This window comes from Acartia tonsa, chromosome 13 (assembly GCF_053477335.1).
Source record: "Acartia tonsa isolate MP-2025a chromosome 13, ASM5347733v1, whole genome shotgun sequence".
NCBI lineage: Eukaryota > Metazoa > Arthropoda > Copepoda > Calanoida > Acartiidae > Acartia > Acartia tonsa.
The window spans coordinates 26,579,504-26,713,262 of record NC_137272.1 but is presented as its reverse complement, the minus strand read 5'-3'; the positions used below and the strand labels follow the sequence as shown (position 1 = coordinate 26,713,262).

The window sequence follows — 133,759 nt, the reverse complement described above, 5'->3', positions numbered from 1 at the left end:
ATAATTTTTGTAACCCTTTGTTTACTGGTGGTATCTGATTTGGTATCTGTTAACCAGAGAAAATGCACGAAAGAGAATTAATCACTGCGTCCCATGGACTAGGGTTGTGCAAAAATTTTTTTTAATAAAAATATTTCAATCCATGTTGAAAAAATTATTAGAACCCTCTATCCTTACAAAACCTAGATGCGATACGCTCTTCCTGGGCTAAAAATATCAGGAAGTGCATGTGTAAAAACCTCTTCCATTATTTTAGTTTAATTTCTTTTAAAAATCTACGTTCTGAATTATGCATTTAGTTTTGGTTAAGACCAGCGGTAGCTATTCTTTCAAACAAAAGAAAAATTTTAAAAATATATATTCAAAATCATGTATTTACTTAAATTTATGTAGAAAATAAACACACAAATAGAAAATTCGAAATTTAATGCATATTTTGTTAATTCTGTTATATATAACTTGACAAATAACAAGTAGGATTTTATAAAAATGTTAAACCTTTTATGTTTTACTATTTTTCTTACTAAAAAATTAGAGAGAGACATTTCTACAGAAATTGTTTTCAATAGTACTTAAATTCCTCCGAAATAAATCCAAACAAATCCAAACTGATGAAATGTGAAAATTGAATAGATGTCAAATTATTTTCTAAGGAGCCAAACAAAAGAATTTTGTTTTCATCATCACAAATCTCAACAAAGCTTAAATTTGCAGAATTAGAGATTTAATAGATTAATCATTCTATAGAAAAAAATAAAGGGTACAAAACCATGGTTTAATGTGTAATGCATTATTTTATGTACCAAAAGTTCTTGTTACCTTTGCATAGCATTCTTTGTCATAATTTTTTAGCATGTTAAATAATAACCTAAACCTTAATCTTTTAACCCGTCCTATAAAGGGAAAAAAAAGCTAAAATTTATGTTCTATTTTGACATTCTACTGTAGATAAAAACTTCATTGTAGAAGTTTTTAAACTGGAATTATTTGTCCTTGTTTTAGATTTTTTTTATCAAAAACAAATATTATTTTTCATAGAATTCTTTTTGTTCCAAGTATTTTTCAATAGTAAATATTAATTAGAAATTTGTTCTTTTTGATTTAATAATAACTTTCTTCCGATTTTTAATTAGAAAAAAGTTTTTGGAAGTAAGAATGAAGCTCAATGTTTGCTTTAAACAGTAATTATTTTTTTTATTTTTTGTACTGTAATTTTTTGCTAATTCTTTAAACTATAAAATTTTCGAATGATTTAGGTATAATAGAGGAGGCATAAGCTATATGTAACTTTGCCCACAGGGCATAGTCCCTGTCCCAAATTTGTATTTGTCTTTCAAATCCACTAATAGCTAGCATTAGCTGCTCCCCTATTTTAAATTCATTTCAAAATAAGAGGAAGGGGGGTTTCTGTGCTAATCAAGGTATTTTAAAATAAACAACCAAAAATTGTTTAAGAAAACTCTCAAGTAAATATATTTGATATAATTCTCGAAAAAATTGATTATAAAGATCATTTTAGAACTAGGAGAAATTTTACATAAGAAGAACTTACAAATTATTATTTACTTAGGATTTTTCGCCACAACCCTTTTTACATTTTTCAAGGCAAATTTCACAGTTGCTTAGATTTGACATTATAACAAATACACACAGGCACACACACACACATACACACAAACACTAGCGCAACATATGGCGAAGAAGTGAGGTGGGGGCTGGTTTTAGACCCAGAAATAAATGAATTTAGAATAGACATCTTTTTTCTTCGTTCATAAGAGATTAATAACAAGAAAATATGCTCATAATGTTTTTTTGTTGAAGTGAATTGTAATCTTGGATTAATTATTTTTTTTATGTCTATTCAATTATCCCTGTGTATATTATGGAACCATTTAACACATGTATATAAACTCTACACAAAAGAGTTGTTTAAAACAAGGATGACAACATCCATATAAGTAAAGGTCTAATTTCAAACGATAGAACAAACGAAAATTAACACTTGTCGAGTGTCAAAACTTAATAAGAAGAATATTAATTTAAAGGTAAAAATATCATATATAAACTTGTTGAAAAATTGCGTAAATACTGGCTTTTGTTTAAAAGGCCATACATACATTTTTTGGATTCATTGTTTTAAAAAGCAAATGTAAAGGAGAATTATAACATACAAAAATATTTTGTCAAAATGATCAAAATCACCATATTTCAAATGGACGCATATACTTTATGGTGTAAGATATAGAGTTGCTACGCTTTCTAAAACGTACCTAGCTGTTACATTAATCATCATCTTTAAGTTTAAAATTGATAGGACAAATCTAACATTCCTAAATTAATTAGCTACGTTACGGATGGACGTACATACGGGCGTATAATGTACTAACGGACATACTTAAATTATAGAAAAGCTTCACTAAAAATATTTATATATATATAGTAGGGAAGACAAAATTGTTTATATTTATGGAATATATATATTGGATGACATATAAAAATAACAAGGATGACAACATCCATAAAAGCGAAGCACTGAAACGGTAGGACAAACGGACATTAACACTTATATAGTGTCAGAACTGAATAATCAGAATATAAATGTATAAGAATCGGAGCAAAATTGGAAGTAAATATGTTGAAAAACTGCTTGATACAGGATAATGTTTATGGACATACTTACATTTTTAGGACTTGATTATAGAGTTGCTTCGCTTATAACATTAAACTTTGTTGTCTTAGGAATCAACATACCAAAAATCAGATCAATCGGATGATTAGATCACATAAAAATTTGTTGTTAATAAAGTAAAAAAATCGACATGTTTAAATTGGACGTACGGACATTCTGGTAATGATTATAGAGTTGCTACGATTTTTAAATCGTACCTAACTACCACAGAAATCACCATGTAAAGTTTGAAATCGATAGGACAATTCTAACATCCCTAAATTAACGAAAAAAGCTATCCGTTTGTGACGGACGGACGTACAGACGGACCGACCCTAATTATAGAAAAGCTTTGCTTTTAAAATTAATTTTTACTGTAAAGAAAACAGATCTGTAGTATAGATGCAAATACTGATAACTACCTCCCTCTCTTTATCTGTTTTCAATGACCTTTTCGTCTGCTACCAAATTATTTTCTGCTACTAGGCTGTGTTAATATTCCCGACACCATTGGTTGATTTTCAATAAGAGAGTCGCCACGAGGACATTGTGATGGGGAGATACTTTTATTTAACCACCTCTCACGCTAGTGTTTTACTCTAATGTAAAATACTAGCATTGTCAAATCTACCAAGAATGGCTTATTTTTTGTAAGTAAGCATGGCAGAGGGATCGATTTAGGCTATTTTCTAAAAACTCTCTTTGAAAACAGACAATAATGGGGTGTAGTCTATTTAATAGTTTTTTATATTAAAATATAAAACAAATAAAAAGCACTTAACAAAATAATAATCTTTTTCACACTTGTCCTTTTAATATAATATTTTAATTGTTCTTCATATAAATCCTTTTAATCATTTCCTGTATTATTTCAAGGCCAGATTAGAAATAAAATTTAAATCATAAATAAAATAACAAACAACTTCATTACCAAAGCACCAAATAATCATGGATATAATTATACAAACCTACATAGTAAATAGTAAACTGTAGACTAAATGTTCAGAGATAATACTCACCCATCCCCCTCACATAAAACAAAATTTTGGTGGTAACCTTTTTTAGAAGGGGGGGGGGGAGTAGTTAAATTAAACAAAATTCCAAAAATTTTAATGGTTCCTTTGCTTCCTTAAGATTTTTTTAGATGAGGTTTACCCACCTCCCCCCCCCCCTCCCCCCCCCCAAAAAAAATAAATAAATAATCTGAACACAGTAATAGTGTCTGACTGATTATGATGTAACAAAAAAAAATTAGCCAATGAGAGGCCGCTATTGACCAATGGTAAAATTTATAGTGGCCTCTCACTGGCTAATTTTTTTTGTTACGTCATAATCAGTCAAACACTATTACTGTGTTCAACTAATCTACGTAAAATAAATAATATAATTAAAAATATAAAATTGTTTGAAAAATTTACCTTTTACATTTTATCATTTTATTAAAATGTTTTATGTAAAAATAAAAAAAAATATGCTATAAACGCGTTTAATTTTACTTAGATAGCCTAAAATTGTTAAAGAGCTGCCAACCTTAACTTTACCCACTAATTAGAGTCCTTCACATTTCGACCTGGCAAAAATAAGTTGTTATCAAAAATTGACAGCTAATTTTGTCTTTATGATAATTATTTGGTTTGGGATCAGATTGTTTTTAATTACATATCAGAAATAGTTAATTATCGTATTTTCGTAATATTGGTTTGTGTTTGTAAATTACGTAGGCTTTTATAATGTCGCAGCTGTTTTCCCGCATTTACAACTGCCGCCGCTCAAATTTTTAGCTCTCTAGCTCTTATAGGAATAAAACTGGGGAGCTTCACCACTTTGCCCCCCGACTGATTAGGTTGCAGAAAGTGGTCGGACTTCTGAGGGTTAAGACGCCACCTGAAAGCCGTAGCCACCAACAGCCGCATGCATCCATGGAAAGGTATAATTAGCAGCAGTACCCAAAGTCGCAGCCTTATAAGACCATAAATCACAGAAAAGGGGCGTTTCGTCGTATTTTCACATTAGCTTTTTATAGGTTATTTTAGGTTAGGTGATTGCCCCGCAAAGTTAGGCCCCCTGCAGGGGCTAGAGATAAGAGAAAGGCAATTTCACGAAGGGGACTGTACCCGAAAACACTCTTGCTATTCTTGCTTGGGTTTTAAATTGAAATATTGGAAAATAAGTTGAGTTGTCATGTCTTAAGTTATAGAAGAGTAGGTTTGTTATAAAACATAAGTAGAATTTAAATGTAATGTTCGTTTCTCCCACCATCTTAGAGCTTTGCTTTTATAGATGTGTCATCCTTGTTTTAAAAGTTGATTTTTTATGTCTTAAGTTATAGAAGAGAAGGTTTGCTATAAAACAGAAGTAAAATATAACAAAATTTAATGTTCGTTTGTCCTACCGTTTCAGATCTTTGCTTTTGTGAATGTGTCATCCTTGTTTTTAAAAGTTTAGTTTTACTTTTCATATCTCACGTTATAGAAGAGTAGGTTTGGTATAAAAAAAATAAGTAACATATAATGTTTTTTATGATAGTACACCTATTGACCTTGACCTTGACAATTTATAAAAAGCAGCCTTCATATTTGTCAAAAGTTCACCTGTTTTAAAATTTGTTATTATTTATTATTTTAAATATTACATTGAAATATGACAAAATTAATCAGGGTTCGGAAGCCGCGCCTCAGCCGCGCATAAGCCTCAGTTTTAAACCTGCTGCTGAGCAGAAAAAGAAATTTCAGAAAGAAGGATTGTCTGCTAAAGAGCAGTTTTATACATCCAGCTGAATTTTATAGTGATAAAATGAAGATTTCACTGAGGCTTACACGCGGCTTACGCGCGGCTTCCGAACCCTGAAATTAATCCTTTTTGATTAATAATCTCCATTACTATGTTTTAATCTAAAAGTTTTTTTTATAACAAATATTAATGGATTACTTCAGATTTGACATTATGTATTCTTTTAAACAAATATTTATATTTTATTTATATTATATTGTTGTATCTGACATTTAAGAAATATTAATTGTATAATTTAGATTTAACAAAATGGTATTTTCCCTTCAATTGCCTGACAACTCTCCTAAAATACTTTTGAAGTAAATTTAAAAAGAAAGAGTGGAGGGGGAGGGGCTTGTTATGCCTTACTCCTGCGGGACTGGCTTATACATTTGGGTCCTAAATCTGTACACATTAAAGGCTGTCTATCTGTGTTTGTACGTAAGTTTGTCTGTCTTCATTCCTTTTCATTCCATTTTAATTAAAGTAGTTTGACTAAAAGTAATTGAAATCTAAAAACCATATATAATGTATTAGTATGTCCTTTCCTTATATCAATTTTTTATGGATTTTAAAAAGCGAAGCTTTTCTATAATTAGAGTCGGTACGTCCGTCCGTACGTCCGTCCGTCCGTCACTCCGTACGTCCGTCCGTCACTGATAGCTTTTTTCGTTAATTTAGGCATGTTAGAATTGTCCTATCGATTTCAAACTTTGCATGGTGATTCCTGCAGTAGTTAGATACGATTTAGAAAGCGTAGCAACTCTATAATCATTACCAAAATGTCCGTACGTCCATTTTAAACATGTTGATTTTTTTACTTTTTTAACAACAAATTTTTATATGATCTAATTATCCGATTGATCTGATTTTTTGTATACTGATTCCTGGGACAACAAAGTACAATATTATAAGCGAAGCAACTCTATAATTAAGTCCTAAAAATGTAAGTATGTCCATAAACATCATTCTGTATCAAGCAGTTTTTCAACAAATTTACTTACAATTTTGCATCGACTCTTATACATTTATATTTTGATTATTCAGTTCTGACACTATACAAGTGTTAATGTCCGTTTGTCCTACCGTTTCAGTGCTTCGCTTTTATGGATGTTGTCATCCTTGTTTTCATTTGTTTAAAAGAAGAATATTTTAAATATGAACAAAAGATCAGTTTGCTTCTTTACTTTAAACGGTTTTTATATAACAAGGATGACACTATCCCCAAAGATAAGCTCTAAGATCAGAAGAAAGGACAAATGAACATCATCACTTTTAAAGTGTCAGGACTTAATAAGCATAAGTCTAAGATTGTAAATAAATTTGTGGCAAAAAAGGAAATACTTTTATTTTTAGTATTTGATTTTATCGATATTTTGATTACTAGTGAATGGGTGGTGCAGGCACCACCTAAAAAATTATATTATATTGTCTTATCCCTGAATATAACATTTTTCTTCCAATGTCCTATCCCTGAATATTAATACCTTTCTCTCTCTCTTCTTCTCTCTCTTTCTCTCTAAATATAAAGATACTACACATAAACTATGTATTTAGTTTCGTTTTTACAGCATTTTTTAAAGATTAAATGTCCCTCTCTCTCACTTCTCTTTTCTTCCGTCTTTTTTTTTATTTCATCATTTTATTTAAAACCATATTTATAATTTTGCCTCTCTTTTTAAAAAAATATTTGGGATCCTAATATTTTTTATTTCTAATTATCGTCCTGAAAGGGTTAAAATGTTTAGTTAAATCTTAAATTTTAGTTTAATATTTGAACATATTATGGACGCGTCGCTAGTATCAAATTATGTTAAAAGTAAGTTTTCTTTGATTTACTATTTTATAAATTCAAATTTTCAATTTTATGAATAAAAATTTAATACTTTAATATAATTCAAATTGCAACATGAAATAAAAAAATGCATTAATTCTTCATAGAGTAAAATAATGGGTCTTATTGTTCTGGTCAATGAGAGTTTATTATGGATTATTGGAGCACTATGAGTATTAAACATTCTACTATTGGAAGACTCGAGCTCATATATAGACGTTTATTTCCTATATAGATCTGTCATGGATCTTGATGCTATAAAGCAGGCCATTTTGTAAATGTTAAAAATTGGAAGATTTCATTAAATAAAAGTTATCGCAAATATACTTAGTAAATATATTCTTATTGTTGTAAATGTTTTCTGAACTAAATAGACCAACAGACAAATCTGATTATAATAAACATTCGACTTTCAAAAACCCTTTTACTTTTTAAGGAAGATAGTTTATTGTTATTATATCGTCAACACTTCCTTCAGATATGCATACAGCAAAGACTTTTATTCTATTCATTAATTCTAGTAATTTTGTAAAATATGCACTCTCATGGTAGAACAAAATTATACACAAATGCTAGGTCTCGAGCTGTAGTGCTCTGGAGAGTTGAAAAAATTCAAAATTGTTTTCTTATTATCATTGCTTGAGAATGAATTGGATGATTTTTTTTTAGTTTTTGACCTTAAGCTGTAGGGTCAATTTTGAAGTGGTTAGTTTTTTTGAACACCCTTTAATATGTAGACGCAAAATCAAATGTTATAAATGTTATGTATAAGTGCTACACAAATATGGAGAAAAATCATTACAATCATTGAAGTGGTTTTGTGGTCTCGTACTTTTGTTTACAAGCTACAGCGCGTTGTCTGTCAGTCGTTTTGGTTTTCTATCACATATGATGACAAGGATGACGACATCAATAAAAGCGAAGGTCCAAAATTAAAAGTAAGGACAAACGGACATAAACACTTGAAGAGTGTCAGAACTGTATAAGCAGAATATAAATGTATAAACAAAATTGTACGTAAATTTGGTGCATAATTGCTAAATTACAGGATACTGTTTAAGGACATACCATACTTTCATTTTTAGGACTTATAGAAATGCACTGTAATTTGCTGTCCTAGAAAACAGCATTCCAAAAATCAAATTAATAGGATAATTACATCACATGCAAAAATGTTATCAAAAAAGTTAAAAATTAAGATGTTATAGATAGACGTACGGACATTCTGATAATGATTATAGAGTTGCTACGCTTTCTAAACCGTACCTCACTATTACAGGAATCATCTTAGGACATCGTTAGGACAATTCTAACCTTTCCAAATCAATTAAAAGAGCTAACCGTTACTGACGGGCGTACTTCGCTTTTAAAAATGCAGCTAAAATCTTTCTATTAAATATGCAAATACGCGACAATCCATAATTTAATCGGTCCTTTTTTTCTATGGCCTTGATTTTTAATCAGCTTTCCAAATGTTTAAAATAGATTGATTTGCATTTTTACGTACAATAACAAATAAGGAATAAATAACTAATATTTAAAAAGTACGCTTTTGTCTGTTAGTTCAATTGTTCTTGATATTCGCAAAGTTCAGGCAGGTAGGGAACATTGTATTGTAAATTATACTGGTCTCCAAGGTTTCAGTACAAGATTTCCTATTCGTTAGTTTTTTGAGACCTTTTTTAAATCATGATCTGGTAGTACTAATAAAAAAGGTAATTTTTTATCATATTTGTGTGATATTATTTTATCATATTTGATTGATATAAATGATTGTATTGTCTATTGTCGAGCTTAAATCTTTCTATCAATAAAGATTTCAAATTCTCATAAATCAGTTATTGAATCGATCCCTTTTTCCGTGACTTTGATTTTTTAATCAGCTTTTCAAATGATTAAAATAAATTAATTTGTGTTATCTATACAACAAAGAATAAACAACAAATATCTAAATAAGTACGCATTTGCAGAGATCTAAAGGGGTAAGAAAATGGGCGACAAATTGATGTACAACCCAAATGATTAAACACAAAGTTATCCCTTCTGTAGATTACAATTATTGGTTAAAACGTTTGTACACTTAACTTAATTAAGCAACCAATCAAACTCAATAAAATTCCCCAGTTAAGCCAACGAATAAGAAATGTTATTATAAAACTTTGGAGACTAGTGTAATAAACAGCCCTATGTCATCTCCTTCCCTTACAAATTTGCCTGTTCAAGTGTTCCTAACTTTCGTAATGCTGAGGGAGGTAGGGAACATTGGATAATATATTATACTGGTCCCCAAATGTTTGTTTGCACGTTATCTCAATGACACGTGAGAGTGTATTTCAGTTTTTCGTCTATTGTTCAATCCCTCAGATCCCTGATAATACTTAAATTAAATGTATATAGAATTATTGCTTGCTTTTCCAGATATCAATATTTAAGTGCTTTGCCTTTATATTGTGCCTAATTTCCTGGGAATCAACCTTTCAGAAATTTAGGTAATAGGAATAATCATGTAAATATTTTGAAAGTTTGAACATTGTTACTTTATAAAACCCAATTAAGATTAAAACTTCCCCCTTAAGAATTGAAGCTACCAAATGACAGAAGTATCTTCAGTAATTTACAGTCCAGTGTCATATCTCTCTCAATAAAAGATTATGTTGTTAAAATGAAAACAAGAAAAATCTGGTAAAAAAACATATGCAATTTTAAATAATAGTTGTAAAATTTATATGACTCATATATAATGTAAATTTTTTGCAATTCATGATTTCTTGTTGAAATCATATAAAAACAAAAAAGGTCTAATGACGTTTGTTCTGAATCTTGTTTAGAGTAAGAATATTGTATTAAATTAACTTACGGTGCTTTCGCACACAGTGCCTTTTGAGCAGTGAAACCCCGATTAGTTTTTTATCCTATGCCCAACCTCTGTGGGAAAGGGGGTGCCTAACCCTGCGGGGCCTTATATTGCGATATCATAACTTTGCGTGGATAAACCAGTACCCTTTATAACCTAACCAAACCTATCCTAATGTAATAAACAAAACAAAAAAATACTTCGTCGCCCCACAATTTTAAAAAACAAAGGGGTTGGGGCAGGGGCGTCCAAGCTTTTTCATTTTTTTAGGGGGGGGGGTAATCTTTATATCATATAGGCAAGCTTTTCTATTTGGGGGGGGGGGGGGAAGGGGGGTAAAAATTGAAAATCCAAAATTTTGGGGGTGCCTACGTTTAGGGAACGCGCGGAACATAATTTACTCATTACACTAGTATAGATTAGACTATAGTTAAAGAGTAGCATTACCGCTTGAACTAGACAACCATAGTAGCAAGGGCAAACATTAATATCCTTACCTTACCTAACCTACCAACAAGCCACAGAGGAATTCCAATTTTGAGAGAAATTTGGGGACTCTGCTACGCGAAATAGAGAGAGAGAGAGAGAGAGAGAGAGAGAGAGAGAGAGAGAGAGAGAGAGAGAAAGAGAATAATGAAAAGATTAAGAGTAAGAGAGAAAGAAAGTGAGAGAGAGAGAGTGAGAGAGATAGAGAGAGAGAGATAGAGAGAGAGAAAGAGAGAAAAATACCGAGAGATAGATAGATACAGACAAATAGAGAGCCATCGAAAACCTAAATGAGAAATAGATAGATAATATAGGTAAAGAGAGAAACCAGCGGAGAAAGGATAGATAGATAGAGAAATAGAGACGGAGAAAGAGAATAGTTATTATAAAACCTTTCAGACGCCCAGAACCAAAATTATGATGATTTAAAAAGTGTTTTTGTTTTTTGAGGGATAGTTTGTCTTACTTTTTATGTTTATGTTATACAAAAAAGCTTAATTTAGTGAATTATACTTTAGTTGAGAATAAAGAATAAAAAATATATATTTTTAAATAAACTATAATATATTAACATATTGTGGCTGCGCCTCTAGCATCTAGATGCTCTGAAGGCTAAGAATGTGGAAATAACATATCCTAAAACCATCTTTGACATAAATCTAAATTGGAATAGCTTAAAATCATCCTGAGACCAGAAGTTTCCCCATAAAAGAAGTATAAATTTAAACCTAAAGATAGAAAACCTTAATGCTTTATCTTGGTATATATTCAAGCTACCAAAGTCAAATTTGCACACTTTTGATAGGTGAAATTAAAATTTATCTTCATTTGACCAATCTTAACATCTTCTTTTTAAAGTTATAGATAGTGCCGTTTAATAGATCTTAAGAGACTTAATTTCTTTTTATGTATTAAACCCTTAATTACTTTTAAAATCTTAGTTTAATGTTGTGAATATTAAAAACCCGCACTAAAGCTATACAATCCTATGGTATAAAGAAGTAAGGTTTCTTGTCTGAAGCTTATGATCTGAATTACTACTAAGCCAATTGTGTTATCATATTTAGGGAAGATTTACAACAGTTCATCGAAGCCCCGTACATCTTCATCTAGTATTAAATAAAGTGTATAGTTTTTTTTAAGCATGATCTATATGGTCCAAGCAAAGGATACCTCACTCTGTCTGCATGTATGTATGTAAGGTCTGTAAATAAGTCTGTTTATGAAAAGAATATTGAAATTTTTTTAGTGTAGTTACATCAAGGACGTCCAAGCCTTTTTAAGGGGGATAAATGAGGGGGTTTTAAAGGTTTGAGGGTGGTTAATTTTGAGAGGGCAAAATGAAGGGTTTCAAAGTCAAATTAACACCCCTTTACCCCCAACCTTGGACGTCTATAAGTTACGTCTAATAGTCAGCTACAAATTAGTTCATCACAAAAATTGTTGAATGAGATTTCTTCTATATTTTCTAACCTTGACCGACTATGTTCTAGTGATTTTGAGGGATAAGACAATGAACGATAAATTTATATACATCACAAAATTATGATGAACACAATTAAACCTTCTGTAGAATAGAGTTACTGATTGTAAATTTTAACACTACAATCATCCAAGCTGTAATATATGTAAGTACCCAATCTTTAAAGCCACGGAATAGGAAAGCATATAAAACTTTGGGTACCATATCAATTTACACTTCATTGTGCCCTGATTCCCTGATTCTGTACAGAATTATAATTAATTCCATGAAAAACAAAAATAATATTAACAAAAATTATGGAAAATAGAAGATGTTGTGGGATAAAAGGTACAGGTATATCACAAATGGATTTATTATTACTTGGATCTTACACCAGATTTTCATGTTCTAAAACAAAGTCAACTCTGTAGCGGGCTAAAATAACGATATTCCCTTCCTTTACCCCCTCCCCCCCTCCCTTCTTACTGGATAAACAGCCTGACCAATAAATACTTGGGGAAATTGCAACCTAAATTGACGACAATGTTTTATCCAAGTATAAAATTCTATTCTACATTCATTACTATCGACAAAGATGTATGAAAAAAGGACTTAATAACTGTCAGCAGAGGCGTGCTGTAGGGGAAATTAGGGGGGTGTATCAACCGCCCTGACAAAAAATATTAGGTGGGGTGGGTGGATATAACCATTGCATTGGTCAACACGCCCATAATTACGCCCCTGGAACTCAAAAGGGGAATAAAAAAGTAAAAGAGTCACTCAAACCCCCTTTAAAATTTAGGGAAATGTGAAGATAAAAATTACGCCTTTTGCGCGCCAATTTACCAGTCAAAGGACGCTTTTTTGAGTGTTGAACAAAAAAGTGATGTCTATGTTTGGTGCTATCAGGGGTTTTTAGGAATAAGACAATGGACGATAAATTGGAGTACATCCCAAAACAAAATTAGCCCTTGTATTGCAACGTTTGGTCATTACTAATTAAGGAACGAACCAATCAAAATTTAATAAAAGTTTTCAAGCCAACGATTAAGAAAGCGTGATTATACTATAAAACTTTGGGAACTAGTGCCCAATGTAAGGGTAGTTTCAGTTCAAATTGACCCAAATTCATTTCTTAAAATTCACTAAAGTAATAAAAAAGTATGACTTAACATTTTTAAAATCATTTTGTGTAGTAAAATTTGATCTTTCTAGAATTAAAAAATTTAATTAAAAGCTATGATTTTTAAAAAATGAATTACTTTTTAAATAAATTTTAAATTCAGATTTGTAGGATTATCAACAGATCTATGGTAAAGATGTATATGCAGACAACTACCTCCCTTTCTTTTTCAATGACCTTTTTCGTCTGCTTCTAATTATTTTCTGCTTTTTGGCTGTGTTAATATAAGCGACACCATTGGTTGATTTTCAATTTCCCAATAGAAAGGTTGCACAAGGTTGATGCGATGGGGAGATACAGCTATTTAACCCTTTCTCCCCCTAGTGTTTTACTCTAATATCAAAAGTATCATAAAAATTTTCCGTATTTCCCAATTAAATATTTCCCGGAAAACTTTTTGTATTGTCTAATATGATAGTTAATTAAATTATATGAAATGATTCTTTCTTTTACGATTTTTCATGAATAAAATGATTTTATTATTTATATTTATTATAATGAATAAATTTTCTTTTATATCATGATTAAGATTTAATTCAGATTTGTCCTTAATCTTAACATTGATAAATAGCTCTAAAAACTAATCAACTTTTCACTTTCGTTTTCTTATTTAGGATAGGACTTATTTTTCTGCAAGTATTGTATCCCTGTATGAAAGAAGCAAAAAGGAAAGGAGATTTCTTTTAGGTTTGGTGATTTTTACAACCCAAAATTTTTTAGCCATTTTTTAATTAGGTTTATTTTAAAAACCTAATATTTCATTATCATGTAATAATTTTTACTATAAAAGTAAATTAAAGTGGCCTGAAAAATTGTATTTATTAATTTATGATATGATCTGTTATCTGTTTTCATCATAAGCCTAAAAGTTGTTCCATATATCATAAAGTTAAATATTCATATAAGAAAGAATTACGTTTTTACTAACCGCTGTGCCCTAAGCAGCTTGGGACAAGGGAGGCAAAAAAATAGTCTACCCTACCTTCTCAAGACCTAAATTTTACCATAACTTATTTCAAAACCATTATGGGACCTTTACCATAATGGAGAAACCAATCGGCTCAGTGGTTACTGACAAACAAAGCTTTATCTCTTAGGGGGAAGTGGAAAATCGAACTTTAACAGCTATCTCCAAAAGTAAACTTAACTTTGTTTTACTATAAAAAAAATACATAGGGCATTAATTTTGGACCAATACCTTTACTAAACATTAAAAAAAATTATAACTAATAGTCAGGCCGTTTTCTAGATCTTACTGAACACACTGACACACATCCATAGGCAAGCTGGTACATTAATATTTAGGATATGTTATATTTGATAGCATAAATTAATTAGAAGTAATAAATATAATAGGATTAAGTTTCTATCAATACAACTGAAATATTTTGCTTTACACATAGCAAAGACACTCCACAAGCCATTCTTGCTAAAATGTTCGATGGTCAGTCTTCCTTATTAAACAAGAAGGTTTTTTTAACCATTTTTTAATATGAGAGGGCATCATAGACGTCCAAGGGGGGGGGGGTAATGGGGTGATTACCCCCTCCCCCCCCCCCAAATGAATTTGGGGGTGCCGTAGGCACCCCCAAAATTTTGGATTTTCAATTTTTACCCCCCTCCCCCCAAATAAAAAAAATGCCTCTATGAAATAAAGATTACCCCCCCCCAAAAAAAAAATGAGCTTGGGGGTGCCATAGGCACCCCCAAAATTTTTATTTTCAAAATTTTACCCCCCCCCCCCAAACAAAAAAGCTTGGACGCCCCTGGAGGGCATGTATGACCCTTTATTGATATGTCGTTATTGGAGCTATTGAAAAGCAACATCCTGGAAAGCTACCTGCAAAAAGGTAATAGATAAAAAATAGAGATTCCAACTATTTGTTTGTAGAATATTTTATATAAATGTTTCGCATTCTTTGATATTTCTAAATAAACTAGATACTTATAAATTCATAAGAACACTCTACATTATCTCCCTTTACAAGAGACTAGTTCCTTCGCCCCTTACCTCTAGGAGGGCGCTGAGTAGCCTAAAACCACAACAAGATTTTAATACAAAACATCTCTTAAAAGTACAACCTATTGACAAACGTGAAATATCAGAAACCTCACTTCTTACTCATATTTACATCATGTCTGATGATTTGTTAAAATTAAATAATGAAACACTGTGTATTGGACTTATCAAATGAAATTAACATGTTCAAATAAACTGTGTTGATCACTCTATGATAGGAATATCGAGGATTGGTCATTATGAAAAATAATTGGTATCATCATAGAAATACTCAAATGTTTTACGTAAAAATTAAGAAATAAGTATACTGTAAAACAATTACAAATTATTTTAAGAAATCCAATAGGATTTTATTTTTTTGCTGTTATCATATCAACATAGCACTAGAGTCATCTTTGAAACGCCAGGGAATCCTAAAACTTCTATGGTAGGTTAAAATTAGATATCCGGCAATTTTCAATATCCGGCCGGATACAGGATATCCGGCTGATTTCTAATGCCGAATATCCGGTAATTTGCCGGTTATAGAACGTTGGCCAGATTTCCGGCCGTATACCGGATATCCGGCATTAGCAATCAGCCGGATATCCGGTATCCGGCCAAACCAAATTTGGTCAATTGTGATATTATTACAATATAGTTATAATTAGATATTAAAAGTTAAAATATTATGGTGTAATGCTTATTAATGGATAAAATGTATATGTAACTATCATGCAAAAAGGCATTCAAGACTCTTTTGCAATTCTATATTAGAAAAGCCATTGTTCATCTCGAAAATATAGCTTTAAGCAGTAGAACGAAACCTATGGCTTTTCTCAAAGACAGTATCTTTTTTCATTGACGGACAATCGGTCGAACGTACAGACATACACTCGTTATATAGTAATAGTAATTCATCGCATTGTATTATAGACAGTTTGCCCGGGCCTTCGGACCCTCGGTTTTAACAAAACTGGTTTTAATCTTCATGGAAAATTGCCTGTAAACGATGCTATACATGATTTTTCAGTATGGATTAGAACTGGTTCTAATCCAACGAATATTTATCTCTTTCGAACCCATACTGGAAATTGACTTCTTTTTCTTCAAATTGTTATTAAGAAAAACTATTCTATAAATATTTCTAATATAATTCTAATATATATTCTACCTAAAAAGGCCTAAGCGGCATGCAATGAATGTAATAACATTTTTTACATTAGTTACATATCAAATAGCAAGTTCAATTATATTCATGATTAGTGCAGCAATAACAAGCTATATAACTTTATATAAAAGTAACACAATGTCTGTCTGTCAGTAGTTCCTAATGATTTTTTTAACCACTGAACCTATATGGATCTCCTTTTACAAAGGATCTTCTCATAGGTTCTGGGAAGGTTTATACATATTTTTGGGAAGGGTATTACGACCCTTTAAAGAAAATCGCCTTGAAATGGGAGGGAGACTTTGTAGATATCTCGTAGATCAAGGTAGATCAAGAAAATAGTCTCAAATCACCCTAAGATACTGAAAAAGCTTCCAAAGATCAACCAATTCGGACCAGCATTTTCCGAGATACTTCACTTCAGACAAAAACACCTTACTAATAGGATAATCTCAATTCTCAACCAATTTAGATGGAAGATTTAAAACGTGTAAAAATTTAAATTTTCAGATCTTAAAATGAAAAGTTCAGAGGATATGATGAGTAATTATACAGAAGCCTATGCTTACGATGATTTAGAGGTGCAAACGGACATATTATTATAGTAGCGCTGCTACGCTACAAGTATAATGTTTGCCTGTCTGTTCTATTCTGCTTAAAATTTATGCCCAACGAGTGTTTTTTAATTGTCATAATTATTTTTAGACTGTTCATATTAAAAATGTATTTTCAAAAAATGAAAATCTAATGTGTTTTCCTTTTCTATAAAATGATAGATCCTCATGTAATTTATTTCAATAGCATTTATGTCAAAAAAGATAAAGAGAGAAGGAGGGTTGATAAAAAAAGACTTTACCTTCTTTTTACTCCAAAATTCCATAATATTTTTTAATGCCAAGCTTTCTACAATAGGGTAGGTCGGTTTGACTTTAGATCCCTAATAAATAGTTTTTATCTTTATTAACCCTTAACGGTCGGGGGGGGGGCGTTGAACGCCCCCCCATCCGGTTTTTTCTATCTCATTTTCTGTGTGTGAAAGATAAAGAGCCCAAACTGCTTGACTTTTTAAGTATGGGTATGACACATAACTGAGAGTTGGAATTTTTTGAATATCTCCATCCTGGCGGGCACAGGATGCCAGCAAACCTGGCAGGGTCATCCAGTTAAAAAGGAAAAATATTTTTTTGACTAAAACAAAGCATTTTATCATACCAAAATACTAAAAAACCCTCTAGTAGTACATCCTTATATGAAATACAGGTGTTCAAGTCACTTTCAGGTTCCAGGTATGATCCTGCAGGTCCTGATCCTCCAGGTCTCCAGAAATCTTTAAAAGGCTCCTGTGGCCGCAATTTTTGACTTAGAGACTTCAAATTTTAAACTTAAGCTTTTCTTACATGTCTACATAACGTATTAAAATTTCATGAAGATCCGCCGCCGTTTACCCGCCGACCGCCGACTGCGGCGGCTGGCAGCTGCCAAGTACAGCTGCGGCCGCTGAAATTTATATTTTGATATTTCTAATGTAAAATTTACATAAAGATAAACATTTTCTGGAAAAAAAATTTTCTTCTAGCTTCAAAAATAAGAAAATTACAGCCGTTTGAAATTTTTAAGTAAAAAAAGACCTAAAAACAAAGGTTGTTAAATAAAAGGGTGAAGGAAGCGAAAATTGACTTAGACTTATAAAAGGTCGGAAATTCATTATCAAACAGGGGACTTGCACAAAAAAAATTAGCCCTCTAGCTCTAATAGGAACTGAGATAATAAGGGGGGGCGTTGAACGCCCCCCCCCCCCGACCGATTAAGGTGCGGCAAGGGGCCCGACTGTAAAGGGTTAAAACAATAAAAAATTTTTTGGTTTATATCCCCCTTAAATTTAGGGGGGGGGGGTTGAGACTTTTTTACCTTAACACCCGCCTTGGTTCTATCAGTGGGGTGTATCAGGGATGTGTAGACCCTACTTACCTGGTGTAGGGTGTAGGGGGTGGACACCTTAATTTTTACACGCCTCTGGTACCTGGTGTAGGGTGTAGGGGGTGGACACCTTAATTTTTACACGCCTCTGGTACCTGGTGTAGGGTGTAGGGGGTACACCCTAATTTTTACACGCCTCTGGTACCTGGTGTAGGGTGTAGGGGGTGGACACCTTAATTTGTAAATTCCTCTGGTACCGACTACACAGTAACAGAACAAGGATGACAACATCCATAAAAGCGAAGCTCTGAAATGGAAGGACAAACGAACATTAAGATGCTGTACGTATTGGTGCAAAAAATGGGGACAAATTTCAAATTGTTTTGGCGTGTGACGTCATACCCCCATCTCTTTTCTAGGGGGTTTCTTTCCTCCTTCCCTTTTCTTTCCCCTCACTTGCGACGTAAGTAAACAGTCCCGTCAAATCAATTTAAAAATTGTCCCCATTTTTTGCACCAATACGTACAGCATCGAACATTAACACTTGTAGATTGTCAGAACTGAATTAGCAGAATATTAATGCATCAGTACAAACAATATTGTGAGTAAATTTGATGCAAACTGCATAGATAGATGATACTGAATAAGGAAATGACATACTTACATTTTTGGGACTGGTTTATAGAATTCAGTTTTCAAAAAATCAGAAGAATCAGATAATTTCAACATAAAAAAATTAGTTGTCAAAAAAGTTCAAAATCGACATGTTTAAAATGGACGTACGGACATTCTGGTATTGATTAAAGAGTTGCTACGCTTTCTAAATTGTACCTTACTACTACAGGAATCATCATGCAAAGTTTGGAATCGATAGGACAATTCTAACGTGTCTAAATTAACGAAAAGAGCTAACTGTCTGTGATGTACGGACGGTCGGACTGACCTACCGACCCTAATTATATAAAAGCTTCGCTTTTAAAAACTTTGCTTTTATCAAGAGAGTATATATCCTTAGTAAGCTTTCTTTATATTCATCTTAAAAATATATAAAGAGAAAATCTATTTTTAAATGACAATTTGATCTCTTAATAATATATAGCAGTACTTAGAATTTGATACGTGTTTCGATTTTTTAGTTTCGCATCTACTGAAAAAATCATATATCTATTATATTCTCAAACACTTTTTGGTGCTTTCCTAGCGGGCACAAATGCCGCTATCCTTTATATTTAAACAAAAAATAAAATTGAGGGGTTGTGGTAGTTATTATTCTTTATGCCTTGCATATCTCCTACGTGAGGGCCTAACCCTAAGGGGCTATCCTGTGTACCCAATATTAACCTAACCTATAAACCTCCTCTAATTTTTTATTTATATAAAAAATAGGGAGGGGGGGGGGGAGGTAGGGATAAAAAAAAGATTATTTCAAAAACAATAATATTTTTAGACGATGTTATCCACCCTTGGATCTGAAGAATTATTGAATATTAGCAGAACATTATTTGAGTAAGTATTATTATCTTTCTATCTATCTATCTGTCTATTTAACTATTAAAATGTCTATCTATCTATTTAACTATCTATCTATCTATCTATCTATCTATCTATCTAGTGACAATAATACAGAAGAAGATCTGGAATGGGTGAAACTATTTGGACACATGAAGCAGCAACAACAAGAGGCTATGATGTCAAATAAAAGGTATACAATTGTCTTTTTGAGTTAGGGAAAGAGACAGTCATTCAGTGAGGGAATTAGAGAGTTAGTAAGTCAGTGATACAATGAGGGAAAGAGTCATTAAGTAAGTTAGTGATTCAGTGAGTAAGTGAATAAGACAGTAAGTAAGTGAGTGATTCAGTGAATGAGGGAATGAGTCAGTAAGTAAGTGAGTGATTCAGTGAGAGAGGGATTGAGTCAGTGAGTAAGTAAGTGATTCAGTGAGTGCCGAGAATGAGTCAGTAAGTAAGTGAGTGATTCAGTGAATGAGGGAATGAGTCAGTGAGTAAGTGGGGAATTCAGTGAGAAAATTAATAAAAGTAACCAAAGTTTTAAAGGACACGAATAAGATGAAGGGGTTATGAAACTTTGGGAACTAGTTTAATTTATAGCCCAATATTCCCTTCCTCTCTGGTTTTTCTACTTTCTTTTTGATAATTAGTAAAAATCAATTTAACAATATGAGACCATTACAACAAAATAATTGCTCTACTAAGTACTAACCTTCAATTAAACACCTCACTCTTATTTATATTAAACACAAGAACAATTAGCCATTAAGTAGCGTAGCAATAATAAGATTTCTTAATTGCTCGGCGAATTAGTTTTGCTACGATGGGAAGCTTCATATTTGCCTCGAGGTGGTTTGTGGCTATTTTTGGTCCCTTACCTCTTCAGAAACTGAGCTACTACTATATGTCCGAAGTATTTAGTTTAGCAGGGATCTTAATGGATAAGATAATGTACAATAATTGATTCCACTCCGAATTATGATAAAGAAAATTACCCCTTCAAAACTACTGTTGGAAAAGTTGGATAATGCTCGTTTATACAACAAAATGTAGATTAAATAATTCGTACCCAAAGTATTCAATAAAAAAATCTACGAAACGAAGGAAAATAAAATAAATTAAGTTCATTAATTTGCACTTGGGTACATATTGGATGACCAATCATTAGTATCAATTTTTTGTACACCAAAAAAGTTCAATTTAAGAAAAGTCAGTAAGGTTCTTTTTAAAAATCCTCCAAAAGTTTACTAAACTTGAAAGTCTGTAGGTTTATGGAGGAGTATTTATTCTATATAACCAAGCTTCTGATAGGACTGTACAAAATGTACCAATACTTAAAGCCCAATACTGATGATAATTGTATTGGTTGAATGGATCTAGAATGTGTAGATAAATTGATAGGGGTAAATTTGTCGTCAACCTAAGTTGATAATAAGGATCTCATTTTTTGGTCAGTTCGTTCATCCATTTTAAGGATAGATGATAGAGTAAAGGGGATTAATGGGGGGTTTTGCTATTTAGCCAGCTGTACCGTATAAGAGTACATGAAAAACTGATGCAACATCCAAGTAATAATATATCGATTATTGGTTCTATACCTTTAAGTTTATTTAATGATGTGTACATTTGCATTTTCGGTATAATTTTTCTATGTAAAATCCCTTTCTTTCAACTAGAACCTCCAAACACACCCCTTCTATCTTAAACGTATTTTACCCATTTCTTCAAAAGTAGCCTAAAACCATCGTAAGATAAGCGAGAAACTCACCTGAATATTAGAACTCAGGTCCCGTAATTTTGCTTCAATTGATCTTTCTGATCAAAACTGTTAAGCATTATCCTATTATGATTTTATCCTTATAACAAAAAGACAAACTTTGATTAAAATTAGATCAAAACAAATTTTAATGGAAAATGCCTACAGCAAAGAAATAATTATTGAACATTTATTTAATTTATATCATTTATAGTAACAAAATACACATTTAACATGATTACGTATAATTTTTACTTTTATATAGTTAAAAAGGTTTATAATGTTAACGAAGCAACTTATAGTGCTGGATAATAAATGACGTCATACAATACAAATGACAAATGATAGGCCAGTATACATTGTACCCTTGGTCAATTACAATGTATACTGGTTTTATTATATGACTATTATTTCTATTACTCACTATAAATTGCTTCATGTTAACACAACATCTAAAAGTTCAAAGGTTTTGATTAAAGAAATGCGAACATACAGATATAATTGTTGAGTATGAATTTCAGAATATTACCCGGAAACATTTTGGGATGGTAGTTTTCCTATGTAGATTGTCTTACAATTTCCTCGCAAAATAGCTTAAAACCAGCATAAGAACAAAACTAGCTTAATTCTAAATTGAAATTTATCAGTTTATTGGTTTCTGAGATCTTATTGGACATTCATAACATTATTTAAACATCCATCTACTTTAATACCTAGGATTCATATAAATTTTTTCATAACTATTTTCTTATAATTTAGGTTAGACTTAGCTGCTCATTACGCCCTGATTGCCTCCTACACAGCCCTTATCTGCTTTGGCATCGTTGGCAATGTGGCAATTGTGCTTGCCTTCCTAACTAATAAGGTTAGTAGCTACATTTTTGGCAATTTGGCAATTGTGTTTGCCTTCCTAACTAATAAGATGAGTTATTACATCTTTGGCATCATTGGCAATGTAGCAATTATCCTGGCATTCATAAATAATACGGTGAGTTGTTACACAGCTCTCATCTGTTTTGGCATCGTTGGTGCCAATGAGGTAAGAGTTATTGCTGAGTAAAGTTAAACTAAAAAAAAAACAATATTTGCATCATTTTCAGTTGCTTTGGCATATTTGACAATCATATACCTAATATATATTTATTACCTCTTATGCCATATACGAAAGATGATTAAAGTCCCTCAAAAGATTATGACGTCATACGATAAAATAACCAATGAGAGGCCAGCAAAAATTTTACCTTTGGTCAATTACAGTGTATACTGGCATCTCATAAGCTATTCTATCGTATGACGTCATCTTCCAATAAGCGGAAATAAATGGCAATATTGCCTGGTGTGGAACCCTTCTCTATTTACTTTACATTGCCATCATTGTGACAACTGTTATGCATTTATAAGATGAAGTATTGTAACATTTAAAAAAGAAGTATCAGGTATTATGAGATAAGAGGCAATTTAAAATGTAAATGGCAATAGATAATGTAATTTTTATCCTGTTAATAGAGCAATATTCCTATTCAATGGTTTGTCTTTTATATATAAAGTTGCAACAAAAACAAGGATGACAACATCCATAAAAGCGAAGCACTGAAACGGTAGGACAAACGGACATTAACACTTGTATAGTATCTGAACTGAATAATCAGAATTTAAAAGTATAAGAGTCGAAGCAAAATTGTAAGTAAATATGTTGAAAAACTGCTTGAATCAGGATAATGTTTATGGACATACTTACATTTTTGGACTTGATTTTAGAGTTGCTTCGCTTATAATATTGTTCTTTGTTGTCCCAGGAATCAATATACCAAAAATCAGATCAAACGGATAATTAGAACACTTGAAAATTTGTTGTTAAAAAAGTAGAAAAATCAACATGTTTAAAATGGACGTACGGACATTCTGGTAATGATTATAGAGTTGCTACGCTTTCTAAATCGTACCCAACTACTACAGGAATCATCATGCAAAGTTTGAAATCGATAGGACAATTCTAACATGCCTAAATTAACGAATAAAAGCTATCTATCTCGGACGGACGGACGGACGGACGTACGGACGGACGGACGGACCGACCCTAATTATAGAAAAGCTTTGACTTATTTCGTAAGTAAAAATTTGTTTTTCTTAGATTTACATTTTCATTACAGTTTTTGTACATTTTCTCACATAAATATATATACATGTCTAACTCAGAAACATGTCATGTACTAAAATGTACAGTGTATATGTAACAAATTGTTCTTGGAAAAGAGATATGAGCAAAACCCTATCAGGTTATTTATCTTTCTCTCTTTTCACTTGTTGATTAGTTCGGCAGTTTCTTTCATAGTACAATATTGGTTTACTACTTCATGCCAGGTTAGGTTAAGTTAAAAGATAGCCCTCACAGGGATTTTGTCTCCCCCCCCCCCCTCCTTTTTTTCAATTCATATTAAAATAAGTGGAGTTTTGGTACTCGATAGACAATTTGACAGAAAGATCCAATAATTCATATATCTATTTGTATAGGTAATGTTAACAACCAGAAACATCTTTATTGCCAACCTGGCCCTATCTGACATATTCCTGTGCGCCTTTACCATGCCCCTGACTCTGGTGGACCTTATAACCAAGTTCTGGACTCTGGGAGAAAATCAGGTAATGCCGCAATTTCTTAAATCTTCTTGAATGTCGTCTTCAGTAAAACAACATAAAATCATCTCCCAAAAAATTGACTGTAATTATATTTTTGAATTATGTCAGGGTGGGAGGGGACATTGGGGGTATCTATTACACTATTCTAAATTGTTTTAAACAAGCTTTTCTTATTTGTTGGCTTAACAAATGGGGACTTCTATTGAATTTTGATTGTTTGGATATTTTGATGAATGTCCAAGCATTTTAACCACTAATAATAATCTATAGGTTTTAATTAAGGGAAAATTTTGTAAATCATCATTAAAACGGACATCAATTTACTTGCCATTGCCTTATCCTTTTAGATCTCTGAAATTACATGTTTTCATACTTTTTTAGGGGTTCCTGTGTAAGCTTATAGGAACAACCCAAGCCTCTTGTATTTTCTTTTCCTCATTCTCCATCCTTCTAATTGCTGTGGACAGGTAATCTAATTTCATGGATTGAAGTAAACCCCCATTCATTATACAGTGTGATCATATATTAATAAAACAAAGTAAATGATAAATTAAAGGTCCCAAAGACAGTTTAATGTATTTTCTATACACCATATTACTAAACATTTTGTATGAGAAAAAAATATTTCCTGGTTTTTAACAAACAATTCCATACAAACCGATTTTCTAAATCGCCTAATTTTTTACGGTCCATATTAAAAAACAAGGATGATAACATCCATAAGTAGCGAAGCACAAAAATTCGTAGATAGGAATAACGGTCATTGTTGTGTTCTTCAAACGACGGGAAATTTAATTTTGATATCTTTAACTGAAAAAAATTTGAAAATCGGTCCATAAACACCAAAGATATGGGGGAAAATATAAAAAATATAAAAATAGCAAAAACCTGCAAAAAGGCAGTCTGACCGTCATTGTTGGTTCTCCAAACGACGGAAAATTTATTTTTGATAAATCTAACTGAATAAATTTTGAAAATCGGACCAAAAACACCAAAGATTTGAGGGAAAATGTGGAAAATAAAAAAATAGCCTAAAACCTGATAAAAAGCCGTCCGACCGCCATTGATGTTTTATAGTTAATTGTGCTCCTTAACCCTTACAGATCGGGGGGGGGGGGGGGGGGCTCAAAGAGCCCCCCCCCCCTCTAGTTTTTTCAATCTCATTTTTTTTGTAGGTAAGATGGAGAGCTGTAACTTCATGACTTTTTAAGTTTAGTAATTATACGTCGGCAAGAGCTGATTTTATTAAGATATCTGGTCTGTGTCGGTCGTGGTGTCCGGTCAAAGTCGGTTGGGTAGCAAAAAAACTTAGAAAAAATTCTAAATAAATCTTAATTTCTACATTATGACTTTTGTGTATAAGGTAGAAACCTAAAATTTTTTTGGTGAATACTTAGATATCAATGACCATCTGAGAAAAGTGGTGTTATGACCGTTTGACCGCTCCCTGACCGATTTTATGACCGATTTTTGTCCGGCTTTTACTACAGACATATATCATGAATATCGTGGCTTCTATTACAGCTAGAGACCTATAATTTTTTTGGTAAATCCTTGAGCAATAATAAACAGATAAAAATATTAATTTTCGCCGCCAACCGCCGTTTTACCGCCGTAACCGCCGAAAATGGCGGTTTCCGTTATTTGCCGTTTTTCGGCGATGGTCAGAAAAAGTAATTTTTTTGTTATGAAAAATAAAAGTTCGTCCTAAAATTTGGTCATCCTAGCTGCAAAATTGGCCGCTCTACAGCTGTTTTAAAATTTAGCGGCTGGCCGCTAAAAAGCGGCTAAGGAGCGGCCTGACTGCTATGACTAGAAAAAGTAATTTTCTCTAAAAATACACATGAACCACCAGAAAAAAATTTTACGTCTTTATCTGTACCAGGAGCCGAGATAGAGGGGGGGGCTCTTTGAGCCCCCCCCCCCCCCCCCGATCTATTAAGGTGGGAATTAGGTCCCGATCTGTAAGGGTTAATGATGAGAATGTTGTCAAAATATTTCAGCATTCTATCTTTTATAGGAGCTGAGTAAATCCCATTTCCCCCATAGCGTTACGGACGGACGGACTGACGGACAAAGTGAATTATAGAGTAGCTTAGCTACTAAACAAAGTGAATTATAGAGTAGCTTAGCTACTAATAAGTTACTCTGGAAAAATGATTTGAAAGGCATACTTTGCTGGAAACTTTTAAATATTTTTATGATTTAAAATGTTTGGTAATATGTTGTATAAAAAAATCTTAAAGATTACTCTTCACTGTTTTTTTGACCTTATTTGAGCATTTACTTTATGTCATCAATTTATGATCATACTGTATAAACCCCCCTCTTGCAGATAAGGAGAGGAACAGGATATAAGATCTCTTATTGGCTTAAAGTAATTAATTTTAAGATCTTTATTTAAGAGACTAATTAAGTTTGAATTTATTTCTGAAATCTTTGTACACCAAATTTTAAATTTTGTTATGACCTTCAGGAAAAGGCTAAGGAAAGTTATTTAATTATCTTTTTTTGCAATGAAAGAAGCTTATAATAACGACTTCTCTTACTTAAATATTTGGGTCAGGGGAAGATATATTTATCTTTCATTAGCATATCCCTCTATACCTGTTATGTAGTATATTTTTCTTTTTCCGACAGAGCATTTTTCTATACAGATAATATGTTAACAAGTGTCTCAACTTTCTTAACGAAAATTTTTGTGAAGATTTAGCTCTAAAAACCAATGGATTAGTAAGGGTTTGAAGATTTGTTCAGCGATTTTCTAAATATATTTTGACATTGAATTCGTTTATTTTACCAGCGAATTTAAAATTCTCAAATTCATAGTTAGTAATTTTTTGTGACAGCGTAAGAATACTTTTGATAACAAAATTAATTGTATAGGAAAGATTTAGATCTATTTGTCTCACGTAGACAATGACATTCAAGGACTTTCAGACAAAGGTTGTTAAATAAAGTTTCCTTTTACCTTGAACTAACTAAATCTTATTTTGAAAAGCTTAAGTAGGACAAATTCCTAATTTTCTTAGGAGTAACCATTATAATAATCGACATGTTTCTAATGGTGGACATACAAACTTTCTAGTATTGATTTTAGAGCTGCTTTGCTTTCGAGACTGTGTCTCATTGTTACACAATTCATCGCAGAAAGTTTGAAGTTAGATGGTTCTTACTTATTAAAATCTAAGATGTACAAAATGAATGAATAATCTTATTGGTTTTTTTCTAACCTTATTTAAATAATCATCACATAATATTAAAGATAATTGACAAGAATAACATTATTTAGTGCACTAAGTGTTATTTTTATGTCCAAGCTATTTCTAATATCTTTATGGACAGGATATCTATCGGATATCAGTAGGAAGGGATGGGACATTAGGTTGTAAACTTTTACATGTACCAAGATTTTATCTCTCACTTTTTCAGTGTACAACAAATCTTGATTGGTTGGTTTAAACTTTAAAACCAATAATATTAATATTCAAAAAGTGTGAACTTGTTATTACTTCGAAAATTTATGTATTTTTATATTTATAATTAATCAATCGATAAGTGTCTCCTACGCGCTCTCAAAATATAAAATTTGATATGTTATTATGATTAGTTATAAAACACTAAAACACTTGTATATAAGAGATAAAATATAAATAAAGAAAATGTTAAATGCTGCTAGAGAAATTGTTTATTATTTATGTAATCAAATCTATTTTTTTCTTAATTTTAAAAACCTTCCTTAAATTTATTAATTAAAGGTTGTTTTTTTTTTATCATTTTCAAAATCTGCCAATTCCCACTTATTTTAAATATCAAGAGAAAAAGTTGTTGATGGACACCCTGTATTTTTTTTTAACCGTCTCAACAGCTATTTGAATTACATCATTAGAGGAACCTAGTAATAGTGTCTAACTTTTTATCTTTGTGACGTAATAAAAATCGAAAGATTTGAGGGGAGGTGGGAAAGGAAACCCCTAAAAAAGAGATGGATTTTTGTTACGTCACAAAGATAAAAAGTTAGACACTATTACGAGGTTCTCATTAGAGAGAAACAAAAAGCTTCATTAAAACATTTATATCAACCTAAATACAACTTATTATAAACTATAAGTATTTTTAGTCATCAAATGAATACTTTTTAAAAAAATATTTCAAAATTTTTTACATATTTATTAAAGAGTAATAGGATATTTTTGTGTAGTTAAGGATCTTGCTAACCGCTGAACCCATAGGGTTCAGGTTCTCCTTACAGCGAATCTTCTCATAGGTGGAAAGATAGTTCATAACTATTTTGGCAGAGGGTATCACCATATACTCAAGAGAAAGCTCTTCCAGAAAAGCAAAAAAAAAATTTTAGTATTGTTCATAACATTTGTTTTACTCTTTAAAAAAAGACATAGATTTAATAATGTTTAATTTTCAGGTACAGATTTATTGTCAAGTCAAACAGTCCCCAAATCACAACATTGCAGGTACTATCAATAAATCTCAGTTTTTATTAGTTTCTCTATGTTTGTTTGTTGCAATCTACAATTTTAAAATAAATTACGCCCCTGAAAATTTTCATTTTCATATTCCTATCCTTGAAAAACTATATATGATACAAATAGCTAAATGTATAATGTGTGATGTATTTTATAGGCCTTTATTCTGTCTGGATGTGCTCTCATGACTGCTATCATACTCTCTAGTCCCCTGTTCTACTATACAAGACTAGAAGTTATAGATACTATTCTAGTAGACAGGTCAGTTCTATCATACTATTTAGTCCTTTGTTCTACTATACAAGACTAGAAGTTATAGATACTATTCTAGTAGACAGGTCAGTTCTATCATACTATCTAGTCCTTTGTTCTACTGTACAAGACTAGAAGTTATAGATACTATTCTAGTAGACAGGTCAGTTCTATCATACTATCTAGTCCTTTGTTCTACTATACAAGACTAGAAGTTATAGATACTATTCTAGTAGACAGGTCAGTTCTATCATACTCTCTAGTCCTTTGTTCTACTATACAAGACTAGAAGTTATAGATACTATTCTAGTAGACAGGTCAGTTCTATCATACTATTTAGTCCTTTGTTCTACTATACAAGACTAGAAGTTATAGATACTATTCTAGTAGACAGGTCAGTTCTATCATACTATCTAGTTCTTTGTTCTACTATACAAGTTATAGATACTATTCTATTAGACAGGTCAGTTCTATCATACTATCTAGTCCTTTGTTCTACTATACAAGACTAGAAGTTATAGATACTATTCTAGTAGACAGGTCAGTTCTAGACTAAATAATAAGAAAGAAGTGTTGGAAAATTGTACCCCCTGCAGGGTACTTACATCCCACATGGGCTTTGGGGGATTAGCAACTTTATATAAAAAGGGGGAGGTGTTTAAAGGGAATCTTTAAGGAGAAAAAATAGGTCATATTTTATCATTTGCAGTTTGAAATTAATACATATTATAGTTATAGATATAATTCTAGTAGTAAAAAAATTATAAAATCATAAATTTGCATCACATTTTTTTAGAGTATTTTCATACTGCTTTGAGGCGTGGAGCTCCCATGAGATGAGGTTTGCCTACACGCTTGTCTGCTTTACCACCCAGTTCATGATTCCATGTGGGATAGTGGGGTGGTGCTACTATAGGTTAGTTCATGATTCCATGTGGGATAGTGGGGTGGTGCTACTATAGGTTAGTTCATGATTCTATGTTGGATAGTGGGGTAGTGCTACTATATGTTAGTTCATGATTCTATGTTGGATAGTGGGGTAGTGCTACTATAGGTTAGTTCATGATTCTATGTTGGATAGTGGGGTGGTGCTACTATATGTTAGTTCATGATTCTATGTTGGATAGTGGGGTAGTGCTACTATATGTTAGTTCATGATTCTATGTTGGATAGTGGGGTAGTGCTACTATAGGTTAGTTCATGATTCTATGTTGGATAGTGGGGTGGTGCTACTATATGTTAGTTCATGATTCTATGTTGGATAGTGGGGTAGTGCTACTATATGTTAGTTCATGATTCTATGTTGGATAGTGGGGTGGTGCTACTATAGGTTAGTTCGTGATTCCATGTGGGATAGTCTGGTGGTGCTACTATAGGTTAGTTCATGATTCCATGTGGGATAGTCGGGTGGTGCTATTATAGGTTAGTTCATGATTCCATGTGGGATAGTGGGGTGGTGTTACTATAGGTTAGTTTATGATTCCATGTGGGATAGTGGGGTGGTGCTACTATAGGTTAGTTCAACATTCCATGTGGGATAGTGGGGTGGTGCTACTTAATCTAATAAGTAATTAATCATAATATTTGTATTTAGTATACGCCAGACACTGGCTGAAAATTCTGCCACAGCCACCTTATCAACGCATAGGTATATTTTTTTAAAATATTTATATTCTAGATAATAGATATTAAAAATTTTTGATCCACAATCCCTTAATTTGGCCAATAGGAAAACAGTGTGGGTGCAATTCGACCATATTATGGGTTTGAAAGAGTGCTCATTTATTTTAGAACCAGAGGGCAGTAATTTCATATCATCCATATAATAGTTTAACTTCTTTGGATACGGAATATTGTGTCCTACAAACCATCTAGGTTAAATCTATCATCTAAAAAGTTATTATTTTTTAGGCGGGAGAGACAGCTGGCCAGACGTAGGAAGACAAATCTGATGTTGGTGGTGGTCAGTGTCATGTTCTTTGTATCCTGGGCCCCCTTGAACCTCTTCAACATGGCACTGGACATTGCTAGTCTCTTCCAGGTAGAGATAGATAGATAAATACACAGATAGATAGATTCTCTATGTGTGTACCAGAATCTTGCTAAGCACTGAATCCTTTATAACCCTTAAAAGTCAGGCCCCTTGCCGCACCTTTATCGGTCGGGGGGGTGGGGACATTCAACGCCCCCCCCCCCCCTATTATAACAGCTCCTATAGAGCTAGAGGGTTTTTGAAAAATTGTGCATGTCCCCTGTGTGTTAATAAATTTCCGACTATAAGTGAGTCAAAGTCAATTTTATCTTCCTTTACCCTTTAATTTAACAACCTTTGTGTAAATTTTATATTTGAAATCTCAAAACACAAATTTCGGCTGCCGCAGCTGTACTTGGCAGCTGGCGGTCGGCGAGAAAACGGCAGCGGATCTTTATGAAATTTTGATATGTTATGTGTAAAAAAAGCTTAATTTTAAAATTTGAAGTCTCTAAGTCAAAAATTGAGGTCACAGGAGACTTCTTAAGATTTCTGGAGACCTGGAGGATCAGGACCTGCAGGATCATACCTGGAAACTGAAATTGACTTGAACACTAAGAGATATAAGTTTTCCGGAATTTTAATGTAGGGAGTAGATTTGAAATCTGCATCAAATTTTAAGGATTTTTTATAAAATTCGTTTTTTGTAAAATTCTTTATCTAAAAGCGAAAATACATTTTAAGTTAATTAATTTTGACCAATAGGACAGGTGGATTTTAAACTACCTGCGCTCTAATTGGTTGAATGATGTACAACATCCAATCAGAGCGCAGATTTTTAAAATCCACCAATCACAGATGCGAAAATTAATTAACTTAATTTGTATTTCCGCTTTTAGATAAAGAATTATAGAAAAAACGAATTTTATAAAAAATCCTTAAAATTTGATGCAGATTTCAAATCTACTCCCTACATTACAATTCCGGAAAACTTATATCTCTTATTGAACACCTATATTTCATATAAGGATTTACTACTTGAGGATATTTTAGTATTTTGGTAAGATAAAATGCCTTGTTTAAATCAGAAAAAAATTTTGCTCTTTACCTGGATGACCCTGCCAGATGTGCCCGCCAGGATAGAGATATTCGAAGAATTCCAACTCTCAATAATGTTTCATACCAATATTTAAAAAGTTACTTAGTTCACACATAGAAAATCCCGTTAAGGGATAATGAAGATTCTCATTGTTCCTGTATTTATAACTATTTAAAAATTATTATAAATAATAATCTTATTTTTAAATCTAAAATTAAAATTGGTGGATGATCGACTCTAACCTTCCCCCCCCCCCCCCCACCTAAATTAAACCCCCCCCCCCAACTAAAAAAAAAACAATAATGAATAGATACATTATAGATCAATATTTTGATAATATCAAAATATTTTCCGGATTTGGATAAGATATTTACAATTTTGAATCTTAAAAATGAAATTATAAAACTGTTACTAAAACCTTGAAATATGTAAAATAAAATATTACATTTGCGTTGAACAAACAATATATTTTGCTTGGGATTAGATTTGATATGAGAATAGATTTATGCTATTTATTTTCATGTTAGAAAATCTTTGCAGGAATATTTTTTTTTAGAAAACTTATCCAAAAAAAGTCTTATAAATTTCTTATTTTTTAACTTCTTTAACAACCTTTCTAAAATTGTTGATATAAACTGGCCATGCCTGACAAATTATCGACTTAATGATAGTCTTATAACATTATTACAAAAGTAAAAAAATTCAGAATGGCTTCGAAACCGATTAATATTACTTGGATCCATACTGAAAAATCATTTACAGCATCGAATTACAGTAAATTTTTCAGTGATTTAGAAGAAAAAAAATTTAAAAAAACTAAATATCAGTTTTGTAAACCTGGGCCTGGCTTATCAGAGCTTACAAAACTGGTTTAAATCTAATAATCTTTTATTTTAATATCCACGGAAAGCTGTCAACAATACGATGTGATAAATAACTATTATTAACGGCTTATTTTAATACTTCAGCTATAAACACTATAAAAAAAAGTTTTATTATGAATGTAATAAGCCTAAATATGAGACCATCTCTTAAAACATAATCCTAACTATATGTTGCGTGTTACCTTAACCTTTTTAGTAATAATCATTTATGTCATAAATAGAAGGGATATGGCTTTTTACTTTTTCCATCTCATCTGTGAGCAAAAAAAGTTAGGTACATTTTATAAATATTTTAAAACAAGTTCAAAAATATAAGTATGTCCTTAAACAGTACATCGTATCTGCATAGTTTTGCAAGAAATTCATTGACAATTTTGTTTAGACTTATAGATTGATATTTTGCTTTTAAAGTTTGACACTCTACAAGTGTTAATGTTAGTTTGTTCTTCCGTCTAACTTTAGAGCTTTGCTTTTATGGATGTTGTAATCCTTGTTGTTTCATCTGTCAAAGTTTTGGCTCTGATTATCAAACTTAATGTCGACAATAATTAGTTGACTTCATTGGAAAATAAAGATAGTTTTCTGGGGGGTTCCAAATCCAATAAATCCCTGTAAGACTTTTTATATATTTACTTTTGTAATGTAGGGTATTTATCAAGGAAGAGGGGTTAGTACAATAGAAGATAAATTGATAATAATTCAATCAAGAAATTAAAAGTTTGTGCGGAGATTACTTTTACTTTTTCTTCTTCAATTATAACCAACAAAAATGCAGTTAAAGAAAAATTAAGATTTCTTCCTTCAAAATGTTCCTATATAAATTTCTGCTAGTTTAATCAACATATAGACAGCTTTCCACGGAAGTTAAAATAAAAAATAATGAATGAGATTAAAATCAATTTGGTTGAAGGCACGGACTAACAAAACACTTAATTTATTTTATGATTTTTATTTTAATATTTGTGGACAATTGTCTTTTATATTATGCTATACATGAGTGGCTGAGAACCGGTTCTAACCCAGCGGATATTAATCTGTTTGGAAGCCATACTGGCAAAATTATTTCACATTCTCACATCACATGAGATGCAATTGAAAAAAATGTGCCAAAGTCCCCAACCACTGCGGGGGGCCTCCTAAGTCTTGTGGTAGCCTAACCACTGCGTATATGTCGACTATATAACATTAAATTATAGTCATGACTGACATAATATAGACTTCAAATTATATTGATATAATATCATCACGATAATTTGACATTGACCCAGGCTTAGCAACTATTTGTATTTTATTTACATGCAAGAAAATGGATTTTTTTGTTATTCATTCATAGAATAGTTTTGGTAGCGAAGCTAATCTATAATTCACTTTGTCTGTCAGACAGTCCGCCATTCATTAACGCTATAGGGAAATTTTATTTCCTCAGCTGCTATTCAAGGTAGAGGACTGAATTTTTTGGTGTGAAGATTTCCTTTGCACACTACGTGATATTCTTCTAGAAGGATGAAGAGTTATAGATCAGGGATCTAAAAGGATAAGACAATGGCCTATAAATTGATGTACATCCTTATAGATGATACACAAAAATACCATCTATGTAGATAAATAATAGTAGTTGAAACGTTTGATCACTTAACTTAAATAATCAACCAATCAAAATTCACTAAAGTCCCCAAAGTTGTTAAGCCAACGAATAAGAAAACGTGATTATAAAACTTTGGGAACTAGTGCAATAAACAGCCCATTGTCTCTCCTCTCTCTGGTTCTGTTACATAAATGTTACATAAGTTAAGAAAGTTGGTAATTTGAAAAAGATTAACTTATCACAAAAGAGTTGATTTATGTCATAAAATTTTCATATTTTCATCGGGACTAAGTATACTAAAACAATTTTATGTAAATAACGATGAAAATACATAATTGCTGAAATATTTTAGAATATAACAAATTATAATAAGATAAATATTTCTTTTCCACTATGGCTGCGAAACCGAATTGTATCTGGTGGAAAAGAACCAGTTCTCAGCCACACTTAAAAATAATGTATAGTATCGTATAATATCAAGTTTTCTACGAATATAAAATGTACAATCATAATATTAAAACCAGTTTTGTTACCCCGTGTCTTCGGCATCTTGATTTTAATCTTATAATTTTACAGTTTTATATCCGCAGAAAGCTGTTTATAATCCGATGCGATAAATAACTATTCAAATATTCGGAAACTGTTTCCCTATTCCATATTTTCACCTTTTTGAATTTTCATATCAAAAGAAAACGTTTTTGTAAGACTCAGCTTTCGGTTTTGTAAAAAAGGATATTTCTTTTTGAATAATCTATCTTTCTGCATATCTATCTACCCATCTATCTATATATCTATTTATCTACCTAACTATCTATCTATCCATCTATATATCTATCTATCTATATAACTAACTATCTATCTATATATCTATTTATCTATCTATCTATCTATCTATCTATCTATCTATCTATCTATCTATCTATCTATTTATCTATCTATCTATCTACCCATCTATCTATCTATCTACCTAACTATCTATCTACCAATCTATCTATATATCTATCTACCTAACTATCTATCTATCCATCTATATATCTATCTATCTATCTATCTATCTATCCAGGTCCAACCCAACCAGGAGTCTATGTTGATATGGTTTGCTGTGGTTCACCTGTCTGCTATGAGCTCTGCCTGCTTTAATCCAATACTGTATGGATTTCTTAATGAAAATTTTAAACAGGTATAATTTTGGTAGCTGTGTTTAATGCCCTAGGTTAATGGGGATAGATATCACTCCTATTTGGCCTACTTATTCTATTTACGTCAAAGTAGAGGGAAAAATAAAGGAAGGGGGAAAGAAACCCCTAGAAAAGAGATGGGGTATAGGGTATTGTCTGACGTCAATAGAATAGGTAGGCCAAAAGAAGTGACATCTATCCCCACTTTGCTAGGACACTGTAGACAGCTAAATTAATTTGTTTTACACTGCTGCTCTTGCAAAGCTTAATTTGATTTTATAACCAACTAAATCAAATGATGAAAAATTTAAAAATTCTTGTTTAAAAAACATTTTAAGAGCATATGTAGTTTACAAAATACTATTTAAAAATGAATGTATAAGTATAGATGTAAAACCCAGAAAACTATCTGGCCCAAGAAGTGGGAACATTTTTCGTCTGCTTGCAAATTACTTTCTGTTCTTTTATAGCGACTTAGCTGTGTAAATATTTCCGATGCTATTGGCTGATATTCAAAGTCGACACAAGGTCATCCCATGGGTAAAAATACATTCAGCTTGTGCTCCTTCTATTATTTTACTTTAATTTTTGAAAGAAAATTTCATATTTTATAACTATATTTGATTAAACTTTTTGTACTTTGCTTGAAGATTAATTAAACTTATAGAAAAAAACTAGGATGACAAGCACAACAAATGCAAAAGAGATTTAAAAGTCAAGAATATAAAAGAAAACAATCACAAAACCTTTACTTATATTCTGTATATGCTTTATTTATGTAGCATATTGTACAGTGAATCTACACACAAGAACACAATCTTAAATAGCAACCAAGAAAATCACATTTCTCCCATTACGGACTGACAGACTTGAGGACGAACAGACAGAATTAACTACAGAGTTGCCTCGCTATTAAAAGAATTGATAAAACATAATGTAAAAAATTATTAGAATTTTTTCTAATACGTTTAGGTAATATTCTAGGAAATTCTAATTAAAATTTTGCAGCAATTTTTATTTTTTAGATGTATAAAAAGTATTTTCTTAATGAATCAAATATAATAAACGAAATAATTAGGTACAAGATTTTTTTGACTCCTTTTACCTGGGGCTGAAGACAATTTTTATAACTATTTCGTTTAACTTAATTTTTGGGGTATAGTCCCTTTCGTGGCAACGCTCCTAAATGAGATTCTTCGTTTTTTTCACAGTAGCTTTTCTCCTATTTCTAGCCCCTGCGGGGGGCTCTAACCCTGCGGAGCTAATTACCTAAACCTGTGGGGCAATCACCTAACCCAATAGAATCTACCCTAACTTAAAATAACCTATCAAAAGCCAATTTAAGAATACGACGAATGGCCCCTTAAGGGGCGTTGCCACGAAAGGATCTATTCCCAATTTTTGTTACTACCGAAGGGACAAGACAATGGCCGATAAATTGATGATTGATAAATTAGTGTTGAAATGTTTGGACACTGAAAATGAGACAACCCATCAAAATTTAATAAAAGTCGCCAAAGAATAAGAACACTTTGGGGACATTGACCGATGCGCATTTAATCAGCCAGGGAGCAGACGTTAAACTATAAAACATATGGGTACCCAAAGTTTTATATAGCTTAAAAACTTAATGAACTTTTATTACAGCTTGATACATGTTAATATTTGTTTGTCTCGATTTTTCCTAGCTCCGCTATTACAGAACTTTTGATTCTTGTTTCTTTATAACTAAAGTTAAGTTCTCATGTTTAAAATTTGTTGAAGTAAATTTTCTTTGTAGAAGTTATTTATAAGGAGTTGGTACAAAACGCCTAATTTAAAAATGCATAATTAAAAATACCTAAATTTAAAAATATCTAATATTAAAAACGCCTACTATAAAAACACCTAATTTATAAATACCTAATTTAAAAATGCCTAACTAAAAATGCCTAATTAAAAATACCTAATTTTAAAAATACCTGATTTTAAAAACGCCTAAAAAAAGTTAAGTATCTAAATACCAGGGAGAGTGGAGTTGACATTTAGAATAAGACTTTTTACGACATGCCATCGAATAATCAATAGTACAGGAGATCTTCACCAATAAAATGTCTGCTGTCAATCTGAATAGAATTCGCTCCATGGTGTTACGGACTGACAGACAGACGTAATTATAAAGTAGCTTATTTACCTAAGAGAAACGTTTAAATTTGAAATATATTCAATTTTGAAGTAAATAGGTATGAAATAATTGTACTGTCAATAGCAAATATTCGACTCAAAAATAACTTTAAAAGTCGAATTATAGAACAAATTTCTACATTTTAGTTATTAAATAATTTTATAATGTAATTACATTACTTCTTCTAATATTGTGAAATTTAAAATAATCCTTTTAATAAATTTGAATTTTATAATACAGAAGGTTTAGGAAAAAATCCACTTCAATTTTAAACGTCACTCCCACCTAAATTTTTCAATATTTTGTTTTTAAAACGTTAGGGTTTTCTTTACTTTATACACTGTACTAGCGGCTACGCCCCTAGAGGCCTCTAGGGGCAATTAAATGTTTTTTTTTATTTAAGATATCTGATCTGAGAAATAATTTGTCTATGTTTGATCAGCTGTTTAAATTCAAATTCATGTGTCTACGCAGCGCCAAGCGCTACGCGGCGAGAATATTTCATTTTTTTGCGATTTCTCTTGGGAGGGTGGAGGTACCCTCCCCCAAAATAGTTAAAAACCTTCCTGGGACCTATGAGAATCTACCCTGTTAAGGAGAACCCGATCGGTTCAGCGGTTAGCGAGATCCTTCGGTACACACAGACAGACACACAGACAGACACACAGACAGACAGACACACAGACATCCTGTTACTTTAGTATAAGGATAATTGTTTGAGGTAGAAATATTTAATGACAAATGCTTAGATCAAATGTGAAACATATATATCTTAATGGATATAGAATACATGGATATTATGACAGGGAATTTCTTTTCGTCATTTTAGGTTGTTATTTAGACCTCACATATTGCTCGATACGTTCCTCCATAGCCATAAGGGGAGTATTGTTAAGTTATCCAGCTTGGAAAATTATTTTGTCAGGGTATGCGAGAATCTCTCACATTATCCACGTATTCTATATCCATTAATAAGTTATGTATTTTGTGTAACTTTTAATTAAAACTTCTTATCAAAAGAGTTTAATGAAAATTTTCATAAATTTTACATGAAGAAGAACATTGAAAAACAAAATTTCCTTCCATACGTCATATCTATTTTAGTAGCAAAGCTACAATATAAGTTTATGCCTGTTCATTTGGATAGAAAAAATTTAGTAATTTTTGTCTCTCTTCATTTTACAATTCATATTTCAACTGAGGTGTCGGACTCTTGTCCTGAAAACACTGCGTAATACTAGAGACGTAAAAAGTGGTATCTTTTACTTCTGTGTCAGGCGCGTGACATCAATCAAGTAGGAGATGTGAATTGCTTTGCCATTAAACAGGCGCGACGCATTACTATTCACAGATAAGACATTAGAGTAAAACACAATTGGGGCCGGGGAGGGGTTTAAAAACTGTATCTCACCATCGCAATGACCTTGTGCCGACTCCCAATAAGGTCTTTAAAATCAACCAATGAAGTCGTGGATATTAACACAGCAAAGTAGCAGAAAACAATTTGCAAAAAAGGAAAACCTACTCCGTTAGTTAACCTTTGATGTTGGACAGGACGGTACACTGTCATGGACAGTAGCCTCGCATATGCGAGGTAAATTTTAATTTCTATATATTTTTCAGAGTATCCACAGCTTGCTGGCAAGGATTCCTATCCTGGGCTGGTTCTGTCCTATTTCCAGGCATCCTGGGGTAAGATAGATAGATAGATAGATAGATAGATAGATATATATACAGATAGATAGATAGATAGATAGATTGATAGATAGATTGATAGATAGATAGATAGATATGTAGATAGATAGATAGATAGATAGATAGATAGATAGATAGATAGATAGATAGATAGATAGATAGATAGATAGATAGATAGATAGATAGATAGATAGATAGATAGATAGATAGATAGATAGATAGATAGATAGATAGATAGATGGGTAGATAGATATGCAGATAGATAGATAGATAGATATATAGATATATGAGTAGATAGATAGATAGATAGATGGGTAGATAGATATGCAGATAGATAGATAGATAGATAGATAGATGGGTAGATAGATAGAAAGATAGATGGGTAGATAGATATGCAGATAGATAGATAGATATGTAGATAGATAGATAGATAGATAGATAGATAGATAGATAGATAGATAGATAGATAGATAGATAGATAGATAGATAGATAGATAGATAGATAGATAGATAGATAGATAGATAGATAGATAGATAGATAGATAGATAGATAGATAGATAGATAGATAGATAGATAGATATGAAGCTAAAATTTCAAAGATTTTAATTGAAATTTTGTATTTCAGATGGCGTCCCAAGGCGGACCTTCAGTTGTTACTTGTTTAAGGTAGGTTGCAATTTTTCAACCTTTATCGAAATTAAACGACATTTAGGATGTGTTTGGGGGTGCCTGAACACCGTTAGTTTTACCGTAATTTACCGAAATCACCGTTTTTAACGCTAAATAATAGTAAAGCAGTGGTAAAATTATTTTATAATATTCACGACTTTTAGTTTTAAGCAATTTTGGTTATTATTTTGGGTTGATATATCTTATAGATCCTTAAATATTTAGAAAGTAATAGGTTAAATAACCCCCCCCCCCCCCCCCCCCCCCTCCTGATAAAGGATCTTTATTTGCCTTCTCAAGAAGGGTTAACGTTACATAACTTCATTAAAATATAAAGTTATGTAACATTGTAAATATATAAAGCCATATTTGATAAAATGAGAAATATTTTTGAAAATTCTTCTCTTTTATGAAAGAATATTTCTATTCATTATAAAAAAGGGAGCATCATATAGAGAAAAATGAAAAAAAAAACTATTATGTCCATAGGTATCGCAGCAAGCACAAAACAGATGCAACTGAATTAATCACTTATAAAATTACTTAAAGTGCAATATTATTAAACAAGGATGACAACATCCATAAAAGCGAAGCACTGAAACGGTAGGACAAATGGACATTAACACCTGTATAGTGTCTAAACTGAATTATCAGAATATAAAAGTATAAGAGTCGAAGCAAAATTGTAAGTAAATTTGTTGAAAAACTTCTTGATACAGGATAATGTTTATTGAGTTTATGGACATACTTACATTTTTAGGATTTGATTATAGAGTTGCTTCGCTTAAAATATTGTTCTTTGTTGTCCCAAGAATTAATATACCAAAAATCAAATCAAACGGATAATTAGATCACATAAAAATTTGCTGTTAAAAAATTAGAAAAATCAACATGTTTAAAATGGACGTACGGACATTCTGGTAATGATTATAGAGTTGCTACGCTTTCTAAATCGTACCTAACTTCTACAGGAATCATCATGCAAAGTTTGAAATCGATAGGACAATTCTAACATGCCTAAATTAACAAATAAAAGCTATCTATCTCGGACGGACGTACGGACGGACGGACGGACGGACGTACGGACGGACGGACGGACGGACGGACGGACGGACCAACCCTAATTATAGAAAAGCTTCGCTTTTAAAAATATTTCGATATTTATTTTACAATCTTTAAGTTTAATTGGGTTTCATTGTTATTATATGTATATTTGAAGTTGCTGAACATCTAATGGACAAATTTTATCTTGTTTTTGGTATACTTATAATTTGTTATAAATTTTAAAATTTAATATCAAGTAAACGCTACCCCTTCAAAAGACTAAAAAGTAATCTATATTCCCCATCCATTTTTATGGAAGATATAGAAATGTGACTGTAGGGGCCTGGCTGAGTCAAGGATTAAATGATCGTAATATCAATATAAGCTAGGTTAAGTTTGGTTAGGTCAAGGGCCGAGTGCCTTAGAAGGGATAGGGCTCCCCTCAGGGGCTGGCATACAAATCTTTATTTTGTTTATTTGGCAAATTGTGGAGGGAGGGTTAATGGTTTTGTAAAGTTCTAAAGGAAAGTCCTAAAAAAACTTAATTAAAATTCTAGAAAAGTTTATAAGATCTTCATTATAGTGTCTGCCGTTCTTTTCTTGAAATATTTTTATTTGTGGCTACGAATCCGATTCCTTTTCGATAGAAAAAAGTCTTTAAGTCGGAAATAAAAGTAATTATTTTTTAATATCCGCGGTAACTGTCTATGAAACTATACTAGAGTTATTTTTCATTTAACACGGATGACAACATCCATAAAAATGTAGCTCTAAAATCAAACGGTAAAACAAACGAACATGTATACTTGTAGAGTGTCAAAACTTAAAAGCAGAATATTAATTTAAAAGTATTAAAAAATTGTATATGAACTTGTTGAGCTAACGCACATACCCTAAGTATAAAAAAGCCTCGCTTTTAAAAAGTAAAATTCATAGTTTGTATAAATATCAAATGTATATAATATATACTTTGTACGTAGAAGGAATTTTTAATATTTCCAAACTTTTTTAATATCATAAATTCTACAAAAACTGAATTTACGTAAATACTCAAAAACTCAGTATTTGTAATCAATTTAAATCAAAAAATATTAGTCAAATTAATCGTTTCACCGTAGCCGTATCAGCGGGGGGGGGGGTGGAGGCCCCCTCCCCATTAATTTGAAATTTTAAAATAAGTGAGTGGGGTTTTTCTGTGCTTGCTATCATTTACAAAAGGAAGAAAAAATCTGAAGTTTTCATTGTTTTTATTTCAGGCGAAGACTTTTTGGAGTACGTGACTCAAACAGCCAAAATTCGAGGTAATTTTAATTTACGGTATAAAAAAAAAAATTGGGCTTAGGAAACCTCACAGCTTACAGAAGCTTCGTTGTGGACAACGCGCGGCTTTTTAAGAAAGAATAAGTTACTAAAAGCCATAGTCGTCACCCTCAGACCCCAAGCTTCTGCTTCAAAATTTGAATTCATTAGCCGTTGCGCATCTACAAGTTCGACATCAGTGCCGTATGAACAAAAAATTTACCTTTTATGTGTTACCCCATTGATCCTATATTTGGTACTAAGTTTTTTTTCTTTCATTCCTTTATTTTTCAGGGTGCGCAAATCTTACTGCGGAGGACCAGCCAGCCTCAGCCAGACCGGCAACAGCATCAGCCGCATCGTCACCGCCGCCAACAACAACATCAGCGGCTATCCCGCTATCGTGGTCACCAACACAAACAGCAACAGCGAGATGGTCCACATGGTTGGGCGGCCGCCGACCATCGGCGGTGGTTCGGCGATAAAAGCCGCCGACAAATGGATGTCTATGTCGACGACTACGCTAAATGCGACAACTACCAGTGCTCTGTCGTTACATACTGTCACATCGGCGGTTAATGGTCATAAAAACGGCGGCGTAAAGGCGTATGTTAACGGGAAAACCAAAGATTCTAACGGCATAGCCACTACAGTGTTTTAAACTGAAGTAAAATCTACAAGTAATATATCTTCAACCAAACTCTCTAGTGCCATCTATAAACAATTTTATAAACTAAAAATAAACCCGGTGATAAAAAAGTTAAAATCTGAATTAATATGATACATAAATAATATAAAACTGTTTTCTAAAAAAAGATATTATAGCTACTTTTCTATTGAAAAAAATTAAATTCGATGAAAGAAAATAATTATGTTTTTGTATTTATTGTACTCAAAGCATAAAAATGATAAAAAAAAAAAAAATTATGTTATTAATTCATTTTTTTATGGTCGGGAGGGAAAGTATTTTTTTCTCCTGAAGCAACCCCCCGTAAAACAGCCTCAAACCTGCCCAGGATTAATAATAAACTTTTTCTTTTTTTTTAATATAAACACAAAAAACCAACTACTTTATTTAATGTGATATTCAGTAATTTATTAGCAATACCTGCTAAAAAATTATTTAAACAATACATCTCTTCCGATATATTTAATTCAAGATACTGTTTGCCAGTTATTGCCCCCACTAAGGACGTGCAACCTTTTATATTATGAGGAATTTCAAACGTTTGAGGGAAGGGGTAATTCCATAGTATTTCTTTTTAATTTTGATAAGTTTCAAAGTTTTAACGGTGTAAACCCATTAGACGTCTATTTTGATCTTCTAATTATTGCAATTTTTTTCAATAAAAAGACAATTTGATAATCTTGATATTTGAAAATTATAAAGTAGCTGTGCTATTTTTCTAAAACTTTTTTTTAAAAAAAAGGTTCTAATATGTTAAAAAAAAAAGTTAAATATCGTCTTTAATAAAAAAAAATGTTTTTGCTTTTGTGATACTGTCATTCTTAATGTTATTTATATCAATGTTTGTTAAAATAAACAAAAATATTTTAAAAATTTTAAACTCTTCTTACCTTTTTAGTTTTTTACTTTAATCTACTTTTCCAAAGTAAAATAGGCAAATTTTGTAAGTTTAACCTTAACATAGCATTTGACAAACATATAAAAAATATGCATATGAAAAATATATATATAGGAAAAAAGTAAAAGAAGAGAATTATTTGCTAAAAAAGGGATTCAGTAACCGAAAAAAAACTATTTTCTTATATATAAACAATTATTTTTATTTTTCTGCTATAACTCTAAATTTTTTAAATTGATGTTACCTAAATCTTTTTTAATATTTTAAAATTGGATAGAAAATAAACATATCTATATTTTTGTTACAAAAAAATCTCCTAATTTTTTATATAAAAAATTGAATCTCAATTACAATGTATTGATGTACCTTAATGTAATAAAACTAAATAAAATTAAAATATATTCTGATATAATGATTTATCTTTTTTTATTTGACTGTATAGCAACCGTTTTTTTATAAGTAGCGAGGCTTTGTCTTTCCGTTAGTCTGCCCTTCGATCTGTCGGTCAAACCTCAAAAGACTTGAATATATATTTTTCTAATGTTTTAGTATTTTAGAAAGGATTTAGATGATTAGCCCATCATAATCATCCAAAAGCCCATTAAAAATCTACAAAAATTAAACAAAATCATATGTTAATAACCCTTTTAAGATTTTATTTAATTTTTGTAAATTTTTTTTATTCGATTTTGGAGGATTTTTCACAAAAATAATTTTGCCTCACCAGCGAGTAGCCAGCCTAACTTTTTTTTAAAGAATCCACCTCGTTACTAAGCTTTCAAATTTAAACGAAATTTTTGGGCAATTAATTCTGATTCCGCAAAGCTTTCTACTAAGAAAATATACTGTTTACAGCTGACTTTTAACTATGTATGAAATAAAAAAAAACATGCATTCGTAACAAGATGTGTACAAAATTTCAACCAATGAAATTTAATGTATGTACCGATGCGATTCTCCTATTGGCTCAATCAGACATTCCCTCTCTTTCTTAGTACCTTTATTGAAGTGGGCTACTGACCACAAATCATAATTTTCATATTTTTTTTTTGGGGGGGGGGGGGAAGGGATAAATTACCCCTAGAAAAAACGTCTACAACCACATTTCCCAAAAATGCAAAGTCCAATTGGTCCAGTGGTTAGAGAGATCTTAAGCTTCAATCAGGAGGACAGACATACATCTTTTTACTTTGCATTAAACCAGTGCAGTGGTTGATTCCTTACCATCTAGGGACTCTATATAATTAGGGTTAGTGAAAGGTACAAATATAGCCTAAAACTAACCAAGGCTAAAAAATTGAATAGACTAAAACCAGGACCTATGTGATGCTTACCTAAAATGTAGGCTTCAATCGTTTTAGTTTTTAGATTCTTGCATACCCTGATAAAATGTAAAATTTAACGATACCATCCATTCCCCCGTTATGACTTTATCCCATCCACTCCCCTTAACCCTTAACCCATCCCATCCCCTGACCAAAGGGGGAACGTATTGACCAACATCTAAAGACTATATTAGGAACCTTAATTGACGAAAAATTTTCCCCCGTCACAAAATCCGCGTGAAAACAGTAAAAGTGTCTAACTATGACGTCAGAAAAAATTAACAATTAACCAATGTGAAGCCAGTATTCACAATGGTAAAATATATAGCGGCCTCTTATTGGTTAATTGTTAATTTTTTCTGACGTCATAGTTAGACACTTTTACTGTTTTCAATCCGCGTAATCTAAATCTAATTGCTTAACATTTAAACTTACGAAAGTGCTTTTCATCCTTAATTAATTAAAAGAAAATGAAAGGTCTTGACATTAAGTTATTCTTTTTTTGTTTAAAGGTACAAAAATGTTTGTAGGCAGTGGCGTGCCGCAGGAGATGGTTCCACCCCACCGTGAAAAATGCAAAGAGTTAAAACACGCCTCTATGGTCTAATCCCATTACACCCCATTCATGTGATATTGCGTTTTTACACCCCACTTAATGTCTGCCTTTCACCTTAAGGCTCACAACCCCCTACACCCCACTGACAATACTGGAACACCCTTCTTGATGTCAGTAGTACACCATCCCCCACCCCGCTTTAAGGCTTACACCCTTTTCAAATATTAGATTTAAATATGTAAAAAAAAACCTTTGCATGTTACTGGAATTTTAAATATAAAGGCTACTCATCACATTTAAAAAACTTTTGGCCGAAGACTTTTGCCCGAAGTAACCCGAATTACGTCATATTAGAATAGTCAATTAATCTAATATGACGTCATTCGGGATATTTCTCCAAGAAGGTTTTTAATTTATCCACTTCTATAAGTAATTTAAAGTAAATTCAGCACTTCAACAAAATTAAGTAAAATCATTACCTACATAACGGCTTGCGGACTAAACAAATATTGACTGTATGTCAAAAGATTTTTTTAAAAATTTCTTTAGATTAAATAGATAGACAGTCGGATATTTATAACTATAAAGTGGGTATTTTACAAAAAAAAATCATTGAGGAAGAGGTTATAATGTATGCTTGACAATATTCCCCATTAAGGGAAAATTTGTCTGGATTATTTGTTCTCTCTTACCTTCGAGAGAAAGGGAAAGCCCTCTGAGAGAGAAAGCCCTGTAGATTCCCTTTTAATCAATACAAAGAACAAATACGTAAACGCAAAACCTTAACAAAATTATAAATATATCTGGCAATAAAATTCCCTGTCAAAATTGATGTATTTATTAGGCAAACACAGGTTATGTCGACAGCGAGGACCATTTATATTCAAAGCCAAAATTACCGTACATTTTCGACTTCACGTATAAGAACGTCCGGGGGGCAAAGAGATACCCCTCTTCCCGAAAAACACTGTAAGCTTCGCGTGGGACACCCCCCCCCCAAAAAAAAAAAAAAAAAAAAATTCCCCCACATTTTTTTTTTTTTTTTGATGATGGAAAGGATGAAGATGAAGATCCTCATTTTTTAAAGATGCAGATCCACCACATGTACTACATTTTTAAAATTACCTCTTGGGGCAAAGCCCCTAGAGGCTAGGGTCGAAGCCGCTAGTATAATAAATACCCTATAAGTTTTCTATTATTTAGGCGGAATATTGTGGAAAGTGTTGGAATGGTTTTGTATATCAGCTGACATTTGTTATACCAATATACAGATATTGTAATCAACGTTATGTTGTTCTTTATTTCTACGTTTTACTTTAGGTGTTTTGTAGTAATTTGGCTGTTGACAGCCATTATTAGATTATAATTAGTTGCCGACTGCGTTGAGAGAAACCTTTTATACTACAAACGGACGGCCGGCAATAAAAAAGTTAAACATATTTTATAGCTTGTTTCTTTCTAAATGAATATAGTTTTTAAAGCTTAGCAGTTTTAATGGGCGATGAAGCAAAATATTTCTTTTTTCTTTCTCATTATTGGTTTATTTGCGTTAATTGATAATAAGACATATTTATTATGTATTTTATACAAATTTGTAATTTAATACTTGGTATATTTTTAATAGTTTATTCATCCACTTTTATAGTTATTTTTATTTCTTTTATTTCTTATTTTTTCGTTATATATATATTTATTGTAACTGCTTGTTTTTGCGGCGCTACGTTTGATTGTTGTTGTTCACCTTATTTTTTATTACAGAAAGTATTATCTTATAGATAGAGAGAGAGATAGCAATTCATTTATTTCATTATTTTGTAAAAAAAAATCTTCTAAAATATTTTTAAAAATCATTTAATTATTCATGATAACTTTTGTAATTAATACCGATCTGAAGATTGCAAAAGTATGAAACTTTAAGTTAGAGGTAAATGAAAATTAAGTAAAAAAACGTTGTTTTACTATAAAATATTTTAATATCTGTGTTTTTACTTCAGAAAGTATTATTATCATTAGATAGATAGCTATTTACATAATTTAATATCTATGTTTTTATATAGGTATTTCATAAAGTATTATATTAGCGATATTATATTATGTTTTTCAGAAAGTATTATAAATAGATAGATAGATATAGATATTCATACACATATATTCCAATATCTATCTATGCATAAAAATGATAAAGACCCTGCTACTGCTAATTAACTCCCACCAATGAAAATAAATTATGCTTCAGTATAAACTGGACAGCTGTGCAACACAGGTCAGTTAGACTTGTTCTATTTATTTAAAACCCATGACATTATATCCTTTTGAATTTGATCAGTTTTATTTTTGTATAATTCGGTTAATATATTTGTTAATATTAATGGTGCCATCATCTGTAAATATTAAAATTGCGGATATTAATATCAAATTATACCAGTTTTGGTAGCCCCTAGGGGTATGTGTTTTATTTTAATATTTGTGGAAAATTGTTTGTTTTACGATGCTCTATATAAATTTTTAGTCTGGCTTAGAAGCGTATATTGATCGGTTTCGAAGCCATAATGGAAAATCAACTTTTATAACAAGGATGACAACAATCATTAAAGCATAGATCAACAAATATAAAAATGAAAATATAGATGAGTGAAAAGTAAACATAACACGAAGGAAACTATGCAAGGTTTTAAATTGATGAAAAGCTTCTAACATGTATAGTTGAAGAATTAAGATTTGATGAACCTTGCATTTATGGATATGATTTGATGAACCTTGCATTTATGGATATTGTCATCCTTGTTTTCACTAATTTTTAATAGCAAAGCACCCAAATATTTTACTTGTTTATCTGATATTTGGAATACAATGTACAAGCATCTCTATAATCAAGTCCTGAAAATGTAAGTATGTCCATAAACAGTACATATCCTGTTTTCAATTAATTTTGCAACAAATAATCAACAATTTTATTTGATTTTTAAATTTATATTCTGTATATTAAGATGACTGATGATTCCTAAATGATGATTCCTTAGACAACAAAGTATAAAGAGAAGCAATTCTATAATCAAGAACCCCCAAAAATATAATCCTGTTCTTAAAATATTTCTTGTTTTTAAGCAATTTTGCAATAAACTAAAATACAATTTTTTTTAGACTTAAAAATTTATATTCTTATTATTAAGTATTGACACCTTGTTCAATTGCTAATGTTAATTCGTCGTACTGTCAGATTTTAAAACATCGCTTTTATTGATGTTTTCAGTCTTGTTTTTTTTTGTAGGTTGTGTTGCCATGATGGATGAAGCTGAAACTCAACTCAAAGATCAAATTACAGATTTGGATTTAAAACAGGTAGGATGATTCTATCATTATATATTATTAGTGGCATGATTAAATGGAGGTTGAATATTTTGCCTTCTTTTAAAATAACCATACAACTGATATAACAAGAATAACAACAGAATTGACTAAAGGGTGAGCAAAAAAATGCGTAGATTTTTAAAATTTAAATTGCGCGGCTTGTGTTATTAGTAGAAAAATGTTACTCATACCATTAGAACCGATAAGAAGTTTTTTTTTGGAAATATAAGAACGATTCATCTGCTACGTATAGTTAGGGAGCTACGTGTTAAAATGTCCCAACTGACTTAAAACTTGACTTGCGAGTATAATTCTTGCAAATAGATGTGCGTACATTTTTAAAATTCAAATTGCGCGGCTTGTGTTAATGATAGAAAAATGTTAAGCATACCGTTAGAACCGCTATGAACTGTATTTTTTTGGAAATATAAGAACGGTTCCTGTGCTACAAATAATCTAGGAGCTAGGTGGTAAAATGTCCCAAAATTTACTCGCAAGTCAAGTTATAAGTCAGTTGGGACATTTTAACATGTAGCTCCCTAACTATACGTAGCAGAGGAATCGTTCTTCTTATATTTCCAAAATTTAGACTTCTTATCGGTTCTAATGGTATGCGTAACATTTTTCTACTATTAACACAAGCCGCGCAATTTGAATTTTAAAAATCTACGCATTTTATTTTGCTCACCCTTTAGATGCTCATTAGTTTCAGGAATCATAAGAAAAAAATTTCCGCCTTCTATCTTTAATATCGTTATGGACTGACGGATGGGTGGACGGACAGACAAAGTAGTGAATTAAGAGTAGATTCGCCAATACAACATATATGTTGATTCTTATTTGAACTACAAATTTTCTGCCAATACATATAAAACCTGTAAAGAAAAAGTAGATTACAAATATACTTATTTTGGTAATAAAACCTGAAGGAAAATGCAATACACTTGTAAGTTGGAAAAGTTTTTATTCTTTCCCTTGTTGGTAGTTAGAAGTAGAATATGCTTTTACCTTTTTCTAAATTTGTATTTATAGATCCATAATAAGTCTAACAACCAAGAGGGGGGGGGGGGGGGGCAAATCACTTCTTTTCTCCAAACACCTGATTTAAGTAACGGACACTCAATTCCTTATTATCCTTTGTATGAAAGGCCTAACTATACATGGCACTAAGTTGTGTTTGGTTTTGGCCAAGGCATTCCCCCGACTCTAACTAAAAATGTATTTTGTAATCATAGCGCGATGTTGAACCGAAAATCGAACTTGCCCGACGACGATCGGGTTCACAACATGCTAAGATACGTTATTATGTCATTCTTGCAATTTGTTTTAGAAATCTGCAACGGAAAAAGACTCAACAGATTTTGAAGAAGAAGAAACAAGGAAATACAATCATTTACTGTTGATAGAATAGCCTTATCAAATTAAAACTTTTCTATAATGGGAAAATTTATACATTTTGAGGCTACTTAAAACTAAGAATGGCGTGGGGATTTCTTTTTTTTGCCACTGTCGCTTTACATTTGTTCATTTTCGTTCGATTTGTTCAACTTTGCTTTTGTGTACTTTTACATCCTTGTTAATCAGTAACGTGTTTTGACACTCCCTTAACCCTTAACGGTCGGGAGGGGGGGCGTTGAACGCCCCCCATCCGGTTTTTTTTATCTCATTTTCTGTGTGTGAAAGATAAATAGCCCAAACTGCGTGACTTTTTAAGTTTGGGTATGACACATAACCGAGAGTTGAAATTTATTGAATATCTCCATCCTGGCGGGCACAGGATGCCAGCAAACCTGGCAGGGTCATCCAGGTAAAGAGCAAAAATATTTTTTTTGACTTAAACAAAGCATTTTATCTTACCAAAATACTAAAATATCCTCTAGTAGTACATCCTCATATTAAATACAAGTGTTCAAGTCAATTTCAGGTTCCAGGTATGATCCTGCAGGTCCTGATCCTCCAGGTCTCCAGAAATCCTTAAATGGCTCCTGTGGCCGCAATTTTTGACTTAGAGACTTCAAATTTTAAACTTAAGCTTTTCTTACATGCCTACATAACGTATTAAAATTTCATAAAGATCCGCCGCCGTTTTCCCGCCGACCGCCGACTGCGGCGGCTGGCAGCTGCCAAGTACAGCTGCGGCCGCTGAAATTTATATTTTGATATTTGAAATATAAAATTTACATAAAGATTAACATTTTCTGCAAAAAAAATTTTATTCTAGCTTCAAAAATAAAAAAATTACAGCCGTTTGAAATTTTTAAGTAAAAAAGGACCTAAAAACAAAGGTTGAAAATAAAAGGGTGAAGGAAGCAAAAATTGACCTTGACTTACTTAAGGTCGGAAACTCATCATAATACAGGGGACTTACACAAAAAATTTTAGCCCTCTAGCTCTAATAGAAACTGAGATAACATGGGGGGGCGTTGAACGCCCCCCCCCCCCGACTGATTAAGGTGCGGCAAGGGGCCCGACTGTAGGGGGTTAAGACCAAAATCGGGAGGGAGGGTGTTAAGAAAGATGTGAGCTTTAGGGGGGTGTATTATTATATGATTTACACCCTTCTTGTCTGTATTAGGGGGTGTAGACCCTTGTCCGTAAGAGTGTGTATGGGTGTAGTGAGAAAGACACTTAGGAGTGTGCATCCAATCATGCTAGGGTTGGATACCCCCCCTTTTGCACGCCTCTCTGTAAATTATATAATGTTTGTACCATTGTGTACAGAAGTTCCTCGACTGAGGGTCCAGACACCCCAGACCAGTGCTCGAGTCCCTCCCCTGGTCCGGCTATGCTGCACAGTGAAGCTCCCCCTGTACCTTTGTACACTGTAAGGTATGTATATAGATAGATAGATATTTAGATAAGACAGGTAAATGGATAGATAGACTGCTGGTGTTCTAGTCTCTCCCTAGGTCCAGCTATGCTGCACAGTGAAGCACCCCCTGTACCTTTGTACACTGTTAGGTACAGTACATAGATAGATAGACACACCTGACCAGTGCTCGAGTCTCTCCCCTAGTCAGGCTATGCTGCACAGTGAAGCTCCACCTGTATCTTTGTACACTGATAGGTACAGTACATAGATAGATAGACACACCTGACCAGTGCTCTAGTTCCTCCCCAGGTCCGGCTATGCTGCACAGTGAAGCTCCCCCTGTACCTTTGTACACTGTAAGGTATGTATATAGATAGATAGACATTTAGATAAGACAGGTAAATAGATAGATAGACTGCTGGTGTTCTAGTCCCTCCTTAGGTCCAGCTATGCTGCACAGTGAAGCTCCCCCTGTACCTTTGTACACTGTTAGGTATAGTACATAGATAGATAGATATAAAGATAAGACCGATAGATAGATAGATGGGCAGCTGGTGTTCGAGTACATTAAAAAAAGTAATAAGTTCTGAGAAAGAAAAATTATTTATGTCAATGCAGATTTACAGAAAACCAATAGACAGACATACAGATGAACAGAAATTCAAATGCCTTTGTGTAGGTTTACATCAAAAACAAATCTATATTATATACAGATAACTACCTATCCCCCCACCCCCTTTTCAATGACTTGGCTACTTGGCCGTGTTAATATCTCCGACGCAATTGGTTGATTTCCAATGACCCAATTAGGAGTCGGCATAACGACATTGTGATGGGGAGATACAATTATTTCACCCTTTTTTCCTCTAGTGTTTTACTCTAATACATCAAATGAAATAAAAAAAAGAGAAACATCCAGGCATTAACATACAGGTGGACAAATAAATAATAATATATTTGTCTAGGTTTACAGATAATGTTAGCAAGTCAGGGGCCAGACAGACAGACTGACAGGCAGATGGACAGATTAAATATATTTAATATATTTGTCTAGGTTTACAGATAATGTTAGCAAGTCAAGAGACATGCATACAGACAGTGGACAGACATATAGATGGACAGACAGACATACAGAGTGGCAGTGGACAGACAGACATATAGAGTGACAGTGGACAGACATATAGATGGACAGACAGACAGATGGACAAATAAATGATAATATATTTGTCTAGGTTTACAGACAATGTTAGCAAGTCAGGGGACAGACAAACAATCACAGACAGTGGACAGACAGACATACAGACAGATTGACAGACAGACGGATGGACAGACAAATAATAATATATTTGTCTAGGTTTACAGATAATGTCAGGGGACAGACAAACAATCACAGACAGTGGACAGACATACAGTGGAGATACAGACAAACAGACAGATAAACAGACAAATAATAATATATTTGTCTAGGTTTACAGATAATGTTAGCAAGTCAGGAGGCAGACAGACAGACTGACAGACAGTTGGACAGGCTAAAAATAACATATTTGTCTAGGTTTACCGATAATGTCAGGGACAGACAGACAGACAGTGGACAGAGAGACAAAAGACAGACAGTCAGTGGAGAGACAGACAAAAGACAAACAGACAGATAGATTGACAAATAATGATATATTTGTCTAGGTTTACAGATAATGTTAGCAAGTCAGGGGCCAGACAGACAGACTGACAGACAGGTGGACAGGCTAAAAATAACATATTTGTCTAGGTTTACCAATAATGCAAGTCAGGGACAGACAGACAGACATTGGAGAGAGAGAGAAAAGACAGACAGACATTGGAGAGACAGACACAAATACAGACAGACAAATGAACAGACAAATAATAATATATTTGTCTAGGTTTACAGACAATGTTAGCAAGTCAGGGGACAGACAAACAATCACAGACTGTGGACAGACAGACATACGGACAGATTGACAAACAGACAGATAAACAGACAAATAATAATATATTTGTCTAGGTTTACAGATAATGTTAGCAAGTCAGGAGACAGAATAGAGTTTACTATCAATGTCAGGTAAACAACTTTATATATCCATTTTTAATACAATCCTCTAAATCATCATTTTCAATCGTTTGCAAAATCTGGATTTTTGTAAATAACTTTCTGTAGATTACAATTACTCTTTGAAATATTTGGACACTTAGCTGAATAAACCAACCAATCTAACTTCAATAAAAGTAATTAAAGTCGTTAAGCCAATGAATAAGAAAACGTTATTATAAAATTTTGGGACTAGTGTAATAAACAGGCCAATATTCCGTCCCTCAATGGGATATTATACTCTAATCAAATTTATTATTTCTAGAAAACTTAATACGGGTACAATATCTACAATCACCAGGAAAGTTGCATATTTCTAGAGCAAAAATAAGATTTTGAACATGGTACAAAAATGGATATAATGTGAGATTCGCGCATTCCCTGATAAAATGTTTCTTCCGGCTAGCTAATATATACCCCACTCCCTGTGACTTTACCCCATCTCTCATCTGACAATGGAGAAACGTATTGACCTATATTTGTGAGCTATACTAGCAACCCAAATTGACGGCAAAAATTCCCCTGTCTCAATAGCCACGTATTCTATATCCAATGCATTGGTAGAAATTGTTGAGTGTGTTTATTTCAAATGTCAATTCAAAAGATCTCCATTACAATCTGAAAACTCCGATTTAAATTTTGCTCAAAGTCAATAGTATAGTTTTATCAGTCCACCAAAGCTTTGGCTTCCATCTTACACATTTACATTGCCTGAAAATATGAGTTTTACAACAGAGAATATGAAGATCTGGCTTTCTTGGACCATCAACTTATCACTAACCAAACCAAACCTGGTCTCATTTTTCCGCCATTACCTCCTCCGCCAATTGTAGGTAAGACGACTTTTTTAGAACAGCTGATTCAAGTATTTTAAACTTGGTTTTTCCAGTGATTAACTAGCCAATGTGTTTTTCTGCAATATAAGAAATGCCGGCTAATTATTTAATTTTTTTTTTTCATGATTAATTTTTTTTATTCTTGAAAGTTTTCTTCTATTAATCTCTTTTCCAAAAGTACTAAACTATTAATTAAAATAAAGGATTAGTGATCAATCTTTTTTAGATCCTTCTGGTGCCGAGTCTAGATCCCGTCAGATCCTAGGATCAAGCAACAGAAACATCCTGGGGGATTCTGGCATGTGGGCTAAGGTAAATAATATTGATACAATTTTTTTATTCTGCAAGAAAATGCAATGATATTGCCCCAATCAGTCCGCCTTAAAATCCAACCTTGAACTTTATGAAAATAATTTTTGTAATTAAACAGGGAGGGGAGTCCAAAATTCTTTCTTTCGGTGGCTTAAAAACTTTGGGGACTTTAATAATTTCTTGTTTTGGTTTTAAATTCCAGCAGTGTCTAAACAAGTCCACTTACACATTAAACCTAAAAAAGGAATGTACTTTATTTATCTTCCATAGTCCTATCCCTGAAGGGCCCTGATTATCACGGAACCAACAAAGAGTTGTTTAGATTTTTCTTAAATTGAGAACTCCCATTTTTTCGGAAGTTTATGACACCTACTATGTTATAATATGGAAATATAGAATAGTGCAACTTACAATAATATTCAGCTACTAAAAAGTGTTTATAGCGGATTTAATTAAAAATTTGTATTATTTACATTAGATGCATTATTTACATTAAAAAGAATTATTAAACTTTTTTTCATTTTTACTCCCTTTCATTAAATAGTTTGGGGGATATAGGGATGGACAAATGGATTTTAAATTTATTGTTGTAGGGAAATTTTATTATTTTAGTTGATGTAAATTTGTCATAGAATGATGAATATAACTATCATGCATAAAACATTTATAAAACCTTAATATGTAGTTTTCTGTTGTTAAGTACTGTCTTTTTAACACATTATTTAGTCAATTAATTTGTTATTTGATTTCGAGTCAGAAATCTAATATTATCCATCAAAGCCAAAATATCCCATAGAACCAATAAACTATGGGCGTGCTAAAGGAATGAGTAGGGGGTTTCTATAATTGAAAATTTTATGCCCTATCCTTTTTTAACCCGTAAAGGTACACCTCACAAAAGCCTGTGCACGCCACTTCATTATGGTCAAAACACCAACTCAAATATTCATTTGGCATAGACTTGTAAATTTAATAGGGACAAAATAGTCTTTTAACGGGTGCAATATCCCTGTACAAGTTATAAATCGATAAATAATTACATGGATATCGCAACCGATTTTCTTCTACTTTTATAAGGTGATACTTCCCAGCTGGCTAAAATAACGATAATCCTTATCCATCCCATTCATCACATCCTCTGCACTCCTACTGGATAAACGAAATGAGCAAAAACCTTGGTCAATGCTACCAACCTAAATTGACGAAAAATTTTCTCTGTCAATATATCCAAATATGCTACATCCATTATGTTATACTTTTTAAAATTCTGCATTTAGCTGGCCAGACTGGAAATTTGTGTATTACATCTCTTTCATGTTGGATTATCTACCATTTTATGTATGAAATAGAGGAAAAAGCTTACATAGCACATTTTTTTTCATATAGGTACATCCTTTTCAATTTTCCACAATAAAGGGAGGGGGGGGGGCGTATTGGTCACTTTTTGTAATAAAAGCACATAAAGAGTTACAGGACTGATATTTATCATGGCATGGCAGGTATTAAGTGGAAATTTTTGGAAAAAAATATTTCTTTAAATATGATTCTAAATTTGAAAATCAAAATTAAAAAAATCTGCGGTTCGGCAGTAGCAGCAGTTTCACAATGTATCAAAGCAACGGTAATTTAAAATTCAAGTCTACTCTTTTTTGTTTGTGTTCCTTGTGTTGTATCATTGTGTCTTCAAATTCAAATTTTTATTTGGACAAACATCATATACATTTAATACCAACATTTATAAATGATAATTACATCGCATAAATATTTAAAAATTTATTAATAAACTATTTTTTTTGTAAGCAATGAATACTATAGGTTTAACACAATATAATTCAAGTATCCAAGGACTAAAAAACGCCTAGGGGCTGGGTTGAAAATTTGAATTTTGATTTTGGTTACAAAATATGGAACATTCGACACCCATGCACAATATGAAAACCAATCTTATTTATTACTTTACTTGGGGAAAAGTAGCTATCTTTAAAAATGACATGTATATCATTTTTTAAAATTATTAGAAGCTTTCCTCTTTAAAGAATGTATATACAGACAACTACCTTCCTTCCTTTTTCAAGGACCTCTTTCGTCTGCTTCTAAATTATTTTCTTCTACTTAGCTGTGTTAATATAAGCGACATCATTGGTTGATTTTCAATGACCCAATAGAAAGGTTGCACAAGGCAGTTGCGATAGGAAGATACAGTTATTTAACCCTTAAACATAGCCTTAAAGACAATAAGCAAATTTTATTTAAACAAGGATGACTACATTCATAAGTAGCATAGCAAATATGATATTTAAATATCAAGCATTAATGTAATTTGGGTTGACTAAGTAAAGGGGCTGGGGATTTTCCCCCAAAAAATTATAGTGGCAATGCCTAAAATAAATAAATCTTTCGCTGTACCTATGAGAAGCTAAAATGTAAAGGAGAACCATAATGGTTCAGCGATCTTTCAGTACAGGTAGAAAGACATCCTGTTACTGTATATGAGGATAGCAGCTGAATATTTAGTTATTTTCCGAGAGAAAAAAAGTTATATTTATTATTTGATATTTGTTTTTAATGCTTTATTGGATCTGTCGAAATCAATGTCTATTATGTCAGGGATCTAAAGGGATAAGACAATGGCCGATACATTGATGCACACCCCTAATGATGATATACAAATAACCTCTTCTGTAGATTACAATTAGTGGTTGAAACGTTTGGTCACTCAACTTAATGAACCAACCTAAAAAAATTCCATAAGAGTCCCCAAAGTTGTTGAGCCAAATGTTATTGTAAATCTTTGGGACTAGTGTAATACCCAGCTAAATGTCCCCTCCTTTCCTGCTAACATGTTCAGAAAAAAATAAATTATTATAAATTATCTGTCCAAATTTTTATTAAACTTTCTGTGGAAAAGATTTAATAAGGTGTCACAAACATCTTCTCATTAATAATTTCTTTTTATGACAGGAAAACTAATTTACTCATAGGTATTAACATCTTATCTTTTTACTCATTTATAATCATTGTTTTATGCGTTTTTACAGAAAGGCATGTAGTTTTTACATTTTCCATTAATGAAAAAAAATAACGGGGAGGGAGGGGACTGTTTATTACACTTTTCCCCAAAGTTTTACAATAACGTTTTTTTGCTTGTTCAACTGCCTTAACAACTTTGGGAGCTTGAATTTTGTTTTGTTGGTTGGTACATAAACTTGAGTGTCCAAACGTTTCAACCACTAATTGTAATCTACAGAAGAAGTAATTATTGAAGATGTTCATCAATTTATCGCTCATTATCTTTTCTCTTAAGATCCCTGGCTTTTTTGTTATTTGTATGGCCCTAAAACCTCCAAACTTTAGTCTCAAAACTTTTACTTTATGTTTTATGTGGTTTGTATGTTGTAAATGAAAGGACAATACATTTTTTTTAAAGGCATTAGTTATCATGAACACTAATCTTGTTATTTTTTAATTAAACAAACTCCTTCTTTTTTAATCTTGTAAAAATCTTTTGTTTTTTGTCCTTAAGTGTGTACTCTATTTATTTTGGTTATTGAAGTGGTTTTTGCAGGAATAAGGTTACACCAACAGATGATATTTCCCAGTTCCTTATCTGGTATTAGTAGCTTTGCCCCTAGAGGCCTCTAAAGAATCTTGAATTAAGGGAGGTTGGGGGGGCATCTACTTTTCATTTTAAAAAGAAAACAAAGTAAAATTTTCTTTTTCTTTGGGTGATTTCTCTTAGGAGGTGGTTGGTGGTACCCTGGTATATTTAGAATATTTTCTACTTTCATTCCTTATTACCAATCTATTAAATGTTGAAATAAAGATATTAAAAATTTGTTTAGTGTAAAAGTTGTAGGCTAAACATTATTTCTTCTCATGCATTATCCCTGTGATATGTAGGCTGGTTGTTTTTAATATTCTGCTTCCACACTTTTTAGTTCCGTGAAAATTTATTTTCATTCTTTTCTCAAAATTAATTATTCCAATTGATCTAAAACTAACATGGATGCAGGGATAAGACAATGGACAATATGTTCCTCTATCCCCATTTGTGTTCAGCACTGTAGTCCTCAGGTATTGGTCAATACGTTCCTCCACGGTCACGGGAGGGGATATGGCAAAGTCAAAAGAGTGAGGATGGAAAAAAAGTTCACAATGTCCACGAGTTGTAAGTCTATTATTTCGAGTATATATCCATATAGTTAATAAGTTATTTTTGTACTAAGAATTGTCGAGAGCTGGAGAAGTACTTGGAACTTGTAGTTCAGCATCCTGTTCTAGGAATAGATCCTCTGCTACAACAATTCCTGGATAATAAGGACCCGCCCCCGAGGTAAATATCTATACAACTTTTTATTATTAACGAAGAATGATGATGCTCTATAATTCAGTTTGTTTAGTTCCAAAGATTCTCTATAGTTCACTTTAGTTGTCTGTCAGTCCCTATCGCTATTGGGAAGATGTGCTTTTCTCAGCTACTCTTTAAGATAGATGGCTGATTATTCTGTAAAGATTCCATATACTATTGAAGAAGCTCTTTATAAAAAAAATGACGTCATGCAATACAAATGATCAAAGATTGGGTAATACACAGAGTGAATTACCAATGGCAGGCCAGATACATTTTTTTAATTGACCATGCTAAGCCAGTTTAACGTAACTTTTTATAGGCACTATGAAAAGCGTCACCAATGGGCATCCAGTATGAAATTTGTTTTTTCGTATGTCTGTCAGTCATACTAAAACAAGGATGACAACATCCATAAAAGCGAAGCACTGAAACGGTAGGACAAACGGACATTAACACTTGTATAGTGTTAGAACTTAATTATCATAATATAAATTTATAAGAGTCAAAGCAAAATTGTAAGTAAATTTGTTGTAAAACTGCTTGATACAGGAAAATTTTTATGGACATACTTACATTTTTAGGACTTGATTATAGAGTTGCTTTGCTTATTACATTATACTTTGTTGTCCCAGGAATCAGTATACCAAAAATCAGATCAATCCGATGATTTGATCACATAAAAATTTGTTGTTAAAAAAGTAAAAAAATCAACATGTTTAAAATGGACGTACAGACATTTTGGTAATGATTATAGAGTTGCTACGCTTTCTGAATCGTACCTAACAACTAAAGGAATCACCATGCAAAATTTGAAATCGATAGAACAATTCTAACATGCCTAAATTAACGGAAAAAGCTATCCGTTACGGACGTACGGACGGACCGACCCTAATTATAGAAAAGCTTCGCTTTTAAAAGTGATTTAAAAGGTACCTTCTTCCATGTGACATAAATATTAGGAGTAGTGGTAATTACTGTTAAGATTTCCAGACAAACGGAATTTAATACATTGCAAAAGGAGTCATATAACAATGAGGCATAATTTGATAAACGTAGCACATTTTTAACAATATTCAAAAAGAGTCCGTTTTCTACTTTTTAATCACAAAATTTATTACACTAAGTTTTATTCTCTTAACTTGATATAAAATTGTAATTCCTTATCTATATTATTCATCTTAAAATTAAAGTACTATACTACCACATAAAACATCCTACATTTTTAGCAATTTTACGACAGATTAACTTTTGACTTTTGTCTGTTTTACAGATTATAGTTGAGACTTGCTTTACAGGTGAACTCCTTGTTTAAATTATTGTTTTTACAATATTTCTTTATTATGAACAAAAAAATTAAATTAAAATTCTTTCTCTATTCATGTCATAAGAATAATAGAAAAAGGAAACAAGGATGACAACATCCACAAGTACCGAAGTTACAAAAAAATTCATTGGTAGGAATTTGGACAAGATGATTTAAAGAAAACATTTTTTTAAATCAAGAAAAGATTTATTGGAGAACTAAACCTTACATAATGAAACGTTTTTCACATTTTTTTAGCATGACTGACTGACTGACGAACAAAGTAAATTACATATTTGAGCCGTCAATCTTGAATAGCAGCTAAAAAAATCACATAATGTTTTAGACTGACTGTCGGACTTTCAGACCCAAATTATGTAAAAGCTTCGCTTTTAAAACTTCTCTATCTGCAGTTCTTAGTATTTTCACTTTTCTACTTCAAATTTGAAAAACAATTCCTCTTTTGTGGTTTCTTTGAATTTCTTCAATTTCTTTGTCAACACAATTTCGTAAGAATTCTGGTGATTTCCTCGTAGTTCTATAGTGGACCACATGCACCCCACCTTATCATGTTTCAAATATCTTTACAGCCTTCCCAAGTTTTAAACCTGGAATGGTTTCAATTAAGGCAGTAAGTTTTGAGTAAAAATACCAAGGTCTCTTTTTTGTAAACCTCTTCAGAGATTTAGACCTTCCCATGTAACCAACTTAACCTAACATATACTCGAATAAACCATATGATAAATTTTGTTAAGGGACCTCCCCCCCCCCCCCCCCCCCACGGTGATGAAAAATTATTGGGATATTACCAACATTTTTAATCATAAAATAAAAAGACAAAACAAGGATGACAACATCCATAAAAGCAAAGCTCTGGAATGGAAGGACAATCGAAAATTAACTCTTGTAGAGTGTCAGAACTGAACAAGCAGAATATTAGTGCATAAGTCTAGACAAAAAGTAAGTAAATTTGTTGAAAACTGCCAAAATAATTATACTATTTAAGGACATACTTACATTTTTAGGACTGTATTACAAAGATGCATCGCTTATAACAATATACCTTGATGTAATAGGAATCATATTCAAAAAATCAGATGAATTGGATAATTTTAACATGCAAAAATTTGTTGCAAAAAAAGTTAAAGATCAGTGCAGTTTAAGATGGAGGTTTGCACTACAAAATTGCATAGATATTAGCATATATTTAGTATTCCTTTTTTTCATTTTTTATATATCCATGTTTCTTTGTTGAATATACGTCAGTAGATAGCATATCTCTCTCTTTCTACTTCAACTAATTGTTTAATTAAGATATGACTTGTAAGAACTCAGGGATGTAGGGTTCCACAACTTTCAATCCTGTCAGACTGTTTTTAATTCAACCCAAAACTATGATATATAAGTAACAGGATGTGAGTCTGTCTTCAGCGAAGGATCTTGCTAACTACTAAATCAATATGGCTCATCTTTACATTGAAGCTTCTTATAATTCAAGTAAAGAGTTATAACTTTTTAACTATCACAATAGAAATCGCCCTTGGAAAATTACCATCGAAAGTTTCTTATTTATAAAAACTAAATTTCCTTCTCTCAAGTGCCCGTAGAGACCATTAGGATCGTATCTGCTAATAATGTATTTCATACTGTAGACCAAATATCCTAACAAATGAACGCATTCAATTGTTATATATGCCTATGAACGTAGCGAAACATTACAAACTGTCCCAATTTTGTATAACTTTTGCGGAACATGTTCCAGTTACGTCATACTTTTCTTTCCCGAAAAAGGAAAGGGGAAAGAAAAAAAAGGGAAGGGGGGAAGAAAAAAGAGATGGGAGAAAAGGGGGTTTTCTCCATCTCTTTTGAAGAGATTTTCTTCCCCCCTTCTCTTTTTCGGGAAAGAAAAATATGACGTAACTGGGACATGTTCCGCAAAAGTTATACAAAATTGGGACAGTTTGTAATGTGTCAACGTAGCGGAACAAAGTGTTTCAAAAATTACCCATGTGACGTCATAAAAATAAGGGATTATCCATTTCTTTTTTAGGGGTTTTTGCCCACTTCTCATCTCACTCATTTTTATGACGTCACATGGCTTATTTTTGAGTCACTTTGTCCCGCTACCTATTTATATGTTCCTAAAAACTCCTAACACGAAGTAAACTAATAAAGAACTACTGTATTTAAGTTTTAGAAACAGCAAAAAATATTTTGTATGTTGGAGTATCATACGCCTGACTATATATTTACATAGAGCATACAACAACTATAATGAACCAAGTTTGTTTTTAATTAGTTAATTGAACAATACATACCTTTACAAACAAATATAGATCAAGTCAGAAAGGAGTCTGTTTTAATTACAATAGTTAAAATCAAGGACATCAATGCTTTTTTTGTTGGGGGAGGGTATAAAAATTCGTTAGGGTGGAAGTAACATTAATCATTTATTTTTTGAGTTAGGGAGAGGGTTAAATAGTAAGTGAAGCGCGGCGAAAATTTTAACCAAATTTTACAAAGAGGGGGAATTACATACCAAAAATGTTTTAGGGGGATTTCAAACCGTTCGCGTAAAACTACTTATACTATCCCTTATCCTATATTAAATGTAGCAGCCTCTGCTTTTTTTAAAGGGCCTTCTATCATATATTCGACTTGATAAATATACAAATATAATATGATATATTAATTATCTATAGAAAGATTTAGGAAATTGATTGTCTGGAATTTTGCATTCATAGCGGAATATTTCATCTTAATATATACAACTAAAATTGATGATTTACTAGACTTTTAAAATTTAGACTGCTGATTCCAGTAGCACTTAGGTACAATATAAAAGTGTACCAACTCTAAAATTAATACCAAAAAGTTCGTTTGTCCATATAAAATGAAGTGTTTCTATATACAGTTTTTTTTTTATGAGAACTTTTTTGAAAGCAATTTTACCCCACTTATAGTTATCAAAATTGAGTTATAGAGCTAAATATGTATACAGATACTATTGGGGAAATGTACTAGAACATATCAAAGTTAGAAGGTCATATCTTAACAAGGAAGGGAGTACTGTCCCACCAAAGTCAACTACAGAAAATCCAATTTTTTCTTTAAATATGGGTAGAAGATTTAGGCACTAAGAAAAATGCGCTAAAACCATTTTTAGATGTTGTTACCTAAGTTTTGAATTTTAGATTTTACTGTACTTTTTAAATAAAAACTGAAAATTTTTTGGTGTTCTATAAATTGCATTAAAAAACAAAGAAAATAAGCCATTAATTATTAAATTCTGATAACTATAAGTGGGGTAAAATTGCTTTCAAAAAAGTTCTCATAAAAAAAACACTGTATTTGTCAATGTTCGTTTGTCTGTCTGATTTATTGAGTTTTGCTTTTAGGAATGTTGCCATCTTTTCTATATGAATGATTTTTATAGTTTACGCAATTTAATAAATTTTTCAATTGGAATAACATGTCATATTAAATTTAAAAAATAGAAGGGGCAAGAGGTATATATATTATATAACTCTGTCAACATGGAAGAGACCATGTCCAGATTTTGTACTGGGTCTTTGAAGTCCGCTAAAATCGTCGGTAATATAAACATAGCCGAGTCCATAAAAATAACAGAAAGCAATTTGCTAGCATACCAAAAGGGTCTCATTAACTTGGGCCAGGTAGATGTCTGGATTATTCATTTATACTTATCTATTCCTGTTCTATTGAACTCATATTTTGCTTAGGCCCAACAAAGTTAGAAAAGGATGGCTGAGTGGAGTCAAAACTAAATGGGAATCAAGAAACAGTTCTGCCAGGTATACATTTGTCTATTTTCTATCAATCTTTTAAATTTTCTTCCTTGCCTAACTATCTAATATCGTATCTATCCAGGGTCCTAGGACAAACGCAGGAGTCCCAAACGCATTTTAAGTTTTTTAATGCCTAACCCTTGCGAGGGGCTTATTTGTACATTCATATCTTAACCTAACCCAATCTTTATAGAAATGCGTTTGGGACTCCTGCGTTTGTCATAGAACACTATCTATTTCTACTTATTTCAAATGTTGGGTTTGGCCCTAGCTCCTTTGTGGTGGCGGGGGGATTTCTACCAATTCTTTTATTTCCCTGTGAGGTATTCAAATCTACTGTTTCTCTAACCTAAAATGACCCTCAAAAGTAAAAAAAAAATAAATTTGGGTGAGTATTTTAGTCACAAATCTTCCCTGGACTTATAAGAATCTTTACTGTATGGGAAAACAATATCGGTCCTGCGGTTGGCGAGATCTTATGGTACAACAGACAAACATATATCCTGTTTTTCTATATACGGATAACACAGAATTTCTTCTAGCGGTTGTACACTTCGACACCTCAATTATTCGCACGTTATAAAAAATGCACTTTTCTAATTATTTTATTTTTTCCCTAATTAAACATATTTTTTGCAACTCTTTATGTATAATTAGCATAAATTGACAGCTTAATAAGCAAAGAAACAGCTTATAGTGCCCAATAAAAAATGACGTTATAATACAATTCAAATGCAGTGTTGCGGATCCGCATTGATTGTATGCGGATCCGGATCCTCCAAATTTGGTCAGTGCGGATCCGGATCCTTAACAATAAAAATACCAGGGGTATACGAAAAGGGAAGGGGATGTTATTTAATACCTATATTTGCGACATCTTTTATATAATGAAATCTTCCAATTTTTAACATGTACAAAACGGGCTGCTGTATTGCATCAAGATCCATGACAGATCTATATAGGAAGTAAACGTCTATAAATGAGCTCAAATCTCCCAAACATTTGTCGCTCAAAACTCATAGTGCTTCAATTATCACTTGTCTCAACCATGACACTTTGGTTGAGTATGACTTCCGAATTAGCGGGAAGTTCTCGAGATCTGTTGGCGAACATACAAACCCCCAATACCAGGAACCATCAAGTTTCAACAGCAGGTTTGAATATAGATTTATTGATGAAATTATTTCAAAGTCCTGAAATTACAAAATCAATTAGTTCATAATTCCAGTTATTTATAACCACGTAATCTTAATTGCTTTTTAAAATCATTTTTCTCTACGGTTAAGAATCTTTGGCTTTAAAGGAAAATTATTTAGTTTAATAAATCATTGTTAAATGCAAAAATAAAAGCACATAAAAAATTACTAAAACATATATTAATCATAATTAAGTTTCATGCTTAGCTGGCTAAAGCCTTTTTAAAACTACATATAATTGTCCTATACACCATTCTTCTTAATAAAATTAACAAATTCTACCTGAAGTTCTTATGGTTTCAAATCCCTGGTATACTAGGGTTGTTCACGCACTATGAGACCAATGATAGGCCCAATTTTGTTCTCCGAAATCTTCACACACTCATATCTCATTCAAAAGTGAAAAACGTGGGCGCATCAAAATATATAAACAATCCATGCCGCGTCACTTTATGAAAGGAAAGTCAAAAAAGACGACATTTGCGCTTACTTCTAGGATAATGATAAGGAATTAATTTCGAACTTGATAAACACAAAGCTTCCTCGAAAAGAGGTTAAGACACACCCCCCGTTTGAAAGTCAAATTAACTTCCTTAACGAGATCCAAGGTTTTTTTGCGCTGAGCACTAGCATCATTTCTCACTAAACTCAACTCACCATAATCACATGAGAATGGCCACATCCCGAGAAAAACGTGACAATTTTTGCTCCTAACTAAATGAAACCCCGTGAAATGCATACACAATATTATACTCCTCACTAGGACTCATAATACCTCACATTTTAGGATAGAAGGATGGGGATTGGTTTGTACCATACAATATTCAGGCACATGACACTCACAAGATCACATACACAATCCTAAAATGGATAATCCTATTAATCATGATGTTGTAAATATAACAACTTATACTAATTAATAATCATTTCATAATCAATAGGCAATAATCATTATTAATAAATCAATAAGTACCTACGAAATCAGGTTGAAATGTAAACAAATAATGGTAAAATATAAAACGAAATAAATCTTAGACAAGAAAATTAAGATTTATAGGTACTTAAAATTAAATTTGTTAAGCATCAAAAAGAGTAGTAAGAAAAAATATTTCAAAATCCTTGGGCAGAAAGTTTTTCAAACTTAATGAATAAGAACTGTACTATCTTAATCAACAATAAAACTTTTCAATACTTATATAGTAGCAAAATAATAATAATATTTTTGTTAGAATTTTCATCAAAATTATGAAAAAAAAATACCAATTTTTCTTTGTAAAAGAATATGAGACTTTAAATATGAATTTTCAATCATTCCTTGATCTGAATAAAATGTTTTACTTGATTGAAATTCATATGCAATTTAAAAAATCTGCTAAAAAAATACTTGATTTTTTCTTAGAATAATATCGAATCACGCAACCTCGACACATTTATTCCTTTTTGGTAAACTTTTCAGGTAAGTTTTATAATGAATTGTACTTTTGAAAGGAAATTAAACTCAATAAAATTAAATTTGAGCATATGAAATAGAATAAAAATTAATCGCATTTCGGTTGATTCTTATTTTAGGCATAAAATAGGCATATGAAAATGTGGCTTTTTACTAAAAAAAAATGTTCTCAATTTTCATAAAATAAGAATCAATTATTGATCATAATTTTTAATAACCGCTTTTATTTTAATATCTGCGATAAAAATGAAGGAAAGGTTAATTTAAAATATGCATACTTTATCTTAAATTAATTCTGTGATATTCATATAAATAATAATCAATATTTTAATAATATCATACATCGTGTTCATTATTATAAATGCTTATCTCATAGAAAATAGAGTTTACATTTTTAAACATGAACGAAAATATATGTACCTAGGAAAATAATTGCTATAAAATACTTCTCAAGGTTTAAAATTGTCCAAAGTCGCTAGGTACATATATTACTACGAATCTCTGCTCTCGGAATGAAGAAAAAATCTTTACGCGTGGATTATTAGGAATCCTTGCCTCCGGAGTGAAAGAAAAACCTTTATTTGCTTACAAATTAAAACAAATATCTTGATTTTTTGCGATAATCTTTTTAAAATAATAATAAGAAATATTTTAAACATTATCATAATAATTTTACATGTTGTGTTCTTTACTTTAATGCATTATCTCATATGAGAATCTGAGAAATAACATTTTTTAAGCAAACGTGAACCATGAAAAAAAATACCTCGAAAAATAATTTTAAAAAAATCTATTTTTCTCAATCTAAAACTGCAAAATCATTTGGTAGTTAATACACACAAACTTTTGCTTTTCAAAATCATACTTAAGAAACGAAATCTTTTAAAATCTGCTTTAAAAGTCTAAAAAATTTTGTAGAATTTTTGTGCTTAAATATGAACAATAAAATTAGTTGAATAATGAATACTTATTCTTTACAGAACCTTTTTAGGTTCCCTTCACAAGCTTAATATATAACTTGTATTATTTTTTCTTTAAAAGATCATTTTCACACATAAATAGTTTATGTTGTAAATTAGATTTGTGGGGTTGGTAGACTTTCAATAACTTTCTGGCGGCAACACCCGCCATATTGCAGGCCCTTTACCCTGTGTCGGGCGGCCAGCTTGGCAGCAGCCAGGTCGATTCTTGATTCACAACAGCACCAACCTCATTATCAGAACCGGCTGCAACACAACCAACAGCGTCAACTGCAGAAATAACAGGTTTATCAACAACAGCATCACAAGCAGAACCAACAGGTTCATCATCAACAGCTACGGCATTGCTCGCCCTAGCAGTGTTGCCAACGGCTGTGGCAGTATCTTTAACATCAGAATTGACTGCAATACAAACAACAGCATCAACTGCAGAAATAACAGGTTTCTCAATAACAGCATCACAAGCAGAACCAACAGGTTCATCATTAAAGTGATCACGAAGCTGGAAAATAGTTGATATATGTTACAGATTGATGTTTTTCAAGAGTATTTTTAAAAGAATTAAGTCTTATATACTTCACATTTCAAAATAAATTAAACTTTTAAAAAATTAATTTTCCCACATTAAAACATTTATGTTTTTTGTGTGTTTTATTATACATATCTTAAAACCTATCAAATTGACAAATAACGCTCATTTTTCTTGAAATTTACTCATGGATAAATAGTTAAATATGTAAGGTTTTGTTACATACATATTAAACTAACCAAAATAGGTTGTATATAGCTTTCTAGGGGTGATTAAAAATTCTTCCGATTATCGAAAAAATATATCCATATATGGAGAAAAACAGTTTTGATTATTGACCCTGGATTTTCAATTTTTCATTTATTTTAATTTTTTTTAAATATTACATATCTATAGATATATGATGTTAAAAATCATTTGAAGGCAGTTATTTGCTTTGTATATATATGATTAAATAATATAACCATTACCAAAATAAATAAATGCAATTAGTTAATATTTTGATAGAATACATAAAATTGAGAATCTCGGCACCATTATATTATTGAATGAGAAAGGGGGGAAAGGAAAGCATATTAGTGTGTGTGTAACAAAACAAAACAAAACAAACGCACAGCTGTAGCCTGTCTGTTTGTCGAGAGTAGATTGAAATAATTATGCATTTAAACGTTTTTTTAAAAACAATTTAATGTAAACGCAAATTATTTTATCATTATTAATTAAAAGCAAGGTTTTTCTACATTAAAGGTCGACCCATCTATTTATAACTAAGTTTTGCTTTCTAAAAAACGTATTATACAATATCTTATCCCTGTGTATTGGACTTATCAAATAAAAATAACATGTTTAATTAAACTGTGTTGATCACTATATGTTATGGTATTATATAAAGTTGTAAGCTTTGTTATCTTTAGCTATGGATCTAGTAAACCGCTGAACCGCCACGGTTCTCCTGAAGCTTCTTATAGGTCCATTAAAGGTTTTTAAGGCCATTTTCACACTCACCTTAAATGCCCCTAGAGGCTTTAGATTGGTTAAACCTTGCTTTTTTATTGATAGTCGATATAATCCGTTTTCATATGTTTTATCCAACTTTGTATATTTCAGATAAATAAAATGCAAATATGTCAAACAAAGAGTAATAAAATCTTGTTTAAAGGTAATTTTATTGGAATATATAATAACGACGGCTACACCCCCTAGAGGCCACTGAGGAGGGGGGAGTTAATTTAATAACCCAACTTATTTAGATTTTGGGGGAAATTTTTTAGGGGGAATGTATAATTTTAGTTGAAAGAAATTAATTGAAAAAAATGGTATCCTCCCCTAAACCTTCTTAGGACCTATGAGAAGCTACCCTGTAAAGGAGACCTGATCGGTTCAGTGGTTATCGAAATCCTTCGGTACAAACAAAAACAAACAGACAGACAAACATCCTGTTACTTTATTATGAGGATAGTGGCTACGCAACCTAGATGCCTCTAGTGGCACTTTAAATGTTTTTTTTTATTTTAAATGTGTAATTATTGTCTGTTGCTTTCAAGTCTCTAAGTCCAATTTTTTTGTTGTTGATTTTTTGAGATTTCTTTCGGGAGTGTGATGGTACCCACCCCAAAATAAATAGTTATAAACCTTCCTGGTACCTATGAGAAGCTACCCTGTTAAGGAGAACCTAATCGGTTCAGCGGTTAGCGAAATCCTTCAGTACTAACACAGACATCCTGTTACTTTTTTATAAGGATTTCAAGGGATGCATTTGTTGATTGCTTTTGTCTTTTATCAACTTATAGAAGTTGATTTAATTAAAGTATGGAAAATGATCTGATGTGCATCTCAATTACGTGGAAAAGTTTGGACACTGCATTTTTTACCAGCCAATAAAAATCATTTTAAGTACCAAAATTTTTCTTGCAATGAATGAGAGCGTTCTCATAATTTTTTACACGTATAATTTACAGCCCAATACCACCTGGTAATTTGAGTTATGATTATGTTTATATGTAGGCTTACTTACGTAATGATTATATAGAGGTAAAGCGTACCTAGCTATCTAAATATTAAATCAAGATTTTTAAAAGCATAACTTTTCTATAATTAGGGTCGGTCAATGAATCTTATTCTAGACAGGGAGGGAGTGGACATTGGGCTTTTTATTACATTAGTTCCCAAAGTTTTATAACATTGTTTTCCTATTCATTATCTCAATCACCTTAGGTAATTTTGTTGAATGGCTGGTTCAAGTTAAATGTCCAAACGTTTTAACCACTAATTGTAATGTACAGAAGAGATAATTTTGTGGATAATCATTGGAAGGTACATCAATTGATCGGTCATTGCCTTAACCTGTATTCTAAAGGATTTGTACAAAAAATACCAATAGTGGTAATTATTTTTCTTAAATTAAGGATTGTTAAGATGAATACTATTTTTTTTTTATAGGGGATTGATAATACCTAACCCAACTGGTCAATGGGGCCAGACTGTCCAGCTACAGAGGCATACCATTCAGCTGACTCAACATCAAAAGCAGATGCTGCTAAACATGAACCTGCAAGACAGAAGTCTGTTTATTCAAAAACTGTTAAAGGTTAGTATTAATAAAATTTCTGAATTAAAAATGCTGTTATATATCTGTCAACTTTAACTCTATTGGTTCAGTAGTAAGCAAGATCTTGACAATATTTTATTTCATGAGGGTCATTTTTTCCTATTACTCAAACCTTCAAAATGGTTAAAACCTTCCTATGACCTTTGCCAAGCTTTACTAAAAAGGAGAACTATAATCGTTTTAGCAGTAAACAAGATTCTTTGATACAAACACACACATAGACTAGTGGTTGTGCCCCTAGCCTCTAGGGGCTTTACATTTGAAGGAGTAGGGAAGGGCAGAAAAAAATCTAAAACCATCCCGAGGCCTATGTGAAGCCTCCCTGAAAGGGAGAACTCCATCTGTTAAGTAGTTATTGACACCTTAAGTTAAAGACATAAAAACTCTTAATACTTGCTACACCCCTCTCTCTAGTGGCACTTTAAATGTTTGGTGTTTAAAAAAAAATACGATACTTCGCAATGTTATGTAGGAGTCTCTATTCGAGAGAAAAAAATTGATTTATTGTGATTTCTCTTGGGAGGGTGTTGGTAACCTCCCCCAAATTATTTATGAATCTTCCTGGGACCTATGAGAAGATACTCTGTTAAGGAGAACCCGATCGGTTCAGCGGTTAGCGAGATCCTAAGGTACAAACATACAAACACACAAACTTCCTGTTACTTTATAATAAGGATTAATAATTTTAATTTCCAAGGAGCGAGAGGACACAAATGCAGATTCAATAACAAAATATGATGGCTCAGCAACAACAACTACAAAACATTATGGCATCACAACAACAGGTAAGATACCAACCAAACCCAATCAAGTACAGGAACTTCTCCCCCCTCTTAAAAGCGAAGCTTTTCTTTAATCAGGGCCCCGTCCCTTACAGATAGCTCTTTTCGTTAATTTAGGCATGTTATTTAGGCTATTATATAACATAATTTTTATGTTTCCTTAAACATTATCCTGTATTTAAGAAGTATTTAAGAAAATTTTGTTTTAACTTCTATACATTTATATTCTGATTATTCAGTTCTTACACTCTACAAGTGTAAATGTTTGTTTATCCTACCGTTTAAGAGCTTCGCTTTTATGGATGTTGTCACTCTTTTATTTGGTGGGGGGGGGGGAGGCTAATGATAAATGAATATCATAGGTATATAATAATGATTTTGAACTTTAAAAACGTGAAATGCCCTTCATTACGTAAAAGTATATTAAATTTCGTGAATGTTAAGCAAAGGTTAGATTAGCCCCGCTTGATTAGCTAGGAAGAAATTTACCTAGGAGTAATTAAAGAATCAAAGAATCTCTATACCAATTTCTGCAGATTAAATCAGACCTTAAATTGCTAGACATAGTTTATTTTTAGTATGGATGAGAGCCGGTTCTAATCCACAGGATATTAATCGGTTTCTAATAAATATGAGTAAATAATTTCCAGTAATTTTAGGTAGTTATTGAATATAACCTTCCCTGGACTTTTTATAAGCTTCGATTTAAAAAGAATCCTTTATCGGTTAGCGAGATCTTTTCAAACAGACATGTATAAAAATCTTCTTAATTAATTTTTTATTTCAGGTGTTGAGAAGTTACCAACCTTTTGACGAGAACAAGAAATAAGAAATGAAATAAAAAAATTAATAATAATTATTGTATTTTTGAAAATTTCGAAAAATAAGAATTTAAATGTCTTTACTAGGTAATGTTCTAGTTGAAATTAAAATATAAATACTTTTAACAGATTGGCTTGTTTCTATGATATTTACTTTTTATGATGTATATTTTTTAAGTAGCAAAGTTACTCTATAATAAGAAATGTCTATTTTTGTTTAAGGGATTAGTTAAAAGTCTCAACAGTTTTACCTCTTGTAAGTACAAGTTCAAGTTCAACGATTTAAAAAAATAAATTTCGTGGAACTATCCCTTTTTTCGATTATTAAATATTTCCTTACGTTGTTTGCTTTTTTTGCTTTTTCTTTTGTTGTAACTCAACTTTTCACGTAAAGAAGATTAATCTAGGTTAGGGTTACATGCTTTTTATATACATTTTATTATATTGAATTTTACTTTTTAAAGCTTTTGAAGTTACATGTCATTATTATTCGATTTTAGAAGTAGCAAAGCTATTTTATAATATAATTTGTCTGTCTATTACTTCATTGGGGAAATGTGATTTTCTCGCCTGCTTTTGAAGTTTCATCAAAAATTTGCAGTGAAGATTCCTATGACATGTAGAGATAGTTTATACTGTTTTAAAAAGAAACAAAGTAAAGCTTTTCTATATTTAGAGTCACTCCATCTGTTCGTCTGTAATGGTTAGCTATTTTAATAAATTTAGATATGTCATAACTGTCCTGTTGATTTAAAACTTTGCATGCTGATTCCTATAACAGTTAGGTACGTTTTAGGAAGCATAAAAACTCTCTAATTGTTACCAGAAAGTCCTTACATGCTGATATAAAACCTTTTTTGACAAAAAATTTTTTGTGATATAATTACCTATTCTATTCATCAAATTTTTTTGAATTAAGATTCTTAAGACATAAAGGTATAGTATTATAAGCAAGGAATCTGTAATCAAATCCTGAAAATCAAAGTTTGTCCTTTTATTTTACCTTGTACTAGCAGCTATACCTAGAGGCCTCTAGGGGCCCTTGAGGAGAGTTAGGATTAGTCTACCCCCTCCACTAATTTTCATGAAAATCAAAAAAAAATATTTGGTTGGTTGTCATTTTTTCTAGGAGCGATTTATCTTTGGTGGGTGGTAGTACAATCCTCCAAAAAAGTTATAAGCCATCCCAGGACCTACGAGGAGCTAAATTGTAAAGGAGAACCAAATCTGTTCAGCGGTTAGTGAGATCCATTGCAATAGACAACAAAACCTGACTACTATATGTAATAGGATTCACGAAATTTTGCTAAAAATTTATGTATAATTTATTTCAGATAGGCGAGGCTTTTCTATAATTAGGGTTTGTCCTCCTGTCCATGACAGTAAGCCCTGTTCTTCGTTTATCTACTCATGTTAGAATTGTCCTATTGATTTCAAAGTTTGCATGATGATTCCTATAACCGTTAGGTACAATCTAAAAAGCTTAGCAACTATATAATCTTTACCAAAAAGTCTTTATTTTTCACAAAATTCCGTAAAGGTGCGTGTTTTAAGACTTTAAAATAGGAGTAGAACTCTAAAATTTGTTATGACAGTTGCTCTAATATGGTACTATATAAAACTGTGAAGAAATGGCGGCAAAACCTTTGCTGGCGGCAAAAAAAACATTATGCCCTACAAAATTTTTGTTTGGTTTTTCTTGCTAAATTACCCAAATTTGAATAAGAGAGGGGTAGGTTTCTGGTAGAATCCGTAAAGGTGTGTGTTTTAAGGCTTAAAAATAGTAGTAGAACGATAATATTCACAAAATATGTGTATTTCTTATTGAAGAGAACTATAGACAAATTTTTTTTTAAAGTTAGCATACATTTTTATTGTTCTACTACTGTTTTTAACTTATAACACATAACCTTTAAGGATTTTACCAGACACTTGTGATTTCTTTGATTTTAATTTTAGAAACATGTCCCAACTCTATCAAATAAAAGTTTGTCACAAATGATTCAAAATTGTCTAATTTGGCGAGAAAGGCGGAATTTTTTTTTGCAGTTTTCGGCAGGAGTAGTGATTCCACCGCCGTTTTTTTTATTTTTTTAAATCCACTTTAAACCGCATTATAGCAACTACAATGCCAAATTTTAGAGTTCTACTCCTATATTAATGTCTTAAAACACACACCTTTACGGAATTCCCCCTTTAGGAAATATTTTGTTTAGTCTTAGCAATTGATGTTCTGTTTAGAAAGTTCTTACAGAGTTTTTGTTCGTTTTTTCTTCCTTGTGGTTTTTAGAGCTTCACTTTTATGGATGTTCATCCGGCCTTGTTTTCCTATGCTGCTTATGGACATTTTCATCCTTATTATTAACGTCTAATAAGTTAGAAGTTGGATAGGTTTAATCCAACATATTAAACTTGACGTATAGAATGTATAGACCAAGAAAATCTTTTCCAAATTAAATATTTTATTGATCAAAACACAAAAACGCAATATATATGTATATAAAAGGAATTTTAATCTTCACTAAAAATACAAACATAATCAATTACAAAAGCTTAGGGTTTACAAAATTTAAAGGAGTCATTCAATGATATTTTTAGGTGAAATTAAAAGTAAGATCAAATCCATAGAAATTTTAAGAAAATAGTTTTTAGTGTAAAGTGTTTTAAAACTTTTTTATATATAAGTACTGATATTGTTTCTGGAGATAAAAATTAGATTTTAAAAACTATGATTAATAAAGAACAACAAAAAATATGATTAAAGCCATTTAACATTGCATTAATGTTTTAAATAGATAGAATGACACGAATTACAACATTAATAAAAAAAAAATAGCAAACATGGTCAAAATGAATTATTGAAATACTAGCGGCTACGCCCCTAGAAGCCTCTAGTGGCCCTTTAAATGTTTGGTTTTTTGTTGCGTTCAAGTTTCTACGATATGTAGCGCAAGAGTATCTTTATACGATACCTCGCAATGATACGTAGGAGTCTATATACTTAAAATAAAAATTTCGATTTATTTCTTTTGGGAGGGTGGTGGTACACTCCCGAAAAATAGTTAAAAACCTTCCCGGGACCTATGAGAAGCTACCCTGTTAAGGAGAACCCGATCAGTTCAGCGGTTAGCGAGATCCTTGAGTACAAACATACAAACACACAGACAAACATTCTGTTACTATATTATAAGGATTTACAATAAAAAGGGAATCGACTTAACTGAAATACATATGAAAGAAAGATATAAGAGACAATGTCCGATAAATTGATGAAAATTCCCAATGATGATATACAAAATTATCCCTTCTGTAGGTTAAAATTAGTGATTAAATCATTTGAACACGCAACTATATGAACCAGTCAATTAAAATTCACTAATGTCCCCAAAGTTGGTAAACTAACAAATAAGAAAACATAATTTAAAAACGACGGGGACTAGTGTAATAATCAGTCAATAGTCTCTTCTCTCTCTCTGAGTAATCCTTATACTAAAGTAACAGGATGTTTGTCTGTTTGTTTTCTGTGTGTCTGTACCAAAAGATCTTGCTAACCGCTGAACCGATCGGGTTCTCCTTAACATGGTAGATTCTCATGGGTTCTGGGAAGGTTTATAACTATTTTGGGAAAGGGTACAACCACCCTCCCAAGAGAAATGACAAAAAAATCGAAATTTTTTAAAATTTATGGGAGACCTAAGAATAAAGAGGTAACATAGAGACTTTAACAAACAAAAACATCTAAAGTGCCACTAGAGGCCTCTAGGGGGCGTAGCCGCTAGTTAATAACATATAGGCTTGACAAAGTAAAAAATGATGATATATTTAGTTTTGCTTAGTTCAATATGTATACACTAGCGGCTACGCCCCTAGAGGCCTCTAGGGGCACTTGAGAAGGGTAGAGTCAAATTTGATAACCAAATTTCTTATATTAGATTTTAAAAGAAAAAGACAAGTTTAAAAATAAATTTTTTGGGGGGCAAAAAAAAAATATCAGGGGGTGGGGGTGCCCCCCCTCCTAATTTTTTATTTTAGTTAAAAAAAATAAAAAAAATTTGGTGGGGGGATTTTTCATTTTTTGGGGGGGTTGGGGGTGTCCCACCCCCCAAGAAAATAGTTATAAACCTTTCTGGGACCTATGAGAAGCTACTCTGTTAAGGAGAACCCGATCGGTCCAGCGGTTAGCAAGATCCTTTGGTACAAACAAACACACAAACATACAAACACACAGACACCCATCCTGTTACTTTAGTATAAGGATAAATCTCTGCAAAATATCAACCAATATAAGTACATGATACATCTATAACAAATAAATCACAAAAGTTAGTATCAAAGAATTAAATCATCTTTAGTGTAAACTTTTATTAAAAATTTTCAATAACGAAGCTCTTTGTAATAGATAGCTCTTAGCATCTTATAGTCCATTTAGGCATGTAATAATTGTCTTATTGATTGAGAATTGCCATGATGATTCCTTTAACTGTAAGGTATGATTCAGATTATCCTTACCAGAAACATAATATGTCCAATAAAAATATGTAATTTTGGGAACATTTTTTTTTGGCAACAATATATATTTGTGGGCCAAATAATAGTCTAATGCCATAAACCATATCCAGACTTTTTACGATAATAAAATAGCCCAAAACCATCACAAGCCCTATAAAAAGCTTCATTGTAAAAAGGACCAAGATTATTTGCTACAAACAAAAAAAGCTTATTAATTTAAATAATTATTTTCTGATTTTTGGATTAACAATTCCCATGACAACAAGGTACAGCGTTTTAAGAGGAGGTTCTTTACAGTCAAGTCATAAAAATGTAAGTATGTCCTATACATACAATTAATAACTTGCTCTTTAAGTACTGAAACTGAAATACTAATGTTAATGTTCATTTTTGAGCTTCGCTTTTATATATGTTGTCATCCTTGTTTTGTTAAAGGGGGGGGGGATGTGGTTACTCATGCCACGACATACCAGTAATTTTATTTTGGGTGCTACTCCCTTAGTTTTAGAGATATTTGCAGGGGCGTCCAAGCTTTTTTATTTTGGGTTGGTAAATATTTTGTAAGGGGGGTAATTTAGTAAGGGGAGGGGGGGGGGGTTAATTGTGCGCGGAGCGTTCTGCAAAATTTGTTTACCCCCCCCCCCCCAAAATTTTTACCACGGTGGTAAAATTTTCTTGGGGAGGGGGGTAATTACCCCCCGCTGAAATCTGATGGCAGGGGTAAGTATTTTCAACCCCCCCCCCCCCCAGAAAAAAAAAAAACTTACCCCCGGGTCAAAATTTTTTGGGGGGGGGTAATTTAATAATTATATAAAGGTACCTAGCTAATTATGAAATATTTAGTAGGGAAATTGCGCGCGAAGCTCGCCAAATTTTTTTGTTAGGGATCATTTTTTTTGGTATCTTTAAAAAAAACGGCGGCGGTCGTGGTATGAGTCACCACATTCCCCCCCCCCCTTACCTATATTGAAAAGAAACCTAGTATATTTAACTGAAAATGAAATGTGCTTAAAATTAATTGCTCTCGTTCATAAATGAATTTAATGCTTTAATAAAATTCAAAATTTCCCGAAAGCATAGGCATGCAATTGCTACTTGAAACTAAGAAATGTAAGATGTAAAAGTTTGTTTTTCAAAAAGTGACACTTCCAACTTCTCACTGTGTTTTTATTTCTTCTAGATTTTGAATAATAAGCTTCAGTTTGTTTTATGAAATCACAGTCAACAAGATCATCTAAATAAAAAAATAATATTATTTATGTAGTTTGAAAACAACATAAATGTCAATTTTGGGCCGATTTTAAATAAAGTTGGATGGATACACTCCCTGAAAAAACTAAGGCGGACAGATACACCTCCCCTCCTTGACAATGGTCTAAAAATTGAATTTTGGGACTTTCCCTCTAGGGGCTAGTGGGGCAAAAGACTCCCCCAAACACTAAAAATTTAAGTTCTGAGCTTATTTTTAGAGATATTGAGATGAAATCTGTAATGATTACTTAGTTTGGTTATTTTTAAAAAGGTTTCTGAAGAAAAATCATCTCAATATCTCTAAAAATAAGCTCAGACCTAAATTTTTAATGTTTGGGGGTATTTGCTCCACTAGCCCCTAGAAGGAAAGTCCCAAAATGAAATTTGTAATGATTACTTAGTACGGTTATGTTGGAAAAGTTTACTTAAAAAAACAGGTTGATATATTTAAATATAAGCTCAAAACTAAAAGTTTTAGTGTTTGGGGGTCTTTTGGTCCACTGGCCACTAGAAGGAAAGTCTCAAAATGAAATTTGTAATGATTACTTAGTTTGGTTATATTAAAAAAGTTTTCGAAAAAAATCATCTCATTATTTCTAAAAATAAGCTCAGAACCTAAAAAAAAAGCCTGTGCACGCCACTAAATAAGAGGTTTTGTCAATTCATTTTAAACATGTTTGACGTAAATAACCCGCAACCGTGGCTCAGCACGCAGCGCAACTGCTCGTCGTTGAGAAAGTGATAGGTTCGAATAATGGTACGACACTGTGTCAAAACTAAAGACGTTAAAAATGGTTCCCACTGCTGCTATGTCAGATGCACAACGTAAATAGTTAGTTAATTTTATATGATAAATCAATAAAAATTTACCTCAAAAGGGATTCACATTCTTGGCTAAAACGTCGTACATTTTCATTTTGTTTCTAAAATCAAATTGTAGTTTTGTTAAATATTGAATATTTATTTAAAGTTTTACACTCACTCTCCCCCACAAATATCTCGTTTGACGTAATTGGTATTAGCATTTTCTTATAAAAGTGTACTTAGGGTTATAGAATACATTCTCCCGTTATTTATATATCATAAGAAGTGTACTTAGAAGCCGTGGTAAAAGAATACATTGCATACAATCTTTTTATCTATAATACAAAGTAGAATGATGTCTGGTCCGTCTTCTGTCCGGCCATCTGTCCCTTAAGATCTCGGTAACCATTGAACCGATCGGATTCCACTCTTCAAGGAATATACCTACTGGTCCTGTGGTTATTTTAGGCTATTTTCTTGTTACTACTACAGTGTTAAATAAAAAGTGTACTTAGATTCCAAGGTAAAAGAATACATTATGTGTTATGATCTTTCTATATCATAAATACATAAATGATAGAAAGAGTTAAATAAAAAGATAAAAAAGACTAATTTAAATAAAAATGATAACGAAGGAAGGGAATAGTAGATATATATTATTACTATTCTGTAAATGTTGCATCATTTTAAAAATATCATTATATGTAACTGTAATCTTTCACGCGTGTTTTATCAGAATTCACAGTACAAATAAAAACAATAACAAACCATAAAATGTAAATAGACCTTGGGCCCTGAATTTTCATTTTATATAACCTTTTCTTTTAAAATTAATGTTTTGTCAAAAACACGTGAAAAACATTTATTATAATTATAAAGATAAGAATTTTAGGCTTTACAAAAATTTAAATAAAAAAGATATGTTTTGGATATCTAGGGGTTAAATATAGTAAATTTTGTTGAGAAAATTTGGTTTGTTTCCGATGATCGGGAGAACAAAAGAATGCTCATTTTTATGAAAATATTTTATTAAAATGACTCAACTTTTTGCTGTAAATGTATAGCAAATATAATAGATCATTGGTTTTTAAACAATTTAATTCTTAAATGTTATTGATTCTAGAGATTTAAACAATTTTTCTTTTGTCACTATATCTGCATAAACACAGCGGTATTTGGTTAATGATTTTTTAAAATAAACCAAACTTTTTCAATACATTTTAAAGAAAGTTCGAGGACAAATATTAATAAAGATATATTACAAAAATATTTTCTAAGTATCATTTTTTTTGTTTTTATCTGCAAGCGAAGAAATGACTTATTTTCTCTTAGTTTAATTGATGCTCAAGTTTTAACATTATTTTCATGTTGAAATACTCTTAACATTTTAAACTGATTTTTTTCTAACTTAGTTGAACTTTTAAGGCATTATACTTTGAAAATTACTTTAAAAATACAAAAAGGTAAACGAAAATGCATTTTGAAAAATCAAATTCGCGATCACTTTAACAGCTACGGCAGACCCAACCGGTTCATTATCAACAGCTACGGCAGTACCAACCGGCTCATTATCAACAGCTACGGCAGTACCAACCGGTTCATTATCAACAGCTATGGTAGTACCAACCGGTTCATTATCAACAGCTATGGTAGTACCAACCGGCTCATTATCAACAGCTACGGCAGTACCAACCGGCTCATTATCAACAGCTACGGCAGTACCAACCGGCTCATTATCAACAGCTACGGCAGTACCAACCGGTTCATTATCAACAGCTACGGCAGAACCAACCGGTTCATTATCAACAGCTACGGCAGTACCAACCGGCTCATTATCAACAGCTACGGCAGTACCAACCGGTTCATTATCAACAGCTGCGGCAGTACCAACCGGTTCATTATCAACAGCTACGGCAGAACCAACCGGCCACGCACTCTCATCAACAGCTACGGCAGCTTTATACGCAGATTTCTGCTGACCAGCTCCATAGTCAGCACTTGTACAGATAAAACCACTACCAAAAATGGTTCGCCACAACATAGACTGGCCCACTTTCTGGTAGGTTGATGGAAACACGTCAGGATGTGTGTTTCCAATGATGATATCTAAGCCTCCACTAATATATGTAAATCTTTCTGGCGGCATCTTAAATATTTCGGCGGCGGTTTCCGGATGGACCGAGCGCATCTCATTGCCACCTCCGAGGTTAGGCATAACAGCTGCCTCAAATTCTCTCAAATTACCGTCCCTGTCCTTCAGATAGAACACCACATTGCGGCAGGATGATTCACTACCGTCAGCTACAGAAATGTTTGTATATCTGCCGGTAGATTTCAGCTTCAACTTGCTGGACAACTTCTCAGACACAAGTGATAGATTTGCACCAGAATCAAACCTGACGGCGGCATGGCAGGCGCCGCCGCCAGGTGCTACAACTGGAACTATTTGCAGCAGGAAGGTACATGTGCTAGGCGCAGAACTTGATTTGTAGACTGTATTCACACTAGCACTAGCCTCATGCAACATACGACTATGATAACTGTCGCAATTATTGGTGCCACAGACACCAAGCTTATCCGAGTTAGATGAACGACGTTCCATCTCTCTAAGCCTTCGGTACATATCACGTACTTCTTGGCGCAACTCCATGGAAATTTTAAGCACTCCCATGTCCATCCTCACCTTCTCAACGACGTCGAGGTTCCTGGCGACAGTGCTCGACCTCACTTCGTCTGAATCATTGTCAAGCCAGTGCAGAATTTTCGTACACTGCTCCAACGACGCATAAACTTTATCTGCAACAGTTTTCTGTTCACTAGCTTCATCCAAATCACGCTTGAACTTGCGCATCTCACTAGTCTCCACGGCAGATTTTAGACTTTTTATTAGGTCAGATTGGTCCTTGACCTCACTAAAAATGTCACGAATTGATTTTAAATTCACATTTTCACATGAACTAAAACTTTGGCAGGCTTTTAGATTTTCATAAAACACTTTTATCTGTTCGTCAAACACCTCTAGCCTTTCATTGCCAATAGCGATAGCTCGCTCAATTTTCTGCTTTTTAGTGAGCACCATATTGATTCACTAGGTAATTATTTCACAGAAAAATTGTCAATGTTTTTTGCATCAATACACTATATGCTATTGATTTATTGAAGAATGCTAACGCCTATTCTTCAGATTCTTTGAAGAATGCTAATGCCTATTCTTCAGAACCATTTGAAATTGCTTGTGCAGCTCCTTCCAACATCAGGTTATTTGAAATTTGCTAATGCCTAAACTTCAAACTTCACTTCTTTGAAATTGCTTGTGCAGCTCCTTCAAACATCAGGTTATTGAAATTTGCTAATGCCTAAACTTCAAGTCCTTTGAAATTGTCTCAACCATGACACTTTGGTTGAGTATGACTTCCGAATTAGCGGGAAGTTCTCGAGATCTGTTGGCGAACATACAAACCCCCAATACCAGGAACCATCAAGTTTCAACAGCAGGTTTGAATATAGATTTATTGATGAAATTATTTCAAAGTCCTGAAATTACAAAATCAATTAGTTCATAATTCCAGTTATTTATAACCACGTAATCTTAATTGCTTTTTAAAATCATTTTTCTCTACGGTTAAGAATCTTTGGCTTTAAAGGAAAATTATTTAGTTTAATAAATCATTGTTAAATGCAAAAATAAAAGCACATAAAAAATTACTAAAACATATATTAATCATAATTAAGTTTCATGCTTAGCTGGCTAAAGCCTTTTTAAAACTACATATAATCGTCCTATACACCATTCTTCTTAATAAAATTAACAAATTCTATGGTTTCAAATCCCTGGTATACTAGGGTTGTTCACGCACTATGAGACCAATGATAGGCCCAATTTTGTTCTCCGAAATCTTCACACACTCATATCTCATTCAAAAGTGAAAAATGTGGGCGCATCAAAATATATAAACAATCCATGCCGCGTCACTTTATGAAAGGAAAGTCAAAAAAGACGACATTTGCGCTTACTTCTAGGATAATGATAAGGAATTAATTTCGAACTTGATAAACACCAAGCTTCCTCGAAAAGAGGTTAAGACATCACTATTAAATTCTCATTGACCAGAACGATAATACCCATTATTCTACTTTTTGCATCATAAATGTATTTTTTATATTCATGTTGCTATTTAAATAACATTGATGTATTTGATTTGTATTCATAAAACAGAAAAACTTAAGTTTATAATATAGTAAACGTAAGAAAACTTAGTTTTATAATAAATTGATTCGTGCAACACTCCCTGTAATGCGGTCAGATATTGAACTAATCATTTTAACCCTTTCAGGACGAAAATTTGAAATGAAAAATATTAGGATTTTAATCTTTAAAAAATTATATAAAAATGAAGCAAAACGTTAAATCGTGTATTGTTACATTGTTATATAAAACATATTACCTACTGAATAAATCAGTTCACAGATATTATAACACGTTAAAGTTGTAGAAATCTTTACGTGTAACAGAGAGAGAGAGAGAGAGAGAGAGAACGGAGAGAGGGAGAGAGAGAAAGAAGGAGAGAGAGAGGGGGGTCGAGAAAGAGAACGGGGGGAGAGAGAGACACAGAGAGAGAGAAAGAGAGAGAACGGGGAGAGGGAGAGAAAATATTTAGATTTTACCAAAAAGACAAGATATTTTATTTTACATACTAACGTCATGGTGATAGGGCAACTATGTAAAGCAATGGTAAAAAATTAAGATTTTTACTTTGACTTCATTGCAGGACATAACAATTTCAAGAATTTTATTGTTTAGTTTGAATTCAATAGGACAATTCTAATATGCCTAAATTAACAATCAGAACGAGGAATGAGAAACTGTCCCAATTTTGTATATCTTTTGCGGAACAAGTTCCAATTACGTCATATTTTTCTTTCCTGAAAAAGGGAGGGGGGGGAAGAAAATCTCTTCAAAAGAGATGGGGAAAACCCCCTTTTCTCCCATCTCTTTTTTCTTCCCCCCTTCCCTTTTTTTTCTTTCCCCCTTCTCTTTTTCGGGAAAGAAAAATATGACGTAATTGGAACTTGTTCCGCAAAAGATATACAAAATTGGGACAGTTTCTCATTCCTCAATCAGAACTATATGTTAGAGACGTACGGATGGACAGACAAACCCCCACTGTAAAAAATTTTTGCTCTTAATAAGAAATAGATCATTAACAACATTATACAACCCTTTTACCCAATTTCCTTCCCTCTTACTGGATGAATGAACTGAACAATAGTTGAGGCCCATACTGGCAAGCTATGTAGGGAATATTTACAGAACTTTTCAGCCATTGAATAGCAAATGAGAAAATCACATTTGCCTCTAATCATAGCCAACAGACGAACGGAAAGACATTTTGAATTATAGATAATCTTCGCTACTAAATGAAAATGAATTTTGCAAATGTGTCATTATAATCTTAATTAAAAATTTAAGCCATCTAATTTTCATAGCATATGAAAAAACAAATATTTTAGCTATTAAAATATTATGTCTCGATCCAAGAGACTAATGGACCATGTGAATTATAGAGTAAGAAGGATAGTTTCAATTCCAAAATTTCGTTTGCTCAGGGAAGGAGGGAACATTTGACTGTAAATAACACTGTAAACCAAAGTTTAGTAACCACTTTGACTAAAAAACTTTATCTGTGTTTCGTCACTTCTAACAAGAAGTGTCCAAACTTTCAATCAACAGAAGGCTTACCTTTATTTATCATCATGGGGGATGTAAAATAAATATAGTACATTATCTCCTAAGATCCCTGAGTTTAAAAATCATCAACAAGGATGATAATATCCACATGTAGCAACGTTCCTAATTGTAAAAGTAAAGACACAAAAGCAAAAAGAAGGAAACGGAGCATAACCGACAGAATGACGAACAATGATCAGTGCAGTGGTCATACAAATCTTCACACAAAATATTAGCAGTCTTTGATATCAGAAAATAAAGTTGTGTTTATGCAGTACTGATTGATCGACGGTTAGGCGGTCAGAAGTGCATTGGTCTCAAAAAAAATCAATCTTCTATGTTAAATAGCAGAAGGGAAAATAAACATTTCCCCCACATTATTTTTATTTATTCCAAAGCACTATAGACAGAATAACGAAGAAGGTGAGGAATAAAACTTTTAGCAGATGAATAAGGATGACAACATCCATAACTATAGAAGCTCTTGAATTAAAAAAATAAAAGGCAAAGCAAATGAAAGCAAAAATGGTGCACAACAGACAGACATAGTAAGTAATGATGCTTAGTGGTATTTGAATATTTACACAACATTTAAAAGTTTATCTTTGATAAAAGCTGAAAAAAAAAATATTTTAGAGCTTTAACGATAGATCGACGGACAATTTTATTCATAGAGTAGAGGTGCATAGGTCAGCAAACTAATTGACCGGATTTTATACTATAATAATTGCATCAGCCTTCTACCTTTTCCCTACAGATATTTAATGTTCTCAATAGCATTACAGACCAGCGAACAACGTGAGCTGTAGGCTAGTATACAATGTGAGAGAGAAGAGTGTGGGAGTGAATCAGCTGATCCTAACACGGTTACCAGATATTTCAAAATTTGTAAGTGACTATTTTATATAAATTTAGGTAGATTTTTCCATAAATTTATACCCCAGGATCCGGATCCGGATCCTTGGACTCAAAAAAATGCGGATCCTTGCGGATCCGGATCCGCAACACTGTTCAAATGACGTCATTTTTTATTAGCACTATAAGCTGCTTCATGAGCAAAGTGTTTTATCTTTACACCTAGATTTGTATCTATCTAAATATCTTTCCCCCTCCCAAGTTCAAAAAAAGTTATAAACCTTCCCAGGACATGGGAAGCTATATTGTAATTTAAAACATATCGGTTTAACGGTTAGCAAGATCCTTTGTATAGACAGACAAACAAAAAGACAGACATCCTGTCACTTTAAAGGTTTGTATATCTATCTATTTCCATGTTACAGAGACAGGGATGAATGGTTTTCCAAGGAGCGAGAATGGGTGGCGGCTTATTCGACCAATATCAAGTAAGATAAATATTTTATATTTTTCCTAACACATTATTAAGCTAGGTAGGGAGGGAACATTGTTCTGTTTATTGATTTAGTCCCCAAAGTTTTATAAAAAGCGTTTTCTTTTTCCTTTGAGAATTTGATAGGTTAGTTCATTTAGTTGAGTGTCTAAACTTTTCAACCACTAATTATAATCTACAAAAGGGTTATTTTTGAGTATCAACATATAGGATGTGTATAAATTTATCAGTTATCAGCCATTGTCTTATCCCTTTAAATACCTGGTAATAATCAGCACATCTACTCTATAAATAAGGAATGTCCGTACGTTATATCGTTTATAACTACGCCTGAAAAAATATTACAGATGTTTATTTTATTCTCTCCCTTTTTATCTAATTTTTACCCAATCATTATAATCTCCCTTCTATAATCTTTTCTTGCAAGCCTCCTTAGTGTCATGGACAGGCCCCAAAATTGCCCTTCTTCTTTTGCTGTTTGTGCTTTGTAAACCCTTCTCTATTGCCCTTTAGTAACGAAGTTACTCTTTAAATAAGTCAGTTCCATTGTCTTTTCGTCCGTCCGACTTATAGTAGAAAACAAGGATTGGAGATGCGATCCTCAATTTTCAAATTCTTTGAACGTACATATGAGACTTTTACAGAAATGCTTCGCATCCACAACTATCTATCTATGCTTGATATAAAGTCAACACTTTATAGAGCATATTATGAATATTTGATTGACGCGTGCCCTGCAATTATCTAGTAGCACTCAGGGGCAAGACACAATTACTTTAGCTAGGCCCAAGGCATTATTTGTATCAATTTATGCATTCATAGGCCTATCTTTACCTATATGACACCATATATGGGTAACGCTAGCCTATTCATGGTAATCTGTATGTGATTTGCTAATAGTATATGTTTATTAAAGATATTATGTTTATAGTTAATGTAATCATATAAACAACCAGTACAAATATGTATGCCTACAACCATGCCTGATTTACGTCACATATTAACACACAGACATTTAATTGCACAGACAAACACTAAAATCCTGGTCCAGAGCTAATGTTATAGCATGTACCTCTTGAATTTATTCAGTTATTTATTAACTCCCCTACCATCAACTTCTCTTTCTGGCTTAAAAGGTAATGACTTAGTTGTTTGGCATGCATTGTAGTTTAAATTTAGGCCCCTTGGTACTTAGCATGAATTGAGCTCAGGCCTTATGTTAGAACTCTAACACTTAGCACAATTCACTGCTTGGGACTTAGGGCACATTTCTGTCCTGCTCTACTTATAATTTTAACACTTATCCTGTAAATATTTTCATACTTAACTTATGCACTTGTAATATAAATACACTTTATAAAAACATTTTCCTTCCTTAATACTTAATATACTTATATAATTCTGATCGAATATCAAAACCAACCATTTATTCTTAGGTTAAAGCAACATAATACTTCGCGTGGGTCTTTTGTTGAGCTTCCACCAGCTCAACCAAATTCGTATTATACTTGTGGGAATAGAGGGTTAAGCATTCTAAACAAGCGAACCGACGATGAGAATGTCTATGTGTATTGCATTAAAATTAGGTTTTAGTAGTACTCATAGAAGAGCGGTCTCCATACCTAAATATGGACAAACGCCCCATTCGCACACACAATGGTGCAACTTACCGGTTGTATCTTGGAAAAATTTTACTTCATAAATTTTTTTTCTTTTTTTCCTTACCGTACCCGAACCGCCTAAGGCAGGTATTTTTACCAAAATCGAATAATTGTAGTTATGGCAAAATCGGATTTTCCAAAACCTGTGAAACTATTTGAGAGCAAGGTTAGGACTATGAGGCGTTTGAAGAGATAGGGACTGAAAGGCACGACACAAATGCAATTGAGAGCCTCGTGTACGAGCAGTTGCACTAGCTGACACTCTAGAGGCCCTAGAGAATGCTAGCATATTTGTGGCCATTGGTCGCCGCCCTATAAGGACACTCGCACTGGTTGACACTCTAGAGGCCCTAGAGAATACCAGCACACCGGCACCTCCATGTCCGCCTCTCTTTAGTAAAACACTTGAGTTGGAATAATCTATGATTGAGCTATGTGCAAAATTTTGATTTCTGGACTTAGTCAGAATTTTGAAATTTAGGAGTTGTGCTAGGTGGCGAAGTATATATTTAAATCTTCGGACTTAGTATGATTTTTACTTATTCGAAAGTTCTCTAAGTGTTGAAATACTTGAATCTTTGATACTTAAACCAGAACTTATTAAGAATCAAGCATGGAGTAATTTTTCATTTATAAGCTATCAAAATACTATTTGTAAAAGGACCATTTTGAACTGTCTTGTTAAATGAAAACTTAGGAGCAAATCTTATAGAACACGGGAAACGCTGTTAGTTGGGATACATATTGTCTTTGGAGCCATGTTTCTGAAACAATATGCCGAAAGCAGTTAGTACTCTTGAGTCGTAGTAAAGGGCCAAAAGATTATTACAAACTTGTAGCATTTATACTCAAGTTAAACTGTACTAATACTTTGGTGCCGTTAGAACCGATTTTCTGAGATTTGCACTTACTTATACATGCCTAGGACTTATATTCCTAATGTAATTCTGATTTATATGCGGATGTATCAAAATAACTATTTCCTCCAAAAATTTTGAGTCAAAACAAAATATCTCAAAATCTCAAAGATATTCTCAACATCGATCGGTTGGAATGATATAAGTATAAACAAATTACTGTATGCAATCAGCAATAATTCCAGAGATTTCCTGATGCTCTGAGCAAAATACTCCACTTTTGGACTTAGCACCGTTCTATTTCTTTTGTTACAGAGAGAATTTCGAATCTCTGGACTTATAGTAATTTTTATGAAATTGGAAACTTGGTTGGAAATTTACCAAAATTCGGACTTGTAATAATTGCAATTTTTCCAACTAGATTAACAAATTTCATTTTCCACACTTAAGAGAAAATTTTGTTTTAGAGTGTTTCTGTCTTAGCCAAAATATTCCAAATTATGGACTTAGAGAGATTCTATTTCTTTTGGTGAAGGATAATTCTAACACTCTAATACTTTATGATTTTAAAATCCTTAACTTAGCGAGATTTGCACTTAGTCAAAATACTCCAATAGTGGACTTAGAGTGATTCTATTTCTTTTGACTTAAGGACAATCTCTAAAGTAGCTTTGTGAATGGACTGTTAGGAAATTTCATCTCAGACAAAATATTCCACGTCTGGACTTAGAGTGATTCTATTTCTTTTGTCCTAAGATAAATTTGTTAATTTTTGTACTTAGCATAATTCCATTGAAAAGTTTTGGACTTGGTCAAAATTTGTTAATTTTTGTACTTAGCATAATTCCATTGAAAAGTTTTGGACTTGGTCAAAATTTATTAATTTTTGTACTTAGCATAATTCCATTGAAAAGTTTTTGGACTTGGTCGAAATTTATTAATTTTTGTACTTAGCATAATTTCATTGAAAAGTTTTTGGACGTAGTCAAAATTCACTAATTTTGTACTTAGCATATTTTCATTAAAAATTTCTTTTGGACTTAGTCAAAATTTACTAATTTGGTACTTGGTATAATTCTCATTGAAAAAGAATTTTTTTTCTTGGTCAAAACTTATTAATTTTGCACCTAAGATATTTCCATAAATTTTCCCCTTAGCCAAAATTTATTGATTTTGTACTTAGAATAATCTCATTAGAAACTTTTTGAACTTAGTCAAAATTTTCCAACTTTGGACTTAGAGTAATTCTATTTTATTTTGACTTAGAAAGTTTTTAACTCAATCTTAAATTATAAAATTTTTTATATGCTCCCTACAAACACACACATAAATGCAATAAACAGTTCACTCAACAATAAGTAGGACATGAAAACTAAATTTTTACTTACTTTGTTAATGCTAACATTTCTATTTCATGTACCACCAGAATTCAGCAGTGAAAGTGAAGACAAGTTAATTACTAGTGATAGTGACCATTAGTGATATAAAAGTATAGTCAACAATATAGGCCCTATATGTACTGAATAGCACACTTTAAGAGACAAAGTTCTATAAACCAAACGCAGCAGGAGGTTGCAGCAGCCTACCTTGGGAGAGTAGGACGTCTCTAAAAGAAGTAGCAGAAGTACTACGGAAAAGTACCCTACTGTCTTTAAATATCCGGAATCATAAAAAAATTTTTTTTTTACATATCGAGAAACGTATGTTTACTTAGGCTTACTAGCACATAGACTATAACCAAGTAACATAAAAGTGTGTCTACATATAGCCCAGAGTTTTTATAACCTAACAGATTACCTTTAGATAAATTAGAAAGAAGTGCACTAAAACCAATTAGATTAGTTTTCAAAAGTATAAGTATCGTTTAATTCAAAGTTGATAGGCTCCTTTGAAGTTTGATTGACAACCTCCACATTATAGGTTGGCCACCTAGTGTAGGATCTCACACTTCCTCAGAGTAAACTTGCACTTGAATATTGTATTACTACTAATTATAATTAGATTACATCCGGTTAGATAATTTTGAAAACAATCTCTACATATATAAATATAGGTATATCTAAATTGTATATCTTACTACAGTTATAAGAATTGAAGTCATAAGTGAAGCCCCAATATTGCGCAAATTACTTTATAGGATTGGAAGGAAAACCCTAATACAACTATAAGTAAGAGGTGGCGAGATCTTTGACATTCAGGCAAAATTGTTGCAATATTATTAGAATATAGACGATCCTTTGGGAGTGAACCTTAGTAAGTTATATTCATAATAGCCTTACAGGAATAAGTAGATCGTAGGCTATAAACACATATCCTTAGAGTGAAGTAAGAATTCAACAAGGATTATAAATTGCTGTTTCTTTTCTCGACAACCATAATTTGCTAGGAAAGTCGACTCCTGGGCAAACTAAAGTTAATTTGTGATAGTATATAAGCATACCCAAATTGACTCCGCTGCAAACATTACTTAACTTGATAGCCAATTTGAATAGCTAACTAGCTCAAATTGACTCCATAAACAAGCCTATATAAAAGTTAAGTAGGAGTGTTTCTACAGTTGAGCTTAATTAAGGATAAAGGTGCATTAGCGCACATTTTAGAATATCAATCAAAAGCTCACACGCACGTATATACGACGTAGAAACGACTATAGGTGAAGCAGATACCACACCCATCTATAGCTAAACACATTTTAAAGCAAAGAATTGTTAGTTTAAACAGATTCTTGACTGTTTTAAACTATACCCATTATTTGTACACCTCTCGAACTTTCGCTATTTTTATCTTAAAAATAGTACAACATCTCACAGGCATTCAAAGAACTTACAATTAGTTCTAAGACTTTACAACTATTATCATGTCATCCTCCCGCATGCAAGGCCAGAAAGATGATGAAGCTGATAAGGAAACCACTCCTTGTCGGGGACGCTCGACAACACCTGGTGTAAAAACCCCTTCAGCTAATACAGACACTAGAGACTCTGATGCTTATGAGGAAATACAAATATCCAATCTAGAAGAACCAGAACAAATTGGTGAGAGGAATATGAGCCCTGAATTGAATGCGATATCTCTGGCCTCACTATCAACTCAAGCTAACTTACCAGACTCGTGGAAAACTGTTTCCCGTAGGCGGACAAAAGTAGCAGAGCCAGCAGAAGAACTTTTACTCTCACAGAAACTGAACACAATACAACTTGGTAGACCTAACACGAGTGGTTCACTTGAAGTTGGAAGGAATCTCTGCACAAACTGTACAAAGAGTGTAGAACACAAGAGAACCCACAACACCAACACTTCGAAATCTAAAGAGAGAAGAGCTAACTACAGAGACAGACAAATTGCCAAAATAGAGGCCATCTCAAATTATCATAGAAGAAAATCCACCGTTAGAGAAATGGCTACAAAATCACCCAATCCCAAACCTTATCACAGGGATAACAGGGACAGGCAATTTCAAAGGAATACCAAGCGGGATTATCAGGCTTCTTATAGATTATCACCTGGACGCTACTGTGTAGCATGTGGACAATATTCTCACAACATATCTGATGGATGTAGATTATTATGTGACGATACAGGAAGGTTATACCCAACTGTATTGACGTCAGCTTTCTGCACAAACTGTTATAAGACATATGGTAAAGAGTTATACCATTCTCGACACCTATGTCCTGGAAGGCCAGCCATGATGGAATTGTACCATAGTGGTAAGGTGAAACCTAGTGGTGTCTTCAGGCAAACATATGAAGACTGGGCTAAAGCCAATGCTAAGGAATCATCTAAAGATTGTAACCTCAGTGGAATCAAAGCTGCCATAGCGGAAATAATTCCCAATGAGTCTAACGATCAAGTAGGAGATAACATTACACCAGCAAAGGAGGAAGAAAGAAAATTGTACCTTCATTGCTCTGGTTGTATGCCAGAAGAAATAGATTGTAAATATGACTATGATGTACGCATGACAGCCTTACTTGACTCAGCAACAGATAAAAACCTCATATCAGCCAGATACTATAGCAAGTTATTTGGCATAGTAATGGACGATGATAAAAATCAGCTGGAAGAAAGTCATGAGCTACCAGTCACATGTGCAGATCACAAGATCCCCGAACCCAGAGAAGTAACTCTTATGATTCGTCCCACATCATTTTCAAGCCGTCATTACCCAATTCTCTTTTCAATTGTAGCTGAAGACCATGAGGATGTCGCACCTATGATAATTGGACTGAATGGTATTAGAAGCCTACAGCTAACATGGACTCCTGTCACAGATAAGCACCGGTTAGTGCCGTGTTTGTATTCTACTCTTCACCCTGAAGGACCATTGAGCAGTATCTTCTGTTCTGAACTTGAGCTCCAGCTCTGTACAGGAATAGTTAAACAGATCAAAGCTAAAGAAACCCAAGTGATAGTAATGAATATCAACCACTTTTTCAACCTAGCACCTGGAACACAAGTGATCCTCAGCGACGATCATATTTCAAACAAAAACGCAGGAATTAAGATCTTACCTGGACAAACACAACTCATTATCAATGATGACGGACAACTCAGTGGCAGAGCTCTAATAATCAACAACTCCAATCACACTATCACCAACACAGTTATCACTGGTTACATAGAGTCCAGCGACCAATCTATTGTCAGAGAGGTAGTCGTTGATTTTGACTTCTCAGGATCATTCATATATGGACTACCTATGCTACCAGAAATAGACGAATCTGACGACGAATTGGATCAACTTGCCATAGCCCGAAACACACCAGCTATTAATTAGATCACTCTAGTTACTAGTAACCAACCCAATAATACTCTTATACCAATCTGAAACACAAAATCAATAATCACATTGATTAACTTATCAAGCTGATAGATACACTTCAAATCATACAGCTATCGAACAGGGCACTCACATATTATGAGTGATTTTAATCTGATTATCATCCTAATGCTAATAACATTTCTAGTCTCATCTATTCCTGAATACAGTAAATTCATTGAAAACATAGATGATGTTGTAGAGTTTGGGTTAAGGTGTATGGTCAAGATTGAAAACCTCACACACTAATATTTCAAATCAATATACAAAAAAAAAAAACTTGAATAGTAATATAGCTAATGTTTTATGGCATAGTTCTAGAATCTTCACACATTCACAAACAGACAGACAAGTCTTGGACAATCAACAGTGCCAAAATAACACTGGGACTTTGTCTAAAGACTATTATTACTTGTGAAGCAAATCTTACACTAAAATTCAAACTAAGACAGACAAGACAAAATGTATAAAAAAAAAAATTTTATTATATATAGGACATGACCTAGATAGTACACTCCTCCACCCCAGGAGCCAGTATACTTAGGGAATATCATTAAATTGATTGAACTATCTAAGACCGAAATCTGAATCGTTGAGCATACATTTTTAAATATTCTAAGAAATACGCACATAAAAGAGAGAAAACTAGTTTAAGAAAATTTCACTTGCTTAGAAAAGTTGCAATTTTTCCTTGGTTCTGAGTTTACACGCCTATCACAGTATAAATTGAAAGCGAACATAGGAGTTTTCAAGAGATATCTGGACTTACAGATCACACTGAAATAAGACTTTTTATGAGCATATTCACAACAGTAGGCGTAAACGAACCAATAGCATATTCGATCTCACTCATATTCTCAGGTTAAATAAAGCTTTTGTCTCACTACTAGCACAAGGGTGAAACTTAGAGGACATTAACAGAGTTTTGGCAGCCGGACCAATTTTAGTAGTTTAATTAGCATATTGACATGTAAAATAACCTGTCAAATGAAGCTGGCACCACTTCTAGCTTTTATGCAATAGTCTTATTATAAATTGCATTGCCAGAACTCACAAACCACTTTTATCACCTGATCTAATTCTTACATGATCATACAATACTATATCGTTCCTGGTGATAAAATACCACACTTATCGTTGCATTTGCAAGCTAAGGAAAATAGTATTGGACCACCCGAACTTAAGATTTTTGTTAGCCTAAAAACCCTATGAATTATAAGCCTTAAGTAACCTTGTGGTTAACATTAGGTCTAAGAAAATATTCCGGATACTTAACCTATCAGCCTATAATAATGCCTGAAATATACGCCCAAAACCGTATTGCGACAAAAGCATATCTAATTTGTACATAATAGTGATAAAGCCAAAACTATTGATTAAAATCTGTACGAACAAAACTATACTTTTCATGCTTTTATTATGAGAGCACAGCAACAGTATATATTGTGATACACAATCTCACCCATCAATGATTTTATTTAAAGATCTAGTAATTAGTCAAAATCCATTGCCTACCCTCAAAGAAAATTTCAGTCAAAACAAAATTAAGTTTTTCTTGCATATTGTACTCAGACGTCTTTAAAACTTTAAAACTTCATGCGAAAATTCATTCAGAACTATAATATAACCCAAATACCAATGCATCTTGTCAACAAATGAATAACAGGTATATTACATTTCTAACCAAAGTAAGTTTGAACGGTTATAACAACAAACACAACTAATAATAATGCCATAAAATATTTAAGTTATAAACCATATGAGCTAAATTATAGCTCATACTATAAGAAGAGAACACTTTTGCTCTTCTTTCTTTAAGCGACATTATATGCTGTATGCAATTTCTGATAAACAGGGGCATTTAAAAGTTTAATAATAAAATTCCCCTAGATCTACTTTAAGAGATACCAAAACATATCAAAACATGCCTTAGTTGCTAATTAAATATACAATTACAACTAAAAAACATAAAAACATAAGCTAAACTTACTGAAGGCTCGTGGAATTAATTATAGCAATACTTTCCACATAAGACCAGTCCTAACATCACACATACCCTCTCACAGTATTAATAAATTGCAAGTTTTCAAAATAAACATGGTTGAAAGGAGATCTGATATAAATACAGACAAGTTAAATACCCTTTCAAAATCAAAGAATTTCAAACCAATTGACTAATATTTTGACACTTTCATAGAGGATACAAAACAGTAATTATAAAGTCTTACAATAAACTCATGGACTAAAAGATAATTAACTAAACGATCATTTCCGCTTATAATTCCGGCTAAAGCAAAATCTGCGACCAAAATATGTGCACAGTCATCTCCTTATGCACAAATAAGCAGCGGAAAGATTACCATTATAACAAAATGCAAATTTAATTAATACAAAACCTATAATTCTGGACACGTACAGAACTCATATCTATCAAAACATTGAACATAAATTATAAATATCAAAAATCAAGAGATATAAGTTTATTCCAATAACACTTACTTACATTTCCATTTACCCTGTAAACTCGGGAACAATATAATAGTATGTTATTCTAATCTGATAACAAAGATATCATAATTTATGTAGAATTTTCCCACTCAAGGTTATATATCCAGTGGTAGAAAAAAATTTACGTCTTCTCTATTGACAGGGGGAGACCAACCATATACAATACACGTCGACTAAATAAGTCGATCCCTTCAAAAATATTTATACACAAAAATATATAAAAGGAAAATTGTATATGTATAAGTTTTGAATCTGTATAGCCTAAACAGAGTCAAACGAGTAATACAAACTGTACAAATATACGCATGGTACTACATAACCAATATATACAGAACTGAGTTAAAATACCCAATATGAACCATGTAAATTACACAGACATAACAATATTATTAGACAACCTATATATATATGCCTTGAACTGAGATGAACTTGATTAGTTATTAAAGCCTATAACCAATCTACATACAAAAAAAATATGTCAAAACTTTAATTATAGTTAGAAACCGGAAACGCCCACTCAGGATCTAGCAGTAGCGAAAGTGGGATAATAAATAGATTTTGGAAAAATAAGTTAGTTTATCATAGAACTCCAAGCAGTGAAGACCTTATCTATTAGTGTAAGTGTATCAGTCAGAAAAGTAACTTTTGATTGTGGATATAAGCATTTATTAAATAAACTTAACTGTTTAACAATGTATCCTAAGATAATATTAATAATACTAAGTATGTACTACTATAGTACAACAGCAAACACAATGACAGACTTGATACCCACTCACTATCAAAGTGGAGAGTATATAGGCTACACAGCTGTAGCAATTCAATCCATTCAAGTTGATATATCTGTAGGCAATACAGCGCCTGAAATAGCAATCTATGATGGCCTGAAGACTCAATTAGACATTAGCTACGATGGACGCACATTCACTTCAGCACAAACTAAACTTATAGGCAAGTTATATACCAAAAAGATTAAGGACTTGCTTATTGAAGTAATAAAACTTATCCGCAAAATCAAGGAAGCTATTGAAACAGTAACTCCCTTAATAAGTTCTAACCGCATTGAAGTGACTAATAACGTAAATAAACTTTCTTATAAGCTAGATCATGATAAGTTTGATTTTACACAGTTATTACTTGCGGAGATAGTACCACAAATCGTAAGTGGTATAACTCTTCATGCCAAAGCAGCTAACTTTGTGCAAACAGCAGAATACTCTTATGTTGATAGCCTGAGCAACTTAGCCATCACGAACTTAGAAGAGCTTAAAGCAGACTTAAATTTCAGACTTACTCTAATTCAAGATCTTGCAAAGACGGATATCACAGACTCTATTAAAACTTTTGTAAGGCAAGAGCTTAACTTGGACTATACTCATAATCTTGGACTGGAAGTCCAAAGCCGTTTAAGTGGTGGTACAACATCATTCACCACTATACTATCCATGGAATTAAGTTCTGAGCCAATAAAAATCTACAGATACGCACCAATTCCTTTTGATGAATGCTACATCGATTCCATTTATTATTTGGATAAAACCAAAAGAGTATACAGACAATCTTACTATAACGCTTATCTACCGGTTGAAGCTGACCAGTGCCTTAAGGGACTACTTAGCGTTAATGAAACATTGATAACCAAGCACTGCCCTTTGGCAAAACAGACTTATCCCTACGCTTATGTGCAAGATGGAATTGTCTTTACTAGCTTGAGTGAGAATACTAATCGCAGTTTAGAGAATGCATCAATAACTATTACATCCACTCCTTTTATTATAACAGGAGGATCATATAATCTCACATTGGAAGATACGATCACACAATTCGCACTAGGCTATGACCGACAGACCACGGCACGAACTTTACCATTTGCATCGGAATCACTGTGCCCACCTAAACCTAAAGAACCATTGACCATTAGAACTATCTTCGCTCATATAGAAGAAATAGCCATATACGTGTCGATAACAATTATCATGGTTATAATATTAGACAGGATCACTACATTCCTAGTCAGACTCTTGAAAAGAATATTAAGAGTATTTCAGAGGAGTTTGCGTATACGCGGTAGAACGCTTATCCCTCAACGACCAGATGCACATCATCATAACCTAACGGTAATCTACGGCAGGAGAGGTCACCCCGCCGCAACTACCGCTAGTTATCGACCTAGAAACTCAAACAGAATAGTCAGATAAACATACAAGTTAACATGATTCCTATGACTTGATTTCTAATGTATCCAGATAGAAAGACTTACGGACATTCCCAATGATATAAAAGACTTTGCCAAACGGAAAATATAATACTCTCGTACTTACCTATACAATATTATACTTATACTCTTGTACGCTCTTATAAAATTCTCTACGTTATTATTGTAGGATTTACCCTAAAAGGTAGTGATAGAAACGGTAAGAAAATAAATCGCATATATAATAACTATGATACCAAAAGAACATAGCAGGTAATGTTATTACTTATTTAGTCGTTATAAAATAAGCAAATTTTAAAATTAGGCTAAAACGCTTCATAAAGGTAACAATTTTATCTAATTATTATCATTACTAACGTGACAAACGAACAAGTAACGCTTATAGAGTAGTTACGTAAATAGGAATTTTTACACAACATATGTTAAACCAGTAATTAACAAGTATGTATGTTACTTAAAAATCTCTATATTTATTTTAACAAAAGTAGATAATCTTTAGAAAAAGGTATAAAAATTTGACAAATACTTCTCTTTGGTGAAAATTATAAAGTTAAGACAATTTCTAAAAACAGAATATAAACTCCCATTTAACAAATCTTTGGAAACAAAATTGTGATAATAAGAAAGATTTCTGACAAGTTTTAACAAATTTAGTTAATATTTTTTTTTTGGACTTAAGCTGTATACTGGCACATAAGAAAAATTCCGAGATCATTAAAAATAATTGAGCAATAAATGCAAAAACTTATATATATATATAGGCACATAGCCTATCAATGTCTCTACTCGAATCAGGAAAATTCTATTTGGTGTAAATAAAATTTAGGTTTAGCTTTAATGACAGGCCTAAGAAAGTTTTACCCCGAAACTTAAGTTTTACGGCTGTTGTAGTAAGAATTAAAAGGATGTAAAGTTCTATAGTTTTGAAGGGAAATGATATTTACTCTAAACCTTAATAATTTAAACAATTCTTCCTTAATGAAATTACCCGATCAATGATACTACTTTAATTGCTCAAATATTAAAAAAAAATTTACAAACAGTCTTTACATATCTCTCTTAAAAGTACTTGAATAAGCGTATTTAAATAACTTTGTCTAAAGTCAGTCTTTCAGTCTACTTAGATATTGGTTACAAAAAAAAAATATATGCTATTTACAAGTCCTCTCTATATCACAGCACAATTAAAATTCACGATTAATGCACAGGGATGGATATAAATGAAAGATCAGAGAAAAGGTACTGAGGCGCAAGTTCGACTAAATATCTATATACATAACCCTTAAAAGCTAACAAGAATGAATAAATTGTGATATAAGGCTGAAGTTAAAGTTGTTAATATATTATTGAGAAAAGAAATTTAGTTCATTTATGAAGAAAGTAATTGAGACTACACGAAGTTTTAAATTAGGGGAAAAGAAAATACAACCTTATACCATTATTTCCTTACATACTAAGTTCCTTACAAGCTAACATGTAAAAATATAACAAAATAACAACGGTGTAAATTATTTGGTCTTGTACAGTATGAAAGTCATAACGTCTAATATTTTACTAAATAGTAATCACTATTTGACTAGTTACATAGATTAAGAATTTTGTCACACATGTCTGAACAGTTTTTGTCTAATAAAATTACAATGTCTATGACCAAGCTAACATTCGCCACTTCAACGCGTACGTTTAGGGCCGGCAGAACCCCGTCGCCGAGGGACACCCTCAGCATCGGACTCCTTCCTGCTATTATCCGACGAACGCACAACTGAAGTCAGGCTAGCCGTCTCGGAGGCAGTCTCTGGCGGAAGAGATGGGGTGGGGGTCTCAACTGTAAGACACAGCCGTTCTAAACCTCCAACAATTCTCTCCGGCAATGGGAACCGAATCTCACTACCCATAGAACCGAACTGGCTGGATGGTATATCGATCTCGAAAACGTCCACCAGAGGAATTGTACTTTCCGCTTCCTAAAATAGGGAAGTAAATATTAGTTAAAACAGAAAATCTTAACAAATATCAGGGAGAAATATAATAATGTTTACCCATATAGATAATTGAGCAATCCTGATACTTTTAGGAAATTTTTTTTTAAACCCTCTAAAGTCATAATGCTAACCATTGGAAAGGGATAAACACTATAGTTAAAATAACTTATTGTATATAAGCATAGCTAAAGTCACCAAATCCTTTACCTTAAGTCACGTAATTTTGGCGAATAATAATATTAAACGAATTTAGCAAACTTACCGCTGAAAGGTCTGCTGCAGATGGGGAATCAATGCGACTAAGGCATAGAGATGAACTATAGCTGGATCCTTCTGCAGACCCTCCAGTACTGGGCGGGCTAAACCTTAGCATGTTTGTATAATGCTGCTCCAGGTTGATTGAATTGGTCGCCTAAAATATAATAGATTTTATTAGTTTAATCGCAACACCAACAAAGAATCTAGGAAAATCAGGAAATAAGAATGCCTAAAATCCTGTAAAGCTATATGATTAGGTAGCGATTCGACCCACTTTATAATAGAATTAAAATCTTAGAACGGTTCAAAAATGCTTATGCAACCATACATTTTAAGATAAATATTCTACCAATAAAAGAATTTTAGTTGCAAATACCTCTAGATACGTGTACAAATGTACAGCCTCTTTCTGAAAATTAATATAGAAAAACTAAAGCATGGATACTTACATGAAGACGCTCTGATTGATCAAAGATCAACGGACGGAAGCCAGGACTTCCCGACGGGGTGTCCAATCCCGCAGGCACATTACTTCCAGTAACTCGATCCTCAGTGGCAGACAGGCGGTGTACAGCAAACAGCCCAACTCTGGATCTCACTTCAGCTGGAGTTGATGGACTAGCAGAGGGAGCCTAAAACAAAAAGAAAACATTAAAGTCTTGATCTAACAATTAAAACCCCAATGAGAAATGTGCGGCACGAGCAAACTCTCAACCTTCCCAGAGGGAAATAATTTTAATTTGCTAATTAAGATTTTAGTAAATGTTAACTGGTATCTCAATTTAATTGCGGTAACCGAGCGGATTTCTCTGGTGACATAAAACGACGACAAACGGTGAGCGATATATATGGAAGAGCCGAAAGTCAACGTTGAGGAAGTGAGAATAGGACAGAACAACCCTGCAACATCATGATGCTTTATTAGACAAAACGGGTGGCTATACAAAAAAAAATATACAAAACAGAAAAGAAATATACAACAGAAGAAAAGCTCACCTGTGTATCTGACAGAATATCATCCATCACAGAGGACGCGGCTTCATACATGCCTGTATCCGACGGCTCCACAGTTGGCGACGTAACTCCAGATCTAGTCCTGTTGGTCCTGTTACCGCAGTGAAGAAGCTCAACGGTCCGGACGCCTATATCACGGAGGCGCGTACATACATCTCTTATCCAGCGAGCCAGCGACCTGTCTGAGGTGTTATCTAAACGAGTTAGAGTCTCAAGCCCTACAGCGCCGAAGAAGACCACTATGAGAGCACAAGAAAACAAGCCTAAACCCAACAACATGTTAATTAAGCCACCCATGTTGAGTGCGTCCAGACTCGTCTTCTGGTCTCTCCTCGACTCGGCAGACCCAGAATCACCTCCGGCAACATCGTCACCAATGTCACCGCAGGAGTTCTGCATCACCGAATTGAGGAGAGACCAGATGATTTGTATCGTTCTACTAAGCATCAGTGAGAGATGCTCGTTGCCAAACATCTCCCCTTGATCCCTTTCGGACTCTACAGTATCAAAAGTACTTGTACTCCCATAGTCATCAACGTCAGCAAGGCTTGGCATCCCAGACGCGTCGCTGTACACTGAACTCGAGTCGTCTAAGGAGGTTTCGAGAAGCGAGGAATTGGCAAGAGTGGCCGCAGCCGCTCTCATCGATTCCTCGAATCTTTCCTTAATATTCTGATGCGCGTCCAGGCTGTCCGGAATATACATTATGAGCGGATGTAAATTTAAAATAGAGGACTAGTGATTCTGAAAGGCAATATAGTAAAGTTAATTTAATGAAAAAGACTGTACACACGAATATTTTTTTTTTTCAGTATTTTAAGCAACTATGGTTGAGCTACCTAACCATTAAAACTTTGATTTATCATTTAAAAGTAAAATTATTTAAGTTAAAGAATATGTAATTAATCTTACATGATTCAACACTTAAAAATAGCTGTCGTTAAGCTATTCAAACATTAAAACTTTGATTTATTCATTTATAAGTAAAATTTATTTTAGTTAAAGAATATGTAATTAATCTTACATGATTCAACGCTTAAAAATAGCTATCGTTAAGCTATTCAAACATTAAAACTTTGTTTTATTAGATTCAATTAAGTTAAAGAATATGTAATTAATTTTACATGACTCAACGTTTAAAAATAGCTATCGCTGAGCTATCAAAAACATTTTCATTATGATGTATCAAGCAACTAAAACTTATGTACTAGCTAAATCTGAATATTTTAAATGACTTTTTAAAAGTACCTACGATAAAGCTAGCTAAATATAATTTTTGTAAGCGACCATTTTAAAATAAATATGGTTGAGTTACTTGTAACGTAAATAACCTATCAATTAGCGTCATTATAACTGAATTAAGTAAAACGAAAATCTTATTTTTAAAACCTATAGCACAATTGTTTTAAAAGATTTAAGTCAAGATTCAATAAATTTTGATTACAAAAAGGGACGCTGTAATCAAATGTTAAAACGAATAAAGTGATGGAACATATCTGTGTCAATATAAGTTTTGCTTACAATAAACAAATTTAACCTTTGCAGACAGAAAACGTAAACAAAACAAGGTACGTCAATTTACCTGATGATTCAGATATGTCCTATCAAAACTACAAATATTATATAAAACAAAACTGTCATAGATTGAAGATATACCCATATTGCTTCTAACCCACTTTCGATCAAAAATATAGTGATAAAGGCCTTATCGACGAAGAAAATAAGATTCTTGAGTCTTAAATAGAGGCTAACGAATGCAATAATGGGCATATCAACAATCTATAACATAAAAACATTCATATAAAACAAATGGGTTACTATATTTTATCACTTTTATATAAATTCTCTTGGAATTAGCGGTAAAATTAAACACTCGAACGCAAGCTCCGCTCGCAAAGACAATTATTGATAAAATGAGCATAATTACTGGGCCGCCAGCTTTTTATAACCTCGCTCAAATCCAACCCCTATCACTTTTGACCGCCCAAACATAAACAAAGGGTTGACAACTTATTGTTACGTAAAATTTAATTACAGACGTCGAACGATATATTTTGTAGATATTAAGTCTAAAAGGTATACTTGACAGCGATGTAATGTAAGACATTAGTCCTTAAAATGATTAAAATTTATTCGTGTTAAAAATAAAATAAATACAGCTAATGCCAACAATGGTATAAACCATATGTACATATACAAAATATACAAACAAGGGTTACCAACTATTGTTAGTAAAATCTTATACTTATACATATATACGAGTAATGTAACCAAAGAAATTAATATGATATGTAAATACTAATTGTACTTATAAATTTTTATATAAAATATTGTTTAAATTCAGGAAACAGTTATATTTAACAGAAATAGAGATAACTAATCAATCCATTATAGGTCTATCTGTAACGAAAAGAATTTCTAGAATATCCCAGGGATAAAATGATTAATATAAGATTATTAAAAGTTCTTTTGTTTAGATTACCATAGCCAGGATACCCCCAAGGAACCGGTTGGAGCACGCGCACTAACTCTTTTTAGGATCTACCATGGACCAGCCTGGAGATAACCTAGATGATCATGGAGTATTGGAGCCCTACCACCACCCTACCTTGGACGGATTGCGGTTGTGTTCCTGTCAACACCTTGACGCTATAGACGAGAACAACAACATTATCACCACACCAGAGTACGATGGATTCTCAGAGAACCTGTCCATCACCATCAGGAATTTCTTGTTAAATACAGCCCTGAATACCAGAGAAGATAGTAGAGTGGAGACCGATAGTGACATTAGCTCCAGCAGCACACTATCCCTCTCTACCAATGACCTCAACCAACTCTACTATGACCTGGAAAATCACTCAATCACCTTGGACGAGAATGGCAACGAGGTAGCACAAGTGGATGCCCTTGGCTACATATCTACCTCACCCCCAACCTCAGTCTGCACTTCGAAAGAGAGCATTTCACCACCTAGTTCATCATCAGAAGAAGCTGAACTATCCAGAACAACCAACGCAAAAACATTTATTGATGTGACAATGTTAGATAAAACTAAACCCCTCAAGAAAAGAATGTATTCTATTTGGGAGGTTTATCATCTTGTATACCCAGCTATGAAAATACGCAAAGCTTACTTTCTTAATGGAAAGCGTATTTAACTTAGCTTGGAATACATTTATAGTTTATTATATATATGCCTATATACTGGGACTACTAAACTTTTTCTTTTTCTCTTTTTTCTTTTTTAACAACTTACCCCCATTGGAGATGCGATCCTCAATTTTCAAATTCTTTGAACGTACATATGAGACTTTTACAGAAATGCTTCGCATCCACAACTATCTATCTATGCTTGATATAAAGTCAACACTTTATAGAGCATATTATGAATATTTGATTGACGCGTGCCCTGCAATTATCTAGTAGCACTCAGGGGCAAGACACAATTACTTTAGCTAGGCCCAAGGCATTATTTGTATCAATTTATGCATTCATAGGCCTATCTTTACCTTTATGACACCATATATGGGTAACGCTAGCCTATTCATGGTAATCTGTATGTGATTTGCTAATAGTATATGTTTATTAAAGATATTATGTTTATAGTTAATGTAATCATATAAACAACCAGTACAAATATGTATGCCTACAACCATGCCTGATTTACGTCACATATTAACACACAGACATTTAATTGCACAGACAAACACTAAAATCCTGGTCCAGAGCTAATGTTATAGCATGTACCTCTTGAATTTATTCAGTTATTTATTAACTCCCCTACCATCAACTTCTCTTTCTGGCTTAAAAGGTAATGACTTAGTTGTTTGGCATGCATTGTAGTTTAAATTTAGGCCCCTTGGTACTTAGCATGAATTGAGCTCAGGCCTTATGTTAGAACTCTAACACTTAGCACAATTCACTGCTTGGGACTTAGGGCACATTTCTGTCCTGCTCTACTTATAATTTTAACACTTATCCTGTAAATATTTTCATACTTAACTTATGCACTTGTAATATAAATACACTTTATAAAAACATTTTCCTTCCTTAATACTTAATATACTTATATAATTCTGATCGAATATCAAAACCAACCATTTATTCTTAGGTTAAAGCAACATAATACTTCGCGTGGGTCTTTTGTTGAGCTTCCACCAGCTCAACCAAATTCGTATTATACTTGTGGGAATAGAGGGTTAAGCATTCTAAACAAGCGAACCGACGATGAGAATGTCTATGTGTATTGCATTAAAATTAGGTTTTAGTAGTACTCATAGAAGAGCGGTCTCCATACCTAAATATGGACAAACGCCCCATTCGCACACACAGGATCATGGAAAGAAAACGTCTAAATTTCACGGTAGCTATTGTTAGGTTATTTTAGGTGAGGTTAGGTCAATGTTAGTGATTGTCACTCAGGGTTAGGTAATTAGTTCCGCAGGGTTAGCGCCCTCCCACAGAAGCTAGAAATAGGAGAAGAGCTACTGTGAAAATGCGACAAAACCGCTGCCTCGTTCCTCTCCATAATCCGAAAAAAATGTTATTGTGCTATTTAAAGAATTTGTACTGGTTAAATTTTAGTGACGATTCCCCTACCAAAAAATCTTAGTTATATATAAAATAACTATATAACTCAATTGGTCTGTTTGTCTACCGGTCATGATCAGGGGTCAATTTTACGCTACTTATGGATGTTTTCATCTATTTTCATGTCCTGTTCTAATAATGCAAAGTTAACAAAAATGCTATTGTTAAAAGAACTAAACCGTCATTAAGAAAAAATAAATTTGGAAATAAATATTTACATTTTGTACATTTTTATTCAAGTGTTATTGGTAAAAGTTTTAATTTGCAATTAATTTTTGGATTCAAAGCTTATCTACAATTAAGCTCTTATCAAACAAATTGTATAGGTATAACAGGAAGATTTTTTTGAGTGACTGCAGGGTTAGGCTAAGAAATAGGCCTCATCAAAAAGATTTTTGTAAAATCTTCCAATATTCAATTTTTAAAATCATTAAAATAATGTAAATCATAAGTCGTAAAAAAAAATTCTATAATTGGAACACAGTGATAGTGTCTGACTGATTATGACGTAACAAAAAAAAAATAGCCAATGAGAAGCCGCTATTGACCAATGGTAAAATTTATAGTGGCCTCTCATTGGCTAATTTTTTTTGTTACGTCATAATCAGTCAGACACTATTACTGTGTTCCTATTATTTTTAAATTATTGATAGTTTTCAAAAAATTGTCATGAATGTAATTACTCATGTTGTAAATTTTTATATTTTTAAAAGCGAAGCTTTTCTATAATTAGGGTAGGTCCGTCCGTACGTCCGTGACAGATAGCTTTTTTCGTTAATTTAGGCATGTTAGAATTGTCCTATCGATTTCAAACTTTGTATGATGATTCCTTTATTAGTTAGGTATAGTTTAGAAAGCGTAGCAACTCTAAAATCATTACCAGAATGTCCGTACGTCCATTTTAAACATGTTGATTTTTTACTTTTTTGATAACAAATTGTTATGTGATCTAATCATCCGATTGATATGATTTTTAGTATATATATTCCTGGGGCAACAAAGTATAATGTTATAAGCGAAGCAACTCTATAATCAAGTCCTAAAAATGTAAGTGTGTCCATAAACATTATCCTGTATCAAGCAGTATATTCTGATTATTCAGTTTTGACACTATACAAGTGTTAATGTCCATTTGTCCTACCGTTTCAGTGCTTCGCTTTTATGGATGTTGTCATCCTTGTTCATTTAAATTTTATATAGTACAAATCAAGGACAAAGTATCTATATTTTATATTACTATTATAACAAAATATCTATTTAAAGTATAATGTTATCTGTCTATCTGTCGGTCAATCCGTCCACTATAACAACGGTTATAAATATACTTTATTAGATAAAGTAGTAAGATTTATTTGTCTATAGCAAAGATTTCGATAACTGAAGTTCGACAATCAGTCTTATGGAGATGCTATGATTTTATATTTTTTTGTATGAATAAACTTTTTATTTCTTTATTTAGTAGATATTTTTGCTTTTAGATTATATTTGTTTTTATACTAAAAGTTTAGAAAATTAATAATAAATTATTATTAAAAGGGTAAAAGTTTTAGGTAAAAAAATTCAAATAATTTAACCTTGAGATAAACTGCCCCACGACACAATACAATCTGTCCCGATTTTGTATTACTTTTGCGGAACATGATTACAGTTACGTCATATTTTTCTTTCCCGAAAAAGGGAAGGGGGAAAGAAAAAAAAGGGAAGGGGGGAAGAAAAAAGAGATGGGAGAAAAGGGGGTTTTCCCCATCTCTTTTGAAGAGATTTTCTTCCCCCCCTTCCCTTAAACTTATCTTTTTGGGCGATTATTTATTGTGTGTTTAATTATGTGTCAAATACTCAAATGCTTAATTTTCAGACATTATTTATTATATCCCATTCCCATGAGTAAAAATTTTGGTTGTTTCTTTTTTTGCTCGTCAGTCCCTATGACATCCACCCCCTTTTTTCTTGTTTGGCCTTTTGAGGGTGAAGACATTGGACTGTTAATTAATTTTTCAACCAATACTTTTAATCAAGACAAAATTGTGTTTGGATATTAATTTATCGCCCATTGTCGTATCTCTTATTCTTAAATAAGATATTTTTTTATGTCAACTATATGACATTTAGTAAAATTGTTTCCGACTGAAACTCGATTAAGATTTGGATATATTTTAATGATATTTTGACAACATACTTACGTTGATATAAAAACTAAACAAAATTTTGAAAAATTTATAAAACATTGTTACATCTGAAAGCAGTTAAAACGTTTTTAAAAGGTGAATCCGGGGCTGGGGGGTTAAATTTTATGTCATCCAAATATAAAAAAAAAAAATTTTCTAAGAAAAAAATTGTCCAATATCTGTAGAAAGTTATATTAAAAAGTTTTTCGGGTTTTATGGAAAATAAATTACATTTTATACCATTATTATACATACCAGTTTTCAGGGTTCTAGGGGTGGTTAATAGACAAAACTAATATTGGTCAAGTATGATTTTTCTTATTGCTACTTTGTCAGACGGGTTTTAAATTTCCTGCAAAATCTTTTGCACTTATTTTTTTACCACTAGTGGCTACGACCTTAGGGGCTTCTGTGGTACCCTTTCAGAAATATATATAAACCTTCTCTGGACCAATAAGAAGCTTCACTAGAACCAATACCATACATGTTTAGAGGTATAGGCTATAATAAATAAGGAAATAGTAGCTTCTGAATTATTGTGTAAAATTGTGAGTAAGCTTCCAGTCAAATGCGATTATTAAGTCTAACTGTTCTTAAACGCATAGTATAATTAAACACATATTTAAAACAGTTTGACATAATAAGCGCATTTGACTGGAATATTACTGACAACGCAATTTTGCAAAAGCTACTATTCCCTTTATTAATTAAAACACTGCTTTATGACAGAACAATTTACTGTAATAGATTGTCAATGTCCATCCATTAATGCAAGGTTTGATTCTAGGAAAATTGTGTAACTACACAGAATCTTCATTCTTCTTACAAAGAATTTAAAATTACAAAATCGAAGGAGAAATTGGAAGCCCATTTTAGGGTATATTTCGACAATCGATATATTATTACTTAGATGTTGCACCAGATTCTTATTCTTTATTAAAGTGATACTCGCAGCTGGCTAAAATAACGATACCCCTATCCTCACCCTTCATCCCATCCCCTACTCTCCTATTGGAAGAACAAACTGGTCAATAAATGAGGTACATATTAGCAAACTAAATTGACTATTTTAAAGTTAGTATGTTTTTCAACCTATTTTTAAAAGAAATACACTATTCTAAGACATGAAGATATATTTTGATTTTAGCAATCATTTTCAGTTCATTTTCTCTAAAAAATATATAGGTATGAGACATAAGATAACAGCAAATATGATCAAATATGATTAAACATACATTTATATAGAACAATTTCACAAATTATTTTGAAACTTATCATCAGAAAATACAAATGATAACTGGAGAAGTTTTAAAAAAATGATTAAAACATTAATTTTTTGAGGGGGAGTAGGGAATATTTTTTGACCTTGTTTGAGTTTATCAAGGGGCGGAGCAAATTTTTTATTAGGGGAATTTTATGATGGTTATTAAATAGGCGGAGTTTTGGACAGGTGAGTTTAGTTGAAGGAGGAGAAAGGAAAAAAACATGGTAAGAGAAAATGAAGTGGGCAGAGTGGGATGGGGTTGGGGGAGAAAAAAGGTTGTGGGTTTATGTTTGTCCTTGATTGTGGAATCTGGATGGTTGGGGATTTTTAAATCTGTTTTAAAAATGGTTGGTGTTATTCTTGGAATCTAGGTGATGGGAAAAATGTTTAGCCTTTATGATTTCCTGATTTGATTGGGTTTAGGATAGAGGAATATTTTATGTTCTTTTGAAATAACCCAAAAAGTGAAAAATGTGTACTTTTTTTTATGAAACATGAAATGAAAACTACATGGTGAAAAATGTTGACTCATTTGAGATTTTTAGAAATATAATTTAATGATGCAAACAATTGATTTGTGTTGAAGGAAAACCTAAATATCAAAGAAACTTATTCCTTTTGAAATGTTAACTATATTTGAAATTATTTTTTATAAAAATTTGCAAATGCACACAGTTGATTTAGGTTTATAGAAGTGTTCAGTAATAAAATGTTTTTTTTACAAACTAAATGATGAGTTTTTTTATTAGATCTTTGAAACTGCAAACAAATGTTATGCGCTAAATAAAATTGACTAAGAAAATGGGTCTTGTTTGAAAAAATTGATTGTTTGTTGGGTAAAGCAAATTACACAATTTTATTGAGAGTAGAATCAAAAGACCTAATCAAAAGTTTTTCCCTAACTAGGCGTATCCAGGGGTCTGTGCTTCTCACTTTCTCAATGGGGATACATTTAAGGTCTTGTAGATTGTGTCCTTAGGCCTTGAAATGACTTCCAACTGTAGTTCTGACTCGTTGAATCTGCTGGAAATCATTCTACTTGATTGACGACAAATTTTCCATTGTCAAATATCCATTATTTCGTCAATAAGGCATTTCATGAAAAGTATCTTAAATTTTTATTCAAATCGATGTTTAAAAAAACAATTAGCCGCAAAAAAAATCAAAATACCATTATGTCAAACATTGAACAAAATACTAGAATCGTGCTTTCTACAATATAACGCCATTTTGATAATGACATTATAAATACAGAATTTTTTTATTATACATATAGTTTTTATTTTTTTCTAATACCATATATTTTCTTAATTCAATGACAATTAGTTAATTGCAATTGTAAGTTATTTTTCAAAAATAATTGAATTTTAAAATTATTTGAAAATATTTTCAATCTTTTCGTCCTTCAGATTATATAGGTACCTAACAACTAATTCAAAATTTACAACTAATGATACATGCAACTTCATGATAAGGGTAAGTCTGTTTAAGTCATGACAATGACATATTCCTCTTATACATAAGTAGTAACCGGATTGTTTCACAAAACCCCAAATGAACTGTTTCTTTCTTTTACACTATAGGCGACTTCCTTAGGGGGTATTTTAAAAAAAGCTTGAAACAATCCTGAGAACAAAATCTGAAATAAATGGCCTAAAACCATCACAAAGTTAAAACCCAAAAATTAAGAACCTAATAGGGTTAGTAGTTATCGAAATATTACTATATTTCTATTATACACTTTACTTCTCTTTTTTTTTATTCAATTTATTTTTCTTGGTTCACTGCTTATATATGCATATACTTGTACTCGTTAGAAATATTTTTTCTTATTTTTATATAATTTATAATAGGAAAATTAATAGTTATTTCTCGAATCGTATTATAAACGGCTTTCCGCGGATATATAATGTACAATTATAAGATTAAAACTGGTTTTAATCTTATGATTGTACATTTTTATATTCGTAGAAAGCTGGATATAATACGATGCTTCGGCACCTCGGGGCTAAAAAAACTAGTTTTAATCTTATAATTGTACATTCTATATCCGCGGAAAGCCGTTTATAATACAATGCGAGAAATAACTATTCTCGTATTCATTCGAAACCGATGGATTAGAACCGGTTCTCATCAATACGAAAAACTTATGTCTAGCATCGTATTATATCCAGCTTTCTACGAATATAAAAATGTACAATCATAAAATAAAAATCTGGTTGGTGGTTTCCCTCAAAAGTGCTTAGTCGGGCACATATACCTTCCAACCTTATTATGAAATAAATTTAAAATAATGGGTGGGAGGAGGTTTGTTTTTCGTGTGTTTGTGTTTTACTTTGGTTAAATTGGGTACAAGGGAAGTTCCGCAGGGTTAGGGCAAGCCAGAGGAAGGTTCTTCTTGGCATAAAGAAAAGCAATGCGAAGTAGCTTATAGTGCCTGATATAAAATGACGTCATACAATACTAAATACCAATGATAGGCCAGTATACATTGTAATTGACAAATGATAACATCTAAACTAATATAAACTAATTTAATCTAATCATTGGTCATTTATATTGTATGACGTCATTTTATATTAGGCACTGTAAGTCGTTTTAACTAAGCCCCCCCCCCCCTCCATGAAAAGGATGGGCTTCTGTGCCAACAAAGCTTTTTGAGGGAAAGCACTGTCAGGGTTTTTACTCCATTGCATTGTAAAATAAAGCATACTGAAAAATTCTAGCCGTTCTAGAGATCTAGCGGACTATTGGTCAAAAACCTCACTGTTGGAGAAATGTGATTTTCTCAACAACTATTTTAGATAGATTAGACAGCTGCAATTTTTAGTCAAGATGGATATCTGATCTATTAATTTTTTATCCGTCCCTCTATATCATGATTCTTTTTTCTTTCAGGGATGCCAGTGATAAGTTCAATGAAATGATTGCTTCAAGGTAAATATTTATAAAAGTTTCCGGTAAAAAGTTTATGAGGAGCTAGGGACGTCTTTTTTAGAGGGTAGGGGCGAGATCCCCATATGAGTAAAATTTGTAAATAGTTGGTTGCTAGAACTATGATAAATTGGATTGGAAGATTATGAAATTCATAAAATTATTGATGTTTTTCATTTGTCAAAAAACCAACCATACTTCTAAAAAAAGGCTTTTAATTGTATTTGTACAATTTCTTCTAGTGGGTGGGGATTAATTGAATTAATATCTATTTGTATGTACAGTGTGTGTTTTTTTATGAGAACTTTTTTGAAAGCAATTTTACCCCACTTATAGTTATCAGAATTTAATGATTGACGGCTTATTTTCTTCGTTTTTTATAACCATTTATAGAACATCAAAAAAATATTTAAGTTTTTATTTAAAAAGTACAGTAAAATCAAAAATTCAAAACTTAGGTGTCAACATCTAAAAAAGGTTTTAGCGCATTTTTCTTAAGCTCAAATCTTCTACCCTTTGCAAGAAAAAAATTGAATTTTCAGTAGTCCACTTTGGGGGCCAGTACTCCCTTACTGGTTGAGATATGGCCTTAAATCTTTAAAATGTTTTAGTACATGTCCCCAAAAGTATCTGTATCAATTTTTAAGTATGTATCTCAACTTTGAAGCGTTTTGCAGCCATTCTTGGAAAAGGTAGAAGATTTGAGTATGAGAAAAATGCGCTAAAACCATTTTTAGATGTTGACACCTAGGTTTTGAATTTTTGATTTAACTGTACTTTTTTTAATAAAAACTGAAATATTTTTTTAATGTTCTACAAATGGTTATAAAAAACGAAGAAAATAAGCCATTAATCATTAAATTCTGATAACTATAAGTGGGGTAAAATTGCCTTCAAAAAAGTTCTCATAAAAAAAAAACACACTGTATATTAAGATCTCGACTGATCCAACAAGTAGGCCACCTAGCGGCAGCTCTCAACATTACTGTAGCAGGAAATGAAGGTAAACTTAACTTATTAGTTTAATTACTTAACACAAGATGCCGCTTACCAGTATCTCAAACTAAACATATCTGTAGCAAATCTTTTTTAGTGCGTTTTTCTCAGCTGCTAACAAAGATGGACTGCTAACAATTTTAAGCGATTAATATGATCACCAAGCATCTAATGTACAACTTTCTTTGTCCGCCTATCTGTTCATAATTATATGTTTTAGAAATATTGTTTTTACTTCTCAGAAGTTAATTAAGATATTTTGATTTAATGTTTCCATGAACAATGAGAATCTTCTATTTAACTTATTTTTTCTCTTTATCTCCAAGCAGTTCTCTTTAATTTTACATTTATAAGCTACGCTTGCTTTGAATGTTTTCATCGTTCCTTAATTTATACTAACGACTGCGCTCCTAGCCTCAGAGGCTCTGTATTTTTAAGGCTAGAGAAAGGCGAAAAATAGCATGAAACCATCTCAAGACTTAAATTGAAAAATAAAACTGCTTAAAACCACCCCAATACCAATGTAAAGATTCTCTAAAATAGAGAACCCTATCGGTTTAGTGGTTAAGTGGTTTAGTGGTTAAGCTTCAGACAAAACAAAATACCTTACAACTTTATATACTAGGAAATAGGATAAGGGAGGGAGGGGACATTGGGCCAATAATTTTAATCTCTAAAAGAGGTATTTTTGTTTATCACCATTGGGGATGAACATCAATTATTCGGCCATTGTCTTATCCCTTTATATCCCTGGTAAGAATAAGAGTCTTATTTGTATATTATTTGAGGTGCTAATGGAATGTACAACAAGCTAAACTCAGGTTTTTCCTCCTCTCTGGAATCCATTAAATGTGGGATGGAAAACGAGGTATGGTATCTTACAAGGGAGATATGGAAAGTGTCATGTGTGACGTCATAAAAATACTTCTAAAGTTCTAAATGCTTCTTTTTTGGAGGGTTTGCTTTCACATTTCTCCTTTCATGGACCTATTTTTATGACGTCACACATGACACTTTCCGTATCTCCGCTTGAAAGTGACGCAGCTACTCTTAAACTAGGATCATTGCGTTACGGAAGCCACTGCAGTTGTTTTTATGATTTTTCTCTCAGCTCTTTTTCTCTTTTTGTTCAGTTTACTGATCCTTTACATAATCTAAAAAGTCACCAAAAAGCTTACCATTAAAGTGCCTTCGAGCAATGAAGAACCAACCTTTACCCACGTGCCTATTTTTTAAATAAATTGAAACTATGTGGGGATTTCTGTTTATTTTTCCAATGCCTAACCCAGCCTTAAACCTGCGGGCATTATATCTGCAATGTTAGAACCATGTTAGACTAAACAATATAACTATAACAACCAAACCTAAACTGATGACCTAAAGTCAGGGTTCGGCATCAGCCGCGCATAAGCCTCAAATTTAAACCAGCTTGGATTGATGGTGGATTGTCTGTTGAGGAACAGGTTTAGACATTCAGCTGAAATTTAATGCTATACTATGACGATTTCAATGAAGCTTGCACGCAGCTGACGATCCCTGTCTAAAGGAAGATAGTGAAAGTGGCATGTGTGATGTCATAAAAATACGTCTAAATTCTTCGCTTGTTTTAGGGGTTTCCTTTCCCACTTTTCCTCTCATCCTTCCTTCTTTTTATGACGTCTGCACACATGACACTTTTCGTATCACCTGCCTAAAGTAATTAACAAACAATAATTATATGCTCAACAATGCACTTTGAGAGAAAATGCAAAATCATGTTGCGCTACTTTTGTATATATTTTTTCTTGTTTTTTTATATCAAAATCCAAGGTAGCAACAATATGTGGTCATGGAAATTTCAAATTAGATTTTTACCAGAATTAAGAATAAGTAAATTATTTAACAAGCATTATAATGCCCATTTGTAGCGCATATAAATAGTTTTGTACAACCGGGCCTTCGGCCCTACTGGGCGGACAAAACTAGATTTATCTTATAATTTTTCATTTTGATATCCGGGGAAAATATCTATATGACAATTAGGTAAAACAAAATATTAAAAATAATTTTTACTTACCCCTAATTTCTGATGAAAGGCTGAATATATTTTTAGCTCTTTGTTTTGATATATTTTTAAATTTTAATTGAATTTTGTTGATTCATTTTCTAAATATTGGAATATTTAAATTATCTCCTATAGATTTTCAATCTAGAGAGTAGATATAGTATAAACAATAATAGTTTACATCGAATTGTATTATAGACAGCTATCCGCGTATTGTAAAATAAAAAATGAATTCCAGTTTTGTTAGCACCGAACTGGTATTAGTGTTATAATTCTTAATCGGTTATTTGAGAAAATTGTCTACAATACAATACTCTGGTTCTAATCCAGCAGGTATTAATCGGTTACAAAGCCATCAATATAGTCGTACTGACAATCTAAGTCTACATCTATTATATATGTAGTGGAGCTGATTATTAAATATTTAATACATTAAGTTTGCACTTGTTTTTGAAACTTCAGATAATAATGATGATTAATTAGATCTATTAAAAATGTTTTTAAAAATAAAGAAATTTCCAAAATTTGTAGAATAAAAATTGTAAGACTCCATAAAGCCCCAAAATTTTAACTCCTTCTCCCTTCTACCATTAAAATGAGGCTTTCGTCGGGGTTTCTATGCTCTATTAGGCAATTAGAAAGTTTTATTTTTTGTTCAAATATTAGAGTAAAATACTAGAGGGGGGAGGAGTTAAATAACTGAATGTCTCCTTCCCAAGGACCCTGTGACATCTTTAAATTGGGTCTTTGAAAATCAACAAATAGCATCGGGAATATTAACACAGCCAATTCGGTTTAAAAGAGTAGAAAGCAATTTGCTTGCAGGCGAAACAGGTCCTTAAAAGGAGGATCCAGGTAGTTGTCTGGTTATACATATATACTATATATTTATTGTTTAGGTTGGAAATGAGGAGACAAGTTTTGGTAACTGTTTAGAGCTTTACACAAGATGTATCAATGCTGAAAATGCCATGCTTATGAGGTAAGTGTAATGCTTAACCCATCTGTTAGTTGGAGGTGTAAATAGTTCGAATCTTTGCAGTAAAACAGGTACAATGTGTTTCCTAAACATGCAACAATGAAGAAAACATAACTATTTAAAACTTTCACAAAAATGTCAGCAATCAAATCATTCATTGCGTGCATTTCCTGGCATGATTAGTGTGCCATAATATCAATTAACATGCTTAAAATTTAAATCAATCAATCAACTAAATATCTATTAAGGCGCACTAGCTTGATAGTGGACGCGGATGCCGCGCTCAAAGCTGTGGAGAAGGCCAAACCAAACCGCGAACAAGAAGCACGAGATGCCAGGTAGGATTAAATTGAATATGAAAATAAAGGGTTACTTCCTTCAAAGTGTCTCAATTCTTGTATGCCTAATTCGTGCTGGGGGTCTAATCCCGCAGGAAAAGGTCATTCTTTTATAAAAAAAAAAATAACTTTTAATGTATATTGCTGCCAAATGCCTAAGATTACAGTCTCAATTAAAGGTGTCAAAAATTAATGTTTAGACGTTCTTTGGGTTTTGAATGTCTGACCTGTACAAAACACGAAAAGAGAGTAACTTTTTTTCATTTCAAAAAGGCATCAGTTTCCAAGAATACTAATCTTGTTTATCTTTAGTGATGAATGTGAGGATGCCTTGGAGAAATGTTCTTCAGTAGCCAAGCAAGAGATAAAAAGATTCCACCAACAAAGATTGGCAGATTTTAGAAGCTCACTTATTTCTTATGTAGAGGTAAGCTGTCTTAGATAGAGTTTTAGGTATAAGACAACGAACAATAAATGAGTCTTTCCCCAACTAATGTTTGAGGAAAGCTATATTGTATTATATTTGGTTATTAGAGATGAAAGGTGAGATGATTAATTTAAGCAGTATATTGGATCTCCAGTCCATCATTAAAAAAAATAACAGGATGTATGTATGCCTGTTTATTTGTCTGTTTGTAGTGAAGGATCTCAGTAACCGCTGAACCGATTTGGTTCTCCTTTACAGTAAATCTTCTCATAGCCGCTAGGGGTGGGTGATATTGCTAGTAGAGAATATTGCAACTAAAAGAAACACTATACTGTGAAATATTTGCAAAAAAAAATGTTTGTCCATTATGGTTTATTTAAATTTAAATGTATATATTTATTATCATATGTAATTATTAAGATTGACGGTAGGTTAGACATAAGGAAGATCATGTAAACTATATCAATAGAGTAGCTGCGGTCCTAAAAAAATATTTTATGCAATATAAATGGATTCCTTTTGATATTTTTCTCCAATATTTGACAAGTTATGCATGGTACATGTATGATATATGTAAGATCTTCTATATAACTATCCTTTACATCCGCTTTGTGTACTGTTCTGTACCTCTAGATCTCTAAAACAGCTTGTTATTTATCCGGGAAGATTACCTAATATAATTCACGGGAAAAACCTGTGTGAAAATGTTCTTGGGATCGATTTTCTTCCTAATTCTATGAACTTCAAAGGCTGCTAGTTGCTAAAAGGCTAAATGGGCATTATTAATTGAGATAATCAGTCCAAGTAACAATTTACCGTGAACTGCACCTGATCCAAACCATCAAATATTAGCATAAACTGACTACCAGTATTAATTTTTTTTTCATAGATAGCCCAAAACTGGCACTTCCTCTAAACCATCAAGTTTTCTATGCTTTTTAGAAGTTTGTCTTTCTACGTTCTTTGGGGTGTGTAAGAGTATTAGACGCAAAACAATTGTATTTTTTTTTTATCTCAACAGGCATTAGTTTTCATGAAAAATAATGCTGGAACTTGAGTTGTTGGGTTTTCTCTCCTTTGCCTTTCTTGTTTTCCTTTTATGTGAAATGTCTCTGCAATGCTTTGATGTTTTTTTGTTTTTAAAGATATTCTACCATGTTACATAAATACAATTTTCTGGAAAAAAAACTTAACATATATAGCTTTACATACATTGTTAGGTTTTTAAACAAATTATGATAAAAAAAACTTTGGTGTGCAAAACTATGAATTTTAAAATGTAAACAAGATACTTAGACAGCCATATTGTAAGATATCTTAAAACAACTCTTTTTTGAAAAAGGAGCTGTGTTGTATTTCAATGGCAAAAAAGTTATGGGCAACCCATTTTTATCAGGTGCCATTTTCCTTTCTCCCACTAGGATCTAAATACATTATATGTTTTATTTGACTGGCAGAAAAGTTGGAGGCAAACAGTTTTTATATCTCTTTCTCTGACAATGAATAATGATCCGAATGACAGGTTTTTTGATAAAGTCAAGATTTGTTTCAACATTTGACACTTTTGCAAATCATATTCATTTGTAGCAGAGATACTCGATTATAATTATTTGTGTATACTTTCTATACCTTATAAGTCAAGGACGTCCAAGCTTTTTTAAAGGGGTCAAAATGAGGGGTTTCATTGGTTTGAGGGGGGTAAACTAATGTATTCAATGTTTGAGGTTTGAGGGGCTTATCACTCCTTTACCCCCACCATTGAACGTCTACGCTTACTTGAATAATATAAATAAAAAATATTGCATAAAAATGGCGCCAACGGATGTTTAAAACCAATAAAATGTTGCAGTTATGAGATACTTCGGTGATTTTCCATAAAGTGCCTTGAGAGCACAAATTCCTCCCTCTCCTTTCCTTTCTAAAACATATTGAAATAAGGAAGGTAATTTTTTATGCCTACCCTCTGTGGGAGGCCTTAATTATGCAGGGCCTATACCTTCGAACTCGGTGCCATGGCCCAGCGGGGCTACCCTATACATAATAAACATAACCATACCTAACCTAAAGTAATAACAAACAGAAGATTACCTTTCTTATAATCTATTTTAAATAAAGGGGGACTAGGTTTTCTGTGCTCGAATAGAAGCATTGGGAGAACCCACCAAAAAAATATTTATAGGTTTTTATGCATAAACGTTTTTTATCCATTAACTTTAGATTTTCATAATATTTGAAAATTACAAAACGTATTTTACAAGGTATAAAATAGAAATTAGCAGATATTCTCAATATTTTGATTTGGGGAATCCTTTTCATCTAATTTATATAATTCTTTCTCGTATTCATTTGAATCCGGTGGATAGGAACCGGTTCTCATGAATACGAAAAAACTATGTCTAGCATCGTATTATATCCAGTTTTCTACGAATATAGAAATGTACAATCATAAGATTAAAACTAGTTTTTTTAGCCGGTGCCTTCGGCACCACGGGGCTAAAAAAAACTAGTTTTAATCTTATAATTGTACATTCTATATCCGCGGAAAGCCGTTTATAATACGATACGAGAAATAACTATTCTTGAATTTTAATTGAAAACAAGGATTACAACATCCATAAAAGGTAAGATCTGAAACAGAAGAAACGAACAGTATCACTTTTAAATTGTAAGTAAGTTTGTTGCACACCTGAATAATACAGGATACAGTTTAAGGACATATTGATATTTTTATGACTTGATTATATAGATAACATTTGCATGTAACCTTTTACTTTGGTGTCTTAAGAATCAACCTACTAGGATAGTTATATCACATAAAAAATATTGTAAAACAAATTAAAAATAAACTTTTTTTAAAAAGACATACTAAAATTCTGTTCTAGATAGTATCTAACTATTATAGGAATCATCATACAAGGTTTAATATCAATTAGGACAATTCTAACATGTTTAAATTAACGAAAAGAGCTAACCGTTACGGACTGACAGACCGACCATAATTATAGAAAAGCTTCGCTTTTAGAAATTAAGAAATATTCAATGCGGTTATGTAAGTGCATAAAGTTTGAAAATTGGCTAAATAACAATTAAGAAAAAAGATTAATTAATCTTCGATTTATCTATCCCTGAATTAATTTGCTGCACAAGGATAAATGCAAATTAGATGTTTTTCTAATCAGAATCACTGCTCTCAAATAATGCAAGAATAAAGGAAATATCAGGGCTCGGAAGCCGCGCGTCAGCCGCGGCTAAGCCTCCAATTTAATCCCGTTTTGATGGTTTATTTTTTTTAAAGAGGGGGATTGCCATATTTAGGTCAGCTTAAGACTTCCAGCTAACTTGTTAAATTGAAAAATTTGTAAATTGATTTCAAAGGAAGGACTATTTGATATTTTATAATTGGATGCAAACATAAATGTAAATCAGCTTATAGCGGCACATACTAATTGACTAATCTACAATTAGTTGAACTTCATGGAGGGAGTGGACTAGGATAAAGAAATAATCCAGGGATAAGGGATAGGAAACCTGGCCATTAATTAGGTCCCGGCATAGTTTCAAATGGGATATTGCAACTATTACATAATAGTATCCATAGAACTTGATAGAATGTTACCCAAGTGCTTATTTATTAATTTTCTTATTTTACATTTTTAATTAGCAATGATATTTTCAAATACAATTTCTACTCATTAATAAAAATGCAAATAATACAACCTAAAATCTTTCTGATTCAAACCCATCGATAGCTTTCTGAGAAATTTAAATTACCAGATCAAATTTTTTGAGATAGAAACATCATAACGTAATTTTAACAAAAGCCATTTATATATTGGGCAATAAAAGTTCTTTTTTTACTTATGGTTAGCTACCTGAATTTTATTCTATACTTTATCTGCTTTGGACTAGTTTAGCTATTTCATTCTACTTCAAATCTAACTACTACACCATCCCGTAACTGGTTTTTTAGGCCTAGTAGGAAAATAGGCCTGGAATAATATTTTCTTACGTTTCCCATCCCTTATCCCTGAAATTATCCTACACCAAAAGTTTTTTCCCATTATTTAAAAGCATTAATAGAATTATTGGCTGAAGATTAATTTCTTGTATATTGTCCTATCCCTGTATTCTTAATTCTGATTCCAGAAATTAGAAATGTACCTTATAAACCTTTCAGCAAAGATTAAATGATTTTTCCTCCAATTTTCCTCATCATTTGTGATGGAACAAGGATGACAACATCCATAAAAACGAAGCACTGAAACGGTAGGACAAACGGACATTAACACTTGTTTAGTGTCAGAACTGAATAATCATAATATAAACGTATAAGAGTCATAGCAAAATTGTAAGTAAATTTTTTGAAAAACTGCTTGATACAGGATAATGTTTATGGACATACTTACATTTTCAGGACTAGATTATAGAGTTGCATCGCTTATTACATTATACTTTGTTGTCCCAGGAATCAATATACCAAAAATCAGATAAATCCGATGATTAGATCACATAAAAATTTGTTGTTAAAAAAGTAAAAAAAATCAACACGTTTAAATTGAACGTACGGACATTTTGGTAATGATTATAGAGTTGCTACGCTTTCTAAATCGTACCTAACTACTAAAGGAATTACCATGCAAAATTTGAAATCGATAGGACAATTCTAACATACTAAAATTAACTAAAAAAGCTATCCGTTACGGACGGACCGACCCTAATTATAGAAAAGCTTTGCTTTTAAAAAATGTATTTCTTCCAGTAATTGAAACAGAGTATGTGGATAATGTAAGATATTCTCGCATACCCGGATGAAATGTTCCTCCCAGCTGGCTTATACCCGCCTCCCCCCACTGACCATGGAGTAATATGTTAACCAATGTTTGAGGACTATAATAGCAACCTAAATTGACGACAAAATTTTGTCTGCCAAAATATCCACGTATTCTATATCCATTCGTCTATTTAACTTTTGGTTCGGTTAGGAAAATTTATCTAAAAAGAGCACCGCATGGTTAGCAATAGCAGTGAGTCAGATGGCCTAATAATAGGTTCTAGAAAGTAAATCAGGAGAGGGACAAGGGGTTAAGTTTGTTCACAGCTTTTGAGTTGTTTCGCTACTAGATTTAGTATTTTACAAACAACCGTATTTCATATCATTTGTAAACTTATGAACCTAAACATATATGCTCTTAAAGCACCAACATCTGGATACAACTCTCTTATAGAAGAGTTTTGCTTTTTAAAACTGTTTAAATCCAATTTTTATAGAAAGTTATAAACGTTCCATTTTCCTTATTTCTAGACTCCATTCAATTAGTTTTATTTTTAAAAGCGATGCTTTCCTATAAAAAGGGTCTGTCCGTCTATTCGTAACGGATATTTCTAATCTTTAATTTGGGTTTTAAAATCTTCCTTTCAATTTTAAACTTTGCATGATGATTCATTTGTCCGTTAGGTACAGTTTAGAAAGTGTAGCAACTCTATAATCATTACAAAAAAAATCTTATTCACTTGATTTGTGTAATGTGGATTTCTAGGACCATTAGGAAGCATCTGTAAAATCAAGACTTAAAATGTAAGTGTTAATGTTCGTTTGTCTTTTTGTCTGAATGATTTTTAAGCTCCGTTTTTATGGATGTTGTCATCCTTGTTTAAAGAAAATCCATTTTATCACTAGCAAGCCACTCAACCGTTAAGGGTTAAGATTAATCCTATTTTATATTTTGCGTGGAAAATTCTCCTCTAATATATCATTTTTCAATATGTCTCAGAACTAATTCAGCGAAAATTAATCAGATTTGTAACCATACTGGAAAATTATTTTCTCGTATTCATTCGAAACCGGTGGATAGGAACCGGTTCTCATCCATACGAAAAAACTATGTCTAGCATCGTATTATATCCAGCTTTCTACGAATATAAAAATGTACAATCATAAGATTAAAACCAGTTTTTTTAGCCGGTGCCTTCGGCACCTCGGGGCTAAAAAAAACTTGTTTTAATCTTATGATGGTACATTCTATATCCGCAGAAAGCTGTTTATAATACGATGCGAGAAATAGCTATAATTGAATTCTCCTCTGGAAGGAAAACTTTAGAGGAGTTATGGTATTTTAAGTGAATTTTATAAATTTTCTTGAGAAAACTGGAACAAATTTCAAATATAATAAAATAATTAGGAAAAAGTTTTAGTTTTTCTCTTAATTGCGAAATTTTAACTGAAATTGAAAAAAAAATGTAAAGACATTTTTCTAGCTTTTTATTTTATAGCTCTCATTTTAATAGCATATTAAACCTTTTTTAAACACTCAAAATAGGGTAAAATACATATAAATTGATCATAAAAATATTTCATGGAAACCTAAGTAGCGGGATCGATTCACAGTAGCTTTTAGGTTATTGGTTAGGTTAGTTAAATGTTAATGATTGCCCTACAGGGTTAGGAAATTGTCCCGGTAGGGTTAGAGCCCCCTACAGGGGCTAGAAATAGGATAAAACCTAAAGTGAAAATACGACTAAATCCGAAACTTCGTTTTCTTTCAATTATCCATTTACTCGTTTCGTAAGTCATGCTTCAAAAACACAAATATATTCATAAAGGTTTCTTGCTTTTTCTTGTAAATGTTCTTGACATCTGCTTACATTGACCGTTGGTGCATCCATGATTTTTTTGTGCTTTGATAATATTGGGTGTATGTCTTTCACTAATTAGCTCGGCAACTTAACTTTTCAACAGAACCATAATATTATACAAATATTGTAATTTGACACTCCTTAGTTTCTATGAGTTTTATTTTCTTAAAACTTTTTGCGGTTAGTGAAATATCAGGTTTTTAGTAGCTAAGCTACTCTATAATCAACTTTGTCTGTCCGTCCGTCAGTCGGTTAGTCCGTAACGCTATAACGGAAATATTACAGCTGATTTTTCTGTACCTACGGGCAATCCAGTATGTAATTTACTTTGTCCGTCGGTCTGTTAGTCATGCTACAAAATATAAATATATGAAAAAGGTCTCGTGGTTCACGACATTAAAAATTTAAATAGTCCTGAGCTGGATCTTTTAATCATTTTAGTGGTGAACCAGATCGGGGTGCGCCAAAATTCAGCCAATCACAGCGCGGCATTTTAAAAATGTCGCGCTGTGATTGGCTGAAATTCGGCGCACCCCGATCTAAATCACCATTAAAATGATTTAAAGATCCAGCTCTGTCCATATTCCCATCCATGATTTTTAGTACTATGGATGTTGTTGTACTTGTGCACATATTTTCTTTTGAAATTTGTATCGACCTGTCATTGTTTTAGGGTGAAGTACGGTGTAGCAGAGAAAATTATGCTGATATACTCAAATCTATTGAAAAGATGAAATCATACCCTGTTCCAAAGGTGATAAATAGATAGAAATTGATAAATAGATTATTAGTTTGATAAATAAGTAGATAGAAAGATTAATAGTTTGATAAATAGATAAATTGATTGATTAATAGATAGGTAGATTTAAAAATTTGATGATAGATTTATAAATATATACAATGATAGATTTATAAATATATACATAGATAGATTTATAAATAAATAGATATATGGATAAGTAGATAATTAGATTGATAAACAGACGAACAGATTGATTAATTGATCTTACTTTATCAATATTTATAAAAAATGTTCATCGTTACCAAATTGGAATAGTTATTTCTCGCATCGTATTATAACAGCTTTCCGCGGATATAGAATGTACAATTATAAGATTAAAACCAGTTTTTAGCCCCGAGGTGCCAAAGGCACGGGCTAAAAAAACTGGTTTTAATCTTATGATTGTACATTTTTATATTCGTAGAAAGCTGGATATAATACGATGCTGGACATAGTTTTTCGTATGGATGAGAACCGGTTCCTATCCACCGGATTCGAATGAATACGAGAAAAATATTTCATTTTATTTATTGATGAATTGATAGATTGATTAATAGTTGATTGATGGATTTATGCTCTTACACAAAAAGCCGGTTGAGAATAGATAAATTTAAAATAAGGTGTAGGGTTTTTTTTCCTTTGGCTAACTTCTGTTTTTGGGCCTTAGCACTGCTGGGTCTATACCTTCGTTGCTTTATCCCTGTGGGCCGGAGTGGGGGTTAGTTTTTATCTAGGCCCAACCTCTAGTTGGGGTCTTTACCCTACCCTGCGGGCCTCATACCTTTGTTGCCCTAACCCTGTGGGCCGGGGCTACATTGTACCTAATATAACACAACATAACCAAACTACCCCTCCTATTATTATCCATTAATTTCAAAATAAGGGGGAGGGCCGGGGGGGGGGGGGGTTAGTGCTTAAGTATATTCATAGATTGATAGATTTAAGTTTAAATATATATACATAGAATTATTGATTAATTTAATGATTTTATTGATTGATTGATTGGTAGATATATTTATTATTGGATTGATAGATTTAACAATAGATTAATAGATTTAACAATAGATTCATAGATTATCACCTATTCTATTTATATTGGTCATTGACTGGGTGATGAAGAAAACCACAGAGGACAAAAAACGTGGTCTCCAGCTGGGCATACTAGGACACCTAGAAGATCTGGACTTTGCTGATGACCTGGCACTGATTTCAGAAACAATTAAACATCTACAAGCTAAGACAGATAGACTAGTCAAATATGCAGGACAAGTCGGGCTCTTTGTTAATGTCAAGAAGACTGAAATTATGAATATACCTACAAACCCTGATCAAAGTATAACAATAAATGGTGAACAATTGAAACAAAGCAACAAATTCACCTATCTGGGGAGTGTTATCAGCATTGAAAATGGCTCAAAAGCTGATATTAAAACCAGGATTGATAAGGCTAGGGTTGCTTTCAACAGTCTACACAACGTTTGGAATTCAAAGAAACTTGCTCTGAAAACAAAAATCAGACTTTACAACAGTAATGTGAAATCAGTTCTTCTCTATGGAGCGGAATGCTGGAGAACTGTGAAAACTGAAACAATTCAACTTAATGCATTTCACAATAGCTGCCTAAGAAGAATTTGCAAAATATTCTGGCCAAACAAAATATCAAACCTTGAGCTGTATGCTAAGACCAAGTGCAATAGTATTGAAGCCACAAGGACTCTGGCAGGAAATTGACAACTTATTCATACGTACTGTACTAAATCAATCTTTACGTGGACTAATTTAACCAAATTAGGGTTTTTTTAGGTTTTTTATAATTCATACAACCCCCTTAAGTTATTCATTACAATAGAATACAATTTTAAAATTTATTTACTGTGTAAATATGCATAAATATGACGTTTTTACTGACAATTAGGTTGATTTTTACTCAAAGCATTTTTCTTGTAGACAATAAAATGATTATAACTTTCGTTCTATTTAAGATAAATTGATGAAATAAAAAGTATTTTCAATTTTATTATGCTGAGAAGTCACTTACTGGTTTTAAGAAATAATAAATCCCTTTGAGTTGGGGAGGGGGGGGGGGCGTTGAGTATCGAAATAATGAAACTAATGTAAATTTCTTTTTTATGGTGGGTTTTAATGATTCATATAGCAGCCAAACTGTTTTTAGGCAATACCCCTTTGTCTGTCTGTCCCTCTGTCTGTCTGTTTTTTTGTCTGTCTGTCACTCCACTTGTCAGTCTATCTGTCTAACTGCCTCTTTTTCGGATTTCAATGAATCATCTAGCATAGCCTAATTCTAATTTGTTAATGCCTCAAAAACTGTCTGTCTGTCCGTCTGTCTGTCTATCCCTCCATCTGTCTGATCATTCACAGGTTCTCTATTGGATTTTATTTAATGAATTGTCTATTATGGTCAAACTGTAATTTGATCATTCTTCTTGTCTGTCTCGTCTATCTGCTGAGTTACTACCATTGGTCTAACAGACTGATTCACTTAATTAACCCCTTACGGTCGGGCCCCTTACCGCACCTTAATCAGTCGGGGGGGGGGGGGTCACCCCCCTGCAACCAACCCCTAGCCCTCCGGGGCTTAAAAAAATCCTATAAATGAACCTAACCTTATTTTTCATAGACACCATTTGACCAATAGGGATGATTTTTAAACTTAAGCTTTTATGATTATAAACTAACTCCTAGATTATAAGTCACCCCCTGCCGCCAACCCCTAGCCCTCCAGGGCTCCAAAAACCCTAAAAATGAACCTACCTTTATTTTTCTCAGAAACCATTTGACCAATAGGGATGATTTCTTAAACTTAAGCTTTTATGGTTATAAACTAACTTTTAGATTTTAAGTCGCCCCCCTGCCGCCAACCCCTAGCCCTCCGGGGCTCCAAAAAATCCTAAAAATGAACCTAACCTTAATTTTCTCAGAAACCATTTGACTAATAGGGATGATTTCTTAAACTTAAGCTTTTATGATTATAAACTAACTCCTAGATTATAAGTCACCCCCTTGAAAATAAAGGTTAGGTTCATTTTTATGGGTTTTTTTGATCCCCGGAGGACTAGGGGTTAGCAGCAGGGGGGTGACTTCTATACCAAAAGCTAGTTTATAACCATAAAGGCTTAAGTTTAAGAATTCATCTCTATTGGTCAAATGGTTTCTGAGAAAATTAAGGTTAGGTTCATTTTTAGGGTTTTTTGAGCCCCAGAGGGCTAGGAGTAGGCGGCAGGGGGGTGACTTCTAAACTAGAAGTTAGTTTATAACCATAAAAGCTTAAGTTTAAGAAATCATCCCTATTGGTCAAATGGTTTCTGAGAAAATTAAGGTTATGTTCATTTTTAGGGGGGTTTTGAGCCCCAGGGGGCTAGGTGATGGGGGTAGGGGGTTGACTTTGAAACCATAAGATGTTCATACCCCTAAAAGCTTAAGTCCAAAAAATTTGCATGGTTCATCAAGTGGTTCCGGAGAACCCCCCCCCCCCACCCCCCCCCCCCCCCAGCATCAAAAAAGCTTCAGTTACGTCCCCCTTTTAAACGTAAGCTTTTCTTATATGTCAACATAACATATCTAAATTTCATAGAGATCCGCAGCCGTTTTCCCTGCTGACCGCCTGCTGCGGCCGCTGAAATTTATATTTGATATTTCTAATATAAAATTTACTTAAAGATAAACATTTTCTGTAAAAAAATTGTTCTTCTAGCTTCAAAAATAAGAAAATTACAGCCGTTTAAAATTTTTAAGTAAAAAAGGTTGTTAAATAAAAAGGTGAACTAAGCAAAAATTGACTTTGACTTATAAAAGGTCGGAAATTTATTATCAAACAGGGGACTTGCACAAAAAAGATTTAGCCCTCTAGGTCTAATAGGAACTGAGATAATAGGGGGGGAGCGTTGAACGCCCACCCCATCACCAACCGATTAAGGTGCGGCAAGGGGCCCGACTGTTAAGGGTTAATAATACATATTTAATAATTCATATTAAAATCGATAATACTGTAAAAATGGTTGAATGCTTGTTTCAATAGAAAATTAGATTTAACTAATAATAATGTTGAATCTTGTACCAGGAGATAAACAAATAACCTTGTGTTGCAATAAAAAATAAAAAAAATTATCCAATTTACTTATGAAAAAAAGTGTAATACTGTATCTATAATCTTTTTGTACATAAATGATAATAATGATAAACCAAAATCAAGGATAGTTTATTTAAGTATGTCACCAAAACTTCATTACATAAGTAATACCTTTTTACAAACTTTAAAAAGAGGATTGGGAAATATCTCCCTCCCCAACATTAACTTTAATCACTATTGTAAACAATATTAAAAGTTATAAATATATATCAATCAAGAGCTTTAGAGGTATTAACTGTGGTTTAATTACATATGTATGAGAGCTCCTTCTTGTGTCAATCACTTTTATTTACTGATTTAAATTTGTACAGTACAGTTGTACAGAATATTGCAAGATTTTTTTTAGTTAAGTCTGGAAATTATGATTAATTTATCTAAAAATAGATAGCATAGAATTATCTTAATCAGTGGCTTAATTTTATACACCCGCCTTAAACACCTCCCCCCCCCCCCCCACTCTTTATTTTAAGGGATGTAAATTTATTTCCTTTACACCCCCTAGGAATTTATAGAGGGGTGTATCTGAGGGTGTAGGCTCTTGTCAAGAGGGTGGACATGGGTGGACACCTAGGGAGGTGTATCCATCCCCCTTAATTTTACAAGGGTGGTGTAAACAACCCCTACACCAACCTTTTGCACGCCTTTGATCTTAACTATAGTTTTAGTGTACATAAAGTTGTAAATTCAGTAACTATTCTACAAAAATTACCTTCCTAAATTGATATATGATTTTCAGGGTAATCTCCGGTGGACTAAACATTAAAATTTTATGGAAAAAAAGATATCTTTGGAACATGCATGACTTGAAATTATCCCCCCTTTGTACTCAATACGCATTTTTTATTCTAAGTGCGTCAATTTTGCGTTTAAAGATACCCTTAGTTTAAGCAATAATTTCTCCAAAAAATGATGAAAAAATATAATTTTTTTTTGATAAAATGATAAAAGTATATGTAAAATGAAATAACCAGCAAAAAAAATTACAAAATTACGTTAAATAGAACGAAAATTAGAGCGTTTTGTATGCCATATAAAATGCGTATTTCTCATGAAAATTGTAACGATTTAGTGTCTTGAGTAAAATATTTACAAACTTCCCGCTTTTATAAGAAGCTAGAGCCTTTGTGTTAAGCAGAAGTGAAATATAAAAGACTAAGGTTGCTAGGACATGTGCTCAGAATGGAACAAAATACAGCATGACCCTCAAAAAAGTATTTTTAAGCATCTGCAGCCCTTATTTCTCAATGAATTATTAAAAAAGGCATATGTCCTTGTTCTCCATAGTATTCCACGTAAGTAGATATAAAAATATTTTTTTTACCTCCATTAACACCGGAGATTTTTAGAGCTAAAGTTTTGAAAAAGTGAATGAGAAAAAGAATTTTTTTTTGTTTCTCTTATTTTTTGGATGGTTATATTATGTTTTTCTGGCAATTGAATAATGAGACACAAAGAAAAACAAGTTAACTAAATATTTCTTTTTTATTCCACCAAAAATATAAATTTTTAATGGCAAAAAATACTACTGAATGAATTGATTATTTGCAAATTTTAGGTTATTTATTAACCCTTATTTATAGAAAAGGATTAATTATGACAGTTGCTCCGCCTACTTTTCTGACATCTCAATTATTTAATAGGGGGGTAAATTAAGCTTTTTAGACTAAAAAATCATTATGTTTTTTTTTATTTTCTTTATAACTTGTTTGTTATTAAAGTTAGGATTGTGAAACAAAAACAATTTTCCTGCTATATTCATAGAGATTTATTTGGTTTTTTAATCTTAAACAATTTTGCCTAATAAGTAAGTTTTTCAAAATATCATTAAACTAAAAAGACTCAAAAAATATGTGTAAAAAAATGCTTTTTACTCAAAAACTAAATTTTTTATTTCATTTTTGTATAAAGTTTCTGCTAGTAACAAAAATAAAAGGATTTCTAGCTTAATTTTGCTAAAAAAGTCGTATCATGTTAAAAGTTACTTTTTCCTCAGTCACTTTTTCAAAACTTTAGCACTAAAAATCTCTGGTGTTAATGGAGGTAAAAAAAATATTTTTATATCTACTTACGTGGAATACTATAGAGAACAAGGACATATGCATTTTTTAATAATTCATTGAGAAATAAGGGCTGCAGATGCTTAAAAATACTTTTTTGAGGGTCATGCTGTAGGTTTCCAAAAAAGTGCTTAAAATGGAACCCCACCACTGGTAAACGTAATCGGGGACAACCAAAAATGACCTGAAGGCGGAGCACTGAAAAGGACCTCTTTAATTTGGAATTAACATGGGGAGAAGCTGAGAAACTTGCCAAAGACAGCAGGAATTCATGGAGGAACAAGGTGTCCGTATTCTCTGGCCTTTACAGTCAAAAAGAGAGATGCGTCTGATGATGAATAGATTTAAAGTTTTAAGATATTAAGAAATATTGATTAATAGATTCAGATAAATTTATAGACAGATATATATTTTTTTTTTGATTGGTAGATATAATAATAGATTGATATATACATTGATTGATTGATTTGTTGTTTCAGATATCTTGTTCTAACCTGGATCCAAATCACAACACATAGCACAAAGTTCTTCAAAACATGGACAGTCCTTCATAGAAAATAAATTAGAAAAGGACAATCCTATTAAAATTCAGGATATGGATTATTTTAGTTTTTTATAATATAAAGCCTAATTTTGGTAACTAGAATTTGTAAAAAAAAAATATGGTTTTCTGTATTACATAAAAGGTATTTTAAAATTTAGGACATTTAGAATAAATTTTGAAAAAAATGCATGCGGGAGGGTGCTGCTAACCTCACTCCCCCCAGATTAAAAATTTCTCTTTCCTAGTTTTTTAAAAACAAAGATATGTCAATATTTAAGAAACGTTTTCAAATCCACTCCCCGGCAAATTTCTATGCACGCACCTTTTTCTTTTTTGATTCATTTTAAACAAACTAAAATATTTTATGAATTTAATTTTAAATTAACAAATAATTTTTACAATAGACTAGTCCTATTGTTTTGAAACAAAAAAATGGAAACAATTAAACTAGCGTCTTTTTATTTAATTATTATAAACAAAAGAAAAGATTTTTTTTTGTTTTCAATATAATAGTAAGTTGTTTTTTATTTATGTATATTGTTACTAAGAGAAAGTTTTTATCTGAAGCACTTTTTAGAAATAAAAATCCTAGCTTAAACGTTGGTTACGTTTTTTATTAAATTGTGTCTTTTGCTAATATTCTCGGTCCTAATTTTCAAATCAAAATACTCTTTTCTCTCGGCCAGAAACCAGTTCTTAAAAAATTGTTTCATTGATATGAAATTGTAATTAATTAAAAAATCTTCTAAATGTAATTTGAAAATCTTCTTAAACTTATGATTATGACCAAAAATTGTTACAACAATATGTTATTTATTGATTAGGATTTTTTTTAATTGTGATTTTTGAAATTTTATTTTAATAATGTAAAATAATTATTGATTTTGCCATGATTGTATTATTAATAGTCTAAATTTATTTCAATATAAAAAATATAAATATTATCTTTCTCAATATGTTACTTATTAATATTTAAGAATGATACCTAATTCCATAAAAGCGAAAATGTTAAAGGGAATCCTTTTAATAAAGAAACTGGCTTTATGTCTGTTTGTCTGTCCGTACTGAAGTATCTCGCTAACTGCTGATTCGGTCGGGTGCTCCTTTACAGGGTAGCTTTTCTTAGGTCTTGGGAAAGTTTATAACTTTTTTTTTTTGGGGGGGGGGGGGTTAATAATGATATATAATAACTTGGATCAAGAAGTTGTCTGGATTATTCACCTATACTTATACATTTATTGCTTTTTTAATGGGGAAACTGTTTCCATTTACTTGTATCTCGATTTCAAAATATTTTTTTTTCTAAATGGTATGAATAACAAGGACGAGGAATTTCAAAAGTAAGAAGCTATATAAATTTCATTAAGTTAGGAAAAAACAGGAAAGAATTACAGGAGAGTGAAAAAAAGAATTTGAAAAATATTTTCCCTTCTAAAAAATTCAACATATCTTACCATTACAGACAGAAGAACAGAAACGAAAACTTATAGAATAGCTTTGTAGGTAAAAACATGGAATTAGATTTGTGTATAGAAAGAGAGAAAAAAAAACATTGAAACACTAAAAGGTTTCTCATACCAATCCTTTTATATTCAGGGATAAAAATGGATCATGTATGCAC

General features: G+C 32.4%; 2 protein-coding genes and 2 long non-coding RNA genes across 6 annotated transcripts; 3 read left to right on the top strand and 1 right to left on the bottom strand.

Moving 5' to 3' along the window:
• The first annotated feature begins 16,940 nt into the window (after positions 1-16,940).
• On the top strand, positions 16,941-43,897 carry LOC145303732 (neuropeptide F receptor-like). Its single transcript, XM_080145337.1, has 16 exons — positions 16,941-17,007; positions 19,791-19,849; positions 19,956-20,045; positions 22,368-22,473; positions 24,120-24,248; positions 24,627-24,712; positions 28,669-28,717; positions 28,887-28,990; positions 29,778-29,897; positions 30,576-30,629; positions 30,893-31,022; positions 35,585-35,701; positions 39,487-39,555; positions 40,185-40,225; positions 42,529-42,573; positions 42,866-43,897. Exons 1-16 carry the CDS (start codon positions 16,945-16,947, stop codon positions 43,230-43,232), a joined length of 1,629 nt encoding a protein of 542 aa, XP_080001463.1. The 5' UTR covers positions 16,941-16,944; the 3' UTR covers positions 43,233-43,897.
• Positions 43,898-48,140: 4,243 nt separating this feature from the next.
• Positions 48,141-133,087, top strand: LOC145334966 (sorting nexin-5-like). Of its 3 annotated transcripts, XM_080180608.1 has the most exons (20): positions 48,141-48,301; positions 49,307-49,377; positions 50,717-50,766; positions 52,108-52,163; positions 52,640-52,691; positions 54,219-54,275; positions 54,568-54,603; positions 55,038-55,135; positions 55,365-55,450; positions 59,677-59,783; positions 64,848-64,919; positions 86,852-86,914; positions 113,157-113,195; positions 114,128-114,195; positions 114,977-115,056; positions 117,132-117,214; positions 117,460-117,549; positions 117,862-117,976; positions 125,283-125,363; positions 132,074-133,087. In XM_080180608.1, exons 2-20 carry the CDS (start codon positions 49,318-49,320, stop codon positions 132,110-132,112), a joined length of 1,332 nt encoding a protein of 443 aa, XP_080036734.1. In that variant the 5' UTR covers positions 48,141-48,301; positions 49,307-49,317; the 3' UTR covers positions 132,113-133,087. The 3 variants fall into 3 exon arrangements, with proteins under 3 accessions (XP_080036734.1, XP_080036733.1, XP_080036735.1); XM_080180607.1 differs by lacking the exon at positions 52,640-52,691 and having other exon boundaries at positions 52,108-52,215; XM_080180609.1 differs by lacking the exons at positions 48,141-48,301; positions 49,307-49,377; positions 50,717-50,766; positions 52,108-52,163; positions 52,640-52,691 and adding an exon at positions 52,466-52,559.
• Positions 70,173-73,407, top strand: LOC145303803 (uncharacterized). Its single transcript, XR_013873829.1, has 4 exons — positions 70,173-70,227; positions 71,508-71,655; positions 72,374-72,461; positions 73,246-73,407. It is a non-coding gene; the product is annotated as an uncharacterized LOC145303803 (long non-coding RNA).
• LOC145304093 (uncharacterized) lies at positions 78,913-80,004 on the bottom strand. The gene is made up of 2 exons (XR_013873974.1): positions 79,910-80,004; positions 78,913-79,022 (listed from the first exon to the last, which is right to left on the bottom strand). It is a non-coding gene; the product is annotated as an uncharacterized LOC145304093 (long non-coding RNA).
• Positions 133,088-133,759: the final 672 nt, after the last annotated feature.

What these genes read in the sequence shown, in the direction of transcription:
- LOC145303732 (XM_080145337.1), top strand. Translation starts at nt 16,945, where the DNA reads ATGAAAAGTTCAGAGGATATGATGAGTAATTATACAGAAGCCTATGCT. An exon ending in ATTAGCAGAACATTATTTGA is followed by an intron (nt 19,850 to 19,955) that starts GTAAGTATTATT and finishes CTATCTATCTAG; the next exon opens with TGACAATAATACAGAAGAAG. An exon ending in TTAATGAAAATTTTAAACAG is followed by an intron (nt 35,702 to 39,486) that starts GTATAATTTTGG and finishes TATATTTTTCAG; the next exon opens with AGTATCCACAGCTTGCTGGC.
- LOC145334966 (XM_080180608.1), top strand. Translation starts at nt 49,318, where the DNA reads ATGATGGATGAAGCTGAAACTCAACTCAAAGATCAAATTACAGATTTG. An exon ending in GAAAATGCCATGCTTATGAG is followed by an intron (nt 117,215 to 117,459) that starts GTAAGTGTAATG and finishes ATATCTATTAAG; the next exon opens with GCGCACTAGCTTGATAGTGG. An exon ending in AATCATACCCTGTTCCAAAG is followed by an intron (nt 125,364 to 132,073) that starts GTGATAAATAGA and finishes TTGTTGTTTCAG; the next exon opens with ATATCTTGTTCTAACCTGGA.